The sequence below is a fragment of the Nyctereutes procyonoides genome, unplaced genomic scaffold, assembly GCF_905146905.1.
Source record: "Nyctereutes procyonoides isolate TBG_1078 unplaced genomic scaffold, NYPRO_anot_genome, whole genome shotgun sequence".
Classification (NCBI taxonomy): Eukaryota; Metazoa; Chordata; class Mammalia; order Carnivora; family Canidae; genus Nyctereutes; species Nyctereutes procyonoides.
This window is the reverse complement of record NW_026575141.1, coordinates 3602910-3747088: the sequence shown is the minus strand read 5'-3', so window position 1 is coordinate 3747088 and position 144179 is coordinate 3602910.

Here is a 144179-nt window from a genome sequence, read left to right as displayed (position 1 = left end):
ATATTCTTTTCAAGTGCACATAAAGCATTATCCAGGATAGACCATATGATAGGACAGAAAACAAGTCTCACTAAATTTAAGAAGATTGAAATAGTCATGCTGCATTTCTTTTTTTAAGATTTTATTTATTTATTTGAGAGACAGCACAAGTTGGGGGAGGGACAGAGGGACAGAGGGAGAGGGAGAAGAGAGCTCTCTGCTGAACATGAAGCTTGACTTTGTTTTTTTTTTTTTTAATATTTTATTTATTCATGAGAGACACGCACAGAGAGAGACAGAGACACAGGCAGAGGGAGAAGCAAGCTCCATGCAAAGAGCCCGACGTGGGACTCGATCGCGGGAATCTGGGATCCTTCCCTGAGCCAAAGGCAGATGCTCAACCGCTGAGCCACCCAGGGGTCCCTGAAGCTTGACTTTGGGTCAATCCCAGGACCCTGAGATCATAAACTGAGACAAAATCAGACACTTAAGCGACTGAGACACCCAGGTGCCCTGCCAAGTTTCATAATGGCATGAAATTAGAAATCACATGAGGAAAGCAGGAAAAATCTACAAATTAGGTAAAAATTAACACACACCTGAACAACCAGTGAGTCAAAGAAATAAAAAACACGATCAAAAGATATCTCAAAAACAAATGAAAATGGAAACACAACATACCAAAACCTATGAAATACTGCAAAAGCAATTTTGAGAGGGAAGTTAACAGTAATAAATGTTTATGTTAAGAAAATAGATCTCAAAGAAATTATTTTTTTAAGATTTTATTTATTTATTCATGATAGACACACACACACACAGAGGCAGAGACACAGGCACAGGGAGAAGCAGGCTCCACGCCAGGAGCCCAATGTGGGACTTGATCCCGGGACTCCAGGATCGCACCCTGGGCCAAAGGCAGGCGCCAAACCGCTGAGCCACGCAGGGATGCCCAATCTCAAAGAAATTAAACCCTAACTTTGCATCCCAAGGAACTAGAAAAGGAAGAAAAAACTAAGCCTATAGTTAGCAGAAGAAAGGAAATGATAAAGATCAGAATGGAAATAAATGAAATAGAGACCAAAAAGCAACAGAAAAAATCGACAAAACTAAGGGCTGGTTTTTTTTTTTTTAAAGATCAACAAAATTGACAAAACTTCAGCAAGACTAAGAAAAAAAAAGACTCAAATCAGAAATGGAAGAGATGCTATGACTGACACTACAGAAGTTCATAGGATCCTAGGAGACAACTATAAACAACTATATGCCAACAAACAGGGCAACTTATAAGAAATAGATGAATTCCTAGAAACATACAACTTACCAAGAATGAATCAGGAAGAAACAGAAAATCAGGCCAGCAACAAGTTAGGAGATTGAGTCAGTAATCAAAAACCTCCCAACACAGAAAAGCGCAGGACAAGATGGCTTCACTGGTGAATTCTACCAAACATTCAAGAATACTAATCCTTCTCAAACTCTTCAGAAAAATCAAAGAGGAGGGAACACTTCCAAACACTTCCAAATTTCCAACACTTCCAGCATTACCAAAGCCAGATACCAAAGCCAGATAAAAACCCTACAAGAAAAAGAGAGAGAGAGAGAGAGAGAGAAAGCCCTACAAGAAAAGAAAGCTATAGAACAATATCCCTGAGGAATGTAGACATGAAAATTCTCAAAAAAAAAAAATAGCAAAGTGAATTCAACAACCCATTACACAGATTACACATGACCAAGAGGGATTTATCCCTGGAATGCAAGGATGGTTCAAAATACACAAATGTAATACACTATTTTAATAGAATTAAAGCTAAAATTCAGGGCATCTAGGTGGCTTAGGCAGTTAAGAGTTTGCCTTTGGCTCAGATCATGATCCCAGGGTCCTGGAATCGAGCCCCACCTCAGTCTCCCCAGTGGGGAGGCTGCTTCTACCTCTACCCCTCCCCTTGCTCATGCTCTCTCTCTCAAATAAATAAAACACATTTTTTAAAAAAAAGATAAAAGTCATATAATCTCAATAGATGCAGAACAAGCATTTGACAAAATACAACATCCTTTCATGATTAAAATCCTCAACAAATTGGGGATAGAGGGAACATTACATACTAAAGGTAATATATGACAAACACATTGCTAACAGTATACTCAACATGAAAAACTGAAAGCTTTTTTTCTAAGATCGGGAGCAAGAAAGGGCACCTATTGTCACCACTCTAGAAATCCTGGCTAGAGCATTTAGGCAAGACAAAGAAATAAAAGGCACTCAAATCATAAAGAAAGAAGTAAAATTGTGGTTATTTGCAGATGATATGATCTTATATATAGAAAATCCTACTTAACAAGAACAAAATTACTGTTGGAACTAATCAATGAATTCAGTAAAGTTGTAGGATATAAAATCAATAAACAGAAGCCAGTTCTGTTTCCATACACTAACAACAAAGCATCTGAAAAAGAAGTAAAGAAAACTATCACACTCACATCAAAAAATAATAAAATACTTAGGAATAAAGTTAATCAGGGAAGCAAAATATCTGTGCAATAAAAGATACAAGACCTTGATGACAGAAATTAAAGAAGCCACAAACAAATGGAAAGATAACTAACATTTATGGATTGGAAGAATTAATATATTCAAGATGCCTATACTACCCAAAGCCATCTCTAGATTCAATACAATTCCTATCAAATTCTAATGACTTTGTTTAATTTATAGAAATAGAAAAAAAATCCAAAAATTTGTATGAAACACAAAAGACCCCGAATAGCTAAAGCAATCAGGAGAAGGAGAACAAAGCCAGAGGCATTATACTTCCTGATTTCAAACTACTATAAAGCTAGTTTGAAAATAGTTAGAGTAAATAGAACAGTATGGTATTGGCATAAAAATAGACATACAGACCAATGGAACAGAGAGCCCAGAAATAGACCTCCACACATGTGCCAAGGGAGCCAAGAACACTTAGTGGAGAAAGGATATTCTCTTCAACAAATGATGTTGGGAAAACTGGATAACCACATGCAGAAAAAAATGAAATTGGATCCAAACCTAATACCACTCACAAAAATTAACTTGAAATGGATTAAACATAAGACTTGATACCATAATATTCTTACAAGAGAACATAGGGAAGAAACTCAACATTGCACTGTGCAATGATGTTTTGGATATGACACCAAAACAATAAAAGTAAAAATCAAGAAATGGGCTACATTAAACTAAAAAGCTTCTGCACAGCAAAAGAAACCATCAACAAGGGGCATCTGGCTGTCTCCATTGGAAGAGCATGTGACTCTTGATTCTGAGATTGTGAGTTTGAACCCCATGTCAGGTATAGAGATTACTTAAGTAAATAAACTTTTAAAAAATTAAAGAAACAACAAGATGAAAAGGCAACCTACAAAATAGGATAAAATATTTGCAAACATCATATATAAGGGATTAATATCCAAAATATGTAAATAACTCATATAACTCAAAAACAACAAACAATCCTATTTTTAAAAACATGCAGAGGAACTAAATAGACATTTTCCAAAGAAGACATTCATTTTTTAAAAATTTTTTAATTTATTTATGATAGTCACAGAGAGAGAGAGAGGCAGAGACACAGGCAGAGGGAGAAGCAGGCTCCATGCACCGGGAGCCCGATGTGGGATTCGATCCCGGGTCTCCAGGATCGCGCCCTGGGCCAAAGGCAGGTGCCAAACCGCTGCACCACCCAGGGATCCCCAAAGAAGACATTCAAATAGCCAATAGGTACATGAAAACATGCTCGACATCACTAATTATCAGGGAAATGTGGATCAAACTCACAATGAAATATTAGTACACATCTGCTAGAATGGCTGCCATCCAAAAGATAAGACATAACAAATGTTGGCAAGGATGTAGAGACAAGGGAACCTTGTATACTTGTTGGTGGGAATGCAACTGGTTCAGCCACTGTGAAAAACAGTGCCAGAGGTTCCTTTAAAAATTAAATATAGGGCACCTGGGTGGCTCAGTGGTTGAATGTCTGCCTTTGGCTCAGGTCATGATCCTGGGATCGGGTCATCGGGCTCCCCACAGGGAGCCTGCTTCTCCCTCTGCCTGTGTCTCTGCCTCTCTCTCTCTGTAACTCTCATGAATAAATAAAATCTTTAATAAAATTTAAAATAGACCTACTGTATGATCCAGCAGTTCCACTAGGTGGAATTCTGAGTGTATATCCAAAAGCAATGAAAACAGAAGTTTGAAGAGACAAAAAAAAAAAGTTTAAAGAGACATATGCACTCTCATGTTCATTACAGCCATTATTTCCAAAGTCAAAACATGGCAACAAGCTAAGTGTTGATCAACAGATGAATGGATAAAAAAAAGTTGTGGTATGTATGTACGTACACATGTATACATATATATGAATATATGAATATTATTCAACCATGAGAAAGAAGAAAATCCTGCCAATATGCAACAACATGGATGGATCTTGGGGGGGGGGAAGATCTTATGGTAAGTAGAATAAGTCAGACAGAGAAAGACCAATACTGTATGACATCAATTAAATGTGGAATCTGAAAAAGCCAAACTCATGAAAAACAGAGAGTAGAATGGTGGCTACCAGAGGCTGGGGGTGGATAAATTGGGAAATATGTTGTTTAAAGGTACAAACTTGGAAGTAGTAGATAAGGAAGTCCCGGAGAGCTATACTGTATTATAGACTTTGAAGAGTTCCTAAAAGGTTAGATCTGAAATTTTCCCGCCTCTCTCTCTCTCTCTCTCTCTCTCTCTCTCTCTCTCACACACACACACACACAGATTGTGAAACATGATAAAGATGTTAACTAACTCTATGGTGCCAGCATGTAGCTATTATTTAAATGTGCTCATTTTAATGTTTAGGTACATTTGTGCTGTCCCTAGCTGTAGGATTTTATAAATTATATATATATATATATCTTTAAGATTTTATTTATTTATTCATGAGAGACACAGAGAGAGGCAGAGATCTAGGCAGAGGGAGAAGCACGCTCCCTTCAGGGAGCCCAATGTGGGACTTGATCCCAGGACCCCAGGATCATGCCCTGAGCCAGAGGCAGACCCTCAACCGCTGAGCTGCCCAGGAGTCCCTACAAATATTATTTCTATGAATATTCTAGTACATGGTTTTGGGGAGTGGAATTGCTGAATTAGACAATATGTGCATGGTTATCTTTACTGGATAATGTCAAACTCTTCTCAAAAGTGGTTGTAAATTGTACCCCCACCAGTGTGAGTCACAGCCAATTTCTATCTTGGCTTTACCAATGTTTGGTACTTTTTCCTTTTGGCCAATCTGGCAGAGATGTGATGGATTCATTTTGGTTTTGTTTTGATAACTAATTAGGTTGACCACCTTTACATGTTTATTTGTTTAGTTAGGGCAATTGGATTATACTTGTTGTCCCAGCATAGTTATTAAAAGGGACTGCTTTTATTTTCTAACATGTCAGGACAATAAATTACCCAGTACCCTATTCCTTGGGGAGTTCCTTCCCTAAAAAGGAAATTTCTTTCTTGCTCTTTAGAATTAAGGATAATACTCGTGTGCCCAAGCGGCTCTATAGGGAAGAAGAAAAAACTGAGGTAGATACAGAGGATGGAGGGAAAAATAAATGAAAAGGAAACCAAGCTTATTAACTATGATTACTCAGTCTGACTCAGGGGGACCATTTCCAAAACAATTTGAGAAGCAGCCTTCTCGGGGGCACAGGCAGATGGACTTGATCATAATCAAGCAGTCAAAGTGGAAGAATTTCCTCATTTATTTCTCAGAAATGACTCAAGCACATTGTTTCAAAGCTGGTCACAGTGCCTACTGCAACCACTCATTTCCCTCTCAATCTGTAATCTCTTAAAAACTGGCAGGTAAATCCAATCAGTACTTTTCTGACCTTGACATCATGTTAAGTCCCCCTACTCTTTTTTTCAAAGATATATTTATTTGAGAGAGAGAGAGAATGGAGGGCAGGGGCAGAGGTAGAGGGGGTCCTAAGTAGACTGCACTGAGCGCAGAACCAGACATGGGGCTCGATCCCACAACCCCAAGACCACCATCTGAGCCAAAATCAAGAGATGGACACTTAACCCACTGGACCATCCAGGTGCCGCTCTCCTATTCTTGTATAGACTCAGCTGTCCTAATGCTATTGAACCACTTCCATGTTATACTTAAATAATGCTCCATTTCCTCCCATCCCCAAAGGGGGAAACCAGTGACATATTCATTATAATTTGGGAGATACTTTGCAGTGTTAAAATGGTTTATAATGCTTCTAATGGTTCTAGTATTTCCTCAAAAAAAAAAAAAAATCCTTGGGAAAGCATTTTCCCCCTAGCTATATAGATAAAACATAGGAGGCCCATGGAGGCTAACTGAGTGGCTCCTAGTCATTAAGGAGAGGAAACAGAGTTGCCTCAGAACTGATCTATGGTTTAGTCCAGCACATTTCCCAGCAAAGCATATTTTCTTCCTAATGTGAGCTACTGGGGTTGCAGTTCACACTTGTGCTGAGGACCAAATGTTAAACTATTTTCTCACTTTATAGTTTTCCACTGTTATATCTAATAGGAGATATTTCTATCTTCCATATGTCCCAAACTATATATTGGGCGACTCATCAATTGGTGTGTTATGGAGATCACATGTCTATATTGTCCAATACACTAGCCACTAGTCACATGTAACTATTCCATTTTAGTTACATAAAATTTAAAATTCAGGAGCTCAGTGGCCACATGTGGCTAGGGGCTGCCGTATTGGATAGTGTAGATAGGACATATGTGCTTCGCTGCAGAGAGTCCTTTTTTTATTTTTTTTAAATTTATTTATGATAGTCACAGAGAGAGAGAGAGAGAGGCAGAGACACAGGCAGAGGGAGAAGCAGGCTCCATGCACCGGGGGCCTGACATGGGATTCGATCCCGGGTCTCCAGGATCACGCCCTGGGCCAAAGGCAGGCGCCAAACCGCTGCGCCACCCAGGGATCCCCACTGCAGAGAGTCCTATTGCATAGTGCTGCTTCTCAGTGTGGTGGTGAGCAAGATTCCCTAAAAAGCTCTGGTGTCCACTTTGTGGGCTGCCTCATAACTCATTTCAAAGACCAGTGCCTTGCTGGCTGTACCCCATGCATATCACTGTTCATCAGACCAGGGTGCCTGTTGGTTGTCTACACACTCTCCTACCTCCACAGGGAGCCTCCAATGTAGAAATTCACAGGTATGTTAGGGAAGAAAGCCTTTGGGACTTCTAGAGCAAGGTGACAAGAAAGCTAAGCTCATGAGTGTAATCTATATAGTTCTGCTGACTTTATTTAACTCTTGATGTCAGATCCCCCAGGTATCAGCTGGTCTCACATATAAATGTTCCTGGCTGAGCATGGGGCCATCCTTCCAGTCTCCACCCACCCAACCTCACTTCCCAACACACCTTGCCCTGCAGGTGCTCCACACTGCTTACAGTCTCCAGGCTTGCCTGACTCTCACATCTTTGTTTCTTGTCTTGGCTAAACCCACTACATCTTTAGCTGACTTCTTTCTGGATTAGCAGCTGAGTTTATGTACATACCAGAACAGAAAGAAAACCTACCATTTCTGAAGAAGTGAGGCAGTAAATGTACAAGGCAGGACAAGATTAGGCAGGATCAAAAGGCAAGAGTGGGATGCTCATAACAAAGCAGTTTTTAAATTATAACCGTAATTGTTCATTCTGTTGGAATTTACTGGCTGTCAGCACACCGTGGGTGTAAATTGTAAGGCATCTGGATGAGTGATCCCTCTTCTCATTCTTCCTGGCTGATAACAACCCTTACAAAGCTCAATGTCATCATTAAAACATAAAGAACAAACAGCACACTAATGAATTAATTTGCTTGAGTGCAAGTATTTGACCAGCTCGACTCACAAATTTGGAAATAAGGAAATATATATTTTACATAAAGCAAGTATAAGAGTATGAAATTAATTAAGTACATGGAATATCCTTTTTAGTTATTAGTTAATAGCCCACTTATTAGGGTTCTTCTGAGAATCAGAGCCAATATTATGTGTGGGGTGGGCAGAGTGGGAAGGGAGATTTATTATAATGAATTGGTTGCAAGTCCGTTATCCACAGGGTGGGCAGGCTGGGAGTTCTTGGCAAGAGTGGATGTTATAGTCCTGAGTCTGAAGGCAGTCTGGAGTCAGAATTCCTTTCTCGTCAGAGGACCTCTTTTTATTTAGGGCCTACAACTGATAGGATGAAGCCCATCTACCTGGTGGAGGATAATCTGTTTTACTTAAAGTCTACTGGTTTAAATGTTAGTCATATCTGGAAATACCTTCCCGAACACATCAAGACTGATGTTTGAACAAGCAGGCACCATAGTTTAGCCAAGTTGCCACATAAAATTAACCATCAGGGCCACCAAACATCTAATGAACATAAAGAGTGGGTATGTTTGCTAGTGCAACAAAGGACTACAGACTGGTTGGCTTAAACAACAGAAATGTATTTTCTCACAATACTGGAGGGCTAGCAGTCCAAGATCAAAGTGCTCACAGAGTTGGTTTCTTCTGAGGCCTTTCTCCTTGGCCTGTAGGTGGTGATTTTCCTCTTTGTGTCTTTTCTCTCAGCATTTCTGTGTCCTTATGTCTTCTTCTTATCAGGATATCAGTCAGGTTGGCTTAGGGCCACTCTTTACCTCATTTTAAGTTAATTGCCTCTTTAAAGACTATCTAAAATAGTCACATTCTGTAGTATAGGGATTTAGGACTTCAACTTAGGGTGTTTTGTGTGTGTGTGTGTGATGGGGAACATCATTTAGCGAATAATAGTGGGAAACTATGAAATAATTTAGGAATGGTGGTGGCTGTAAATTGTGCTGAGAAGTGCTGAGTTCATTTTAATCATTTGCAACTGATCCATTTGGGGGGGATCTGGAAGCAGGTCATTGGTCTGTTTTGATAGATGGACAACTTTCCCTGTGCTAAGCTTTACAATGGTCTTCACATTTAAAGAATGAATGTTCACAGCTAACATAGTACTCGGTGAAAAACAGAGTTTTTCCCTTAAGGTCAGGAACAAGACAAGGATGTCTACTCTCAACAATTTTTTTCAACATAGTACTAAAAGCCTAGTCCCAGCAATCAGACAAGAGACTGCAAGGCATGTTACAAAACAGTAGTAATCAAAACAGTATGATACTGGCACAAAAATAGACACATAGGTCATGGAACAGGACAGAAAGCCCAGAAACAAACCCATAATTTTACGGTCATTTAATCTTTGACAAAGCAAGAAAGAATATGCAATGGGAACAAGACAATCTCTCCAAAAAGTTTTGTTGGGAAAATTGGGCAGCTACATGTAAAAGAATGAAGTGAGATCACTTTCTTATACCATACACAAAAATAAACTCAAGATGGATTAAGGACCTAAATGTGAGATGTAAAAGCATAAAAATCCTAGAAGAGAACACAGCACAGGAAAGGAAACAACCAACAAAACTAAAAGGCAACCTAAAGAACAAGAGAAGATATTTGCAAATGATATCTCCCACAAAGGGTTAGTATACAAAATATATAAAGAACAGATACATTCAACAACTCAAAAACAAATAATTCAATTAAAAAGGGGCAGAAGACATGAACTGACATTCCTCTAAAGACATACAGATGGCCAACAGACTCATGAAAAGATGCTCGACATCACTCATCATCAGAGAAATGCAAATCAAAACCAGAATGAGAGGGCAGCCCGGGTGGCTCAGCGGTTTAGCGCAGCCTTCAGCCCAGGGCGTGATCCTCGAGACCTGGATCAAGTCCCACATCGGGCTCCCTGCAGGGAGCCTGCTTCTCCCTCTTCCTATGTCTCTGCCTCTCTCTGTATCTCTCATAAATAAATAAAATCATTAAAAAAACAAAGAAAAACAAAACAAAAAACCCAAAACCAAAACCAGAATGAGGAAAAACGAAAACAAAAAACAGAATGAGGGACATATGGGTGGCTCAGTGGTTGAGCATCTGCCTTTGGCTCAGCGCATGATCCCAGGGTCCTGGAATCGAGTCCCACATCAGTCTCCCTGCAGGGAGCCGGCTTCGCCCCCTGCCTATGCTCTGCCTCTCTCTCTGTGTCTCTTATGAATAAATAAAATCTTAACACACACACACACACAACAAGGTACCACCTTGCACTTGTCAGAATAGCTAAAATCAAAACCTCAAGAAACAGCAAGTATTGGTGAGGATGTGGAGAAAAAGGAACCGTCTTGCACTGATGGTGGGAATGCAAACTGTGGAAAACAGTATGGAGGTTCCTCAAAAAGTTAAAAATAGAACTACTGTATAATCTAGTAATTATGCTACTGAGAATTTACCCCCAAAATGCAAAAATATTAATTGAAAAGGATATATGCACCCCTATGTTTATTGCAGCATTATTTACAACAGCCAAATTATGGAAGAAGCCCAAGTGTCCATAGATTGATGAATGGATAATGTATATATACAAATACACACACACACACACACACACAATGGAATATTATTCAGCCAGAGGAAGAATGAAGTCTTGCTACTTGCAACAACATGGATGGAGCTAGAGTACAATGCTAAGCAAAATAAGTCAGAGAGAGACAAATACCATATAATTTCAATCATATGTGGAATTTAAGAAACAACTGATCAAGGGTGGGGGGAAGAGACAAACCAAGAAACATACTTTTTAAAAAAAAGATTTTATTTGAGAGAGATGGAGAGTTGGGGGAGAGGCAGAGGGACAGGGAGAGAGAGAATCTCAAGCAGACTCCACAGAGTGTGGAGCCTGATGTGGGGCTTGATCTCATGGTCCTGAGATCATGAACTGAGCCAAAACCAAGAACCCAGCACTTAACCAACTGAGCCAGCCAGGCAGCCCCAGACTCTTACTATAGAGAACAGATGATAGTTAGAGGGGAGGTGTGTGTGTGTGGGGGGGGGCATGGATGAAACAGGTGAAAGGCATGAAGAGCATGCTTATCTTGATGAGCACTGAGTAATGTATGGAACAATTGAATCACTATATTGTACACCTGAAAGTAATAAAACTTTGTTAACTAAGAAAAAATTAAGAGTGTTTGTATGCCCTATTATTGGGTTAAAGAAACTGAGATATAGGATAGGGAATTAATTTGTTACTCCAAAATATAAGAGTGGAATTTCTGGGTCATACGGTCATTCTGTGTTTAGTTTTTTGAGGAACTGCCAAGCCATTTTCCAACATGGCTACACCAGTTTACATTCCTAAGAGCAATGTACCAGAGTTCCAATTTCTCCACATCCCCAGCAATACTTTTTAAAGATTTTATTTATTTGAAAGAGAGGGTGAGACAGAGAGATAGAAAGAGATATGGGGGGAGCAGGGAGGGGAAGAGAGACAGAGGGGGAGAGGGAAGGAGGGAGAGAGAGAGGGAAGGAGGGGGAGGGAGAGAGGGAGAGAGCGCTATTACGAGCAGGGGAAGAGTAGAGGGAGAAGCAGACAGCTGAGCAGAGAATCTGATGGGGGACTTGATCCCAGGGCCCTGGGATCATGACCTGAGCCAAAGGCAGACACTTAACCGACTCAACCACCCAGGCGCCCCTCACCAACACTTATCTATCTTTTCATTCTGAAAAGATAGATCCATCCTAGTGGATATGAACCACATTTTATTTATCCATTCCCCAGTTGCTGGGTGTTTAGGTTGCTTCCATCTTTTTACTATTGTAGTAATGCTACTACAAAACATTTGTGTACAAGTTTTTGAATGTATGTTCTCAATTCCCTTGGGTATAAACCTAGGTGTGAAATTGCCAGGTTATATGTAATTCTATGTGTACATATTTGAAGAACTGTCGAGTTTTTTGTTTTGTTTTGTTTTGTTTACAGTGGCCACACCATCTTATGTTCAGTCAGCAATGGATAATTCTGCGTGCTCTCATCAATACTTTTTTTTTCCGTCAACATAATTTAAATGACAATTTAAAAATTCTTGGTAGTATATAAAATAGTGCACATCAGTGATGTCTCAGCCAATGAAATACTATATGCAAATTTTCTTTTTTTTTGCCTTTTTCATTTTGAAATTTTCAAATAGAGATATGCACAGAGAATAAACATTTTTATACTTAACACCTATTATTGGGATCCCTGGGTGGCACAGCGGTTTGGCGCCTGCCTTTGGCCCAGGGCACGATCCTGGAGACCCGGGATTGAATCCCATGTCGGGCTCCAGGTACATGGAGCCTGCTTCTCCCTCTGCCTGGAGACCCGGGATTGAATCCCATGTCGGGCTCCAGGTACATGGAGCCTGCTTCTCCCTCTGCCTGTGTCTCTGCCTCTCTCTCTCTCTCTCTCTCTCTCTCTCTCTCTGCGTGACTATCATAAATAAATAAAAATTAAAAAAAACACCTATTATTGAGAAAGTAGCATTTTTTTCACTTCAGGTATTTTAAAATAAAATATAACAGACAAAAATTCAAGCCTCCTCTTCCCCTTCACCATAACTGTTATATGTCCCCTTCTCCAGAGATGATTGTTATCAGAAATTTGGCATTTACTCTTCTAGACTATAGTTTATTACTATTAATAAATATTATAAATGTAGTTAAAAAATAAATGTAGTTGTCCTTCATCCTGAAGTCCAGTCATTTTTAAATGAAATTTTTTATATATATCTATTGATTTTTTTTCATTTAACTCTGGTATTTATTTATCTACCTGGAGCTGATTGTAGTGAATACAGCAGGTTATTCTAGAACTTCAAAGTCCAGACCCAAAATTAGATAACATGGCTGCTCCTCTCTGAATCTGAGAGAAATGTATAACTTTGAAATTTAAAAACCAAAGCTGTGTGCAGTGTTGTACTGGTTACTATTGCATTTGGCTTCCAGCAACAAAGAACCACATTAACCATGGCTTAGGTACTTATTTCAAGTGATAGGAAGTCCAGGGCTGGTAAAGGAGGCAATGGTGCCATCCTGGACCTAAGTTCCTACCATATTTCTCTGGCATCCTTTGCTTGTAGGACAATTTTCACATGCTTATTACCTCATGGTTACAAGATGACTGCTGCAGTGCCAGCATCAAGGCAGGAAATAGAAACAGTACTTGGATCAGGTGCTTGTCACAAAAGCTGGGCAAGTATTTTTAGTGGAAATATTTTCTCTTATCCTCTAAACAGAATTGGAATAGGAGAAGAAGGGAGACACCTACCACAAGGGTTATTTGAAATGTAGATTTTATGTACATTGATTCATAGCAGCATCAGAGTGAATGAATGCCGGGAACTTATTCAGAATTTTTTTAAATATTTATTTCTGAGTGACAGCACATGCAAGTGGGAGAGGGGGAGGAAGAGAGAGAGAATCAAGTAAGCTTCAGGCCCAGTGTGGAGCCTGATGAAGGGCTCAACCTCACAACCTTGAGATCATGACCTGAGCCAGAACCAAGAATCAGACGCATAACCAACTGAGCCACCTAGGCACCCCAAACTTATTCAGAAACTTTAACTACCTAAAACAGCACAGAGCACACTTTGCCTCGTTGGTCACTATTTTGTTCATTCCACACTACCCATGAAGTATCTAGGTCTCACTTCTCATTCCCCTTTTTACTAATTCGAGAAGAATGTAAAATGTGAGAACTGACAGATATTTAATGAGGCACATGCTATCTTATGAGGAATTTCTCAGGCATGTCTCATGCCAGAAAGTGCAGAAAACTTTAGAAGTATAGGCTGTGCGAGGCAAGCACATGGATTTAAAATCTAACTGGTTATTTATTGTTTTGTGTTTGTAAGACAAGTGTCTCATATCATTAACATAACTCATAAGTGGTTCTTTCCAAAGGTGAAAACACTCAGCACAAAAAAAAAAAAAAAACCCAACCCCCAAACACTCAGCAATATGTGCAGGCGGGACCAGAGAGGGTGTGGTGCCTTTATAGACCATAACTGAGAGGTGAGTCACAGGGATGCTGTAAATTCAACAGGAAGGAGGATATCTGGACACGAAACTAGAGCATACGTTAGATTCCACAGTGATTAGACTTTTCCATAAAAGTAGCATCTGGTTTTGGAACTTGCAAGAAGAATAAAAAAGATTTAAAGGAGCTCTGAAGGAAAGCACTAGGACTAATTAAGTCAGTAATTAACGAGTGAGTGCTGAGGCGAAAGGCTGGGCTGCCAAGTGTCGGTCACCGACCTGCCCCCCAGGAACGCCCTGCAACTGGGCCTGCACCTGCACTGAATCACCGTTAGCAGCAAAGAGCGTAGCTGTGCATGTGTGCCTTTGCGTCACTCTTAATCTTCACTTATTGCAGTTACACTTTTATCCATTCCCCATTCTTCAATTTTCTCTCTTCTGGTAGAGATCACAGAAACAGTTCTCCATCTACAAGTGTTTCTTTTAATATTTCGTATTCCCAGTGGAAGGATTTCATTCGAGTTTGCTGGATTCTAGACTTTCTGATAGAAGAAAAAAAAACCACTTGGGTGATGTGCTCTCTGGTCTCAGACAACACAACGTGAAGCTTAGTGCCCTGTACCTCTGTAGGAGTGCATGTGTTGTGTAACGTGAGGCACACAGATTACTACCAAGGATGGTTTCCTTCACCACGGCTGTGCGTTAGATCCCTGTTCACGCAGCCGTTCTTGTGAAAGGGAGCCACAGAGCGACAGCGTCAAGCTGCTGTGAGGACGGGACACAGCAATTTCTATTGCATACCAGTCGCACAGGGGATGCTTAGTAGATGCCAGTTCCTTGCCCTCTGTCTTTCAAGGGCCATCTGCATGCTAAGTTTGACTGTATTACATAGGTTTAGCCCTTGCTTTGGCAGGGCCCTTAGAAGGAACAAAGAGAGGATTCTGGGAGCAGGAGCTCTTCCTCCAGAGCCCGAGAGGTCAGCCTCCTTCCTGGTCTTGGAGCAGCTCTCAGACATGTAGGCTAACGAAGCTGAGAGACACAGGACTCATTTCACAGATTAGCAGATATCAAAAACCCACATGGGGAAAGGCCTTACCTCCAAATAAAGAGACCCTTAATGGGAGATGTTCAGAGTGAGACCTGTGGCTGTGGATCTGGGTCTAGTCCAGGGCTCCCCTGGAGATAGAGTGGTGCCTATTGCGGCATGGAGCTGGGGATCCTAGAGTCTTTTCTGTGGCTTACCTGAACATTGGCCTGAAGCTTATTTGAGTGGGAGAAGGGGGGAATTTCTTTTTCCTAAAGATTCTTTTTTTAGAGAAGTTTTAGGTTTACAGCAAAATTGAGAGGAAGGTTCAGAGATCTCCCATGACTCCCTGCTCTCACTCACACATAGTCTCTATTATCAGCATCTCTCACCAGAATGGTGTATTTATTACAACTGATGAACCACATTGACACATCATTATCACACATAGTTTATGTTGGGGTTAACTCTTATTGTACATTCTATAATGACATGTGCCCACCATTATGGTATCACTACCCTAAAAATTTTCTGTGCTCTGCTTATTCATCCTTCTCTCCCCCCTAATTCTGGCAACTACTGATCTTTTTACTATCATCCTAGTTTTGCCTTTTCCAGAATGTCTTATAGTTGGGATCATACAGAATATAGCCTTCTCAGATTGGCTTCTTTCACTTATTAATCTGCATTCAAATTTCCTCCATGTATTTCCATGGTTCCATCAGCTCATTTTTTCAGTGCTTATTCAGACATTCCATTGTCTGGATGGATTCACCTGCTGAAGGGCATCTTGGTTGCCTCCAAATTTTGGCGATTGTGAATAAAGCTGCTATAAACAGCTATATGCAGTTTTTTGTGCAGACATAAGTTTTCAACTCCTTTGCTAGAACTGCTAGATGTATGGTAATAGGTTTGATTTTGCAAGAAACCACCAAACTGTCTTCCAAAGTGGCTGTATATTGCATTGCATTCCCACCTGCAATGAAAGAAAATTCCTATTGCTCCATATCCTTGCCAGCATTTGGTGTTGTCAGTGATCTGGATTTAGGCCATTGTAAAAGGTGTGTAGTGGTGTCTCACTACTGTTTTAAAGGAGAAGTCTTCAGGTGAAGATTCCCTTTATTTTCCTCCTGCGTAGAGGATTTGCTTGAGGTCCAAACTTACCATTTCTTGGGCTCTGACCATGGTGCTGAATCCTCTGTCTCAACAATGTTAACGCCCACCCTGGCAACTGATTCAAAGTCTCACAGTTGTGGGATATAGGGTGAGGGTATTCACCTCTTCTTTCTCCTCTAATTCCACTAACCACATATTAGTTCTACTCTCTTTGACCTTTTTTGAGGAATAGGACTGGGGGAGAATTTTTGCCTAGAATTTACAGATTCTGATGCTCCTTGTTCCTGAACTACATCTGAATAGGAGTAGAAGATTTTTTGAATAGTCAGTAAACTGAATTCACAAGAATATTCCCCCCTCCATCTCTAGGGAATAGCAGCAGCTATGCTATAGTTCCTAAAACCATGACTGCAAAGAGGCTTCTGCTTCTCAGTGTGGAGGCCCCTGACTTCAGTGTAGTCGATTTCACTACTGAAATCCAGTAAGTATGTGTTTACATAAGGCTTTATTACAGGTTAATCTTCTTTTTTTTTTTTCAGGTTAATCTTCTGAAGGTTTTTGGGAACAGAATAGCACTTTTCATGCCAATTCATCACAGAAGGCCTACACTGTGCTAGGCACATGGACCCTGACATCAAGAAGCTCACAGCTTATTAGGTAAGAAAAACATGAATAAGAGGGACTCTAATGGAAGGCAGAATGTCCTATGGGCTTTAGCAGAGATACCACGTATTAGAAAAATTGTGACAGTACAGTGATACATTCTGATCTGGAATCTAACCAGAGAGTTCTCCACAGTCCAGAACTCTGGTCTTAACGTCCACTCATGTTCCATTTCAGGAGACGGGCAAACATATCTGAGTTGATGAAGTCTGGTCAGCCATAAAACTCTCTTTAGAGATAAATTCCACTTTGCTAGGAGATCCTGCTTGTGACTTTCAGGACTCTTGCTTGCTGGGAGCTGGGGTGGACTGCATTTGTTCCTCTGAGTACTGTCAACCAGCGAGGGGACAGTCACAGATGGGTTGGGCTACTCTGTCCCATGGACATAAATGCAGCTCCATCTCCACCAGCTCTCTGCCAACAAGCAAGGCAGAGCGATTAGTGTTGTGTGTAAACAAAAGGACACACAGGTCTTTGTATAGGAAGGACAAACCATATGATCAGCCTTTCCTCAGCTGACTTGGGAAGATATTGGTCAGCAACAGGATCAGAGTGTCTTTCATCTAATTAAACATCAGGTTTTCCTCCTTCTATTCATAGGATTGTCTCCTCAGAATTTTTTTAAGATTTTATTTATTTATTCAGGAGAGAGAGAGAGAGAGAGAGAGAGAGAGAGAGAGAGACAGGCAGAGACACAGGCAGAGACAGAAGCAGGCTCCATGCAGGGAGCCTGATGTGGGACTCGATCCCGGGACTCCAGGATCACACCCTGAGCCGAAGGCAGGCGCTAAACTGCTGAGCCACCCAGTATCCCAACAGCATGGATTTTTAAGTAATTGCATGAAAAGATAGCACTTGTGATCAGTTTACCAATATCTTGATGTGGAAAGGACCTGAGCAGCACAGTTCCGGTTATGTTACAGGGAGACCTCTATAGGCAGTGCCTTGAACATTGTAGATGTTCAACAAATCTTTATTCAACCAAATTATTGGTGAGCTACTAAAGGGATGGGGGATGGCTGCTTCCCAGGGCCCATGTTGCACTCTCCAGAAGGCAAAGAACTGTTCACATGTTCCAGTCCTTGGAAACACTTGCACACTCAGCACATGGTAATTCTCGCATTCTGTAGCATGGAGGAACTCCTGCTGCTGAGATGAGAGGTGTGGGCTCCGGAGGAGCTCACCCAGGGGCCCAGAATCTTAGCCATCTCTGCCAGCCACATCACCCTCAGTTGAAAAAGGTTAGTATACATGTCTACTACCCATCTGTTTCTCTTTAGGGACGTTGCTACTTTGACCTTTAAGATATGTCAATGAGGTATTGCTATAGGCCTTATCTTTTAGTAGGAAAATGGGGCTACTGGTTTCTTTCATGCATATCAGTGTGGAAACATGACCTTTTCAAGGACATTTCAAAGTCATTCACAGGTAGGACATTCTTAGGGAGATCCTATCTGTTCGCTGTTTTGTCAGAGCTCTGTTCCCTTACATGTGTCCCAGGCTTTCCCCCAACCCAACTGTTGTTTTGTTTTGTTTTTTTGTTTGTTCTCCATATGCAGGAAGTCAGTGAGCTAGGATTAGAACACATGGCCCCATGTACAATCCACACCTCCTTCCTTTGTCCTTGTTCTACCGCCTGCCCTTGACCTTTCCTCTGGCCTGTTCAGTCACAGGAAGGAAGCCCAAAGGGAGAGGCAGCTGTTTTCAGAGACTAAAAATGCCTCCCACAAAAGTATACCCAAAGGCTGTGCTTTTTTCCAAGACCAGTTCTGACAGCTAAGGCGGCTGGCACCCAACTGGCACCGTCCAATACCTTTGTCCTGTCACCTCCTGCCACATCAAGCCTTTGGCACAGTATTGGCTACTTAGCATCTGCCAGGCTGCACCAACTCTGCCCAACCCAGAGCGGGTGGTGTCCAATGTTTGAGGTTGATGCATATTGGTATGGGGCCTTTATTTTCCTGACTCCGCCCCCCCCCCCATGGAGGCAGGATTTGTAGAAGCACCACCATCCTTCCTCCTGCCTCCTCTGACTTTCTCCTCCGACTTTTGATGAACAAGCTCTTTGTCCACTTAGAGACCCCACTTACATCCCAGGAGGAAGAATTATGTGCTCACTGCCCCTCATCTCCTCTCTGCTTTTAGAAAGTGCTAATCTTGAAACAGCAAGTCTGTACAGTTTGGCCTGAAGCTTCCCGGCCGCACCCACATACCAGGGCAGCGCCAGCTCAGGCACTTATCTGTGGTTTCCACACAGTGGGCAGGGCTGGCCATCGGGCACTAAAGGCCACCTGGGTGGAATGAGCCTTTTCAAGGCAGGGTAGCTCCAAAGCAGTTGGCTAGAGTTTCTTCCTTGGCCCTCAGGAGAGAAAGAACATAAACGAGGGGTGTGGGGCCCAGAACATTCTCTAGAAGCAAATCATGGGAATTAAAAAAAAAATTAAGACACTAGAGCCTCTTCCCACCCCTCATCGATCCACTATGTGGGTGTTAAGACAACAGTTCTCCCTTCTGATACCCCTCTTTAACCAGCTGTAGGGGGCTGCCCGGGTGGCTCAGCAGTTCAGTGCCACCTTCAGCCCAGGGCCTGATCCTGGAGACCTGGGATCAAGTCCCACGTCAGGCTCCCTGCCTGGAGCCTGCTTCTCCCTCTGCCCCTCTGCCTCTCTCTCTCTCTCTCTCTCTCTCTCTCTCTCTGTCTCTCATGAATAAATAAAATCTTTTAAAAAAACAATTTAACGAGCTGTAGAATGGGGTAAATACTGTTAAAAAAAAGGTTTGGAAATAGGATTTAGGGATTGTTTCACTGGTAGAGCTGCTGCTTTCATTACATGCTGTAGGAAATAAGCAACATAACTTCTACTCAGCCGACTTGACTCCCTAAGGAAAATTACAGCATGCAAAAAAAAAAAATTACTAAGGCACAGGCAGGTGGCACAAAGGTCCAGGTGTGTAGCATCTATCCAGTCAGTAATAATCCCACTGGGGCCATACACCTGGGGTTCCAAGTTGCCTCCACCAAATGATGACAATTAGTGTCATAGGGCTGACCTCAGCTCAATTCAGGTCCAGAGAGAAGGAACTGTAACTGCAACGTTGCTCCAATTTCTGGGTAGTCTGTTAGTAGGGACCCTTGACAATTCCCCGTGACCTCCACTAAAATGTGCATTGTCCTGCTCCTCCTCCTGCCCCTCATCTTTCTCGGCAATAGAGAAAACAGCCGCTTAGCCCTCAGCCTGAAACAAGCCCATCTCCTCCTTCTCCTGACAGGGCAAGGCACACACAGAATCCTGGGAGGGGGCTGCCCCTCAGGTCCCAGGGAGCTAGAAATAAAGACCCAAAATAATGTAGTGTCGTTGGGTACATGATGATGTTATTAGCTAGTCTGTAGTTCAGTTTAGGCTGCTTTCCTGACGTTGTGATTCAAGATTGTGTGTCATGAGAGACTAATGGTCAGGGAGGCCACTGCTAATGTGGCCAGTACCGTATCAGATGCCTGCCGGCCACGCCACCGTTGAGCTTTCTCGCCATGAATCCATGCCACTTGTCATGGTGAGCAGATGACAGAGGCTTTTTTCCATCTCTGGTCAGTCCTTCCACTGGTGTGCCAGTTAGCCATCATCCACAGCCACTTAAATCTCAAAGCCCCTTTATACTCTCTGAACTGAATTCAAGACCAGCTCTTGGACGCCAGCTTTTTTGGTTTCCTGACGGTACACTGAAATTACCTCATCAACTTTAAAAAAAAGGCCAGCTTCAAATGTCATCTTTGAAATCTATTGTATTATATTTAAGCCAACAGCTTTGGGAATCAATGTTAGGTCTTAAAGTGACCTCAGAGATGATCTCAGCCAGGGGTTCTGAACGTGGGGATGAATGCCCATGGAGGGTTTTTGGAAGGCCTTTGAGGGCCTTCTAGAACACACTCAATTTTGTATGCACGTGCATTATTTTTCTTAAATGGAGAGGGACCACAGCTTTCATTAGCATCTTTAAAAAGAATCCCGATGGCACCAACTCACTTCAGAGGGGAGAAAACTGGTCTGACAAGTAAAGTGGCAAGGCGGCCGGGACCTGGACGTGGGTCGCCTGACTTTGAGCTCTTCACACTATACAATATTCATCTTAAAAAATCGCACAGACGTTCACTTAAACCCGGTCACACGTGGGCTTGTCGATGCCCTTCTGAAATCCCACTAATCAGGCGATGAAGAAGCAACTTAAGCACGAGCCAGCAGGACAGAGACCAAGAGTCACAGCAGCAGGTGCGAGCGGCCGGCTGGTAAACGACGAGCAGAAGGGGAAGCCCAAGGGCGAGGGGACAGGACCCCGGGCGGCCCAGGGACACCTGCTCTGCTCCCCGGCCTCGGCGCCGCCCCCTCTGGAGAGCCTGAATTGGAGAAACTGGGCTTAGGGGTACCAGGCACCCCCAGAGACGGGCCCCGGGCCGCTCCTCCCTCGGCTCAGCTTCCGGGGCCCAGCAGCCAGGCCGCGGTGCTGGGCGGCCCGGTCGGTCGCCGCGCCCCCATCAGCCCCCTTGCCCTGCCCGGTTCCCAAGTTTGCCAGGGAGAGGAAGGTGCCTGAGGTCCGGGAGGCAGACGGGACAGGAACCGTCGCCCCGGTGTTGGATGAGGCAGGCGCTGGCTGCGGGGCCCCTGGATTCCTCCCCGAGACCGCCAGCCTTTGTCGCCCTGGAGCTCATGCCCCCGGTGACAGTTTCACTAGTTGCCTGGCGGCAGCTTCCAACACACTCCCTCCCCCGCGGCCCCTGTGCCCTGGAAGCCATCACACCTCATGAAACCCTTTATCCTTGGAAACTTCGGAGAGATTCTGTTCGAGCCTGATACAACCCCTGGCAAGAGACAAAAGGATTCGGCTCTGCGGAAACTAGGCCAGACCCAGGGAGGCAAGGCCCCCAAACCTCTAGTGACAGTGGGGCTCCCCGACATCTCCGCCCGCCACTGTATCCACTGTATCTGCTTTCCACTGCTGCTGCGACGAATCACTCACAAGCCGAGCGGCTCAACCAAGTCTTCCTGTCTTACCACTCGGAAGGCCAGAGGTCGGACACACGGCTCACGGGGGTAAAATCCCTTTCAGGGGGTCCCTGGGTGGCGCAGCGGTTTGGCGCCTGCCTTTGGCCCAGGGCACGATCCTGGAGACCCTGGATCGAGTCCCACATCAGCTCCCGGCATGGAGCCTGCTTCTCCCTCTGCCTGTGTCTCTGCCTCTCTCTCTCTCTCTCTCTCTGTGTGTGTGTGTGTGTGACTATCATAAATAAATTTTTAAAAAAATTAAAAAATAAAATCCCTTTCAGCAGGGCTGTGTTCCCTTCTGGAATCTCTCAGGACGATGGTCTCTGCTTTTTCCAGCTTCTAGAGGCCAACCGTATTCCTTGGCCAGCACACTGCATTTCCCTAACCCCCGCTGGGGAAGGTCCTCTGCCTTTACGGACTCACGTGATTGGGTTGATCCCACCTGGGTAAGGCACGCGGCTCTCCCCGTTCTCAGGGGCCCTAACCCGAATCACCTGTGCAGAACCCCTTTTGCTATCTAAAGCACGTTTTCACACATTCTGGGGATTGAGATGTGGGCATCTCTGGGAGGTGCTCATTCTGCCTACCACAGATCCTAAAACGAGGCCCAGGAGTTGATAAGTACAAAGTAGAGAGTGCTTTCAACAGTTTTAAGGCCCCATGCTTAAGTGTGAATGGATAGCCAAGAATCTACAGCCATTTGAGCAAACTTCTAATATGAAAGATGAAACTGAAACCAGGACACAAAGAACCTAGAAGAAACAAAGACACTGTCATGACCAGAAATCTTCAAAAAGGAAAAAATAAACCCCAAAACGAATTAACATCCTTAGGAATGTTTGTGAATCTTCCAAACAAAATTCTAAGACAAACCTGTCAGATATTAAAAATACATTAGCAGAAATCAGAATTCAGTGTTAAGTTCTGGAAATAGTGAGGTGAATTTTCCCAGAAAGTAGGACAAGATCAAAACAATGAAAAACTTAGAAAGGAAACAAATGGGAAAAATCACAGCGTTACTCCAGGAGGGCCAATGTATGAAACCGGAGTTCTAGAACGAGAATAGTATGGGGAAAGGGAATTATCTAAGAAATAATAGAGGGGAGAGATATTTTCTAGAGTTACGAGATGTAAGCCTCCAGAAGGAAAGGGACATTTAACTCTTGGCCAAATCAATGAAGCCACCCTCTATCCTGCCACATAATTGTGAAATTTAAACAATTCAGGGGATAAACAAATTCTCCTAAAACTTCTGGAGAAAAAGGGTCAGCAATCAGCATTGTCTCAGATTGTTCAACAGCTCCAGGAGCCAGATGGACATTATGGTTCTATAGAAAGGACCTCGCAATGAGTAAGCACGTGGACAATTAACAATATTTTAAAAAAGTAAATTAATTTCAGAACTTAGTTTTTTAAGATTTTACTTATTTATTCATGAGACACACAGAGAGAGGCAGACACAGGCAGAGGGAGAAGCAGGCCCCCTGCAGGGAGCCCGATGCAGGACTCGATCCCAGGACCATGCCCTGAGCAGATGCTCGAGCAGATGCTCAACCACTGAGCCACCCAGATGTCCCCAACTTAAACAGTTTTAAGAGGAAATCTCAAAATGCATAGTCATGGGGTCAATGGTATTGACAGAACGATTAACTCTCACTCAATTAGTATTCTTGATTTAACCCCAAAGCATGCAGTAACTACGTTGTGAAGGTGGAGAGAATAGTATACATAGGAGTGGTGGTGGTAGGAACGAAATCTTCGTTTCCATGGTAGAAACATAAAGTCAAAACCAAGAAACAGCAATATGAGCATTTTATATGGAGAGAAAGAAAAGAAACCGATAAATGGGCTGAGAGTGGCTGCTTTGAGGGAGGGTTGAGGACAGCCCTTCATTATTGTAGGAATCGGAGCCGCTGACCTGTTGGGACTATGGACACATATGACATTGACAAAAATAAAAACATGAATGTAAAGAACCACCCAAATGCCCATCCAACAGATGGGTGGATAAACAAATTGTGGTCCACCCACACAATGGGACAGAATTCAGCCATAAAAGGGAATGAAGTGCAGACACATGCTGCAACACAGATGAACCTTGACAAGTCACGCCAAGTGAGACGCCAGTCCCCAAAGGCCACGTATTGTGATTCCATTTATATGAAAGTCTAGAATAGGCAAATCCACAGAAAGCAGATTAGTGGCTGCCAAGAATGAAGAGGACGGGGGGAATGAGGGGTGTTTACTTAATAGCTATGGGGCTTCTTCTGGGTGTGATGGAAATGTTCTGGAATTAGTTGTGATGGCGGCACAATGTCATGAATGTACTAAAAGCCACTGAACTATTCACTTTAGAGTGGTTAAAATGGCAAATTTCATGTTATGTGAATCCTACCTCAATAATAAAAAAAAATAGAAGGAACACAATATAATGGATTCTATCTAGTATACAAATTCTATTTTATTTTTGCCTAAATGAGAATTGTTTACAAAGTCTCTACAACATATTTATACATTCTTTGGTTTTAGTAAACATGGACAATGCATTAAATTGAAGCTTTGATGATTTATGGTTTCCATAGTATCTGCGGGTCATTCATCGTTTTGAATAAGCCAAGATTATATTTCAGGCACAATAGGTAGAAATGAATTATGTACTAACTTCAAATGTGGTATTAGAAATATATATGCGGGGCAGCCCTGGTGGCTCAGCAGTTTAGTGCCTGCCTTCGGCCTGGGGTGTGATCCTGGAGTCCTGGGATCAAGTCCCACATCGGGCTCCCGGCATGGAGCCTGCTTCTCCCTCTGCCTGTGTCTCTCCTCTCTCTCTCTGTGTCTCTCATAAATAAAAATAAAATCTTAAAAAAAAGAGAAATATATATGCGTGCAGTTCTTCAGTAAACCCAATAGCTTGCTTTTTTGTAATCTGACACTTTTGTTTCAAAGTTGAGAAGTGCAGAAAAAAAAATGAATTCAGAGTTCTGGGAAGTAGTAGGTTATAAATGAGGTTACACTGTGTTTTGCTCCGTTTTTCCCAATTATATTTTATTTCTCTCTCCTTTGGCACCCCCTCCCTCTGTAAACTTTTCTATTCTGTTTTTCTCAGTAGTCAGTTATTGAAAGTCAAGGAGTCCTGGCGATGAAGAAGAGCTGGACAGTGAAACCAAGAAGCAAACCTCGGCCACTAAGAGTTGGGGCCTCTCGTGTGTATAATTTCCAGAGTTTAGGGATCCCTGGGTGGCGCAGCGGTTTAGTGCCTGCCTTTGGCCCAGGGCGCGATCCTGGAGACCCAGGATCGAATACCACGTCGGGCTCCCGGTGCATGGAGCCTGCTTCTCCCTCTGCCTGTGTCTCTGCCTCTCTCTCTCTCTCACTGTGTGCCTATCATAAATAAATAAAAAAAAAATTAAAAAAAAAGCCGGCATTAAAAAAAAATTTCCAGAGTTCAAATCTGTTTCTGTTATTTTTTTAATGACTTATTTGGGTTCTTTGGTAGGTCACCAAGATTTTTAAAGTCCTGTTTTGCTTAATGGCTTTTTAGGATCTACACAAAGCTTACCTAAAGTCACCTGATTTTCTCATTATTCACCTTGTTAAAAAAAATTCAACCAGGAGAGTGTGTGTGGAATTAGGATGTCCTCTCTTTCAAGCAACATCGCTCAATCTTTCCCAAAAGCTTTACTTTCATATGGATTGTTCTTTAAGGATCACCTGGAAATGCTGCAAAATAATGCAGCTCAATATTTAAGCAATTAGGGAATAGGAATTTTTTTAAAATTTTTATTTATTTATGATAGTCACAGAGAGAGAGAGAGAGAGAGAGAGAGAGAGAGAGAGAGAGAGAGAGAGGCAGAGACACAGGCAGAGGGAGAAGCAGGCTCCATGCACTGGGAGCCCGATGTGGGATTCGATCCCGGGTCTCCAGGATTGCGCCCTGGGCCAAAGGCAGGTGCCAAACTGCTGTGCCACCCAGGGATCCCGGGAATAAGAATTTTTATTACCCTTTTACAGATTTACAAAATGTTTACACCGATTAAGCATTTGTAAATTCATTGTAAAGTTCTGGTAATACAAATTGATACTAAAGGAAAACCCAAGAAGACTAAGTGACTTGGCTAGGATCACACTGCATCGGAATCAAGAAAAAAGGAAATCAGGTCACTTAGATAAATGGTTTCCATTTAAATACTTATAAGAGGGATCCCTGGGTGGCGCAGCGGTTTGGCTCCTGCCTTTGGCCCAGGGCACGATCCTGGAGACCTGGGATTGAATCCCACGTCGGGATCCCGGTGCATGGAGCCTGCTTCTCCCTCTGCCTGTGTCTCTGCCTCTCTCTCTCTCTGTGTGACTATCATAAAAAAAAAAAAAATTAAATACTTATAAGAAAACTAAGACTCCACATATTATATAAATAAAAATTAATTTGTACCAACATGATAATGCAAAGTAACTATTGGCAAATCTGATAATCTTTGATACTCCTATTAAATGAAAATCAAAGTTTTAGTTTGTTAAGGAAAAACACTACTTTTTATAAGGTAGACTTGACATTTAGAATTTCTGACTTGTTGGGGCCTTAATCATTTTTTATTTATAGCCATTCCCACCTACCCCTCAGTAATTTCACATAATAGACATTTGAAAATAGATTTTATTTATTTTATTTAGAGACTGTGGATGTGTGAGCAGGGGGAGGGGCAGAGGGAGGAGGGAGAGAATCTCAAGCAGAATCTCCACTGAGCACGGAGCCCAACATGGTGCTCAGACAACCCTGAGACCATGACCTGAGCCGAAACCAAGAATCAAAGCCTTAACCTACTGTGCCACCCACGTGCTCCTACACATTTTTCATTAATGGTTATTTTTCTTAATAATTATAAGCAAGACTCCTAATTAAAGACCTTTCTAATATTCCTTTATTATCTGTGAGTAGTCTCCCAGATTTTAGCAAGCATGTGCATTTCTTCTCTCTTGACACACGTACACACACACACACAAGCACAGTTATGAGGCATGATTATCTCCTAGGCCATTAAAATACAATAGCAATCCTAGCACAGAAAAAGGACATCAGTGGAAAAACTAGTGAGATGTGAATAAAGTCTGAATATTAGTCACCAGTAAAGTGCTAATGTGGGTGTAGTATTGACAAATGTACTATGGTTATAGGAAATACTAATAACAGGAAACCTGATGAGCGGCAGAAAAACTACTCTATTATCTCTTCAACTTTTCTGTAAACCTACTGATTCTTCAACAAAATGTTTATTGGAAGACAAACTAGGTACCATAAGCAGGTATCTGAGTCTAGATATGAGTACTACAAGCTGCAATAGTCCTCTTTTGCTGCATAACAAATAGCCCCCAAAATGCAGTGACCTAAAATAATAAACACTTGTTATGCAACAATTTCTGTGGATTCTGTAGTTCAAGGTGTCTCTGGGCTGCAGTAAGGTATTGGCTGGAGCTGTAGTCATCTCCACGCTTGTTGAGAGGATTCGTTTCCAAGCTCATGTGGCTCTAGGCAGGTTATCATGAGCTGTTGCCTGAAGAAATTGGTTTCTTTCTACCTGGGCCTTTCCGCTGAGCAGTTCCTGACAAGGCAGGTCACTTTCCTTAGAGAAAGAGTGCGTGAGCAAACATGAAAGCATGATCATGGTTACAAAGGATCAGCCCCTTTGTAACCTAATCTTGGAAGTGACACCTCACCTTAGCCATATTCTATCTAAGAGAAGCAAGTCACTTGGTCCAGCCCACACTCCAGGGGAAGGGACTGCACAGGGTGTGAACCCCAGCAGGTGGGGATCAACGGGGACCATCTCAGAGGCTGCCTACCCAGATGAGTGTGCCCACAATTACTACCATCAACCACTTTGAAAAGAATAGTACTAATTATAAGCATAGGCAAAGGAGTCAGAGAGATCTGGGTTTCTTTGTATACCTGCCTGAAAACTTGACAGTTACATGATCGGGGACAAATTTACTTTGTTCTTTGTTTGTTCATCTGCAAAATGGGAATGATGAGAATTATAGTAATTACTTCCCAGAACTATTTTGAAAGTTAGAGTAAATTAGGTAATTCACATTAAATGCTCAGCAAATGACCAGCACAAAATAAGAGCTCAGTGTTGGCTGCTATCATCATCATAATTGTTTACTGTCCAATTTGGAATGCAAATCTAATGTCGACAAGCTGTGAAAGCCCAGGCAAGTTACTTTCTGTGCTTCTACTTCCTTGTCTATGACTTGGGGGAAATACTACCCACTTGGCAGGGCTGTTGAGCACAATAGGCAGTGATCGTGCAGTTGGCACACAGTGGCGGTAAATTATTATATTTAATGGGCACAGCCTGCTCAGCAAACAATCTCTCCCTGTTAGAGTTAGGACATATCTGTTTTTGTGTCTTTGCTGTTCTCTAAAACAGGACAACAATCCTTCTAATAATTATTCTCCCCAAGGCTAACTCATTAAACACATCAATTCTTAGTACTTATGTGCGCTGAAGAAAAAAATGTGTATAATCCATCATGAAATATACATCAAAATTATATTTAAAGGTTTTAGAAAAGGATACGCACCCTTTGAAGCAGATTTACTGTCTTTTATTTAATTTAGGTCATTCCCATGAATCTGGAAAATGAAAATGGGAGAGAAACCCTGAACTGGCTGAAAAGCAGAAGCACAGCCCAGAAGGATCCTGCACACATATATGAATATGAATTGAATGTACATAGTGTGTACATTCCTACCACTCCTCTCAAATCCAACGATCTTACAAGCCAGCAGAGAAGACTGGTAACTACGTAAGTCATCACAGGACAACATGGAGGGTGACGTGAGGTTCTGAGGGAGGACAGGGAGAAAAGCCACTGCCAGTGCTCTAAGCCTCAAAGTTGAAGGCAAAGCGAAGGCTGCACTGACATGCATGCACACACATGAGCCAGGGTTTTTAAAGAATTAGCTAGAGCTCTCAGGCTGAGGATGATGGAGCGGGGAGGGCTGGGCAGAGGCCCAGGCTCGGAAACGTGAAAGTATCTGGAGCAAGGGGCTGAGTGAGCTCAGGAAACAGGCTGGGAGAGCAGGAGTGAAAATCATGAAGGATGGGAGAAAGGATGAGATCCCATGTGCATTCAGAAAGAGAAATGGTGGCAACACAAAGGGTGACGTTGAAGGTGGGAGGTGGGGCAAGAAAGCTACCTAGGAGGCTCAAGGCTGGATTTTAAAGAGTTGAGGGAGGGGCATCTAAGTGGCTCAATGGTGGAGCATCTGCCTTTGGCTTGTGATACCAGGGTCCTGGGATCCAGTCCCCTGCATCGGGCTCCCTGTAGGGAGCCTGCTTCTCCCTGTGCTTGTGTCTGCTTCTGTCTCTCATGAATAAATAAGTAAAAAATCTAAAAACACCCCACAACAACAATAAAGAGTTGAGGGAGAAAAGCCACAGGACTTGGTGGGGTGAATGTATTGGGGTGGTGTGGGTAAGGGCGAGAACCACCCTGCAAGTCTAAGGTGTCCAGCCTTAGAGCAGGGGGAGCTAAGTTTGGGGTGTGGCTTTGGTTTATCGAATTGAGGCAGGTTTAGAATAGCAGGTGGATCTAGATGCCACTGAAAACATGGAAATGAAGAGTTCTGAAAAAGGATCTGTAGCTAGAGCTCTAGTTCAGGGGGCAATCCATACATGCTGGGGGTCCAGAACCAGGGGAGGGAGAGAGATTAGTCAGGGAAAACAGAGCAGGTAGGAAAGCAACAGAGAGGGTCCTGGGGAAACAGTAATGACAGGACAGCAAAAGAAGTGACATGACCTCACTTGATGTGGGCGTAGACAAGGTTTTGGCTGCAAATTCCAAGTGTTTTCCCAGACAAATAAGAAGGAGGTTGAAAGGAGGATGTGGGTGTGGGAGGGGCAGGGCAGGTAGAGAGGCACGAGCTCCGTTAAGCAGGGTGGAGGTCACTTGTCAGGCCATGTATCCTTTCCAGGAAAGAGAGAGACTGGAAGTACAAGGCCCGGAATTCCATCAGGTGCCCTCGCCCCCTCGACCTTTGGCTAGATCAGTACCTGTGGGCAGCAGCAGCACTGATGATCCCGGGAGCTCATTCTTAAGCCTTTTCTCCCCACCTTGCTTGGTTCTAGAAAACCAGTGCTGTTTTTAACCTCACCACTTCCCTTTCCATAGTAAGAAGGTGTAATTTAGGATAATAGTTCAAATATAACCTCTGGCTTTCTTTACCTTGTTTACTAACTGAACAGAACCGTATTAACTTAGTTCTGTCTTAGACACAGAAACTTGGTTATCCACACCATCTTTCTTCATGCACCTTGTTAGACTGAACTTCTAGCCAGCCTGAGGCTGGGTACTGCCTTTTAGGAAAGTGACCTGGTCAACCATGGAATGAGCCCCATCACCAGGCAGGAGGTCACAGATGAGGTCATGCATGCACATGTCTGTGAACAGAATTTGCTCCCTCGATGCTCCTTTCAAATGACCTCCAGTAGTCTGATTTTATCCTTTTTTTTCCCTACATATCTAGCATCGAAACAAAAATCCTCAGAAATTCTGTGGAAAATTCCTAAACTAGAACTCTTGGCAATATGCTAACAGCTAACCGTGTACCAGTGTTATAACACACACAATACAGCGCAATGAAATTCAACTTAAATATTGAAAAGAACTACTTCGGTATTTCTGCTCTGTGACTTCTGTTTTCTCAGTTCTTCTCCGTGGCCCCAAAGGTCACCAATATATTTTCTCTCCTTTCATCAGCTGCAGGGTGCTCTTCCCCAATCATTATAACCGATTTCAGATGGTGCTAGAAAATTATATTGACTCTGAACACCAAAAGAAATCAGTCATCCTCTAAGGGGTCACAGGAGGATGTGAGAGGTGGGAGGGACCAAGGAGCAATAAATCCGCCATGTATGTGGCCCTTTAACCCTCACACGATGGAGTCTGTCCTATCGAAGAGTTCTTGCACAGAACGAGTACAGTTTTAATAAGAAGACATCCACAGAATTAGCTTGTTAAACATGACACAACTGGTGGCAGGGTAAAAGGAACGCATCAGCTACGTCATGCAGATGCTCACAGCCATATGGTCTTTGCTTTGAAATACTTCGGGGTCGTCCCATTCATTCCTTTTGTCACTGGTAGTGTAGCTGGCCTCCCCCAAGAACACTGATTTCAAATGGTGCTAGACAATCACTATTTAAATCTAAACCACCATATGAAACCAGCTTCCTGAAGAAGCTTTATGATCTATTTTTTTCTTCAGAATGCTCTTACCATAGGCTCAATACAACCTAGAAAGGAAAAAGTTGAAACCTGGCTGCGGCTATTTGACTCTGTGGTCTGAACAGAGCTTTCATGAATCATGTATGCATGTACCATTATCACCAAATCTGTGGCTGGAAGGGGTGAGGGGAACACACCTGTGCTCTTTATTCTTGATCTGCCCAAAGGTTTAGTTTTGTCATTCAGAGACAACAGCACAAGTCAACAACCATTTTACTCTCTATGGGAAGTCAGGGAGAGAGTCTTTACTTGGGTAAAACAGCAGAACTCTTCCTGGAGTCAAAGTACCCAGGTGCCGGACATCAAGGACCACAAACACTTTACGTAAAGAGTACAAAATAAGCAGGTGCTCTGGTAGAAGCTGAAAGAAAACACTTTTTCCTAAACCTTACTTTCTCTTCGAGATAATTTCTTTTCCTTCAAGGGATTACTATGATTTTAGGGTCCAAGGAAGACAGCAGAACAGCTCAGAGGCAAAGTCATAGGCTGACACTAATGAGATTCTAATGGTTCTTTTTCCAGGATGAATTCCTTCAATTACGTCAATGACTGAAAGATTTTTGTTAGCTTTGGGCAGTCCCGGTGGCGTAGTGGTTTAGCGCCGCGCCGCCTTCAGCCCAGGGTGTGATCCTGGAGACCTGGGATTGAGTCCCACATCAGGCTCCCTGCATGGAGCCTGCTTCTCCTCTGTGTTTCTGCCTCTCTGTGTCTCTCATGAATAAATAAATAAACATCTTTAAAAAAAAAAAAGATTTTTGTTAGCTTTACTTAAGGTTCTCCTCCCCTACAACTCAAGAGTCAGGCTTTGACCTCTCAGTTTTCCTTGGCAGGTTATTTTTTGCTCGTTTTCTCCTTCCCATTATGGTTCCTGATATCATTTTATTAGGAAGACTGATGTCATCCCCTTCATGTTCTTTCTAGGAATCTGAGAAAATACTCACGCATCCAGGCCACAGGCCATTAACATGACAGGCATTCATTTTTAAAAAACTGTTATGAAAAATTCAGACATATGTTAAATTAGAATGACGATAAAATGACTTCCTGGGGTGCCTGGGTAGTTTAGCAGTTAGGCAGCTGCCTCAGGTTCAGGTCATGATCTCAGGGTCCTGGGATCAAGCCCTGTGTTGGGCTCCCTGTTCAGCAGGGAGTCTGCTTTTCCCTCCCCCTCTGCCCTTCCTGCTCATGTGTTCTCTCACTCTCAAGTGAATGAATAAAGTTTTTTTTTAATAAACTTTTTAAAAACAAAAGACTTCCTAAATTCATACCACCAAAATTCAACCATTGTTCATTTTTGCTTTAGCTATGCTGTATATAAGGAACATGCATATTTCTGTGGATTGTTTGAAAGTAAGTTGACAACCATTCTGACACTCTGCTCCTAACTTGTTGAGCAGGTCTTAAAACATGAGGTCATTCTTCTACATAATTATAATACCTTCATCCTACCTAAGAAAATGAGCAATTCTTAGTATCCTCTAATACTGAGGCCATATTCCAACTTTTCCCCATCAGCCCAGATTGCATCAGGGTTCACTCACTCAGACTCTTTTTAACACAAAAATGCTCCTCACCTTTTCTCAGTTTTATTATAACAGCATCGCCTTGAGAAGATGGGTTCTAATCCTGGTGGCACCATTCACTGGGTCTGTCTGTCCTCTTGGCTTAAATAAATTCACTGATCTTCAGCTTCTCCTTTTGATTGTCCTTATACGTCATCCTCATTTATCATCTGTGATGAGTATGGGAAGAATATCTAATTATGATATGCCTGTGGCTGGTGATTTCAAGTGGGTTCAGCAGGTGCCAAGTCAGGAGCGGTGGGGTGGTGGTGGGGGATTTGGCTTAGGTCTGATGAATGTTCTTATGCTTTAGAGGAGTGCCTCCTCTCTTCCTAAGGAGATCCTAACACAAACTCCTCCTTCTTCCGGGAAAGGCATCTACTGAACATGTTTCCTGCTCCCGAGCTGGTTTTCTCATCTTCTGTAAGTAAGGGAATGAAGCCCATGGGCTTATAAGAATATATAGTCATCACTGCAGCAAAGATGCAATAAAAGCTCCCGGACTGTGGATGAAAGCATATGCTCTGTGAAGCGACAGGCAGTTAGTTACCAGTTTCAACCAATAGTCAATTCAAGCATTTACACCCAAAAGTAGAGACAGAAGAATCCCCATAACTCTTCAATAACTGTTCCATGAATTTTGTGACTACTTTAGGGATCCACTGCATCTATGTATGCTACTATAATTCATAATACCAGTATGGAAGCACACAGGGGAAGCCAGATGATTCTCATCAGTTAAAAAAATCCAAAATCTGAACAGAAAGGTCTGCTTATTCTTTCTTTTTACAAATGACGAATTGCAGCTTTTGCTTCCTACCGGTTAGAAGTGTTTTTCAAATGACTGATGCTTCAGTTATGGGGAGAAAATCTTCTTAAAAAATTAATTTCTTCCTCTTACTTATGTTTGGTCACATCATACATATCTCCTACCTCAAATGGACATCAGACCCATATATACACATACATGCATGTGCACACACACGTGCTACATACACGACCATCGGTTTGGCTCCCTTAGCAGAAACAGATAGATATGGTAGGTTTTCTAAATTATACCTTAAGCCTGCTTTTCAAAAAACTTAGCAGAAGAGCAAAGGTGGATATGCTCTTTTGCATCCACCTGTCTCTTCCTGTGAGCCCAGTCTGACAAGGTATTTCCAGCAGGAAGAACTTCTTAAGTACAGCAATTTAGCATACTTCTCTGCAGTTTTTAAGCCTTGGGGAGAAACTGAGGTACCGGGCCTCCGTTTTCACATCATCTTCTTTTTTACAGTATTTTTAATTTATTCATTTGTGAGAGAGAGAACATGAGTAGGGGGAAGGGTCAGAGGCAGAGGGAGGAGCAGACTTCCCCACTGAGCAGGGAACCCCCATGCAGGGCTCGATCCCAGGACCCTGAGAGTATGACCTGAGCTAAAGGCAAATGCTTAACCTACTGAGCCACCCACGTGCTCCTTCATACATCATCTTCTAAAGCACGACGCCAATTTCTTGAAAACAAGTCGACGTGAGGAGACTGGAGACCGAAGTAACACGGGGAAAAGTTGCACTGTTTGCTAGTAGGGACATAAAAAAAGAGTAAGTTGATGAATCAATAGGGCTTCATTCATTCCCTTTCCAGGACTTGCACATAGAAACAGAATGACGGCGACTGACTCCTTAACTTAGGTGAAGAAGTATCTGCTTACTTGGTTGAATCTTTCAGTGACATTCAACGACAAGGAAAGCCAGTACTCAGGGAACACGGGCAGGCTTCCATTTCTCCGTGTCCTCCAATCTCCAACAATCAATCTGATTGTTCTGTATTTTTAGGCCAGGATATGGGGAGGGCCGAATTTCTGAAACTCAGGGTGTTTCTATTTTAACCATCAACAATTTTAAAGTACTGCACCGTTTGAAAGGAGTGTTATTTATTTGACCAATTCTTTCTCAGGCATAGAACACACACCTAAAATTGTTCAACTCTCTGACTCCATTATTAACATAATCACCTTTCAGGAACAAAAATCCTTCCTTGGCATCTCTTGGCCCACAGGCCATAAGAATGGGTTTCCATTTCAAAATCCAGTCTGTACCAGCATCTTCATGCTGTTTTTGAGCAAGCTGTCCCTCTGTATTTTTTTCTTCCAAATCTGATAGGAAAGCTGGAGCCTGAAATGTGAATCAATAACCCATACCAGGAACTCCTGTGTGGCAAAAGCGGAACAGTGCAAGTACATCATTGTTTTCACTGAACTGAAATGCCAGTCCGTTCTTGCATGAACAAGCTGGATTAAGGTAACTGCCCTAGGGGCTTGAGGATTTCACAAGAAGACTGCATCTGCCTAGGACACTTCTTTAAGAACGCAGCTTCAAAATGCGGCAGACACTAGGACACAACTGTCCTAACTTGAGTACTTAGGCCACACTAAAGATGCGTGCTCGATCATTCAGTTCTAGGTCATTCTCCTGTTGACTTACATGCCTTTAAAGAATGCTTCCTTGCAAGAAGCAGACGAACCAGCGGCACAGGATCTGGGGCTGTGGTTCTGAGTTAAAGTTTTGCCTGTGCTGTTTACTAATGACGGGATCTCGGGCAATCATTTAATTTTTCCTAGTTTCAGTATCCTGAGCCAGAGAATGGAGCTACACATTCATATACTGGAGTGGTTGTCTGGGTCACATGGAATTCAGGATATGGAAAGAGTCGGTCTATTATTTTTAAAGCACTACAGACACATTTGTCATTTTATTAGATGGCTCAGGACTGTGAAGTGCCTTTTTCAGGGTAAAGGCTGAAATAAACTCAAAAGTAGTTGGGAAGGCAGGGCACCTGGTTGGTTCCATGGCTGAGGGTCTGCCTTCGACTCAGGACGTGATCCCAGGGTTCTGGGATTGAGTCCTATATTGGGCTCCCCAAAGGGAGCCTGCATCTCCCTCTGCCTGTGTCTCTGCCTCTCTCTGTGGGTCTCTTATGAATGAATAAATAAAATCTTTAAAAAAAAAAAGTAGATGGAAGGGCATTTTGAAAAATAATGATAACTCTCATTTATAGAATGCTTCCTCTGTGCCAGCACCATGCTACACGCTTTCTGTGCATCTTCTCAACATTCACTACCAGAGAACAAGGCTGGTGGTATCTCCATTTTCCATGTGAAGGAACAGAGACTTGCCCTGTAGAGAAGGGACATGACTTGCCCTTCGTCACAAAGCTTATGAATGGCAAATCCAAACCCCGATGTGTCTGATTCCAAGCCACCATTCTTTCCTGCTCAGTGCTTTGTGATGCTGTACACGAAGCTAATCTTCAGTGGCCACCTGGACCTCTGAGCATACACTGGCTCCAAGTTTCAGGGTTTTATCAATGAGCCCAAGAGTAAATCAGTAAAATCAGCTTTGGTTCTGATTAGCAGAAGCGGCACCAAATAACCCACCAAGAGGAAGGAGAAGACTTAGGAACAAGTAGGATTTGGCTAGCACTGAAGGAGCAGGGGCTGGACTCTCAGCCGCAATTCTGATTTGCAGTGTGACCTAGAGCGAGTCACATTCTCGGAAGCTTTGTCTTTTCATTTATCTTAAGGAGGCTCAAGTCAAAAGATGATGGTAGGCTAGCCCACCAGATCATGCATGCAATTGTGACAGAGCTAAAATACCGTCTCCAAAATACAGCCCAGCCATTTCTCCTTCTGTGTTTCCCATTTCTGCAGGGGCAGTGGGGCCAGAGGGGCCCTGCAGGCTTCTGGATCCAGGGTGTCAAGCTCTGCAACCAGCTCCCTGCACCGCCGTGAGTGAGTTACTTTGACCCTGGGCCTCAGTCTCCTCACCTGTCAAACGAGGGTTAACAGCAGTACCTGCTGCATAAGGTTGTGACAATTAAGATACATAAGGAAAAGCAATTTGACTTAGAAAGAGCTCAAGATAAACACTCAGTAAATGATGGCTATGATGCTAGAAATAAGAAATCACTCTTCCTTCAGCACATTATAAGCAGAGATGTGTCTAAGAGATCTGTCACAGTTTGAAAAATGCCAGGCTCACAGATTCTGCTTGCATACATTTTGCTGTACATGGATGCATTCCAGAGTAGCTAGCTATAGAGGTGTTTGGAGAATACTCACATCTGAAAAGATGCCCTGGGATGCCCAGATGGCATCTCCAACTGAATTAAGTGAAATGGGTATCTTTAATATTTTCTAACTTCTTCTCCTCTTCCCATTCTAAGACCCAAATATGAGATCCATACCCTTGCTTTTAAGCAACAGTTCATATTATAGGCTTTTTTCAATAATAAATTGGGGGCTGAGTGTTTAAGGGGAAAGGTATAGAGATCAAACACTGATGATCATTCACAACAATTTTACTGTGGAATCACCAGCAACAAAATAAAACAAGACTCCCATAAGGTTGATTTACCAACACAAGCCTCTACTTACACAGGGATGTAAACGCAATCTGTTGACAGATATTTTCCAGGCACAGAAATCCTCAGAGGCATTCATTCCCAAGAACGGCACCTGGAATTTAAATGAGAGTGTGAACCCTCAGGAAATATCCCAGAGCAACAGATGAAGTAAAAGTCAGCTCCACCAACGTCCTAAAGAGATGAATTTTAAAAAAGAGAAATCAACACCATCTTCTCTTTCCTGCTTAAGACCCAGAGTTTGGGGAAATACCTGCACTATGAGGGACCTCATGCTGGTGCTCTCTGTCCGGGGCTGGCCACCACCACGGAAATCATCTGCTGACATGAACGGTGCATTTCGCAGATTGTCAGCAAGATGTTTTACGAAATGATATATGGTATAAACCTAGAATTCCAATCACAGAAGAAGGCATAAAAGCAGCCTTCCCCAAAGATGCGAGGAGATTCTATTTTAAAAGTTTGACTTTGCAACCTCATGCTGCAGCAGCAGGGACTCCAGAAGGCCAACAGAGGGCAGCACGAGCCCGGAGGTACCACCTCACCCGCCTGGGAATGGGGCGGGCTGGTGGAGGGCAATTGAGAACTGAAACCGCAAAACTTTCCCCCCTCCGTGGTCAAACTCTAATGCTGGAATGCACCTTTCACCACATCACAGGAGAGGAAGCCCATCAGAGGTCTCCTGTGTCTGAAAGCCAATCACTCAAGGGCACTTTAGTCTTTGACATGTGCCCTGCCACAGCAAAGGGGTCGGGGGAGTGCCCGGGGAACAGCTCCATAGAGGGTTCCTCCCGAGGGGCTCCCATCCCCCAGCTCACACTGCAGACGGCGGGCGCCCGGGCCCCAGTGACTCAGCGGTGTGATGGAGGCAAGTCTGTCCTGTCAAGTTACCACTGATCGCCAATTCTCAGTTAATGATTACAGCTCCACAGATGAACTTAAACACAGCTGAGGCCACAGCGCTGGCCCTGTGCTTATCGGTGCCCGTGCCGGTGGCCGGGTGGTACTGTCTAGGTCCAGGCATCAAAGCCGGCTGGGGAAGGAAACTGGACTGCTTTCTAAGCCCCCCCACCGACTGCCCATGTGCTTCAAGATGCTATCACAACAGGGACCATTATGCTGGGAACGTTCTCTGAGAGCTGGGACTGAAATTTGAGACGATCTTGACAAGAGAAATGTTCGAGAGAAGCCACAGTTGTATTCAATAGGGTCTCACAGCAGAAAAACCAGTCTAAGACATTCAATCTGAGAAGTACAAATGAGAAGTACAAATGAGAAGACCTGCCAGGTTAAACACAAAATTCAAACCAATGTGGACTGTTAGATTACACACGATTCTGAAATATTTAAATACTGTTGTAGAATAATAGCATGTTTCCACTCTTGTCTGATCACAAAAATGGGGGCACGACCCAAAGTCAGAAGGAGCTCTTTCCCCTTTCAACAGTAACTAAGATATGAATCAGACTGTGAGGAATGCCAGGCTGATTGTTTTCTGGAGCTTTTCAGTATTTGGAAAAGCCTCTGGAATAGTTCGTTCAAGCTGCTGAGAAGTCCCGCTTTAATTAACTTTGTCCTATGAATGCTCATGAGAAAGCCTGATTCTGACTGAGCATGCTTTTCCCGTCCTTGCCATGGTTCCTCTGTGAACACTGCACCTGCAGCCTCCTCAGGTTTATGAGTCTGTGCATTATTTACAGACTGGAAGACCAGAACACAAAAAGGTCTGGTTAAGAATACTGTATGAGTTAATGGTAAGGCTTCTCCAGCTCTGAGGATAGGAGTTTGACAAATCCATGTTCAGCTTCCCACTAGCACCCCTGCCTCCCCTTAGGAGCACTGAATCTGTGCTTTCCACAGTGGCTCATGGGTGGTTTTTTTTTTCTTAAAGATTTTTATTTATTTGAGAGAAGGAGAGAGAGGGAGAGGGGGGAGAGAGAGAGAGCACGCAGAGCACACATAAGCAGGGGGGAGGGGCAGAGGAAGAGGGAGAAGCAGACTCCCCGCTGAGCAGAGAGCCTGATGCAGGCTTAATCTCAGGACCCTGGGATCATGACCTGAGCCAAAAACCTGCGCTTAGCCAACTAAGCCATATAGGAGCCTTTGGTGGTTCTAATCTAAGTGCAAGGCTAAGGCCTGTACCAAACCTCTCCCCACAGGGGAGTGCGACAGCCAACGAGTGTGCTTCACCACTGGGATTTCAGCAGCTTTCTGGAAAGGGAGTCAAGGGTCAACCTGCCTTCTCAACAGGACAGCCTTGATCACAGAGGACTCCCATAGGGGTCATCCCCCTGGACATTTTAGGTCTTAGAAGCAGACCTCTATCAATCCCTGCCTAGAATCAAAACTACTAATAAATATCATTTCCCTACCTTTGCCTTTCCTCACTAGTCCCTGCTTGTCTGAGTTAATGAGCTTACACGTTGCCTTTTTAATGTCAAGTGCAATGAAGTGACTGCACATTTAAACTGGAAACAGAAGTGAGCAGTGTAAGGTCGGGGACTAGAAAGACCTGAATTCAAATTTTGCCTCAGTCAACCTGTTACACAGTTTGAGCAAGCAATTTATCCCTTTCTGAGCTTCATTATTTGTGAAAATATAACTTAAATAAAACACAAGGTATGTAGATCTTCAATACATGTGAACCCCGCTCCCACCCCCAAGCCCCACATTCTCCTATCCCCATAGCACATCTAACACTTTGGATCAAACTTCCAAAGGTGGAAGGACTAACCCTAACATTGGACATTAGTACATAGAGGCTGTGGGGCTAGGGGCTTCTCTCAGGAGAAAGGACAGCATGTAAGCCAAGGATGTCACAACAGGGATTCAGGAGTCTGGGAAAAGACATACAACCTGAAACTGGGATGAGGATCCTGCAACCTGTCCATCTGCCTATTCCTGCATCACTGACACATGGAGTTGATGATGGAGGAGCTGTATGAGGTTCAGAGGGTATGTGTGCAAACAAGGCAGATGAGTCTGGTGTAAGTAAACCTATCAACAGATGATGACAGCTCCGTATGGGAGTGGGATGTCACGCTGGGACAGTTACGTCCTTCACAGAAGGCCCAGCCACAGGAATGCTGTGGAGCCCCAAATCCCTGCTGAACATTACTGATACAGACAGATCCATTAAAATCAATTAATTGGCATTCACTGATGACCCCCAAGAGCCCAAGCGCTGAGCTAGACACCGCTAGGAAAATACGTAGTTAGATGATGTGACTACACTTGTCCGTGACCTTTAACTGTGGAAGGAAGTCTAAGCCTAGGGACAAACGCAGTCTGAAGTATGTCATATCGACAGAGATGACAAGGGTCATTTAGTCACAGGAGTGACTGGTCCAGGAGCCTCAGCGGAGCTCTGCAGGGTGGCCTGAGCAGGTGAACAATAGGGAGGCTTTCAGGGAGGGGACAGTACATCGTGCTAAACACAGCACGGAGGTGATGATCAGTGAGGATGGGGAAGCCACTGCCATTTGGCAGGGGGACTTTGGGGAGTGAGACTACAAGGGGCTTGAGAGAATGCTGGCCTGCAGAAGGACAGAGAGATGGTGCACTCACAGATAGAGCCTCCCACCCACCCTGGCCCTGGCCTCTTGGCACTCACACGGGGTGAGAGTTTTGGGATCAGGGATGGAACAAGATGAGAAAAAACATGAAATGTATGACGAGCAGGAGGAACGGATGTCTGTTAAGACCAAGCATGTGGGGAGCACGACACCGGAGACGTAAAGGGAGGACTGGGCACTAATCCTCGGGTAGCTGGCAGGTTGGCAGGGGTGTAGACAAGTAAACAGGTGGTATCAAGACAACGGAATAGGTACCAGGAGAGAGAAACTCCAGGAGAGAGGAACTGTGGGCCCTGGGGGCCTCCCATTCTCCATCTCCACAGAGGAACGGGCAAGAAGTGATGGGGTGGTCATTGCCTGTGGGTTTCCTTGAGAGGCTGGGGACCTCCTTCCAGGATGCCTTAGCAAAAGGGGTATCCAAGCACCCATTTGTCTGGAATGCAGTTTCACCTGGGGACAGAACAGACTGAATGCCCTGTAAAATGCCCTTCAGGAGGACAGGAGTCCCGGTCCCTCACTCCAAGCCTCTAGAAGGCCAGAGGAAGATAACTGTGTCCTGAGATGCTGAACCACACACATGCTGAGGTGAAGTACTGGCGTGACTTTCACATGCACAGCTGAGATAGTTCCAGACGTCCATCAGGACCAGCGGCCACCAGGGCTGATGTTCACCATGACCAGCGCCCACCAGGACTAGTGCCCACCAGGGCTGATGTTCACCAGGACATCACCAGACTGGCGGAGAACACCAGCAGGGAGGAGGGGCTCTAACACACTGTCCCCAGTCCCCACCGCCTTACCTCATGGAAGAAGGCTCTGAATACAGCACCACCGCAAGTTAAGAACCAGCAAGGGTGGGTAAAGGGCATGCTAAGCCAAAGCGAACATCAAAGTCTTAAGAACACAACACAAGTTGCTTTCTTGGTAAAGAAAAGCATTTTTCCCATTTTTACCCATTTTTCCCATTTACCCATTTTTCCAGCTTCCTGGGTAATTCTCTGTTAGGAAAATTTTACCCACAGCTTAAATTTCAAACACTTGCTACATGATAATTTTTTAAAGTACACATACGTATAACAAGAAAAAAAATCCAAGGTAGATTTAAGTTAAAGCACTACCCGCATGCCTCTCCGCGTCACTCAGGCAGGTGCCAAGGTGTGCTAATGTCCTCACGTGTGACACAGTCCCCAGGGAAGGCCACATGGACACAGGGCATCCAGTACAGCCAAACACTTCTCCTGCCTAGCTCCGTACGAAATGAACTGTCTACCTTAACAACGAAGACAGTACAGTGATGAGAGGACAAAGTATGGTTATTTATCTGCTAGAAGCTAAACACGAGATGATTTTTCTTCCACGTTGTCTTCAAGGGCCAGGAGGACAGAAGGAGTGGCCCCTGCTGTTACTAGGACTTCCTTCTATGCAAAGATCTTGTTGAGAGATGCTTCCCCTATGACATCTTTTAGTTTACACTTTTAGGGCAAATTGCGTTGTGTAATCATCATGCCACTAATGTAACGAAGCAATATGTGACAGCTGCTTGACACCCTCCTGAAAGGTACGTTTCAGGATCTGCTCCCCAGAGGGCTCGTGGCCAGGAATCTGGTGCAGGTCCCTGCTCTCTGACTGGCTTTTCCTCCTTAAGATAAATTACCTCATCTCTTGGTTCAGGCTGTTGCCCTTCTACAAATAAAGGCAACATCCTCTTCCTAGGCACCTAGGTGGGCTCGGGTGACCGGCCTGCCTGCCCTACGCTTTTCTGGCTCCCATGGTGACGGCAGGTGGCACGGGGTCCATAGTACTGGTCCTGTGTCGGGAGGCCCCGGCAGGGTCACCGGCTCACACCCTGGCTTCTGCGGAAACGAATCTTCCCTGTGGGCTTCTGGACATCCTCCAGTCCTCCTCCAGGCAGGAGGAGGCTGTGCCAGCTGCTCTTCCAAAGCCTTCCTCCTCCAGTCTGTCCTGTGTCTCTGCCCCGTTCTTCCCCCACTGCACCCCCTTCACTCTATTACCAAGAGGCACTTTCAAGCTCCTAGAGCATCCTCTAAGTGTTACATTTACTTAGTGCCCAAAAGAGTACAACATGTTCTTAGAACATTGCTCAATTCTTTCTCCTGTGGGAAGGATTCAAAGTTTGTTTTATTAAGATCTAGTGTGGCATAAGTTAATTCTCATCCAAAAAAAAAAAAAAAAAGAGAGAGAGAGACGTGTATCAGGTCTCCTACTTTGGCAAGGAGATAGAAATGTTATTCTTATTTCTGCCCAGGAGCTAATAAATTCACAACACTGACAAAGGAGATTTTGAAAAAGCTGCTAATGACAAATAAATGACTGATTTGTTTCCTTTTTTAAAAAATGAAGTTCTCTGTTCTGACCTAAGTAGTTTTCTAAACATTCCTCAAAGGGCAAGTGGCCTCTCCTGGCTGGTAGGCCCTAGGCATGCGGGAGCCTCCTCCCAAGGCTTGGACGAGGGCTGGCGGGGCCAGAGGAAGGAGGCCGGACATGGACTGGCCTTTCCTTCGTCTCTGTGGCCTCCAGCAGACCAAAGTCCCTGCATCGGTTCTTCTCTCTGAAACAGAAAAGCTGTATTTGATCATTTGCCCTTTGCTCTAAAATAAGAGGATTCTAAAATACGACATTAAGTGTAAGGCTGGTTTCTGCTCTGGATCTCACCTAAAGGAGTTTCAGTCATTAGCTCGTGTATGTGGAGAGAGAGAAACATTCTGAATCATTCAAAGCCATTAAGAATGTTGGCTGGGACTTCTAAAGGGCAGGATAAACAAATCCGTGCCCAGGCGGGAACTCACTTACTGGATGTCTCTGCCCTTTTAACTCGTCATCGCCCAAGTGCTGCCCGTTACCTTCTAATGGCTTTGATGCTTCCTGCTATCACACTAGTCCTACTGACACAACCTTCTGAAAGGCTGGGCATATGTATCTCGGTACCGAATGCTCATTTACTTCTCTGCATGTTCACCTGATTGGCTTTTTGCAACCTTTATCCAAAAGCAGGGGAGTCCTCCCACCCCGTGTGGGTCAGAGAATAAAAACTTCTCTCCTTAAAAAAATCCTCTTTCCCCAAACTGCACTCCAAACCCAGTGAGACTAGACTAATTCTCTTGACTGAAATGGATTCTAGTACAACCAATGGACCTCTAACCTCCAAATGTTTTTGGGTTCAGCCTTTATCGATCTGAAATCACAAAGGTTGTAGGGATCAGCATAGAGTTCTGGTTTCTAGTAGAACCCACATCAATTCTTCTGCCCTACAAGAAAACTAGGGAAGCTTTTACTATTTATTCCATATATTTCCATGGCTATTTTTTTTATACATTCAGGATTCATGGGAAGTAATAAGAATAAAGGAGGAAACCGTGAGCTCTATCTGTATGGGCCCGGAGGTCACCGGGCATGTGCATACCACCCAGAAACTCAGGACAATCTGCTCAGGAAAAAACTAGGTTAGGTTTTTGTCATTAGAGACACTTAGCTACAGAGAAATTAACCAGGCACATGAGGAGTAAAGTAAAAAAAAAAAAAAAAAAAATCCCATACCCCAAAAGTGATCAATATGATGCCACTTTCTGTAAGCTTGAAAGCTCACAGTGGTGACAAGCAGTTAAGCACGTATATTTGCAATCAGGCAACTAATTGTCACCAGACTTTTTTAATGGCCCTTATAGGAACTGAGTAAGCGGGTAGTATTTCCTAAGAATCATTGCTCAGTTGTGAAAATGTAGAGAGCTTTTTACTTTTGTTTTTTGGAAAATCCTGATTAACTGAAATGATGACTAGGTAGGCAGACCTGTACTTCTTTTGCCACTCGATAAGCGCTTATTCTGCTGGCAAGGAGAGATATTAGAGTTAACTTGTTTTTTTTTTTTTTTTTGACTGAGGTCGTCTCTATTCATTGGTGTAGTAAACAAGCCGGACCTTTTCTTTTTTTTTTTAAATAAATAAAACCTCCTTTCAAGAACAACAGTACGTTTTTATCTCCCTGGGAATGAAATAAATTTAGAAAACAACATCCATCAGAATATCTATGAATAATAAAAATGTAAAAAAACAAACCCTACATCTCATTTGATCATTTCCTAGAATACTGACAGCTTACATACCTCTCCATTTTAGTTTTTAAGCTCTCTTAATTCATAAGCTCAAGCAGAAGATACACTAGATGCATCAAGGAGCCCATTTTTCTTTTGCTCTCGCTGCCTGAGAGCCCTTCCAGAGCCGGGCAAGGTGGAGTGTTGCCGGTTTGCCCAAGCTGGCCTCCATAGGGCACCGTTCCCAGGGTGGTGACTCAGCTCTGGAGGCCACCTGCTGCGTGGGTGCCATCTTCCGGGTCATTACCAGTCACGAGGGTAGAGGAGCAGGGTAGAGCTGAATGGACCCAAAGGATCAACAGCTCAGAGCCAGGTCAAGGGCAGCACCAGAAGGAGAACCTTTTTACGAAAGATCTGCCCCCCTCACAGTTGAGCATTAAATAAATAGTAAAGGGCTTCATGCCTGGATCCTAACTTCTCGGTCTCCACATGGCCTTCAACGCCATGATATAAAGTGAAGGCAGGGCCATGGAGCAGTTCCCACTTTCAACACCATTTTAAGTTACCATGGATTTCAAATGCAATAAATGGCTCCCATTGCCTGCAAGATATCCGAGTGCTGTGAGGCCTTTCTACCACCTTCAGCACTCTCTCTACTTCCTTGGGGTAAACCCTCTGCTGCAACCAAAATAAGCTGCCTCCACTCCCCTGCTTTGTGGGCCTCCCTTACTATGGTGTTATTTTGAGAAAATAGATGAATTGTTAGCAGTCACAGACACTGAAGCACTCCACCTGGGATTCCTTTTTACTCTTTGCCCATTTTTGTATTCGGTTCAGTATTTCCCACTTGCCCTAAGGAGCCTTCCTGGAGGGCACCCTCCTCTGCACTCAACATTCTTGCCTTAAAGTCAGCTGACATTTACTGAGTCTTGTAACATGTTAAGCTACTCCATATCAAACATTTAAGGGACACATACGCCATGTCAGAAGCTGTGTCAGTGCTTGCAGCACCAAGGAAAAAGACACAGTGCTTGTGGCAGGAGGAGCCTTCCATCCCTCAGAGGATGAGAGAAATGGGCAAGTGCCCTTGGGCACATGTGGGGAGCCATGGGAGACAAGGGAGCAAGGAGGCTCGGGAGGTCTGCCTGCTGTGCCTGAGGATGCTCTACTGAAGAACTCTAGGTTGACTCTTAAAGGAGGGGTAGAGTTTTTTGTTTTTGTTTTTAAAGTTTTTTTATGTATTCATTTGAGAAACAGCACAAGCAGCAGTAGAAGCAGAGGGAGAAGCAAGCTCCCCGCTGAGCAGGGAGCCTGATGGGGGGCTCCATCGCAGGACCCAGGGATCATGACCTGAGCCGCAGGCAGATGCTGAACCATCTGACCCACTTAGGTGCCCCAGGAAGGGTAGAGTTTTAAAGGAAGAAGGGGTCCGACAAGGAAGGGAGATGAGGAGGAAAGAACCACACATGGTGCCTTTTCCTCAGCATCACTGCAGCATGGGGTTCAAAGTTGGGGGGCCCATGAGCCTGGGGGGGGGTGGACCATGGCTCTCCCACGCAAGAACTCCGCACGGCTGAGTGGCTAGACGAGTGAAGTGTGACAGCTGAGTTACCTCCGAGAGAGAGAGAGGCAGACAGCAGCACTGCTTGGAACTGGGGATTTTACAGCAAAGAGGCACCTTCACATTCACTACCTTGTTTCATCACCACCACATTCTTGCGCCACTCATTTGGCAATTAATCACACAGCACCCTGTGACATGTTCATTTCTGCTATCTTGTTCCTTAACGTCTCCTGCCTCTTTTTTGTCTTCTCTTTTCTCCTGGACTATCAGGTTTTCACAGGCACACAACCATATCTTCTTTTTTGATGGTTCAAAAAAGAACCATCAAAGTGACTAGCACAGCACAGCTGCTTAGACCCACAGACCTGCAATTACATATGTCTTAACTGAAATTTTAGGATGTGCTTTTGCCATATTGCCTGTCATATAAGTCATCAAATCTATCAGCAAATAATTCTTGAGTCCTAGAATTCAGATGGTCCTTAGAGCACATGTAAGAAGCGGCGTGAAATATAGGTGAGGTGGGGTCATGCCAGGAGGTCCTGGACTGCCATGCTGAGGAATCTGGAACTCTCGTATAGAAGAGTTTTGAGTAGGGAAATGATGGGATTGAAGCATACTCAGAAGAGATTACTCTGGAAGGAGGATGGGCTAATGGAGACAGAGAACAGTACAAGCAGAGGTTATTATGAGGTTTTGCTTACTGAGGTGAGAGTTTCTCAACCATCTGCTCAGATACCAGGGCCTTTGCTCTGGGAACCCTTGGGCTTAACTTCATTGTTCCCGAGCTCCATCACACCTAAGGGGAACACTTGAGGATTTGGGGTCTTCGCCTGCTTTTCTTCCCCTTCCCTCTATTTCTAACAGCCAGGGAGTAACAGTTCTATGCCAAATACCGTGGTACGGAGATGAAAGTCCAGTATCTACTATGGGGCAGAGGGTTTCCCAAAGGAGGTGAAAGAGTAGATGGATCTTCAGAATGAGCAGGTGTTAACAGTTAAACAAAAGAGGAAGAGAGAAGAGCACATGCAAAGATGCAGCCCCGGGGCAAAGGAACTGGGCTCGAGGATCTTCTGGGAGATGTGCTGGAAACCTAGAAAGGGAGGAACCATTAAAAGGCTTTAAATAAGAGAAGGACCATCAGATTTCCATTACAGCAATATCATCGGTCTGGAGCCTGAAGGTAGTGACCCCACTGGAGTCAAAGACAGGACAACATATAGATATGACAGAAGCAGAATGGTTAAGCCCTAGAGATGAAACACAGGTAGGGAAAAGGTGACTGAGAAGTCTTTGCGAAGGACGCAATTGATGCATTTCACACGGGGGTCCGGCAACAGGTAACACATGCACTGCCTGGTGCTGGCCACAAGGTGGCAGCCACACACAGCCATTCACCCCCCCAACCTCCCCAACCTCCCCACCCCGTGGGTTTGCCAAAAACACCGGGAACAGACAGAAGTGGCTGGCCCTTTTTTAAGGCTTTCTGGAGTAACAATTTCAAGTAATAAAGAATATTTATCATTACTGTGAAGTAAATTTAAGACATCAGCTATTGAGGGTGGTTTCTCTTTGCCCCCATGAGACCTGACAAAATATCAGGTTTGTGGCTTGCAGACAATCAGCACTTTACTGCCCTCATCTTGTCTTTCTATCCCCAGACTGCTCACCTGGTTAGCACTCCCTCAGATTTATAATGCTGCTTTGCGAGTCCCCACGCCTCCAGCAGGGCAGCAGAAGGACCTTCTCTTGCCTGGGCAGCAGCCTTTAAAGACATCATTCTTAGAGGTGCCTGGGTGGCTCAGATGGTTGAAGCATCTGCTTTTGGCTCAGGTCATGATCCTTATATCCTGGGATGGGGCCCCTTGCTGGGTACCCGGCTCAGAGGGGAGTCGCTTCTCCCTCTCCCTCTGCTCACACTCTTTCTCTCTCTGTACCTGTTTCAAATGAATAAACAAAATCTTTTTTAAAAAGTGTCCTTTTTAGTGGAAGATTTATATGGAGCCACCCAAACTGAAAAGAGAACAGGGCTCTCTGCCACGCAGGGCAGAACCACTAAGTACATTCTGGAAGGGAGCCACAAGACAAACTTTGTAAGCTTGCCCCCTAGACACACTTTCCTCCTTCTGAAAACCTTTCATGGCAGAAGCCATGATGTATCAACTGATTTGGGGGGAGCAGTATGAAAACCTCTTCTTGCCTCTCAGTGGGCTATTGTAAGGATGACCAGCTGAGTCCTCAGAGAAGTGTGCTGAGCATCTAAACAGTGTAGGATGAGAAGTTTCAATGAAAGGGTTTTCATCCAGGAGAACCAGCCAGTGAAGAGCTTGGCCACCATGACTAAGTCCGACAAAACCCGAGACGGCAGGAAAACTGGCGAATGCTGCCTGGGGACCTCAGCAAGCGTGGAGGGCCAATGTCTCCATGTCAGCACCGCCGCCTACCTGAGGCCCCTGGTCCCCACCGCGTGGAGATTACCTGAGGGCAGTGTCAGGGCATGTGTTCCATGTGGGGCCGAGGGCAGCCACTCGTTCTGCTGTCTCAGCATCAGGCGGACGGAGGCAGGGCGCATGACGAGGCGCCAGCCTGAGTGAGCACTGCTCCACAGCCAAAGGGCACTGGGGGCCGCCTGCCCCTTCAGCTTCCCTGGTCCTTCCTTCGCTCTGACTGGCTCTCCTGTGAACGCGTCGGCCTCTTAGTACCTGCCGCTCAGGAGCAGAACAGCCCGAAGCACCGGGAGACAGAGCCGTAGATTCTGTAACCTGGAGCACGGTGTCACTCTGCAGTGCCTTCCGGGCATTTCACTTACTACCCGTTCGAATCCTCGCAGTGGCCCTGTGAGATGGGTACTATGACCATTCTCAATTCGTGGGTGAGGAAACCGAGGCACGGAGACATTCAGTAACTGCAGGCGCCCAGAGGCACGCAGCTAGTAAGTGGCAGAGCCGGGATTCAGACCCAGCAGCCTGCCGCCTCACCTTGTCAGTGGGCAGAGTGAGGCCAGGTAACCTGCACAACCACAAGGGGCACTGGGGTGGGATGGATGTGAGGTGTGGGAGGACGAGGCCACACTCTGGCCTCCTAGTCCCAACCCCAGTGCTTCCTTCACGTGCTGTTTCTTCTATGCTCGATAGCCAGGACAGACCTCAATCCAAACACGCGCCAGCCAAGTAGAAGCTCCCTAAGAGAAGCCTTCCCTTGTACGGAAATCGACTCACACTTAAGGCCCTGTGGTCTTCAAAGGGATTCTGGAGAGGGTCCCTCCACCCCAGACAGGATTCCTTCCATCAACTCCCCTTAAGCTGTACAATTTATAACTTCACTGAGGTTTTTTTTTTTTTTAAAGACTATTTATTTATTCATGAGAGACACACAGAGAGGTAGAGACACAGGCAGAGGAAGAAGCAGGCTCCATGTCGGAAGCCCGATGTAGGACTCGATCCTGGGACTCCAGGATCACGCCCTGGGGCAAAGGCAGGCACCAAACCGCTGAGCCACCCAGGCACCCCTCACTGAGGTTTTTAGTTGACTTAACATTGCCAGTGGTTTAAATCAGCACACCATAAGCGAGAAGAACCTAATCGCAGAGGGCACGCTGTTCTCAACACCAGAACTGTAACACCTGCTTGAATCGCCTCACAGGAAAAGAGCAACAGAGCAAACCGGGTCCTCAGGCGCCAACTTCCAGGGAAAACTCCTCTTCTGAGGCAAGGGGGTGGTCTCCAGGTCACAGCAGGACACGGGATCCCCCCTGGAGGCCATCTGCAGTAACAGCACACATTCGGGCTGCATGGAGGGACCCTAAAAACCAAGCCCATAGTGTGGGTGTCAAAGCTACTCCTTTGTCAAGTCAGCAACCCACCAGCCCTCATGAATATTCTGAAGTAGAATATGGAAGCGAAATGCGTTATATTCTAAATTAGAGCAGATGCACTTACTGCTGAACACCCTGCTGGAATTACTTGGGGGCTGGGGCCTGGGGTGGGGAACAACGGGAACCAGTGTTTCCAAGCAGCCCTGATGCACTAAAAATATCTCTTACTTCTCCTTTCATCTGTCTGGTCACTGTCCCAGACGCAAGCTCAGCATTGCCTGGTCCACAGAACCTGCTAAACCGCCGTCTACCTCCACTTCTGGACACAGAGTGAATATTCTCAGATGTAAGCACGAGGTTATAGACTATGACATAGCAATGTCCTACTCAAAAAACAGCTGTTGGAAAGAACTGCTTCAGATTGGCATCTCCAGAACACTTGGAAAATAGAGTCCTTTTTTTTTTCCTTAAAAAAAAAGGATTGATTACTTTTACTCTGGACTGGTGAGAACTCACTCCAGAGATCCAACTAAATTGCTGGCACCGAAGTTCCTAACGATACTCAAGCAAATTAAACCTTATAAAGGAAAACTTGTGCGTAATATGCCTGTGGACAAGGTGCTCTGACCTCCTCCTGCAGCTTCAAAGATATCCTGCTCTATTGCATAACCCATAGCCTTGAAAAAAAAAATCAGCTTTTCCTGCCAGCAGCTTCGCTGCATCCACCTGTCCCTACAGGTAGTAAAAGATTAGAAAGATCAGAACCACAGTGTTTACACAACACGTTCCAGCACTCTCTTCCTTCTAGCCCCCACCCTAAAAAGTTCAAAGTTCATTTCTCTAAACCAGGGGCAGAGGTGGTTCACAGAGCACACGGGGCCAGAGGGAAGGAGCCTTGCTTGCTTGTCCTGCCCCCCCCCCCCCGCCCATGTCACAGGTGGGCATCACAGGCAAACGGAGGCCCTGGGGGGAGGCAGCTTTGCAGCAGGAGACGGGTGAGGGGCTCATGAGAGGCAGGCAGGGCCTGAGGCCACCCGGATGCTCCCTTGGGATCCCCAAACTTGCAGAAATTTAAAATTAGAAAGAGGGCCCCGTGACCGTCCCAGAGGAAGCAGGTTCATTGAATGCAGGGGACGACCTTCCCCAGAATTGTGGGGGGCCAGCTCTGCAGGTTTCACTTTCAGAAGAGCCAACATTGTGTTCTTTACTCCTACTGCCCTGCCGTGCTCACCATCCCAGGTCTTTAACCCACAAGACCTGCATGTGGGAGCCACGGCAGAGCTCACCCCATCCATTTAAAGTCATTGTATGGTCCCATGGGCCTATTTTTCATGCTTTTTAGCACCTGAAATGACTCCTGGTTTCAGGTTCACTAAAATCTGCTTTCACTATTACGTTTTTGTTTATTCTCCTTGACAAGTGACATTAACAGGAAGAGGAGAGCAGCAAGCAGTCTCTTGGGGGTGAGGGCTTTCCCTTTTTTTTGGTGGGGGGCGCTTTCCTAAGAGCCTGAGGGATGCCCTGGGCTGGGGACACTCACAGGGTTATGAAGACCCCAGGAGACTTCTGAGATGGACGCCTTCCAAGAGCAGCAGCCGAACAAACCCAAGGCCTCCGAGGGGCCATACCTGCTGGCCTTGCCCACCCTCATCCTGGGCCACACCTGTCTTCATCCTCAAAGGCCAAACATGTCCCCACTCCAGAGCCTCTTACACATGCTGTCCTCCACGCTTGGAACCTTCACCCCCAACTCCTCCACCCAGTCCTTTCTCAACCTTTGGCTCCCACTCACCTTAGAAACTACCTCCTCAGAGAACTGCTCAAAACGAAGTCCCCTTTCATCTCGGAGCACCTTTTCCCTCCCAGCATGTAGCCTGAGTTTGTTTGTTTGTTTGTTTGTTTATTTATTTATTTATTTGCGGGACTTGATCCTGGGACTCCAGGATCGCGCCCTGGGCCAAAGGCAGACGCTAAACCGCTGAGCCACCCAGGGATCCCCGCCTGAGTTTTGTTTTAAAGATTTTATTTATTTATTCATGAGACACACACACACACACACAGAGGCAGAGACACAGGCAGAGGGAGAAGCAGGCTCTATGCAGGGAGCACACCGCAGGACTCAATCCCGGGTCTCCAGGATCACACCCTGGGCTGAAGGCGGTGCTAAACTGCTGAGCCACCCAGGCTGCCCGTGTTTTTTTTTTTTTGTTTTGTTTTCTTTTTTTTTTTAACTGGACTACTCTTCTGGGCACTTCCTAAGCTTCCATGATGACAGAGATCACGCTTGTTTTTTTAATCACTACCACCACCACCACCATCATCATATGGGTGCCAATCGGTGACTGGCACACTGTAGATGCTCACGAAAGCTTTGATAAGTGAATGAACAATGACACCAGCCTCTTCTGACCTCCCTGAGCTGCTCTGATCTCTGAATGACCTATAGGAGGTGCCTCTAACCACATCTCCATCTGTCTCTGACCTTCCTCTCTCCCTCACCCAATAAAACCATAATGAATGCTAGTATATCTGACTGTAAATAACCAGGTCTAAAAGGAGAAGTTCACAACTGACACTCCCAAACAATTGCTGAAAGGATTTATGAACTTGGCCTAATGTTCAACTGTGGTGGAAAAATTAACTTCTCTATGAAATTAAAAATTCCTCCCTGGGGGCACCTGGGTGGCTCAGTGGTTGAGCATCTGCCTTCAGCCCAGGGTGTGATCCCGGAGTCCCAGGATCGAGTCCCACATTGGACTCCCTACATGGAGCCTGCTTCTCCCTCTGCCTGTGTCTCTGCCTCTCTCTGTCTCATATGAACAAATAAATAAAATCTTTAAAAAATAGAAAATTCCTCCCTTGGTAACAGGACCGGGAATACCTAGAACAGAGCAGGGTTGAAGACGAAATCCTGAATTTTATAGCTTAGGAAATGCTGCCCACAATCTCTCTCTCCCCCCTCCTCTGAGCACACACTATTGCTGGGGCTCCCTGCCTGTGGTGATGACACAGGCCCTGCATCCCAGGTAAGTCATTCACATCTAGCTGTGTGTGTCCACAGAGGCTGCCAGCTTCCCTGCTTCCACTCTGCTCCCCCGCAGGCCTGTGGAAAGCACCCCAGTCGATTATTAGGATCTGTTCAATGATACCGCCCCTCCAGCCAGCAACATCTTCCTTGCCAATCCCACCAGCCCCCCACTCACATCCTCTGGGGCTCACTTTCTCGCTTCCCCGGGAAACACACACATCTCACCCTTATTTCTCACTCCCCAACACACCACAAGCTTACATATTCAACACGTTCGCTTGCTCGCTCAGGGACTTCACCTGAACTCCCCCAGCTCTCTCCACTTTTCCACAAAGCTCCAACCCCAAGGGGAAGAAGGGCTGCAACCAGCCTGGTCTGAATACAAACACAAGATTCACTGTCAGCACCTTGACACTTGGAAAGAATCCATCACATGTCAGTGTGAGGCTCTCATTGGGAAGGTAGAAGGATGTCACGGGGTGGAAGGAGAGAAGTGAAAGTCTGTTGATTCTCCCTCTGGATCTTGCTGGTTAGGACAAGAAAGACACTGTTTTTGTTAAAGACTCTAACACCTGTGTTACTGGCTGGCCTCGAGATATTCACACGGTACATTAGAGTGTAAGATCTGGGGTCAGAAGACCAAGGCTGAAATCCGGTAGTCCTCACCCTTCTCCATGGTTTCACTTTCCCGCTACCCATGGTCTCAGCGACCCGTGGTCACCCACAGTCTGGAAGCTGATGATCTTCCTTCTGACTTATCATCACAAGGTCAATGACAGCCGAAGGCTATGTCACCAGCGCCTATGTCATTCACCCCACAGCATCTCACCACAAATCCATTTTATCATCTCACATCATTGCAAGAAGGGTGAGTGCAGTAAAGATATTTTTTAAAGATCTTATTTATTGGGGGGGGGGAGAGCAAGAGGAGCCGAGGGAGAGGCAGACTCCCCACCGAGCAGGGAGCCTGACAAGGAGGGGCTGGATCCCAGGACCCAGAGATCATGATCTGAGATGCTTAACTGACTGAGCTACCCAGGGGCCCACAATAAGGTATTTTGAGATAAAAACAGCATTTAACTAACTTTTATTATAGTATATTATTATAATTTTTCTAACTTATTGTTAGTTACTATTGTTAATCTCTTACTGAGTCTAATTTATAAAGTTTATCATAGCTTTGTATGTACAGGAAAAAAACACAGTAGTTAGGGGTTTGGTACTATCCACGGTTTTAGGCATCCTCTTGGGGTCCTAGAACACATTCCCCCAGCAGGTAAGTGGGGATTACTATACTAACCATGTACAGGCACGGGGGCAAGCAGATGTTTCCAGGTTAGTACAATAGGGAATCAAGAAACTGACTTCCGAGAGTTGCTGTTAGGATTCATTAACGTCATGTATATGAAAGTACCTTATAATCTGCAAAGATGAGATCCTGCATGAATTATTTTCCATTGTCATCAAGTATGTCGTTCCTACCTCTCTCTCATTCCAACACTTGTTCAATGTCTGCCACTGTCAGGCACTGTCTTGTGTGTCAGGGTGTTTATCCAAAAGTAAATAGTACTAATCCTGGCTCTCACAGTGTCAGTATAAACCAGGGAAGACAGACAAGAGACAGAAGTTGGAGCCTAGTATGATACATGCACAAAGAGTAAGCACAGCATGCTGGGGAAGCATGCAGGTGCTGAGCAGTCAGGGGAGGCTACCTGGAGGACGTGGAGGACCTGGAGGAGGATTCACCTGAAAGAAAGAGTAGTGATTGGCTAAGAACAGAGCGAAAGAAAGCTTCTATGTAAAGAGCAAGCATGACCAGCTTCATTTGGCTGGTCTAGAGACCACAGAATAGGGGTAAAGTTGGGGGGAATACCAAGAGATGAGAGCAGAGCACACAGGGCCTCCGTGCCTCACTGTGGAAAAGCAGCTTTTCCTGATGAGGCACTGTGCAGCCAACTTAGCAATAATATCATGGGACAACAGATTTTGGGGTCCTGACAGCAGGCCTGAGTTTACTGGAAGGTACAACATTAACAAGCTCCTATTCATTTCCAAAAATACAACAAAGGGGCTTCCATCAAGGGCCATGCCAAGTTGGTTTTTTCAAAAGATGGGATAGCTGCTTTGTTAGTTACCTTTTTTGGACCTACTCTCTCATCACCCCCAGCACATTTGCTGGAGTCATGGGGGTGGGCTGTGCTAATATGCACCATTAAAAACAAGCTGTAACCAGGTGATTTAGAATAAGGTATGGCACTGGAAAGCCCACTGTGGGGGATGCACCACAACAGACAATTGACTACATGAAGCTGATTGGCCCCAAAAGATAGAAATGGCTCTAAAATAGGAATCATTTATGGAAACTGAAAATGACACAAACTAAGTGCTTGGGGCTTAGGAGCCAGGCTGCTGTGATCTGCATCTTGGGTCCCCCACTTACCAGCTACATGATCTTGGGAGAAATGACATAACTTCTCCAAGCCTTAGTTTTCCATCAGAAAAGTGGGTATGATGATAGCACCTGCCTCATAGGAATGTTTACTAAAGCAGATGACCAAGTGGAGGACTTGGCACAGCCTGAGCACAGATGATGCTCAGCCAACAGTGCTAGCTACTGCTGTTACTACTGGCATCGTGGTCTCCTGAATCTGTGCTGGAGCAGATGTACACTCGCCTCCAGTTGACATGAGTGAAAGAGTGGAGACCTGAATACAGAAATGAATGATCCCTGACCCCAGAACATGGATGCCACAGGAAATGCAACTACAGTGACCTGGCGTTCTAGGTTGGTCACGGCCCGTACATATTACATCACAGGTCACTGACACTTTCTCAACGATAGTAGGGATACCTCAGTTTCATAGGAGAGGGCTCACAGTTAAATCAGCCCATTAAAGAATGCTATGCTGGAAAATATTCCTCCTCTATTGAAAACACTATTTCTGGGCCCCATGTCGACTTTTTAAAAAAATTCTTCAGAGTAAGGAATATTTCATGAGCGCCTTCTCTTCATGGTAGCTATGTTAAAAGTTAAAGGAACTACCACAAATATCTCATATCTTCCTTCCTAACCTGTTCAACAATCCCATTGCCTGTGAATATGTCTAAACTTTATGTTTTAATTTAAACTCATCTTAAAGCTATTTATATCTTTGGCATGTTAACACCTTTGCAGACACTAGGGTCCAACACAGGTGTGACTCACTTGTAAAGTGGCCTCCTCGGGACTCCCAAGGCTAACATTCTGGGATCTGGTAAATGAACTTCATACTCACTCGGTAGCATTTATGATCTCACACAGTCTTACTTCCTGCAGATCTAGCCTGGAAGCGAAACTTTAAAACAAGCTGTGGACCAAGGAGATGATTCAGAAACTTGATGCCCAGCACGGTAGTGACTGGTGGGAAGTCAGTCTTCCTCACACTTTTCACTGTAAGGAAAATAGCAGGTTACAGTAGCGCTTTCTAACTGCCCTCCATTGCTCCTGGCAAATTCATGAACAGCAAGTAACCTCAAGCTGCTAGTATTGGCCTATCTGCAGCATGAAAGGCAGCCCTGGGCTGGGAGTGGGTAGCATGGTAGGGCTCCTCTGGGCGAGAGAGATGAGCGCACGGGTAAGGACACAGAGCTGCTTCTCAAAGACAGGGTAACAGGAAACAGCTTGGCAGGTTTGGGAAACAGCAAGCTCTTAAACGCAGCTTATTTCACTGTTTTTCTGAAAATCATTCACTCAAACAGGATGCCTCTTTTGAATGCGGATGTTACGAGAATACCAATTTAGGTTATGTTAAATTTTTTCAGTAAAGCTGGTCCTTCAATGCTAAGCATTCAAGTTGGCCAGAATTCTAAAATACTACAGCACTGCTCACCGAGAACATGGAATTTAGAACAAGGGTGACACTGGACCACCACAGAGTGAGTCTCCTGGAGGTCAAGGGGGAATGTGCTCAATAAGCAGCCAGTCAGCTAATCGGCTTCCTGTGAGTAAGGCTTCTTCTGAATGATCTCAGGAAGGCCCCCTCATCACTTGCACAGGAGCTAACGGCTTTAACATTCTAGCCCTAGATCTCAGAGTCTGGTGAACTTCATCAGTGGTCATACCTTGGAAAGCATTATTCAGAGAAACTGAAAACAAAACAAAACAAAACAAACAAAAAATGACCTTTCCAGATTTTTGAGAAAGGGTGGAAACTGACCTATATTCACTGTTGTAGATTAAAATTTATCACAGATTTTAAAAGAAAAAATTTTTTCCACATAAATAAAATCAACTCATTTTACGAACAGTAAATTGAAGCTCAGATGGGGGTAAAAACAGTACAAAAATTAAAACACCATTAATGTCTGGTGATGACCAACCATAAGGTGAGTCTAATTTTAATCAGGCTGTGCATCTTCCATTCAATCAGTTGTTATGCCGTGCTAAGAGGCAGATGTGGTAAGTCAGTTTACTGTAAGACACAGCTGCAAGCCCATCTCTAAGCCAGGGTGCTATCAGGCCTCAAATACTCATGGGAATTTAGGGAGCTCATCTGGAGGCTGATAGGAGGTGACCCTGAGCTAAGGTTTGACCTGATCACTCACTATGAACCAGGGACACACAATGCCAAACAAACATTCGTAGGCAAGGTTTGGGGTGATAAACTGCCCTGAGCAAAGCAGCCTTTATGCTAAGGGCTCCCACAGCAGAGCCTGATGATGGCACTTGGAAAGTGACCTGACTCTGGCAAAAGTTTTCTTATAAAGGGGATCCCTGGGTGGCTCAGCGGTTTAGCGCCTGCCTTTGGCCCGGGGCGTGGTCCTGGAGTCCCGGGATTGAGTCCCACATCAGGCTCCCGGCGTGGAGCCTGCTTCTTCTCCCTCCTCCTGTGTCTCTGCCTCTCTCTCTCTCTGTGTCTATCATAAATAAATAAATAAATCTTAAAAAAAAAAAAGAGTTTTCTTATAAAGCCTGCTGTGCCCAGGCAGCCCCTTCGCTAGCTTGGACATGGCCCACTCACCAGACTTCTACAAGCAACCCAGTGCCTACCGTGTGCCCTTCTCGTCCTCTCTTACGTATACTCTTCAGCTCCAACCAAAAGAACAAAAAGCAAGTGTATTGCATATGGGAGGATGGAGCCCATAAGAGGGAGTTGTATTTGAAAAATAAATTAAAAAAAAAATTCATCGTGGGGATCCCTGGGTGGCGCAGCGGTTTGGCGCCTGCCTTTGGCCCAGGGCGCGATCCTGGAGACCCGGGATCGAGTCCCACATCGGGCTCCCGGTGCATGGAGCCTGCTTCTCCCTCTGCATGTGTCTCTGCCTCTCTCTCTCTCTCTCTCTCTCTCTCTCTCTCTGTGACTATCATAAATTAAAAAAAAAATTAAAAAAAAAAAATTCATCGTATGTGAATAATAGTCTTAAGCCTTACAAATCAAGACATATTCATAAAATTAGATTACCAAAACATATCTTGGAAAGCAACTTCTCTTCGTATTTGTTATATTAGTACAGTAAAATAGTGACCATCATAAGTAGCTGAAAGATTCTTGGCAATCAAACCTACCAATTAGAGAAAAAAACAGAATGGAAGAAAATGTCTGATACTCCACTTGAATTCAAATCATGATTCAGGAGTTTTAAAAATTGTCACACGAACAGACCAATGATAAAGGGAAAAAATGGTAAAATATTAATTGTAGAGTCCAGTTGGTGTATGGGGGGGTCACTGTAAAATTATTTTAACCTCACTGTAGACTTGAGACTTTTAGTAATAAAATGTTGGAAAAAAGTATTATCACACCCTCCACTCAGGTACCAATATCCCTCAAAATTCGTGGACTCTTACAGCTAAATATAACAGTAAAAGGTCTTGAAGTATAAAATAAAGGAAGCATAAAAAATTAACTAGAGAAAGACAAGTGACTCCATATAGGATGCTGGGGGATGGACTACATGAAAAAAAATCCTTTACACTTTACTTCTAACTTGGTGAGTTTAATATAAAAAAGGGATTTTTTTTTTTTTTTTAAATCAGAAGAGTATCTTTTAATTTCTGGGTGGGAATTCCTAAACCCATGTTAACAGGAGAGAGTCACACAGAAAAAAAAACTGATAAAAATCACTTATTTAGATTTAGGGGCAGCCCGGGTGGCTCAGCGGTTTAGCGTCGCCTTCAGCCCAGGGCCTGATCCTGCAGACCCAGGATCGAGTCCCAGTCGGGCTCCCTGCATGGAGCCTGCTTCTCCCTCTACCTGTGTCTCTGCCTCTCTCTCTCTCTCATAAATAAATAAATAAACAAATAAATAAACAAACATGTTATAAAAAATCACTTATTTAACTAAATAGAATGTAAACGTTCTCTGTCTTGAAAGAATCATAAGCAAAATTGAAAATCAAAGAAATTAAGAAAAATATTTGCCCTAATATCACTAACACACACACACACACAAACATATACACACCCCTCAAACTGTAAGAAAATTGTAAGAACAGTCACACTTTGATAGAAGAGATGATAAAGGACATGAACAGAAATTTACAAGAAGACACAATGGATTAATAAACACAGGAAAAAGTTAACTATTCCTGGAAGCCAACTACAGAATGCCATGTACCTAGCACAGAGTGGGCAGCCAACAAACAGCTGCCTAGGGGCCCCAGGGTGACTCAGGCCTCTTGACCTCGGCTCAGAGCTCACATCTCCGGGTTGTGAGTTCGAGCCCCACATTGAGCTCCATGCTGGATGTAGCACTACTTTAAAAAGAAATAATAAAAAAAATAAGCTGTCAAATAAATGAGCCAAAAATAGTGTAACATTTTTCTCTCAAAGATAATACTCAGGATGGATGAAGGGTATTTCATTCATTGCTAGAATGTGGGTAACTCACTACAAAGCCTTCTAGGAAACAATTTGGCAAGGTTTCTCAAGAACCTTTAAAAAGTTTAATTCTGGGGTGGTTGCCTGGCTCATTCAGTAGCGCATGTGACTCTTAGTCTCAGGATTGTGAGTTCAAGTCCCATGTTGGACATGAAAGCCTACTTAAAATGAGATAAATAAATAAGTTTTAATTCCCTCAACTTAATAAACTCACTGCAAGAAATCTCTAAGGAAATACTTTAATATATTATTTAATATTAATACATTCTTATTTTGTAGTAATATATTATCAATGTTTTAATATTAATATCATTAATTATTTAAATATATTTTAATGAAAAATGGCCAAGATTCATGTATTTAAAAAGATAATCATTATAACGTAAAATTGGCTTTTATAAAAAATGGAAGCCCAAGGCCCCTGAGTGGCTTAGTTGGTTAGGCATCTGACTCGATTTCAGCTCAAGTCATGATCTCAGGGTCTTGAGATGGAGCCCCACATCCGGCTCCCTGCTCAGCAGGGAATTGGCTTGTCTCTTTCCTTCTGCTCCTCCCCCTGCTTGCTCACTCTCTAAAGGAAAAAAAAAAAGGAAGCTAACTAAACACTCTCAAATTTTGCACTGTTAAAAATGTTCTTAAAGCATTTTTAAACACTTGGAGAAAATTTATGAAATGGGATATAAAAGTTCCTATACAGAACGATGCCAATTCTGTAAGCTGTGTGTGTGCAGGAAAGTCTTGAAGGGAAATACACACATGTTAACAGAGCTTTGGGTGAGGAAACCAGAGATAATTTATATTTCTTCTTTATTCTATTTTGTATTTTAAAGAAGTTTTACTACACGAGTTAGAAAAAAAAAAAACCCAAATACCATATAAACTTTGGATGAGTGATCCGCTGCTTTCAAAACTGGTCTCATCCAAATCAAGACCACCAGTAAGAGAATGGCTTTAGGCTGGACGTCTGGGTCCAAATCCATACAAGCCAGCTTGCCACTTTCCCAGGGTCCTACACACCCGCGTGTCTGAGGGCACTCTGCCGCGTGCGAACACTGCCTTCTTTTCCCTCAGACCTGCGGCTCCTCTCGTATCTCACCTTATGGTGAATGATGCCACTTCCTCACCTCACCTCATCACCTCTCTCCCCTTTCCCACCTCACTAACCCCCACCCCGAATCTGCTGTCCTGGGCATCCTCATGGTCTCCCTGCTGAGGGCTCCGGCCGGAGCAGCTCTCTTGCAGTCAGGCCTCCCTGCCTTGCCCGCCGGGCCCTGCCTCCCTCCCCTCCACTCATTCTCTTCCAGGCAGCCTGGGCCACCTTTCCACTTTTCCCCCTTCACCCTCCGGGACAGAGACCTTCAGGCAGATGTGGTGTGGCTCCAGCTTCACCTCCTCTCACTGCTCCTCTCCCACACCCTCCACCGGACCTCACAGCCTCTGGCCCAGTGCCTCGCCACTATGCTTGCCTCCCTTCTCTGGCTAACTCTCGGCTAACTCCTTGAAGGTTTATCCTGCAAGAGTCCAATCAGACATCACCTTCGTCACGAAGTGTCACCAGGTCCCATAACGTGCTGATTTTATGCAACCACAGCACTAACTGTATACGGTGATCCCCAGTTTTGTACCTTTGCCTCCTCTCCCAGAAGGTGAGCACCCAGCAAAGGAGGCCCTCAGCGTTTGTGGAATGAGTGAAGAAATGCTTTCCCCCCATCTCAGACATAGTTACCTATTCTCATCTTGGGAAAGATCCCAAGATTTCACCACTTCCCTCGGCTTGCCTCTCCTCTACTTGATCATCCTGGCAATTGAGGCAGTCTCTCTTATCTATTCATCAGCCAACATGTTTATTTATTATAGGCCTTATGTTCTGACGATATCGCTTTGGTTTTATTGGAGTCCATTTGCTCCTGCCCCAGCCTATCAAAGAAGTGTCACCAACGTCCCCACACGGGACAGTCATTTAAGGAACTGCAATTTTGTGAAAGCAAGGCAGTGTGTGAGTTACCAGGGATAGAAAGATAAATCAGACTCTTATTACTCACACAGACCATTAGCAAGGAACCCCTTAGCTTTTTTCGGACTGAAACTCCCAGTCACTTCATCCTTTGCTAGAAGGATGTGTAACTTCTGTTGCTTGTGTGTCTGCTCTTCAGTTACCCAAAATCTCTTTTCAAACGTGACTGAAATTGGACACAATAACGAGTATGACTAATGCAAGTCTTGTTTTCTTACCCTTTTATGTCATACTTCTGTTAATACACCCAAGATTCATGTCTATTTTTTCCCACAACAGCCTTACAGTACGAGCTTGAATTTACTTGATGGGCAGTAAGGATACAGTTCTTCTAAATGGTTTTTTTCTGAACTCAACTAAACCACCTTCCATCTATCCCCACCAGATTTCTTGTGCTCAAGGAGAATAATTTTCCAGTTTGTTACAATTGTTTTTAATTATATTTCTGGAGTTCAGATGATTTGTAGTCTCGTCTAATTTGGTAACATACACAATGTAAAAGGCAAAAGAAAGAAAAGAGATTTCATTTTGTATGAGAAAAACTCACCCTGACTGTTAACTGTGAGTCTTAAAGTCTATACCAGAATTCACAACACACACTACAAATTTCATGGATAAATGTTTTAGGGAACCTAAAACATTTGGAAGTATCCATTTGGAAGTTCTGAGAATATTATACATTCTTTTTATTTAACATTAGTTACATATTTTCTTCACCTTTCCTTTTTTTCAATCTTTGCCCCCTCCTACTCCCGACCTAGCAAACAGAGAATAACTTCTTTCTGACTTGGATGGCTCCTCTTTTAAGTCAGAGTGTCTACTGGGAAGCTCAAGAAATCACGGCAGAAACATAAGGTCTGACTCTGGGCTGGTGTCCTTAACCTGGGGGCCACAGATGAGCCTCACTGAGCTCAAATACCTTGAAAACACAGGCAAATGTTTGTGTATGAATGTAGCAAACGATTCGTGGCTTCCATCGTAATTTCAAAGGGGTCCAACACCTCCAAAAGGCTAAGAACCCCAGCTCTAAGTCACTCAGACATAATAAAGCAGTAAACTGAATAAGCAGCACCAGAATGATTCAACTTTCTACTCTGCCATTTCCAAAGAGAAAGAGAAATTCTACAGTAATTATACATTAAGCATCTTTTGCATCAACGAAGAACAGGACTTAAGGTTGTGATTTAGGAAATCCAGCATATACAAAATAATACAAAAGCAATAATTGAACACTTCAAGTATCAGTCACTCCAAATATCTGAGTTTCCACTTTTCACAAAGTTTGATATACTTTCTTTGTCCTCTTTTGATACCTCTAACTTATTTGGTAACATTGGTTTTAAAACCAAATCACCAGGAATCAGAAGTTTCTCTGCACACATGTTACTAACCAAAAACATGTATTTTTTCACCAGCTCTTAGTAACTGTATTATTTTTGCTAGAAGATCCTGTTCTCTTCCATACTTCATCACCAAAAAAACCACTTAACACAAATATCTCAAAATCAAAACCACCTTCATGACAACATGCTGCAAAAATCAATTTATCTTAAATCACAACTTCTACTGTCATCTACAGATTATGCTATCTTTTATAATCCCGAGCATTTCCTACAGGTAAATGCGAAACGTAGCATAAATGGGTCAGGAAAAGATGCTGCCGAAAGCTTTATCCTTTGACGAAATGCCACTCAGAAATTTAGAAGCAAGAACCCGTGAAAACCAGAAACTGCTGTCATCCATACTCACCACTGAGCAGGACACAAAGGACCCCGAAGCGCAGGTTGGACTTGTCATGGGATTGAATTCCATTAGGAGAACAGGCAAGCAGAGACAGCAAGTGGCAACACTACCTTGCTCCAGCTCATCTTATTTGCAGACACACAGATTTTGGAATCTTCCAGGACTAACAATGAAAACCACACTAGGGTTGTTTTCCCAATTCCTATGAAATGAGTCAGTAGGTCAAACAACTTATCCACTTGGGAGAGAGAACAATTTCCTTCAACGGCACTCACTGTTTCCAGTGACTGGTAATTCCCTCCCTATGCCCCCTGGATAAGCTACTGGCGAGCCAGCCGCGGGAGACATATATCACAGGTACCGCCAAGAAGGGTGGCCTTCTTCGTGGGATACTTTCTCCTTGTGAATATTTATAAGGAAAAAAAAAATCCAGTTAGGAGGAAGATGTGGAGGAAGTCTCTTCATTTTAAAAAAGTTGGCAGAACTTTTCTCTGCTGAGACCATGTAGTCAGTCACTTCTATCTCCTAAGACGGCAGAGTGATAACTTTAAATATAGAAAAGCAGTAACTGTACCTTGAAAAGCCCCCCACAAACTGCTTCCTTCTGTAAAACTTCCTTTCCTCCTCAAAAGGACTGGTATACTAAAAAAAAAAAAAAAAAAAAAAAAATCCCAATGATTATTCAATCAATCCACATTCTGAAAAACCCTTCACAGGCTTCTGTGAGTCCTGCAATTCTGTCCATTAAACCATATAAAGCAGAAGTATTTACGATCTTGCCAACAGTCTTTTGAATCCACAATCCAAGACCTTGAACCCTGGCTTAGCAATAATCATTGGAATCCATCACCTACTCACCGAATAGAACATTTCTTGTAGTTAGTGACCTTCTGCACTGGAAATCACCAGCTACCAGCAATGAAGCCATGGTTCTGAGAACTCACACATTCAGCCAGATACGTGGACGTGTATCTGTAAATACAGGTACAGAGATCTGTGACAGTTCTTCATTTAGGAGACTGGAAGTACTTTTGCTTTCTGTATCGAGAGTACTTTCTTTCTTTTTAAGGAGGAGGTTTCGTTTTGATCTTGAGAAATTCTGATAAAACCACCAACTGAACCTGCCATTAGAAGCGAGGGATTTCACAACGTTCATTCCAAAAAAACTGTGGCTATTCATTTCTGGAAGTGATTCACTGCGAAAGAATCATTGTTGGCGGTGGAGGAAGCGTTCATTTTTAGAAGGCAGCCTGCCCTCCAAGCAGCCAGCAGAGCCCTCAGACACAGCAGCCACGTGCCTTGCTGACCCCATCCCCGCTCCCTGAATCACACTGTCCCTCAAGATGACGCGCAATGACCAATTTCCTCTAACTCCCTCACCATACAAAACCCCCTTTGGTCTAAGTGCCCTGGATTAATCCTCTGCTCTGGTGGAAATGTGCAAATAAATCTGGGAGGGCTGCAGCCGTATTCTCCACCTGTCAACGTTCGGTCGCTGGCGAGTAACCAGCATATGGATACTCACTTCCTGTGAGTCTTTCTTAAAAGAGCTTATGATATTTCCTTTGGAAGGAAAAAAAAAGTGGGGAGGCAAGCAACACAGGGATGAGAAGTAACTCCAACAAGCAAAACTAAAAGCATACAACGTGATCACTGTTTACCAGCCACGCCTAATTTTAATTTGGTTTCTCAACCCCTGTGTAATTAAGACAGCCAAGAGAACAGCATCGGGAGAAAGACGAGGGGAAAAAAAAGACATTTCACAAATGCTTAGACCTTCAGTGCGCGTGACCAGAAAAGTAATTTTAAGATTCAAGTGAACCAATCCGAAGCGGGTTAGAGTGTTAACCCTTTAAGGAAAGAGTTCTTTTCACTTGTCCCCAAATTTCAAATATGGAAATCATCTCTCCACTGGGGTGCTGAGACACTACACAGTCTCTGAGTGTCATCCCCAGGGTTTGTGAGAAGAAAGGTTTTTTCAGATTTGTTTGGGATGAGGCAGAAAAATAGTTATTTATAGGACTCTCCGTCACATTAACAGGTTGGTCCTGTGGCTTTCACACCAGAGCACCCTTTGAAAACTGGCCACAAAGGGCTAAAATATATGACTTCTTCTATTTCTCTTGGTGCTCGCCAAACCTGATCATTTATGCCAGAGTGGAGTAGAATTTCTTAACAACTAGGCAAATTTAGAAAGATTGCTTTTATCCCACCTTTGGGAGTATCAGTGGTGACAGAGCTCATTTTCTGAGGAGACTAGTAGACATTTTTTTTTTTTTTTTTTTATGATAGTCACACAGAGAGAGAGAGAGAGAGAGAGGCAGAGACAGGCAGAGGGAGAAGCAGGCTCCATGCACCGGGAGCCGGACGTGGGACTCGATCCTGGGTCTCCAGGATCGCGCCCTGGGCCAAAGGCAGGCGCTAAACCGCTGCGCCACCCAGGGATCCCGACTAGTAGACATTTTGAAAGAGGAGCTTTAAAAAATCCTGTCCTTTATTTTTAGGCTGTTCATGTGCTCCTGTCTTGGGTGTAAATGGCAGGAGGGACAGCTCCTCAAGGTAGGAGGAGAAAAATATAAGCTTCCACTCAGTGTGAACGGGACTAAAGACCAATGAATCAAATGCAGGCACTCCCCTGTGACACAGCGCTTTGGCCCTTAATTTCTAACACTGTAGCACTGTGCCATTTTTACCGCGACTCCTTTATTTCTCTTCAAATACTCAAAATAAGCGTAAGGAATATATGTGAAAATTTTTAATAAAGCCATCTGTATTTTATACTATGGAAGGAAGATTTCACCAAGGTGATAGGTTTTTATAATCTTTGCCAAATGGGTATTTTGAAAACAACAGTATGGGAACCACTTGCATGATATGAAAACAGCACTGATAATTGGTGCTAAGAATTTTAATTCACACCAGAGGCGCCTGGATGGCTCAGCTGGCTGTCTGCCTTTGACTCAGGTCATGATCCCTGGGTCCTGGGATCGAGTCTCACATCGGGCTCCCTGCTCAGTGGGGAGTCTGCTTCTCCCTCTGCCCCTCCCTGCTGCTCCCCGTTTGTGCACGCACTCTGTCAAATAACTAACTAAATAAATAAATAAATAAATTAGATAAAAAAGAATTTAATTCACATCAGCAACACTACCCAACAGTCACCCTTTTGTCCTCACTCTCAAGACCCTATGAACTTCCTCCTCCGTGGCAAGAAGAACATTCTGTAAAATGTCAAAAGAACAGGAAACTATTACAGGTAAGAGCAATTTGAAATACCTACAATTTCAAAAAAATCCTATTGCTACTGAGCTTGGTGAAAGGAAAAGCAATGACAACTCCTCAAATATCAGGATAGACTATCCAATTTCCTCACTTACTAAAAAGTCAGCCTCCCCCTCCTACTGGGTCATGTTCACACACATGTCCGTGGGTCTCAAAGCTTCTCTGCACTATGTTCCCATTTCAGACCTTGCTTTATAAGAAAGTTCCTCTTAAGGCCTGGGTGGCCAATGCAGCACTTTTAAGAAGAGAAAGGAAAAGTAGAGCAATACAGAATAAAGATCATGCTTGGGGTGGGGTGGGCAGAGGACAACACATAGAACAGGAACCCAACAGATGCAGCCACTGCCAAGAAGCTGCTGCCCATTAGGACTCCTTTGCCCTGTGGGGGCTGATGAGGGTTACTTCTCGGGTTTTCCATTTGAGCGTGACTGAACTACAGAGACTGTCCAGGTCTTGTTGCACTCAGCTATGCTGTGGACATCATTCAGGGGTAAGTTCACCGATTCTATGTTCGCTCTCTACACCTCTGGGCCTGCTGTCCCCCAACCTTGTCCCGTTCTCAGCAAAGTAAAATCCTGCAACAAATGTTCTTTACATCCAACCTGACTCAAAGTTTTCTTTTAAGGTATGAAAAGGAGTGCCCTCTTTAGAGGCACTTTTCTAGAAAGGGGGGGGGGCATGTGGCCTCACAAGAGGAAGGGCACCAGACTGTGGGAAGTCGGAGGGGCCTGCAGAGTTTTGGCTGTTCCTTTGGCTACGCTTTGCTCTGGTTCAGAGGCCCCAACCCCTTTAAGCCAGTTTAATCATCAGTGGTAAGAGCAAAATGACACACAGGGCTGGCTCAGACACCTCCAGGAGCTGTGCACATACCGACTCACTGAATTCTTACCTCGCTCCCAAATTCCATTATTATCCCCAGCCTAGGGACAAGGAAACTGAATCCCAGGGAGTTGAAGGACTTGACCAGGGTCACACAATCAGTAGATGGTGAGGCAAAGATTCAAAACCAGGGAGCCTGGGCTTGGCCACTCTGCTCTGGAGCCTTCCATCGGCATGTCTGGCCAGTCACACCAGGCTGGGGCGCATGTGACATAAAACAGGAAACTACCTTTAAACTATACTTCAAGGCCGATTTTTTACTCATGCCACATGCAAATATTTTCTCTGCAGAATTTAAAGAAAACTAATGACAACTAAGTGCTGGTAACCCTAACACCTTCTTTTGTTCTTTGAGAATAGCTTCATTTAATTTGCAAACTACTCTTCTTTGCAAAATCTGTGACACTGAGTTTGAGAGGTAGAAAGTGTTTAGAAACTATGTTTTCAATCAGTGTGGTTAAGGGAGGCTCATGACAGTTTCAATCTCCATCCAGTAACTCCTGGAGTGGTTGCTGTGTCACAGTCCAGGGGGATTGGGGGTGCACGTGGAATTCTGAGACACTTCTCTGGTATTTTTATCTGACTGACTGGAATCCATTCATTCATGTGACACATGTGTGTGTAATACTGGTTCTTAGAACAAGCATCAGTTACAAACTTTCTTCAGAAAAAAGATAAGATGAGAAAAAAAAATCTTTTCTTTCCATTATTATTATTTAAAGATTTTATTAATTTATTTGAGAGAGAGAAAGCACATAAGCAGGGGAGAGAGTAGTTTCCTTGTTGAGCAGAAAGCCCGACGTGGGGCTCAAATCCCAGAATCCTCAGATCATGACCTGAGCCAAAGGTAGACACTTAACCGACTGAGCCACCCAGGTGACCCTATTATTTAAGTCAGAGAAAAACAAAGCCTCTATTAAAGGTCTGCCTATGAGGAACACAACTGAAGTTCTACCTAATTATTTTTTTTCCCTTTAAACTTGCTCATATGCAGACTCTTTGATGTCAAAGAAATTGTATTTCCCACAATGTCATTAAATGTGGCCACAAGAGTAAGAAAATTTGGGGGACCCCTCTGCTTAATGGTGAATGATGACTTAAGTCATTTACTCTTCAAGGAAACAGAAATTTCTTACTCAGGGTCTTCAAAGCTTTTCATGCTCTGTATTCTATAGTCTGGCCCTATTATATTCACTTATAACCTTCTGAATGGTTCCATATTATGTTGGGTCACACCAAAGATATATGAAAACGCCCAGTCCTAAAACAAAGACATTGGATGACAAGAAAAGTTAAGAAGAGAAAGAAGTAAGACCACATTCTTGTATTACTTCCACTTAAGAGAGCAAAGATTCTGGGAAACCTATGTACGTTAAATTTATAAGCCGGCACTTTTTTCCCCCCAAAGATTTACTTGGCATAAAAAGTTACTTCCTGTACTATAACCATAAAGTCAAATGTTATTTGCTCCTATCATAACCATTCACATACTTCCTGTCATAAAAACTTGAACTTTGCTGGAATATTAAGTAAAACATGCCCCAAAACTACAGCTAGGAAGTGACCACATGGATACATATTGTAAATTCATATTCCAATCTAAGCAAGAGACGAGTCATCCTTTCTTGGAAAACCAATATTTTATCGTTTTGGGTGACTAATTCATCATTTACGGCCCACAGAATCTTTAAGTGTAAAAAGGGCTTTCCTTATTTACTGAATTTAATTAATAGTTTTGTGGCAGCTTTAAGATGTCTTTTGGAAGTACTGTGTGTGTACTGGGCCTCAAGGAACTTGCAGAGTTCATGGCCTGGAGCTAAAATCATGAAGATTCAAAACCTTATAGAGGGTTAGATGTACACATTTTAAAAGCATGTGCCCATTTTTCTTTGATGCCTTCATACTTCTAAAAGAAAACAAGCTTTTAAATTCCTAGGCTTCTGTGTGTCTGGAGGGAAAAGTGGAGCTAGTTGTACACACACAAAAAAAGTGTGTGGAAAGTATGCACGAACAGATTTGTTTACAAAACAGGGCCCAGCAAAGTCTGTCTCTCAGGGCCACAGCAGGATCCATCCAACGAAACAAACACATAAATGCAGAAGAATCTATGCAGGCAGCTCTTGTTTCTGAGGAAGGTACAAGGGTTAGTGATTTACGATGTAACAACGTGGTCCAGTCTTGAACTGGGAATACAAAGTCACAAAGTCCAGGTGCATATACTTACATGTAGTACATTGTTTCAGTGCTCCTTCTTTGGGGTTTCAGTCTCACATTTGTTTTTTTCAGCCTTGTCATGTTCTCTTACTTTGAATCCCTACATATATCCATCTGGAGAGGGTGGTCCCTCCTTTAGACACAGTCAGGAAACAACAAAACAAACTCTTATTTTAATTCATTGTATAGCCATCCAGGGAGGTTTGCAAGTTCAGTCAGTCTTTGACTCCCTTCTAGGTGAAGCCAAGTATGAGCAGCATTCATTTTCAGCGACCACTGGCTTTGTCTTCCCATCCCTTTTCCACTGCCAATAAACATGGTAGACCTCTGTCACTTTGTTCCTGGACAAGCATGATGGCCTTTTAATTGGTTCCCTTGCCAATGAGCAACTACCTATGTGATGGGAAAACACAGTAAAGGGTGAGAAGGTGGGGTTCTAGGTTCAAGTCTGCCAGATACAAACCAGGTGATCTCGAGAAAACTGCAATTTTAGGACACCTGGGGGGCTCAGTGGTTGAATGTCTACCTTTGGCTCCGGACATGATCCAGGGGTCTGGGATATGGGATTGAGTTCCACATCGGGCTCCTTGCAGGTAGCCTGCTTCTCCCTCAGCCTATGTCTCTGCCTCTTTCTGTATCTCTCATGAACAAATAAAATCTTAAAAAAACAAAAAAAAACTGTGATTTCTTTAGACCTTACTCAGTGTACCCAACTACAGCATGAAGAAAATGACCATCAAATCATAGGGTTTAATCCATCAGGCACACAGTTACCAAATATAATCTGAAATTTAGTTTCACTGCATACCTTAAGAATCTTTAGTGACTGCTAAAATTTAAGTTCTTCAGCCTTAATTATATGTGCAAGTCTTCTGTAAACTGGAAGGCACTACACAAATGCAACAGGAACTCTAACAGGGATCATTTCTTGAGTTAGCATGCACTAAGTATTATCCAGGACTTTTATATACTTTTATACACTTGGGCTCTAAGTCCCGTGGTCATTCTGAAAGGTTAGTTTTATTACTCTACATTATGTATCAAGAACTTGAGGTTGTATGAATAACTTACCCAAGGTTGCATAACCTCGTTACGTGCCAGGAAAGTGCACACAAACCTCCATGTGGTTGATTATCAAGCCTACTAAGCCATACTGACTGCTTTATTACTATTATTATTATTATTTAAAACTTATTTGAGAGAGAGAGCATGCACACACAAGGGGGTAGGGAGAAAGAGGCTCTCAAGCAGACTCCCCAATAGCTGAGCAAGAAGGCTGACTTGGGTCTGCATCCCATGACGCTGAGATCATGACCTGAGCCCAAACCAAGAGTCAGATGCTTAAGCAACTGCGCCACCCAGGCGCCCCCTGGGTGCTTTAACTGTAACATAATATGGGGGGGGTTCCCTAATTACTTGAGTCATCATTCTCTGAGCCCTGTAGTGACCAGCCTGCATAAGGAAGCACAGGTCATCATAATATAAAAACACTGACAAAGTGATCACTTAATGCTCTGTCCTCAACACCAACATCTATCTATTCCTGCTCACTTTTTAGGTTGCTAAGTATCAAAGAATACAAAGACAAATGCCATGTAGTTCACCTGTGACAGTTAACTTGAACAGTTAATATCGGAGGAAGTCAAAGGCAATGGAGATGATTTCATGGGAGGCAGACTCCTCAAGAGAATGGTTTGTATATCCAAAGATTACAAAACGCCCTTGGGAAAACGTGAATGCTCACACCAAAATCGTTCTCTTCATGATTCTCCCACCGAACTTACCATTCAATCTCTGTTCTAAGAAATAACATACTGTTGCATCATATCTCAAATTTCTGTTCTATATTGTAAACCAAACTTAGATTTGACTTTTTAAACTTTTCAAGACTTAGTCCTAATAAAGTCTCTTAAAAATGTTTTACTGTTTGTCTTAAATGTTTGATTCAATTTCAAGTGGATTCTCTTAGTTTTCTGGTGCCAGTTATTCTCAGATAATAAGGACATTCTGAAATGGTAGTAATAGAAAAAGAAAGGATGAAAGGATTATTGATAGGTAAATGGTGGTCAACAAAAAAGGGGAATAGTTCTCTGGTCCATAAATGAAAAGTAATGTCTTAGTTATCCTCCCACTTGGAGATTCTCAGGCTCACCTAGTCCAAAGTACCCATGATGAAGCCAAGCTCATCAGTACCACCACTGTATCTACTGGGGCACAAATATGGCATCATATGACACCCTATGGAGAAAGTCTGACCATCTAGCAAAACCAGAGTGCAGTCCAGTAAATAGTGTAATAAAGCCCATCTTTACAAGATTCACTCCATCCACTCCAACTTTATCCAGTTTCATGATGATCTTTACTTTTTTTTCCCCAGAAGACAAGAGTTTATAATCTGGAAGAATTTGGTCTTATAAAAATTTATTTTTAAAAGGCCTCACAGGGATCCCTGGGTGGCGCAGCAGTTTGGCGCCTGCCTTTGGCCCAGGGCGCGATCCTGGAGACCCGGGATCAAATCCCACATCGGGCTCCTGGTGCATGGAGCCTGCTTCTCCCTCTGCCTGTGTCTCTGCCTCTCTCTCTCTCTGTGACTATCATAAATAAATAAAAATTTAAAAAAATTAAAAAAAAATAAAAGGCCTCACAAAAAATAAAATAAATAAAATAAAATAAAATACCTCACATATCAAGATCCTTCCCAACATAAACTATGTTTATATCCTCGTATATAAAACTTAATGGTCTTGCACAATAAACAAGTGTTGCTGAGGGTGTACAGAAAAAGTAACCCACGTGCACTGTTGGTTTCCATGGTGCAGCCACCATGGAAAATATGGAGGTTCTTCAAAAAATTAAAAATAGAACCATCCTACAACCCAGTAATTGCACTACTGGGTATTTAGCCAAAAAATACAGAAACACTAATTCAAAGGGATACATGCACCCTGTGTTTATTGCAGTATTATTTACAAGAGCCAAATTATGGAAGCAAAGTGTCCATCCATAGATGAATGGATAAAGAAGATGTAGCATATATACACACACACACATACACACAATGGAATATTATTCAGTCATAAGAATGAAATCTTGTCATTTGCAACAACATGGATGGAGCTCGAGAGTACTATGCTAAGTGAAATAAGTCAGCCAGAGAAACAAAGGAGGAGAAAAAATACAACTAAATGGTTTTGGCTCCTGCAAATAACCTTCAATCAAAAGTTCAGGAAAGGGCTATTTTGAGAATGATTTAATGGAATTTATATTATAAAACCTCAAATGCATATTGACTTAACCAAGAGGACTCTGGAAACAAAGTGTGATTATTGTGCTTTTTCTAGTGACTATAATGTCCACTTCCAAGAATCTAATAAAATAATGTCTCTCATGCCAAAAAGAAACCCAAGAAGGCATGCCCTCAGAAGACTGAGTCTTAAGTTGGTAAAGTCTGACTGTAAGGAATCAGAACAGTGTTAGTGAGATTTTCACCTTGCAAAGTTGTTGTCTACTGTAGGGATCTCAGCTTGCTCATAAAGAAACAGCAGTTTTCTTTATAGCTCCTTCTGAAGGAGCTCCTTCCATCTGAAAAACAAAGGGTATTACTCTTCATTAAGAAAAATGAGTCTGTGATCTACACATCATAGTAGAGATTCTCTTTCCTATTTGCAAAGGATATAGAAGCTCAATAATACACAGTGCAAAATCAGCATGTAAGCATACAGAAGAGCCTTTTTAGATTTCAGCAATCTGAAACTGGGGAAGGGGGTGAGCAGAAGTGGGATGGGAAGGAAGAGGTGGCAATTCAATAGTCCTGAACTTCTGACTATGATTCCAAAAGAAGCTTAACATAGGACTGGTTTCCCAAAAAGGGTTTTCTAGCACTGACCCCAAAGGCAGTTGACGTTGTTGTAGTGTATATTAACGAACGCCACTGATAATGATATTCTTTCTCTTAAGACAAACCAGAAGCTGACGATGCAAGCAGACAATGTAGAGCAATGTTGTGGTTCCATTTACAGTCCTCAGAAGCAGTGAAGCCTGTGCTTCAGCAGCTCAGGGTGGAATGCTTGTTTTGGAGAGCATCCAGCAGAGAGCATTTGGTTTCCTCCATTTAACCAGGTCACCCAGGCATGGAATGCACAGCTCTGCCAGACAGAGAGCATTTTGGATGCCTGAGAAACAACAGCTTGTCCAGGCTACTGATGCGAAGAGAGGCCACGGTTTCCTTTTTCTCTGCTTTGAATGGCGGCCTTGACGTCACAACAAACTAGGAACCACTGGAGAGGCAGATAACACCGCACAAGCCAAGAGCGCCCTGCTCTGTTGCTGGGCTGCTCTAATCTCAATTCTGGTATCTTCTCTGGCCACAGAGAGCCAGCCTGAGCAGAAGTGAAGGATGGAACTTAAAAATAAGGGCGGTCTCTGGGCTGATGAAACAGATCTTGGCTACGCTAATCACCACCTTCAAGAGAATTCAACGTGTTTTCAACAGGGTAGACTTCCTGGCGAATGTCTGCAGTGATTCTGCTGATGGTTTAGACATCTGCGCTTTTCCCTGAAGAGCTAAACTTCCTGGGTATCAAAACAGAGCTCTTCTAAGAGGCGCGTGAAGTCCTGGGAAATGCAAGAAGCTTATGAGAGCAGGCCAACAGTCTTTGGACGAGACTTGTCTTGTTTTCCCGGATAAAAGCACCCTTTTTAAGGGATTTTATAATTTACGTTCGAGCAATTAAACATGCACAGAAGTACCCAACTGCAGGTGTCTGGACAAATGGTGAACACTGTTCAGATGCTGGCAGGTTCAACTCACTGTTATTTAAAATGAGTTGTCTGTGTTAGTCTTCAGAGCAGTCTGAAAAGCATGATCTTTCATGTTTCAACCTTACCTCAAAATTATAAATTATATTTAGCTATGTGAGTGTCAGATCATTATTTCCATTATAAAAGCAATGCTAACTACAGCCATACGAGGCAATGTGCAGACAGGATCTGAAAGCATCACCCCACCACTTTCATGAACAGAGAACAGTTCTCTGCTGCTGCAGGTATGCCCTAGGTTTGGTCCTCCCCCTTGGGAGCCAAACCTAAGCCCTAGCCCAAATCCACAGTGCTCAGGGTCCTTCGGGACAGGTGAAGCTGGAAGTCCAAGGGCTAGAGTTTGGTTCTGAGGGTCTGTGTGTGTGTGCGATGTTCTCATAACTTCTATGCTTTGTGGAAAAGAAGTTCAGTGGGAGGAACAACATGTCTGTTTCTTTTCTTAATTAAATGAGCACTCCTAGTGTGGTCACTGGGTCTATCTTGTTTCAAGAGAATCATCTGCTGTGAACACTGACTGACTACCTTTGAAGACAAAAAAAGGTAAAATTCTGATCTAAAGCTCTCATTTGAGACCCCTGCAACAATACCGCCCTTCTGCCTCCGGCTGTCCCAAACAACCCTCACCCTCTACAGGTGTCTCAGGCCTGTTCCGGAAGCTGGTCTTTAGACTCAAGTGATCTTACCTGGGTAGATAACAAACTCTGTGTCTCTTTCCCACTGTAAAAAAAAAAAAAACCTCCCAGTACGTTCAGTGATTAGATAATGGAGAAGATGCAGCAAATACTACTTTTCACCTACATTTTTTTTTTCAAATGCTGGTTATACTCAAGAGGTGAAAACTTATTCTAGGCCTACCTGTGTTTTTACGTTACAAGAGCTCTTAATGGTTTAGGAACTATGATTAAATCTCCTCTGAACTGATTTATTAAATTTAAGTTTTCAAGAAGACAATGAAGGGATTTCTCAAACTTAAGGAAGACAATTTGTTTTTGTCTAACATAAACGACGAGAAAACGAGAGGGGAAAAATAATTTTTTTGCCATCCGTATCTTGATTAGAATTTTCTGATGTTCAAATTCCTGGTTATAAACCACAGTAAACAATCAGTCATTCATTAAGGAGCAACTATTGAAAAGGCGATATTTAAAAGAGGAAAAAATAAAACATGATGTGATTAAAACCCTACGCACGTCTTCACTTCAAGGCAAACGCTGTGCCCATCTGGGTATGCAGGGGGTGCCAAATATCATTGGGATCTAGATTTAATTCATGTCATAAAGAAAGCACCGTATTTAATTTGCTCATAAAAAACCTAGAACCTCATGGAAATGACGACGGTGATAGGGACAGTGAAGTGAACTTATTACTAAAATGAGGTATTCATTTTTAAATTATTTAAATGCAGTATCAGTCACAAACGTGAATAAACTTTCAACAATCTAGTGTTCCACTCCTAATGAGAAAGAGTAATTTTGAAGATAATTTTCAGCTTAAATAAGTTTCTGCTCTAATTTGCTCCTCTGTTAGGAAATCTTTAAAAATTAGTGGGTTTAAAAACCCTGGCTGTGTTTAGTCGGGAGGCCAAAGAACAAGAGACAACATTTGTTCCCAGGGAACTCAAAGACAGATCCTGAGAATTTATAGACACCAGACACATTACCAGAGCTGAAGGCACTGATTTTGCTTGCGTTAGCGGATGCTGAGGTCTGAGGATAACCTGGGTCCACAGCCATCTTTTCGAGTGACAGGAAGCTAGACACGCGTTGGGCCAAGCAGCCCCCACCATAGGTGCAGAGGTACCCAGCATTTAGAAGTGAAGCCTGCATCTGCCTATCTGCCTCCCAGGATGGCCACCCTCACGGCTGGCGGCTTCCTTAGGTCCCCCCTCTCTTGCTCACTGAGTCTCACATGAATTGCTGACCTGATCCCTACTTTCAGTCCAAGGGTACTGATGGGATTTTTCTACGAATTTTCCTTAGGGACAACAGCGAGAAATGACCTCTTCCTTTTCCAACTCCCTTTTTAAAATGGTAGAGAGTATGTCTATCTTAGCTCTAACTATATTTGTAAAAAATAAAATTTAAAAAGATTTTTCTCCTCCAGTCTATCACAACTCAACCAACGGTCACGGTCATCATCCGATCCCGTAATGCACATGAGAAATTAGTTTTCACAGACTGTCACTTGTGCTAGTTAGAAAAAAACTTTGTAGGGTACGTATCTATGTACCTACGTCCTACGTATCAATGTATCTACCTAGCTGTCTGTGCTTTACCTATAGGAAAACAAATTCATGATACTAATCTCCAAAAGTGATTCTGTACTAGATACTTTATAAAACCAAGATCTTCATGCTTATAGATCTACCCTCTAAAAGGCAACAACAGAACAGCTCTTGTCATTATCCTTAGTTTCTGAACATGTACATGGAGTTACATGCCCTGGTGTTAACCCAGCTTCTTCCCTATACGTGTTCTTTTCCTTCACATCACGTCATAACCTACAGTTGCCTTTGTGTGCTTGCATGCTACCTGTTTCTTCCACTAGCCTGTATATTCCATGAAGACAGGATTAATGTCTGTGTTATCCTTGTGTCAACACTGTGGATGAATGGAGGGACGGAAGGGAAGAGAGAGTGGGGAGGGAAGAAAAGAGAAGTGGCAGATAAAGCAAGGGAGGGGAAGACACGTTGCATCAGCAGCTATGCTGGTTGCAGTAAACAGAAGGACTTCCACAGTTTCATTAGATTTTCACTCAGAGAATTTTAAATTCTCTGTAACTAAAACTTCATCATGTCTCATAACTTCAAGTCATCCTTTAAACATTAAATTCAAATTATTACTTAGGACACAGAGGCACGGGAAGGGAGTAATCCGCTCCTAGGTCTTTTATGTTGTGTCTATACAACAGCCATTGAAGCAAGTAGTTCTGCTTCCTGGCCTCTTAAGTTACCTGTTTATAAATACAAAGCTGTTTAAGTGGGTAGTTTAAGAATTGGGATAAAGTTCCAGTATTTCTTTCCTTTTGATTCATTCAACATATCCTGGAAACACAAAGCCTCACTTTTAACTTTGGTTCTATTTATGTACAGGAAGAACTCATTCTTAAGAAGTCCTTCTCATTTTTACTGCTCACGTGTAACAATGGAGTTTCTGAAGGAGGACACCAGTCATTGAAGAAACCCTTTGCCAATAATAAGCAGGGTCACTGGGCTCAGGGCAACCTCAGGGTCGACGGCTACGAAGGCAGATGTGTCACTAACAAGAATTCTCGGGAGCCCTGATTGCCTGGCTGGAGGTTGGAGCCCCCGACATGTTTTTCCTCATACAACATATCCCACGACGAGCCCAGTTGTCAACACACAGGACAGATAAGGACCTGCCCGAGCTCACAGAGCCCCATGCCTCCCCATGGGCCTCACTGCTCAGTCTCTGCAGGTGACGCAGGCTGCAGGAAGTGGCAACAAAATCACGTGTGCTGCAGACAAGGCGTGAACGCTGACTTTTTCTACGGGAAAGAAAAGAAATAGACCACTATGGGTTGGAAGCATCTTGTCCAGGAACCATTACTGGCGGGAAATTCAACCTGCGGGGCTGAGAGCAGTACCCAACTCTGTTTTGCCACAACTGCCTAAGGCTCTCCTACTGAGGCAGAGACCAATGTGTAAACTTCCATCCTTGGTGGCTGCCCTGGGGATTGTGAGAATTAACAGAAATAATGTGTGTCTTTTGCACCTCAATACTGTGGGGCTCCTGTGAGAATCTTCCCCTATGAAAAATACATCCAAACTCAGCTCTGACCCAAATGCAGTCAGACCAACCTTGGAAATTCAGCTTTTATCTTGCTGAAAACTTTCCTTCAGTGGCTTCTCAGAGTGATTAGTTGCAGAGGGTCCACAGTACATGTAAGCATTCTTCTGGTGACAAAAGTACTAACTTGCTCCCTGCACTTTCTCACTCAAGTAGTTCATAATTCAGATGCTCTTCCCTCTCTGCTCCTGGATGCCTTCACCTTTTCCTTGACTGATGTGGCTTTGGAAAATAAAGTGCATTCACAAACCCAGGAAGCTACCCTGTATGGCACCCTGTCACAGCAAGAAAGGCATAGAGGTCTCCCTCTTGACGGGTGGGCTAATTCACTTGGGTCCTGACCTGTATCAGCAGTGTCCTAGGAATGTAGCCTTCACCATCACACCCTCCTGATGGCGACCAGCTGTGGCTTGCTGACTCTGTGGGTAGACCATCGAGCATTCCAGCTTCATGTGCGAGAGTATTTCCTGGTCCAGCTGCAGCCTGTGGCAACAGCAGAGGTCTGAACTCCTTCAGCAAGCCTTAGTGGGAGATGGACTCGAAGCCAACAATCCAGAATCCATCCTGGTGCCAGCGTGGCTTTGTCAACAGCCCTCAAGAGCAAATCGTGTTTTCCCTGGCTAGGGCTTGGCTTCCTTGCTTTAAAAAGGATTCTTAGTATTTATTGCAGTAAAATTGAGCACTTTCAAATTTCTGCCAGATTCCCCTGGAGAAATTTGGTTTATTAATACCAAACAAATGTGATGCCTGAAAGGCAAGGGACGCAGATTCTAGTCCCTGGCCCACTACTGACTCGCTGGGTGGCTTCAGGCAAATCACTTAAATCAAGGAAGCATCCTATTCAGCAGGCAGAGAATGGGTCCCTGGTAGGTGGGCAGTGCTCTGTGAGGTCTGGGGCCAGGTTCAATGGTGAAACTAAGTCAGTACAGACAAAACCCTTTTGCTAGGAGCTACTGCCTGGAACACCATCTTGTAGCTGGGATCAAAGTGGCCACCCTGAAAGATTTTTTTAAGTCTTGAAGCTGAAGAAACTGGGTCAAACTTTGAGGGGCAGTCTCACATAGTAGCCAAGAGCATGACTCGTAGGAGCCGACTCTGTGGATTTGAATCCTAGGTCTACTGTTTATGAACTTTAGTTTTCTCATCTGTAAAAGTGGTATCTACCGGTCACAGGTGTTTGTGAAGATTATTAGAGTTAATACTTGTACTGCGGAGGTGAGCATAACCTCTTGGCACCAAGTTAACAAGGGAGTAAAATCAAGTATCACTAAGCATGTATTCTTCTGGATTACAAAGCAGATCCATACATGTGGTTTCATTTGCGACTCACTTGCACTTACAAATAATCTTTATATGGCCCTTCAAGGTATGCAAAGACACTTTCCCCCCTATTTTCTTTGAAGCTTATATTCTCATTTGTTCTTTTACAAATCACACTTCAGCAAAGCTACCAGGCAGGTTGGAAAAACAAAAACAAAAACAAAAAGAAGCTTTAAGGAAAAAAAATTCTGAAGTAAAAATCTCAATGAATAGATTAAGTAGCATTCTAGAATAGCCAGAGAAATAATGATTTAGATGCCATCCACATGCTATCTCTACCTCAGACCTCTCTCCTGAATTACAGACTTTAAAATCCACCCGTCTACCCAACAACTCTATGAGAATTCTAATGGCCATCTCAAAATCAACATGTCTAAAACAGAACTCCTTGTTTTGCTCCATCCCCCCCCAAACTAGGTAAGAGGTAGAATAGGATAAACTCACACACACTGAAATACTGTAGCAGCATATAAGAAGAATAGCTATATCCCAACAAGATGAATGAATTTTATAAACATAATATGGAAAGAAAACAGAAGCTGCAAAAAACTACACACATATTTACATATCTCAAAATACCTTTAGCAATGCATATTTATGTGCTAAGATATATAATATATATATATATATACTTCTTTAAAGAATGGTAGAAATGAAGTACAGAAAGATCCAAAAGTATCTAAGATGTTTTAATTCTTAAATACATGGCGGTTCACCAGAGCGCATTTTTTTTTATTTTGCTTCAGTATTTTACACATAATGTTTCGTTTATATAAAATAATCAAATTAAAAAGAAATACAACTCATAAAAATGAATTGTGTTGAAAGTTACACTTCAAAACAATAAACGAAGAAGCACTGCAGGAAAGTAAATCTTACTAAAAACAGGACTAAATTCATGTATATTAATAACATTAGTTATGAAATATAATTACTTTATCAAGGATGACTAAAACACACAAGTGGTAGATGGATCCAATGCCAAGGGGAAAAAAATATCCCGATCAGGTTTACAGGTCAGAACAAATTTATTTATCAGAAATATCTTTCCTATTTTGCTAGGTTCTCTTTGTTAAAAACAGAATGGATTCGCGTTCCTTGCTTAGCGTTTTTCTGTTTTGTGAGAGGACAATCTACGGCCACTAAGGATGAGGATGTCTCCCTGGCCTGCCCCCCTTGAGGCTGAGGTTTGTGTAGGAGAAGCGCAGAGCCACACCTGCATGGTTTTACATTTATTTTTCTTTCCTGCATCAGCACTGACAGCAATTTGTTGTAGCTAGACTTAAAATACGCTTTCTTCTGTCTAAAACATCTAAGTTGTAAGTCCTTTTTTTTTTTTTAAGATTTTATTTATTTAATCATGACAGACACAGAAGAGAGAAGCAGAGACACAGGCAGAGGGAGAAGCAGGCTCCATGTGGGGAGCCCGATGTGGGACTCAATCCCAACACCCCAGGATCACTACCTGAGACAAAGGCAGCTCAACCACTGAGCCACCCAGGTATCCCTAAGTTGCAAGTCTTAAATGAGCCACAGTATAAATGAAGGAAGTGGCCAAACTCAAAGCAACACTAGGCATGATATGCCTTGTTTATCTATCTGTTTGAACAGGCAGGTATAAAACAAAAAGAGGCCTGTGGATTTCTTGTCCTTTTCAAATAAGAACTGGATCTATTTGAATGGCCAGGGAGGAGAATATAGTTTGATTTAGATTTGGCATGGATTTAGGGGAAGAAATGTCTTTGTAGCTGGTCCTAAATATTATGGTAACTTGGACTGAGTTAGTCTCCAAGGGAGAAGTCGCCACATGTTATAACAGAAGCCACTGGGCTTGGCAAGGAAGGGAATGAAAGAATGGCAATTAAAGCAATATCATTTCACCATCATGGTGAAGACACGCCGGCCAGGACGATTCCCTGTCCTCTTTTTCCAAGGCTGATCCAATTAAACCATTTGCCCTTTCAAGTCAGCCTTCACCATATTCTAAAGGGTACTGAGGGCTGAGATGAATCTTAATCTCTAATGAATTCTTGAGAACTTTTTCTTCCTTCCTACTAAGAAAAGAATAAACAAATAAACAGATTCAAAAAGAGGAGTGCCAGAAAAAAAATCTGAGTTTGAGAACGTTGCGAAGGTACATTTTTCAAACTTATTTATTACTTTTGTGGCTCTAATGAAACTGTGTTCTGTTTTGATGCATGCTCTAGAACCCCAAATTTAAATTTCAAAAAATTACATTCTTGCTTATATCTGCCTTATTTTGACTGGTCATTCCCAAACATAAACTGATCTATTCTGAGGCTTTCCAAAGCTGTAAGGCAGTGCATTCTGGTACAAAGCAGGCTGTTAATGAATTTTTACTGAGTGAATCTGCATTCTTTCCTGACCTTGATTTGGATATAAATTATAAGACTTTTTATACCAACAACAATGGAGTTTCTAGCCAGCCAGTTTTTTTTTTTTAAGGTGAAGAAAAATTCTAAAAGGCATAAATCTTGGCTCATAGATTAAGGATGTACACCGACCCATGTATTTTATGAAACATACAAGCCCAGAGGTGACTCTTCTAGACCATATCATTTGTTTTACAAAGAGGAAAAAAGAAAATTCACACTATTTACTACAGGTCTGCAGAAATCATCACCTACTTGCATGATTAAAGGCAAGAATATAAGGCTAAGTATTGAATGCTGCTTATTCTTATTTTTTTTTTTGTCAAACTCATCATAATTTACTATTTCCAGGAGGAAAGATAAGCTTATATAATGGTGCTAATTACAATATCTAGTTTCCAGCTAGGAGAAGCAAAGGAAATGAAATCGGAGAGAAAAAATGGGACAAAATATAAATGTAAATAACACAGTTTTGGTTTAACAAAGTGGTTTTCCATGTACTTCATTTGAAAAGAAAGGAGATATGTTAATTAGATAGATGAGAAACTAAGGTGTGTGACTACGTGAGTGTGAGTGTAAATGTGAGTGTGAATGCAAGTGCATCTGTGAGTACAAGTGTGTAAGTGCTCATGTGAGTGTGAATATGGGTACGTGTGTGAGTGTGCACGTGTGTGTGAATGAGTGCACATGTTAGTGTGAGAATACATGTCAAAGAGAGAAACAGCAGAGAATGAGAGGGAGATCTGGAGTAATGGAAGAAACAGAGACCTTTAGGGAGGTCTTAAAAACATATAATTCGACATCTCCTTAAAAAGCATCAATATTATTTAGATATTGTCCTATAACAGTATACAGCACAAACTATAAATTATCAGTCCTGAGTGCTAATGACAGAGATATATATAACATCATTTAGAGGTCTTTGGAAAGGACATTTACTGATAGAGCCATGCAGTACCTAGCTGATGGCCAAGCTGATATGCTTATTCTGAAACCCAGAGAAAATATCCTCCAACAGGTGCCTGAGAGCTAACTCCGCAAGAGTCCAGAGTACCCCCAACAGATTGCTCTCTCTCTGGCCCACAGCTGGTTGGTGGTGATCATAGAGAACAGTGAGTTCATCACTCAACATCCATGCATTAAATACCTACTATGTGTCAGGCAGTTCCCTTGGTAGATGCTGAACTATGGTAGTGAACCCAATGAAGAAAAGTTCCTGCCCTCATGGAGCTTACAGTCTAACAGGGAAGGGTGGAGAGTCCCAGGAAGGTACAGCAGAGAGACTGAGAGCACTGGCTGGTGTCATTAAGATAAAGTTTAAATCCTGCTCTGCTACTCACCTTGGAAACACTCTTGAACTTCCTAATCACTGCTTTCTTTAAATGTGAAAGGCGATGCTAATGTTGAGAAGACTCCATGAGATAAGTTTGTAAAGCACCTGTTAAGAGTTCTGGCACACAGAAGGCCCAGCAAATGGCAGTTACGATGGTTATTCCTGTAGAGAACCAAGGGACATACACAAAGAAGCTTGCTATCCCCTTCCTCAAAACACATCCCAAATTGCTGGACAAGGAACCAAAACCACATCACTACTTTATCACTTTTCTATATGATTTTAGCAAATCAGATGGCCATCAGTGTTTCGAAGCTAGACAGGAAAATATACCCCAGTAAGAGGCCCAAATTGCTGCTGTAATGGGTATGTCTTCTGTTCTCAAGGAATTAGCAAGCAGTTATCATCAAACGGCCTCTTAGAACTTACATAACTTATATGCATTTTCTCTTTTGAAATAAACCATATTAGGGATGTCTGATGGCTGGGTCCTGAGATTGAGCCCCCATCAGGCTCCCTGTTCTGCCACTCCCCCTACTTGTGTGTGTGCACTCTCTCTCTCTCTCTCCCTCTCTCAAATAAACAAACAAATACATAAATAAATCACTACAATTTTTAAAAAGATAATAAAACCCTATAAAAAGTACCACTACCACAATCAATGTTCTGGATAATGACTCCACAAGGAGAGATGAAGAGCTAAGCTCAGGGCATCTATGCTGAGAAGTAGTAGAGTGGAATGGTTAGGAGCACAACGTCTGGAGCCAGGCTGCTTGGGCCCTGAGCACCCTCTATCTCACCACTATACACCAATGTCCATGCTGTTCACTGGGACTCGTGTTTAAAATCTGTAATATGGGGATAATATCAGATCCTATATTACTGAGTAGTCATATGGATTAAAATCATGAACATCTATAAAGCAATTAGATTAATACCCAATATACAGAAAACATTCTGTAAACGTTAGCAACCATGTTATGTTAGCATAACCTTTAGCAACATAAAGTTACTGCCAAACCCAGTAACTTTATTATCTTGCTACTAAAAACATGAGAGCCAAGTACTTAGACAAGAATTGGACCACACCAGAGGAAACTGAGTTTTTTTGGCTCTCCCATCAATTTTATGCATCACGGTGAGTACATTACATCCCTTCCACTGTTCACTTTCCTCATCTATACAAGCTATATACAAATAGAAGTATAAATATATATGTGTGTGTGAATGTATGTATATACACATGCACATACATATACACTAAGAATGCCTAGAGAGATCTGGTACAGTTTTTCGTTAATATCAACAGCAGACGAGCAATTTAAATGTCTGTATTTTCCTATCTATGATAGTTATGATTCTCAACAACTAAGATGTACGCGTGCTTGCGTGCATGTGTGTGTGTATGAGTCTGTCACCGTATGCAAGTATGGCAGAGAGAAAGATGGAGAATGATGGAGATTTATTTTAAGGTACTGGCTCGGGTGATTATGGGGGTTGGCAAATCTGAAATCTGCAATCAGGCTGGTGATCCAGGGAAGAGCTGTGTGGCAGTCGAGCTGGAAGGCCATCAGGGGACAGAATTCCTTCTTTCTTGGTGGGAGGGGGAAAGGAGGAAGGGCAGTCTTTCTCTTTTAAGGCCATCAACCGGATGAGGGTAATTATGGAAGATAATTAGCTTTACTAAGAGTCTACTGACTTAAATGTTTAACCTCATCTAGAAATACCTTCACTGTGACATCTACATTGGTGTTTCACCAAATACTGGGTACCCTGACCTAGGCTAAGTTGACACATAAAATTAACCATCACACACACTATCCTTTGCAAGAGAGATGATGTTCAGGTGGTACTTTGATGTAGGAAAAGCCCCTAGAATGCACAGCAATTTCACTCTCTGAGATCAGATTAAAGGCAAGATATTCAGATGAGGCTCCTATTTTTCTAGAGGTGAATTCTAAGCAAAACATATCAAATAGGGGATCCCTGGGTGGCTCAGTGGTTTAGCGCCTGCCTTTGGCCCGGGGCACGATCCTGGAGTCCTGGGATTGAGTCCCGCATGGGGCTCCCAGCATGGAGCCTCCTTCTCCCTCTGCCTGTGTCTCTGCCTCTCTCGCTCTCTCTATCATAAATAAATAAATACATCTTAAAAAAACATATCAAATAGATGTAGAAGATGATGAGTGAGGAGAATGAATGCACTCAAGGCCACAGAAGGGACAAGCCTTTAGAACAAGGGTTGCAAACTCAGCACCGTGAGAGCCAGGCACATAACACAGATGAGTGACTCAAACAGGGTGCGGGGTGCGTGGAATGCACAGTGCACACCGCATCCTGAAGAGCTGCCCTACTCTGCTGCTTGCTGCCAAAGCCTCCATTCTTTCAAATCCAGCATTCTTTCTGCAACGGCCCAAGGATGCAGCCTGGCTGGGTGGGAGGGCTGTCAACTTCCAGTGAGGCGAGGGGGCCCGGTCTCCTAGCTTGACCACTTGTCAGCACGATCTGCAGTAAGTTACCTACAATGCCCTGGGCCTCTGTTTCACTTACTTTACAGAATTATTATTATCAACACTCAGGGAATGGTGCCTAAATTGTGATGGCATGTGTGCATATACGTTAACGTACAATATATATTATTAGTTATTATAACATGTGTGTTTCCTTCTTTGCTTTATTAACCATCATTTGTTATCATTTACTGTGCCCAAGGTGCTGCTTTATGACTTGTGTGGTCCTAACAACAACCCAATGAGGTGGGTACTCATTTTACAAAGGAAGCACAGAAAGGGTAAATAGTTTGAAAAGCAATAGGACACATTCTAGCAAATTCTAGGAGACTGTCAAACAAATACAAAATAGCACAATTCATCATTAGATGCCATAACAGACTCACTTCTCAAGCTACCATAGCCTCTCCTTCTTTTCTTTCAACCAAAATGTGTTGCAAGTGGGGGTTATACTTGCTGCAGTACTTGGGGATTCCCATATACTCCCTAATTTCTGGCCTGGCCATCACCTCCGACACTCCAAGGAGCTGCTCTCTTTCCCAGCACGGTCGACTTTGGGCTCATCCAGGGAAGGTCCTTCACCAGTCCGTTCCTCCTGAGCCTTGCAGTAGCGGGGCGCTGCTCAACACCTCCTTCTTTGGCATAGACCTTCTTTGGTCTTCCAAGACTCTGAACTTCCATGTTTTTCCTTTTTGAAAATGTCTCCTCGATCTCCTGCCACCTCTAAACTCCTCTCAGAGGTCTGACCCCGGGTCCTACTCATTTTGTTCTCATGCCTTTGCTTTTCTTTGCTCGCTAACGCTGTCATGCAGTCCATGGAAATCACATTTCCAGCGCGCATCTCATTGCCCAGCTGCTTGCCTCCACAACAGGTGGTGACTGACCTATGCACTGACCCTCTCTGCTCCAAGTCCAGCCAACAACCTTTGTGACCCCCTCACCTCCAGGTGAAAACCCCCTCATCTCCCACAGCCTGCCTCCGCCCTCCACTTCACCCACCTGCTCTTGTGACCTTGTTCTCTTACCATCCCTCGAACTGCTTCATTTGCAAAATAAAAAATCTGGACATCCATCCCGTTCTCTGGCCGCAACCTCCTACCCTTCATCTCTCATTTCCTGTATTCTCCAATTGCCAGTTACTCAGAATAACCAAACCCAAGCAATTCTCAACTCCAAATCTGACCCTTCCACTATGTCCTCTTAGCTAAATATCAGCAACTACTCAGCTGTCCATCAGAAACTTGCATGTTGGGAGCCTGGGTAGCTCAGTGGATTATGCACCCAACTCTTGATTTCGGCTCAGGTCATGATCTCATTGGTATAGGAGATCGAGGACCACGTTGGGCTCCTCAGGGAGAGTCTGCTTGAGATTCTCCTCCTCTACCCCTCCCCCTACTTGAATGCATGCGTGCTCTCTCTAGTAAGTAAATAAACTTTAGAAAAAAGAAACCTATATGTTGACTTTTATTCCTCTCTCTCATCTTCCATATCCAGCACATCCCCAAATTCCATCACATCTACCACTCTTAAATATCACCCAACCTCTTTCTCTATGCAGGTCACCATCATCTCTCACCCATATTCCTGTCTCCAACAGTCCTTTATGTGTTTTCCTGCTTCCACACTTGCTTCCCTACAATCTGTTCTCCAGCAGACAAAATGGACATTTATTCATTTATTTACAATTTATTTTTAAGTAATCTCTGCCTTCAATGCAGGGCTTGAACTCACTACATAGAAATCAAGAGTCTCAGGCTCTTCTGATGGAGCCAGCCAGGCACCTCAAAATGGGCTTTCTAAATATGAATCTAAACATGTCACCTCAGTGCTTAAAATTAACGAACACTTCCCTGCATTCTTAAGATAGTTATAATGGGGGGGGGGGGTTGGCAGCACCCAGGTGGCTCAATCAGTTGAGTGTCTTGATTTCTGCTCAGGTCATGATCTCAGGGTCATGGGATCAAGCCCCATGTCAGGTTTGGTGCTCAGCACAGAGTCTGCTTGAGATTCTTTCCCTCTTCCTCTGCACCCCCCCCCAACTCTAAAATAAATAAAATCTTAAAAAAAAGAAAGTAATTGGATTATTTTGCACAGTTTCTGAGGCATTTCCTGTAGCTGCTGCCCATCTCTCTAGCCTTACCTGATACACTCTTACCTCATTCCAGTCATATTATGTCCAGTTCTTCAGATATACTATATTTCTCTCTTGCCTCTGGGTCTAGTACAATCTATTTCCCTTGCTTAAAATATGCCTTTTTTCACTTTATCATGGCACTCTTTGGGTGCCTAACTTTGGGTGTCCTATCAAGTACTACAACCTCTTCAGAGACCTTCTGCGTCCCCAGATTTGGTTATGTCCCCTGGGTGGCTTTTCTTATTGCAAACCTGCACTTCCCCCTGCATTATACTCAACCCGTAGGGTGGTGTCTCCCTCCCTAGCCTGCAGTTCTGTGAATCAAGACTGTGGCTCGCTCACCTCCCACTGTATTCCTCTGCCATGTAGGACTGGTCCAAAGGACACCCAACAAGTATTTACTGAATAAACAAACATGCAGTTGATTCTTAAATTCCGATCCTCCTGACTTTGTCCTGGAGATCAGTTTCACATCTCTGGTCACCTGATGGACATCTTACCAGCACCTAAACTGTGTGTGTACAAAGTAACAGAGATCACCTTCTCTCACATCTGCTCCCTCCCAAACCTAGCAGAATAGAGAGAATACAGGCGTGGAAATCAGGGACCTCTGTAGTTCCCTGTTCTATATCCTATTAGATGTACAACTTTAGACAAATCTTCTTCCACGCCTTAGATTTCTCATTTCTGAAATAAAGACAAAAATACCAACTTTATACAACTAGGATACAATCAAATGAGATGACGTATGTGAAATACCTGACAGATGCAGAGAAGTAATAAATAGCACTTGGGTTCATAAAATTTAAAATTAGTTCTGCTTCCATCCTTCCTCCCCATCGGCCAACCTCTGTTACCCCAGCAGTTCTTAAACCTAGTTTTCTCTATTCTAATTGCCTCTCATCTGAGCCCTCTTCCCCTCCTCCCTGGATGGTTTCCCCAGCTTGCATGGCTTCCCGCTCTGATTCTCTCACTGGCCCAATGCCCCAACACTGACACTAGATGAAGCTTCTTCCAGGACAGCTTCTACTGTCACTCTCATGACCAGAACTCTTCCACTGCTCCTCAATGGCTTCAGATTAAGTTTAAATCATTTCATCATCTGACATTCATGGCCTTCCCGGATCTGGCCTCAACAGACCTTGGCTGCTTATCTCCTCATTAGTCACTTTTACACACATGGTTGCCCAGCAACAACAAATCAGCTGCTGCCCACTCCATCCACTGGAATTTCCCATCCCTCTCTATGCCATTGCTCAGCTCTCCTTGGACTTGGATGCTCTCCCTCCAAGGCTTCAAGTCCAACACTACCCTTCTGTCAATGCCCAGCTCAAATGTTCCTTAATCCATAAAGCATTTCTTGATCACCTTGGCCACAGCAGAGCTTTCTTTTCTACAAATGTGTGGTGTATTTAGCTACCTATATGAACACATCTCTCTCTCCCTCTCTCTCTACATTCATTCTGTCATCTGTCCACAGAATTGTATTGCAAGCTCTGAGGGCAGCATCCAGGTCAAGCCCACATGGCCAGGATCAGAAAAGCACCTAGGAAATGGTGGCTGAATGTACAGCCCCACAGAGTCCTACTAAGTAGCACCAGCATCTGGCGTCTATAACCAATCAACTCACCTTCTGAGCAGCTCCTTGAACTGTGCCTGCCACAGAGTGACACTCCACAGATTAACTGTTAAATGAACTTACCCACAGAGAGATCAACTATTGGCTAGAAGACAGAAATTTTGTCCCCATGCATAAAATCTGAAAGAGGATGTGAAGAAGCTTTTTCTCTTCCATAATACTTAGAAATGACAAGTTTCAGGTCTCCCACAAGCTATTCATCTATTCTCAGCAATAACTATGGCATATCATGCTTTGGTATATTGAGTATTTCAGAAGTACCTAATTTTAATATGTAACTAAGAATCATTCTTCAAAAAGGTCTCCTTTGGAGAGTAATACAGTTATCCTAAAAATGTCAAAAATTTTTTTTAATTTATTCATAACTTTTTTTTTATTTTGGGGGGGAGGAGCAGAGATAAAGAATCTTCGGCAGGCTCCATGCCCAGCTAGGAGCCCCACAAAGGGCTCAATTTCACAACCCTGAGGCCACGATCTGAGCTGAAATCAAGAGTTGGATGCCTAACAGACTGAGCCACTCAGGAGTCCCAGATATCTTCTTTTTCTTTTAATCCAAAGAAGTTGTGATTATAAGGGCACCTGGGTGGCTTAGTCAAAGTTTTAGAGTACTTGTCAGGATGTAGTGTTAGCTCTGTATACGTCCTTTATCCCACTCAACTGTGTCTTCCAGGTCCATGGTGTGTTCACTTTGGAATCTGTAGTCCTTACTATTGGAACACAGTAGGTGCCTCAGTAAATGTTTACATGAATCAATGACTCAGATCAGTTATTTGATCCTAAGAAGTCTGTTCATCAGACCTAATTACTGGATCCTTGCTAGCCTCAAAGGACACAGAATTTCACCACAGGGGGTGATAAAAAAAAGGATGGAAGGCTCTTAAAGCAGTAACAAACAAAAACTTCTAAGTGTGTCTTTGGCAAAGGTGGCATTGCTTATAGTAGCAGCAATTCTTCCCAGGTGACAGGGTACTTTAAGGAGGCAAAATTCATTGGTATGTCTGTATGTCCTTTGCTATGTGTGTTAAAATATTCATCACATTACTTCAAAGTCACACTTTATAGACGTGTTTCATTCAATTCATTTATTTGGTTCCCCTGAAATGAATATAAGACAGATAACCAAATTAGTGTTAAATCACACCTTGGAAACTATAGTTAGCGAAGCACCTTGTCGAATCTCTAAAATTATTACATAAAAACGACGAAGAGACTTCCCCAGCACTGTGTACCCTTCAGTGATTGGGAAATGATCTACTTTTCATTATCACTCAATCATGCAGACTAACGTCAGTCTCCAGAACCTACACACTGCTCTTCCCAAATTCAACAGCATAAGCACATCTACAAAGAAAGCTCATTATAAGTTGATGACAAATTGGAAAAAAAAAAACCAAAACTTTAAATAAAATTACACACGACTCACAGTTGGGCTTTCCAAACACTGATGGCTTAAGGGACACCAGATTTCCTTGTCACAGGAGGTACTAAAGGCCAGCATACTCTGGAAAGTCCAAATCTACTGCCTGGGCAAGCTAAACAGTGTGTCAGGACTGATTCTTTTTAAATGACTGTTCACACTTTGCTTAGGTACATAAAGACTGAAAACAGAAACAACCAAAGACATTGGAATTTCTCAGTTGTAATGAAGTTTTTATCAAAGACAAAATATTACTTCATATTCTCTTAAATATTTCTGAAAACAGCACATATTCCTTCCCTTTCAAGAGGTGGAAACTGAGGCAAGAAAGCTTGATCATTTGGTTAGGGCACTCTACATTTCAAAATAATTAAAAGCCAGGACCCCAAATTAAATTCTCCGATAACCTATTCCTATTAAAAAGGGGCTAAAAGGCTTATTGCCCAAGTAAAGGATAATGTGAACTATTTCAATGACTGGTCCAGTAAACCTTAGTAGACAACTGAGTAATATGGGCGTCGGTTAACACCCTTGTTCATGGTTTCCCTTGTGATGACATGTGTAGATATCATAGTTAACAGGTTGCCTTGAGTTTAGTAAGAATAGTATTTCTGGGGAGTTTCAGGATTGAGCCCCGCATTAGCTCCCTGCTAATCCCTGCCTCTCTCTCTGCCTCTGTCCCTCACCCCCTCATGCTCTTTCTTGCTCTCTCTCTCATAAAAAAAAAAAAAAAAGTATTTCTACACATCCCCAGTGGATAGTTACATGCTGCCATCTTCTGATTGTGCCCAGTGGAGTGTAAAAATTTTTTCATGAAAAAGCAAAATTGGTAAAACTAAAATCCCCACCTCACTTCATCTGCCAGCAGTGCCCTCAGAAACAAGAGGAGCAAAAACACCAACACAGAGATTACAGCACTCTCAGACATAATTCAAGCAAAATTCTAAATGGATAAGCACATGTTATAAACTTTTTTTTTTTTTTTTTTTTTTTGCAAGTGCCTTGCATGCTTATGTTACTATTCATTCTGAGATAGATCATCAATGACCTTCTGGGTCACTGACTAGGGAGAAAGCGGACTATAAAAAAGAGTGGGAGAAAAAATAAAGGAGGGGGTGCTTCCTTCCACCCCAGGCCCCCTACTGCCTTGAATGAAAGAAGACAGATGGTAGCCACCTTCCCCTTTAATTAGGAGGGGCAGCTCAGAAGGGGACAGCCCTGTTCACTTGGCACCATCTTTTAACAAACTGTTTCGATGGTAATGCTCTGCTCATTCCCACCCTTGTTTCAAACTGTTCTCAATCTTTAATTTACAAACCAAATCTCAGTAAATTTAAAATCTTAGCTCTGAGTACATAAAGAAGGTATTTAAAGAAGTTTGCTGATCAGTAATTCACAGACATTCACCTAAAGAGCCCAAGTCCTACCACCACCACCTTGAGATAAAATGTGAATTCCCATGACACAGAAGCCCTAACTTAAATTCACAGTATTCCATGCTAGATTTAGAAATAAGGTCTTTGATTTCTGCTTCCAGTGGCGGACCACAGTTACACCGCCGCTTCCTTGCTTCCTTCTACCTTCTAAGTGTTACTGTTTCAAGTTGAGAAAAGTCCACTTTATGAGGAAGGATAATCTAGTTGCAAATCACAAACTACACTGCATTTCCATTTGCATTGCATTTTCAAAGCCACAGAACTTTATATTAAAAATATACTGAACCATGCAAGTGCTCTGGAGCTAGGATCTGAATAAAACACAAACAAACAAATGGAAGACAGGGGTCAAGTGTCAGAATTAGGCTGGTGTCCTAAAGTCACCTACACAGGTGATGATGCCTCTTAATTATTTTCTGAAAGCCAGACATTTTCTATAAATCTATAAGACATGAACCTTTTTAACGTGAAGGTAATAAACTTCAGTTTCTACTGCCAAGTTTACATCGTTATACGTTTTAGCCCATTCTTATATGAAGTCTTTTTTTTTCCCCACCAACATTAAATAATTTGTATTCCTCAGCTCTTTCCATTTCCTGATAGGCTTTTAAATTACAGCCTCTTGTCCAGGCACCATTCCTGCCCAGTGTCTGCAGTTTCCACAGGAGGACTCCCCGCTTTCCCATGTGTCTCATACACACACCCCTTTTGCTTCCTGAAGTGAACTGGGGCTGTTTTCCTAGATGTGCTCCTGGCCACACCACATAAGAAGCTTTGCCCGTGTCATTGTCATTTAATTAATGGCAAAGTTCTTGGACCGTTTAAAAAAAAAAAAGAACTTTTTGTTTTCTAATTGATAATAAATTCCAATCTCCTGCTATCTCCAACAAGCCAGCAGCCTAGCGCTAGATAGACGAAGAGAGACAGAGAAGATAAAAGAAACAATTAGCTTTTTAACAAACTTCATATCCTACTTTCTCAGTGAAGGGGAAAAAAACTTGGCATTTGCCAGATATTGAGCATCTAATATAATGTTAGCAAGAGAAAACATGTAGGAGCGATTGGCTAACAAAGAAACAGACAAAACTTACTTTGTTTTCCAGCAGAGTGAGCAGGTCAGGAATGAGATGAGGGTAATTCCTTCCTCGAGGCCCCTGCTTTCACTTTGAGCGCCGTGTTTACACTTACATCCAGATTTGCTGGGGCACTCCAAAATGCCTGCGCTGCTCAGGACGCCCCTTTACAGTTCATCTCAGAAGCCCCATGGACCAGGCGGCGACCTCTGGGCACCACGTGGCGTCACTGCTGTTGCCAGCACACACACATCGGGGACACCCACTTGTTACCTCAGGAACCAGGCCACCAGCAGATAACTGCTCAGATAAGTGTCCAGAGTCTCCAGCCTCTAGCATTCTCAGGTTCGAGGTTGGAAGATGCATTGAGATGAGCACCACGCAGTCAGCAGTATGGTGCGCCATTAACTTTCTGCTACTTCAATGCCTGCCTAAAGAAGAGCAAAAGGTACACAGTGACAAGGAATATTTTACTAGTGATTGTGATTGACAGTTACTGTGTACGAGGTTCTATCTTGCTTTCTAAAACTGCATCTAAGAACCCCTAGGTCAGGGGCACCTGGGTGGCTCAGTGGTTGAGCATTTGCCTTTGGCAAATCAGGTCGTGATCCCGGGGTCCTGGGATCGAGTCCCACATCGGGGTCCCTAAAGGAAGCCTGCTTCTCCCTCTGCCGTGTCTCTGGCTCTCTCTGTCCCTCTAACGAATAAATAAATAAAAGCATAAAGAAAAAAAAGATTCCCTAGATCAGAATTATTTTCATTTCCTATGAAAACTAAAAACAAAGAAAAATTATAATTCTGCTTAAAAATGTTAACCTTACTAAATCTCATCTGCTTAATTTCTTAAAACCCAAAAATGTAAAACAAACAGAAAGCATATAAATTCAGTTTGTTCTGAAAAATTACTTCATCCACATACTGTCCAACTCATAAAAACAAACCTTCCAGCAAAACGGGGCACTTTGACCTTGTTTACTGCAGGGTTTTGAAACCGCCAATTCGTAACTCCTGACGTCACTGGACACGCATTAGCACCTTTACTGCTGTTGGCTGCACGTGGAGCTACCTGGATGGTCTTCAATCGTCCCCAGTTGAACAAATCCTCTCCCAGAACAGTAAGGGTACTGGCCTTAGCATTAAAGCCCCGAAACTCAGATGATATCTTTTCTATGTATCACCTCTCTGATCACTTTTATAAGAAAGCAAAAGCCTTGAACATCTGATACTTTTTAAAGTCCCAGAATCCAGACCTAGTACGGATCATTCTTTCTTCTGACCCCTTTGCCTGCCCAAGAGAGGAGCTTCCTCTGTCACCAATCACCGTATTGGCAAGAATTTCTGCCACAGAGCTTTATGAACAGAAGATCCCGACCTACTTTCTCCCAAAGAAGATTCTCACAAACTTTCCTAGAGGATAGTTTATTTTACTAAATTTTAAGAGTTTCAAAGACTACTGCATTTGAAGTTTTGACAAAGTCCTATTATTCCATTTTTTAAAATTTGTGGAATATGCTTTTGGGATTGTATTTGAATGTTGTATTTTTAAATAAATCATTTCCTCCTGTGAGTCTGACACATTCCCCTTCAAGTTCCTCAACTCTTATTCTGGATATATCCAAATCAAATCAAAGAATAGTGGTAATCCCTGGAGCAATTAAATTTTGAGGAACCATTAAATTTTGAGGAACATCTCCCATAATCCACCTCTTTAAATAAAACTCAATTCTGGTGCTATAACGGCAGTGCAATTTTACAGACTAACTAAAAACCCAAGTTTAACCTATCTGAAACCAATTGATAATATTCTTCTTTTCCTGAAACAACTTAACAAAACACCAAGTCCTCAAACTGTAGTCACCAAGAAATAAGGAACGTGAAAAATAGATATTTGAGTAATTATGGCCCTTGTTTGTCAGACAGACACAGGAGAGAAAAACATCCAGAGTTAATAAAATTAATTAACTCTTGCTAAAGAACTACTTAAAAGCCCCTCCAAATGTCATGCTGTTACTATGACAACTTCAAAACTGCTTTGAGAAAATGTGAAGGATTTTAAGATCCAAGATAAAACAAGTGTCATCCAGCCTGCGAGAAATTACTTTCACTTATAGCAGGCAGCAGAAAGGCTAAATGGCCATTTACAATTCTGAAATATCAGATCATCTGTTACCTTTTGAGAGATGCTGCACTCTTCATTCAGATCATGAAAACAGTAATAAGTAAACCAACAGCTCTCTCAGTAATCGGAACCATTTTGAATTCAGTCCTGGAACTCTACCACTCCCACAGTCTATCTAGTTGTTACATTATTTTTTATAATGAAAGCAAAGTCTGATTCAATCTGAAAGGGAGGGGACAAAAAAAAAAATCCCTAACCATCTCGTTTCCAAGTACAAATGGGCAGGCACACACTCACTCCGATTTTTTAGGTATCAATAACGAAACAGAAAAAGAAAACAGTATTCCCACCCCCCTTAAAATTCCTGCTTTTAGGTATTTTGGACCGATTTATATTTTACGTAATCTTGATGGCTCAATCAGGAAGTGAAAATTTTAAGTGCGTGTGTTACAGAGGGGAAGGATCATGTGACCCACAGCAAAGAAAATTATGCAGTAGACTAGCACACTAAGAAAAATAAGCTTAACAGAGTTTTTAAAAATACTGTCTTTAGGATTCACTGAGTCATGAATATAGTATGGCTTTGGAGAAATAATAATTTGTTTGGAAGCCTTGGAAATAAGCCCTCAGGACATTTTAAAAAATATTATGAGATCAAAGCAATTCACAGTAAGAAGTGAAGGTTTAATTAATAAGGCGACAGTTTCTGTGAAGATTATATTCTAAAACTCAAGGTTTATTTGAAAGGATATTTTCCGAAGTTATTTGAAGATCAGGCAATAATAATTGTAATCAAACAAAACATCAGTTGCAGCTACGTATAAATACTTATGCTTTATTTAATATATAGAGCTGTGCGTTCCTGAAGCACAAACGAGGAAACTGTTCAGATTTATCCAGCCTCCACCCAAGTTCTACAGATTTCAAGTGGCCACTATATTTTATCATAGCAAATACATTCTCAAGAGGCAAACGTCAATGCATTGAAATGTTCATCTGTGGATACAAACTAGTAAAAGATAATCATGAAAATAGTATCTGAATTATTCTTTTGTGTTAAATACATCATGCCACAGACATCAGACCATGTTCATTTGCTCTGGAAATCAAAAAGTGGAAGACGAATGTTAAAAAACATTCATGACAGTAATCAACTGAGAGATGACTTGTTACAAAAACTACTTAAGACATTTTCTCTGTGCTACTTCTCTAAAACGGAGTATGTTAATGTAAAGATACTTGAAATTGGAAAGGTTTGGCCTGTGGTTGTTTCTCAATGTATTTTGTTACTGATGTTAATAATTTATTAATACCGATAATAAACAATGAACATGGTTGAGAGTAGGTATTTGTATCTCATCGACGTTACTTTTACCACTTTAATGTTTTGCCATTTACAAAATGCTTTTTCACATTTTTATTTCAGTTTTTTAGAAAAATTTATACCACAGCTCTGGGCAAGTGGCAGGATAAGGTCTGGGTACTGCTTGATTACTCGCTCATCTTTCTTTAATTCTTAAACATAAAAGACCGCTGGGCAAAAGAAATTATTAGGAACAACAGAAGTCTTTCTGAAGGGAAGCTTGAGGCAGATTAAAAGGTAAGAAGCATCAATTCTCCAAGGTACAGTATTAAATGACATTGTGATCGCCTTACTGAACTTGCTATCATCCTGAATTAAGGAAAGTTGATATAGTTACCAAGAAATATCCCCCAAAAGATTTACAGCACAAACTAGCCCTGCCACTTGCCTAGACCATAATTTATTGAGACTAAACCTCAGAGAATATACAACTCAAATCTGTAAGTCTATAAGTCAAGAAATTAGAGAAGTTAAGAGACTTAATGTTGCACACAGATGATTGACTGGCAGCTGAAACTGGACCCAAGATTTCTGACTTTCTCAGGCCAGGGCTCTTTTATTTCACTACATGCTGCCTCCCATCTGTAACCTAAAGGTTCAAGTAATCTCCAAAGATCAGAGCCCTGGTGGCTTATCTTCACTGTGAATAACTGAAGTAGGGTCAAGACTTAGAGGGGCTCACTCTGGACCACTTAGTCCCTAACGCACAGGCCTCCTAACCCTTGTTACTGCTGCTGTTTGGGTCCTCCATTGGTCTGTGCTGAGCATCATACTTCCTGAGCTGGAAAGAGACAGGGCAGGTTCTGGGATGAGGGGTAAAGCTCTGAGAGATGGTGCTAGTCCCTCTTCCTGGCTCTGCACTTCCACCTGTCTATCAGAGCCTCCTCATTTTTCTCCAGTGGGAAAATCAAGACACTAAAATAAGAAAAAACGTTTGTTTTGGTTCATATCTCAGCTTCCCTGGGATTTTGGACAAATGTGAATAAAAGAATATTCTAGAAAAACTAAAATTAGTTCCTGCTTTATAACCTTCACCAAAATTAATTCTGTGAAGATTAAAGAGTTAAATGTAAATGGAGGGAAAAAAAGAATACAATTAGAAGGAAATATTTCTGAATCAGAGATAGGAAAGGAAGTAATGAAAAAGGTAACAAAAGGTTACATAATGGGAATCAATCTGACTCCGTTAAAATGTTTACACTTATGTAAACAGGTATGTTTTGTATATCCAAAAGCAGCTGAAGTGAAAGGTAAAGAAAAAAATAAAATACTTGCAACACGGTAATAAACTTTTTATTATTTATAAAGGTAAAAGGTAAAAGCCATTAACAGACCATTATGCACTCCAAAATACAAAAGGCCAATTAATGTGAAAAAGTGTTGAATTTCACTAGCAAACACCAAGACTTTTTTTCAGGCATCAAATTCACAAAGATGGAGAACAAAGTGAGTAAGCTAGTGGAGTGAGGTGAGGCCATCAGTTCAGGAAACCAGCAATATCTTTTTATAAGCCTTAAGACTGTTCTGACTCATAGCAGGTCTATAAATATCACCTCAAGAAACAATCACAGATACACAGAAAGATAACTGTACAAGGACACACTTACAATAACCTAAAATTGCTATTAAATATCCAGAAATGGAAGGGAGCATAAGACTAAGTAAATAAGACTAAATTCATGTGTTTAATGGAGAATACTTAACAACAAGATATGATGCTGGGTGAAAATGCTGGATATAAAGATGTGTATGAATATGGTATCAATGTTGGTATGTAAGAAAGGAAGGGGAGAAGGAGGGAGGCAGAGACAAATGAGGAGTACAAAAGCTGATCTCCAAAAGATACTGGAAAAAATTTAAAAAGCTTAAGAAGGGGCAGATAATTTAGATTTTTCATAACTTCTTCATAATATTGAGATATTGAGATATCACATTTTCTAAAGGAAACCTTGTTTTTAAAACTGGGAAAATGTTTCTTAAACTAATGAACGTCCTTGTAAGTATTTTTCAGTCATATAGAATAATTAAAATATTTGCAAAGATCTTTTTAACAAGAGAATGCTTATACTTTATCTTTTAAGATTTTATTTATTTGAGAGAGAGCGCCAGCGTGTGTATGCATGAGCAGGGTGGGGGGTGGGGGGTAGGGGGAAGAGAGAGAGACAGAGAGAGACAGAGAGAGAGAATTCTCAAGCCGACTCCACGCTGAGCACAGAGCCTGACACAGAGCTCAATCTCACGATCCCAAGATCATGACCTGAGCCGAATCCAAGAGTTGGACACTTCACCAACTGTGCCACCCAGGTGCCCTGAGAATGTTTATACTTTATTAGGTGCAAAAAAGAAATACAAAATAATATGATCTTAAATATGCAAAAACTCACATTAAAAAGATATGCACAATATGCAACAAGATTGTTAAAAATGATTACCTTTCAGTAGTGGTACTGTGTGTGATATTTTTCCATACCTTGCATGTTTTCTACCATTGTCCTTATCATTTTTATGACAATAAATAAACATCAATATCATAACTATAGGACTGATAGATCAAGGAGACACTACTATTAAACAGTTAAATTTCAAAATACAGAAGATCTATAGTCCCCCAAATCTGTCCTATGACTAAGGGAATTTTATCTTTTTCAATTCAAGAACCCAGTGGCCCATCCTTCAGAAAACAGGAACAAATCCTACTTCTTAGTTGTCAAACTGTTTTCTCCATTTAATAGGTCTGTGAGGGTCATACGATCTCAACAGCAAGACATTATTTGGAAAATAGTGAAGAAGGTCAATGGAAGAGAGGTAATTAGTGGCAGGAAGTCCATGAAGGCAGGAGTCCAAGGAAACGACAGAAACGTCAAGACAGAAGGTTCAAGAAATCATTAGGTCCAAAATAATTCAAAGGGTCTCGAAGAGATACATGTATATCTACGTTCATACACCATCATTCATAATAGACAAAAAGTGGATGCAACCAAGTGCCTACCCACAAATGAATGGATAAACAACACGTGGTATATAAATATAATAAAATATTATTCAGCTCTAAAAAGTAAGGAAATTCTGACACATGCTGCAATAAGCTTGAACCATGAGGATATTATGCGAAGAGAAATAAACCAGTCACAAAAGGACAAATATTGTCTGAATCCGCTTATAGGAGGTACATAGAGTAGAGAATCCATAGAGACAGGAGCTGGGGGAAGGGAAGCAAACAGCTGGTGTTTAATATGTGTGGCATTTCAGTCTTGCAAGATCAAAGGACCCCAGGTATGGACAGTGGTGACCACCATTCAATAATGTGAATGTACTCAATGCCACTGACTGGTACACTTCTAAATGGTGAAGACTGGTAAATCTTACACTGCATTTTACAATTAATAATTATACATGCATATATATTTATACCTGAGAGAAAAAAATCATTAGAATTTTAATTCCTGAAGAAGGCTTTTTATTTGGCATGAAAGAAAGGTTAAAGGATTCTGATTTGACATGTCAAGGGTGCAGGTATCAAAATAAAAGAGATCTTATTTCTGATATTAGATTCTTGAAGTGTAATTACAGAAGTCAGCTCAGCAACACAGAAAATCAAAACTGAGAATAAGAAGGGACATCATGTGTAACTTGAAGAGAACATACCAGACCTCTCTGCGGTTTTTTGAGACCCTCTCATTATAGCCAGTTTGAAAAATTCCCCACAACAAGGAAAGAACCTGCAAGCCCAAGCAACACGGTGACGTCTCTCATCATTTAACAGGAAAGAACACAGCTATGAGGGAAACTCTGAGTAGCCTAGAAACATACTCTATTCTTTATTGCAAGATCTGGGTGGCTCAGTGGTTGACCATTTGCCTTTGGCTCAGGCCATGATCCTGGGGTCCCAGGATCGAGTCCCACATCAGGCTCCCCGGAGCCTACTTCTCTCTCTGCATATGTGTCTGCCTCTGTGTGTCTCTCAAAAAAAATAATAAATTAAATATTGAAAAAAAAAAATGAACCAAACTGAAGAATTCTGGAGTTGAACAAAGGCCTTTAGGTAAAGCTATTTCAGAGACACAGACATCCAGAGAGCTTGCCCGGGCTCACTCAGTAATGCTGGATTTAAAGACACAAACTCCTAGAGCATGGGTATGGTTTGTTTTTGTGTTATTATTTTTTTAAAGATTTATTTATTTGAGAGAGAGAGAGAGCATGAATGGGAAAGGCAGAAGGAGAGGGAGAGAATCACAAACAGACTCCATGCTGAGCGTGGAGCCCAACAGAGGGCTTGATCTCACAAGCCTGTGATCATGACCTGAGCTGGAACCAAGTGTTGGAGGCTTAACCAACTGTACCACCCAGGCACCCCTGTTATGTCTTATTTTTTAATGAATGCCTTATTAATGATAAGAATATTGGAATGCTCTTTCTATAAATCATTTTTTAAGTCTGTTAAAAAAATTGAGTACACAGTACATATTGCATACTATATATGAGGCTAGGTACGGTATACTGGGCTAATCTGCTGGACGGTGAGCAGGAGGTCACCACCATTCCTTCATCGGATTAGCAATTATGATTTAAAGGAGGCACAGGATGCCACTGGTACACACAGAGGGGGCTCCAATCTGGTCTACAGGAATGGAAATCTGTAAGAAGTGACACTTTTGATAACAGACACTATGGTATCATTGTGGCAAGCTTGATTGATAACCAATCAAACAAGGGGTCAAACAGTTTTAGGCACTTTCTATGAACTAATTAACTTTCACTACAATCTTACAGAGTAGGATCTTAAAGATGAAAAAACGGAGGCACAGAGCAGTCGCACAGCTCTCACACAGTTGGGTCGAACCCACCTGTGCCCTTAATCAGAATCTGCTTAAAAAAAAAAAAAAGAATCTGCTTTGAGGAGAACCCAATCTGAGACAAGATGGGGATGCAACGTTGACCAGAACATTCAGCAAAGCGAGAGGCTGCTCTGAGTAAGATAAGTAGGACAAACAGAGCAAGAGATCTACAGGTGGAAGTGGCAGGGGCTGGGAAGCAAGGACAGATGAGTGGGGGAAGACTGGAGGACAGGGAGCCCTCAGGAATCTCAGGGCAGGGTGTGGCAGGACTGAGTCCAGCGCAGGTCTTCATTAAGTTCTGCCATGTGGAGTAGGAAGCACTCTCTTCTCCATCTCTGCATCAGTCACAGAGATTTGATCACTTCTTTATGCATGGGGTGAAAACACAAACCCCACAGAGGCACCAATCAATTTGGGGACTAGAGATTACAGAAATGGGCAAGAGTTCAGGTAGAAAAGTGACAGGACGTGGATGCTTTTTAGGAGCATCACTCTGGATGCTGTCAGGGAGGTGCGTGCATGTAGAACAGACCCGGGGAGACTGGCCATTGTAGGGAGAGGGCGCTAAGGCAGCAGCTGTGGTTGAAGGTGATGAAAACTAGAAGGGACACACTGGAGACAGAGCAGATGGATTTGAGATCTTGACCAGATTTGGTTTTTTTGTGGATTTTGAAGGGGAGGAAGAGAGAAGGATTTGTCAGGAGGTCACAGGTTCAAGCCTGAGTAACTCACATTGGTTTGGATATGAGGTACCAGCAAGATATCAAAGTGGAAGTATCCAGTGGCATTCAAATACAAAGCATGGAACTTGGAGATAGAAAAAAAGAACCTGCAAAGGGCAACAAGCAGGATAAGCCAAAGGGGCAGCAAAGGTCCTGGAGGCCAGAGTGGGGGACACTGCTGTGAGGTCATAGAAGCTAAGAATCCAGACACAGCTGATCCACGTGGCAACAGCAGGATAGGAAGGGGACCACTGGCTTTGGCCAGAGCAGTACCAGTTTAGTCGTGGGTACAAAAGCTAGCCTGGAGTACCCAAGGAGGGGGCAGGAATGAGGGAGGAGAGGCAACAAATATGGCAATTTTTCCACAAAGTCTGGCCCTGGCAGGAGAAGTGAATGGAGAGGGGAATCAAGTGTGTGCGCACACGTGTGTGTGTTTTATCAGTAAGGCATACGTGTGTGTGTTTAATCAGTAAGACATGTAGAGGGTTAAACGCACACAGGGAGAAGTGAATGGCAGGTATCGAGAAAGACTGGCTCTGAGAAGGTGAGGGGGGCCCGGGGGCTGGTATCCAGAGCCGTGGGCATGAGGACTGACCCCTCTCCCATTGTAAGAGGAAGCAAGCAGAACACGGCTGGCATAGACGAAGTGTGTGGACAGGGCAGGAACCCAAGTGAGCTCACCTCTGGCTTCTTTATGCTTTGTGACGCAGGAGGGGTTGCAGCTACAGAGAAAAGGAAGTGGGGTGGGGGAGTAAACAAGCAGTGTGTGCAGGAGCTGCTGGGGGACGAGACAGGGCTAGGATGGCAGGAGGACAAGTTACTTTCTGGAATGTGTTTCTCCCATATGTCAACTCAGGAGGGCCTCAGGCCAGAACTCTGCACCTGTGGCATTTACCCAACAATACGGAGAACATAAAAACTCAGTTACTTTGAGCAGACCTCGTGAGAAGTCTTGTCTTCAATACTGTAAGATCAGGTAAGTCAGCTTGTAATAATGTCAATGCTTTTCAGGCCTTAACCACATATGTACAACAAAGACAAACACTTCACACAGCCTATGATGGCCATCCTGTGACGATGTGTAGGAAGTTCCTATTTCTTTCTATGGGCGAACTTGGTTTGTATGTGTAACCAAAACATCGTTATTTCACCTGGAATTACATCATCAACAGTGCATTAGCAACCTTCAAGTTTGGCCTGAGCTGGGTTTTGCTTTTGGGTATCATCAACCCTTCTACATGTGCACACAGGGTTACAGTGACGGTCAGACACGTCCCTCTTTCCAAAGTCCTTCGGGGAAGACTAGTGGGCAGAAAGGCCTGTCGTGGCCACTTTTCCCATACTCGGCTCTAGTTCTTGCTCTGGCCAGGAAATCACTAGAGAAAGCAAAAACAGGGGCCAGGAGCTGAGCACAACCGTACAAGTCCAAACATAGGCTAGGGAAGGTGGTATGTTGAGTGAGTGGATGTGTTTTACTTGAGTTACCTGAGCAAAGCAAGGGGGGAAGACACAAACTTAAAAGAATATCTTTCCTTATAAAATCTTTTTACAGAGACAAAAGTAATTCTAGGAATTAGCATAAAGTGCCTCTTGTATTTTGGGGCATATATCTCCCAAGGAGCTCAAAAGAAAATCCTTTAGTTCTACACCCTTTTGGGGGAGAAAGGGAATTAACAGTAAAATCTAACCAAGCCAACCAACTAGGAAGTCTCTTATGAATAGGGAGGTACCTGAATCATCACAGGATAATGGAATCTAACTTTTGCTTTCTGGCTTTTCTTTCTTAAAAAAAAAAAATCCTATTCGTGCATATTTTCATCATGAAAGTAATATAATGTTACTGCTGGCCAAAAGTTCCTTAGTGCTCACTATGACCTGGCACTGCTCTAAACCTATACTTCCTTCAGATACTCTTATTCTCTGGGTTTCAGGGCAAACCACAGAGGCGTCAAGTCCTTTGCCTGAAAGGACTAGGAGAGCTGGTATCCCAACCCAGACAGGCCAGCATCAAGGTCCTGAACTCAGCTACTGCAAAACTGTTTTTTTTTTTTTTTGGGGGGGGGGTGGAATCCCTGGGTAGCTCGGCGGTTTGGCACCTGCCTTTGGCCCAGGACATGATCCTGGAGACCTGGGATTGAGTCCCACATCAGGCTCCCTGCATGGAGCCTGCTTCTCCCTCTGCTTGTGTCTCTGCCTCTCTCTCTCTCTCTTTCTCTCTCTCTCTGTCCCTCATGAATAAATAAATAAAATCTTTAAAAAAAAAACACTTTTTTTAGCTTTAAAATTAATTTATTTGAGAGCAAGAGTACACAAGCAGGGGAAGAGGCAGAAGGAGAGGGAGAAGCAGGCACTCTGCTGATGAGCAGGGAGCCCGACGTGGGGCTCAATTCAGGAACCCTGAGATCATGGCCTGAGCCGAAGGCAGATGCTCAACTGACTGGGGCACCCCGGTGCCCTTACTATGTAAAAATTGTTTACCAAAATCTTGCCAAGTAGAGATTCTACTCATAGGCAAGATTTGTTTCAAGTCAGCAAACCTATTTTTGCGTACAGTGTGCACAAGTTATTAAAACAAACTTTTCTCCACAAGCTTCTCTACATTATGAAATAGTTCCCTCTTACGAATAGTACTTTTTAGAGGTGCCTGCGTGGCTCAGTTGGTTAAGCATATGCCTTCGGCTCAGGTCAGGATTCCAAGGTCCTGGGATGGAGTTCCATATTGGGTTCTCTGCTCAGTAGGGGGAGTCTGCTTCTCCCTCACCTTCCACCCCTCCTGCTGCTACTGCATACTCTCTCTCAAATAAAATAAAATCTTAAAAAAGAGTAATATTTTTTTTAGTCTGACCCACACTTAATTTATGAGTTCCAAATCAGTCATGTTGAATCCATGTATATCGTTTTCAAACCAGAAAAAATCAGTTTAGTTCTCTGGGAAGTTACCTGCAGGCTGAGGCTGGATCTCACAGATTTGATAGAATTATTTCTTTGTAGATAAGAGCATTATATTTAATGGGAATGCCGGGACTTCTGTAAGCCTCAGCTGGGTTAGCACGCAAAAAATGGCCCTCATACAGTGTCTGTCAGTGACTTTTGATGCAAATGTTCCATGATATAGAAGTCCAAGACTGCCAGCCGCTTGAGGTTTATTAAAGCTAACCAATATGAATTCATTTCCTAGACTTAAGTGCATGCCACATGTGGTCTACACAAACATTCTTCAGTTTCCTCTGAACTAGACCAACACATATATGGACGACTGATTTCAACAAAGGTGCTAAAACAATTCAACGAGGAAAGTCTTTTCAACAAATCATACCGGAACAACTGGGGAAACACGCAAGAAAATTACCCTTCACCTCTATTTTACCTGATACACAAAAAATTGATCTATGATGGTTCGTAGACCAAAGCACAAAAGTTTAAAACGTAAGATCTCTAAAAGAAAACACAGAAGGATATATTTACAATCTTGGGAAGGCAGAGTACTTAGAAGACAGTAAGTACAGATAATATAGGAGGAAATTTTCATTAATTAAGTGACTTCAGAATTAAAATCATCTGCTCAACAGGGGCATCTGGGTGGCTCAGTTGGTTAAGCATCCAACTCTGATTTCAGCTCAGGTCAGGATCTCAGGATCCTCAGATCCAGTCCTGCGTTGGGCTCCCAGCTCACCAGGGAGTCTGCTTCTCTCCCTCTGCCCCTTGTCTCTTTTAAATAAATAGATTAAGTCTTTTTAAAAAATCTTCTGCTCATCAAGACATTTTTAAGAATATAAAAGGTAAGCTACAGACTGGAGAATATAATTGCATCACAATTTTCTGAGATAAGGGGGATACAGATACAAATATCTCCAGGTTTTTTATATATATAAAATCTACAAATGAATAACAGTAAGAAAAACAATGCAAAATAAAAATGACTCCCACAAAAATTTAAAAATGGGCACAATATGAAATAGATACTTCAAAAAGGAGGATCTACAAATGCCCAGTAAGAACATATTAGTCATCAAGGAAATACAAATTAAAAATCACAATGAGAAACCACTTCATATCCAGAATAAAGGCCAAAACCAGAAAAACCAGTAACATACAACTGCTGAGAAGGAATTAGAGAACCTAGAACTCTCATCCACTGCTGGCTGGAGTGTTAAACGGCAATTACTTTGGAAAACTGCTTGGAAGTTTCTCATAAAGATAAGGATGCACATCTGGGATGGCCCAGCCAATCAAGCCTAAATCTAAAGCAGGATGTGAGTGAGGGAGAACATGCTCCCAGCACCTTAATATTCACAACAGCCAAAAAGATGAAGGCAACCCAAATGTCTGTCAATGGGAAAATGGAGTGACAAATTGGGTCTATTCATATAACAGAATGCCACCCAGCAGTATAGAAAGAATGAACACCCAATACACAACACAGAACTGGGGTGAAAGACCAAACTGAGAGAGTACGTGCTCTATGATCCCATCTATATGAAGGTCAAGAACAGGAAAAAAAAATTCTATAGTGACAGAAATCAGAAAGCATTTGCCCTGGATGGGGGGCATGAGAGAACCCGGATGGCAGACATGTTTTATATGTTAACTGCAGTTTGGTTATGTGAGTATACCTGACATTGGTGTGTTCCACCACATGTAAATTTTACATCTATTAAAAAGGAGGTTTGGCGGTGCCTCCCTGATGCAGCTGGTTAAGCATCTAACTGTTGATGTCAGCTCGGGTCGTGATCTCGGGGTTCTGAAATTGAGCCCGTATCAGGCTCCACATGGAACCTAAGATTCTCTCTTCCTCTCCCTCTGCCCCTACCACCCAACCCTCTCTCAGAATAAAAGTGGTAGAGAGGGTTGGTAGGGCTCCCTAAATGTCTTCTTATTCTCAAGTCCTCCTGAAGAATGTGATTTGATTTGCACCCCCTGGCCCCACCAAAAGGAGACTGTACCTGAACTACTATCAATAATAAACAACCAGTTTGACAGCTATCATGGTTGTCTCATTTCTTTTTTTTTTTATTTTATTTATTTATTCACGAGAAGTATAGAGAGAGGAAAGAGAGAGAGAGAGAGAGAGAGAGAGAGAGAGAGAGAGAGACAGGCTGATGGAGAAGCAGGCATGATGTGGGACTCGATCCCGGGACTCCAGGATCAAGCCCTGGGCCAAAGGCAGGCACTAAACTGAGCCACCCAGGGATCTCTGGCTCTCATTTCTTTGGGACACCTATATAAGGTATTATCTCCAAGGGAAAAGAAGGAACTCGCCAGGTTTCCTCTCATCCAATGATAATAGCCAATTAACATTCCAGGTTCCAAAACCAGTGTAAGAGTGTTCTAAAAGCTCACAGAATGTCCTTTTTAGGTTCATCATTTTTCACTATACTACTGATAACCTGTATTCAACACATTCCTCACCTCCCGAAGGTTACGGAGGATAGATGGAAGAAAGTAAATACGGGAAGAAAAGTACCTAGAACAGGCTGATGATAATTGTTCTAGCCAATAGCAGAAATAAAATTAGAAGCATGTCCTGCTTGCCTGGGAGCTCAGGACAGTTCAGTATTTTCTGTATCTGCTTCTGGGGGGCATGGCCTCAGAGGGCTTGCTCTTGTATCCAGAAGTGTCCAAAAGGCTCTCAGCTGGTAAACAACTTACAGGAAACAGAAGTCAGACACCAAAGGACCTTTAGGATCTTCAGGTACCTCTATGCCATTGCACAAAGAATAATTAATATCCAACTGTACTACTTTGCAAATTCTAGAGATAGATTCGGGGCTCCTGGCACTATACCAGAGATCAGATAGGTCTGAGAAGATTCTGTTTCCAGTTCAATCATGTCGAGACACCTGTCCCTAACTATGGAGGACCTCTGGGGAAGATCTCCAGGGATTTTTCACAAGAAAATGGCTATTTTTTTCCAAATAAAATGAGGGAATGATAAAGTGAGAAACATCAATTCAGAGTTTCTTCTAAGTCACAAACGGATATCACTTGCAACAGGGAAGTTAAAGGACTCATTAGTTAACATCTAATATTTCCCCTCTTCATCGTATGTACTATGCATTTTCAGGAACTACACAACAAATACCCGAAAGGAATGATCAGTAAGATTTTGGAATTTTTTTCACAAAGAAAATGGTAGGGAAGAATAGGAGATGCTTCTTACAAGAAAAGGGAGAAGTGTAGAGGTCTATCCCCTAAGGAATATAAATTATAGAGATGAAGGAATAGGAGATTATCTCAGGAACTCCTATGCCAAAGGGCAGAGAAGAAATTTAAAAGTAAGCATATTCAGATTTACATTTGTATTAAAATCAGGAACAACTATCACTACTCATATAGATTTTTTTTAATACCCAAGTTGAATGTTTTACAAGATGCATCTTTTCTTCAAGCAACAAAGCTAGAAAAGCCTGAGAGGGCTTTGTGATTAATGGTTTGCCTCCACGGCGGGAAAGCATTATCTATGTAATAACATCAGCTCATTGTTCCTAGCCAGCCAAGTTATTTGAAGGATTAGCCTCCCCAAACCCTAATACCCATTGTAGTTCTTGTGCAACCCCATCATATCTTTTCCCGAGCTAATTTAATTCTCTAGACATACTTCTGACAAATCAACAAATGCAAGAACTTCCTATTCATTAGGAACTGAATGTTCATAGGCCCCAAATATGTACTCCAATGGTATCAGGAGGTGGGGCCTCTGGGAGGTGTTTAGGTCATGAGAGTGGAGCCCTGAGGAATGAGGTTAGTGTGCTTATGAAAAAGACCCCAGAGCTCCCTCACCCCTTCCACCATGAGAGGACACAGCAAGAAAACAGCTCTCTATGAATCAGCCTCCAGAACTGTGAGGAATAAACTTCTTTTGTGTAAGCCATGCAGTCTATGGTACTTTATTACAGTAACCTACACTGACTAAGCATTTCAAAATGGTGGTGAGGGCACATGAAAGACCCCACTATATACAGACCCCACCTATATATAGATATAAAAAAGGATATACACCCACAACAATAAAAACACTATCAGGAGCCTGAGAGATTTCAACAAATATTTGAAAGTCAGAACTACTGACTTGTAAAAGATGAGCACAGGCAGACAGATCCAAAAGTTCTCTGACAGGACTGCCACTGAGGAGGAGGAAAATTGACTTCCCGAGGGAAACCCCAAAGAAGCTTTAGACTCAGAAAAGGCAGGTATAGTGTGGGACAGAAATGGCCAGGACAGCAGAAAGAAGAAGATTAACTGGAAAGTCCAGTATCAACAATCATGCGTTCCATATCTAACTCCTATCTTTATCAGAAACAAAACTGAGAGGCCCCCCCCAGGCAAAAACTAAAAATTAAAAATTCATTCTCTAAAGAAACTAAACAAAATGTCTGGTGAGGACTGATCAGTTAGTATGGTTCTGAGAACACCAAAGTCAAGCCCTCTGCACCCGGACACTCGGTGGCTCCCCAACACGAGGGCAGGATGCGCCACATGCATAGAGCCCCTTGAGCCTTCATGGCACCTTGTCTTTACACGAATGAAGAGTCAAGGATGGAAATACAACTCAAGAAAGCCTACAGCGTCAAAGTGGAAAACTAAGATAAACAACAAAAAGACCCTGGGAAAAACAGAAAATTCAAGGGAGAAAAGATATTTTAGAAAGAATTCAAAAAACAGCTCTAATTAGTGTCCCCAGAAATATTTAAGAAGCAATAATTACATCCGTACAAGAAAAACAACACAACGAAATACCACAAGAAATAACAATCCAAGAAAAAGATCTACCAAATTAAAACTTTGGCCCTCCAAAGTCTGAGTGAACACCACATGCATGTGCCTGGGTACCATAACCTCACAGCTGTGATTCCAGTGATGTAATTCTACCACACTGACGATATCTAATCTAAGATGCGCTATATTTACAACAGTCTGAAGTTAAAATTGCAGATGTAGAACATGTTCACAGTAAGAAGACAGGGATACCAAGACCTGCTGTTCAAGAAAACCTGAGCCTGTTTTTAACTCCTCCGCTAGCCTGCAAGATGACCTGTAAGCTTCTCTCAATACCTGTCTGTCCTTTCCTGCAGAATGAGAGAAATCAAAGGTCGTGTTTTTACAGTGACATAATGAAGACTCCTGGAAAGCATTACTAAGGAAGAACTAGCTTAATGTGAACACTTCAAGGTACTAAAACATATTAATGAGGTACATGTGCAATCTTCTCTGTGAACTTCACAGAGAACATAAACATCCCTCCCATCTGGGTGACTTGGATACTGTCCTTCCTGAAAGTAGAGAGGGAATGGAGTATTGGTTCAAAACTGTACTAGTCCCAAAACTCTGTTTTTAGAACCAAAAATTCTGTAATGCCCTATTTTTTACTACTCCAAAATAAAATAAATAGTAACTAGTATACATTTAATTTTTAAAAATAAATATAGTATTCTAAATGTAAGATAAAGGATAAAGTAAAATAAAACCAATTTATAACAAAATACTGCATATTCAATACACAAATAATTTTTAGGTCTAATTAACTATGTAATGAAATAGATGCTTGTAACTTACTTATAAGGAGTAAGCTTAGATTGCGAGAAGCCAAATAAGAAGCCTTCAATCTTGAAAGTGCTGGAAAACAAAATAGGGGCAATATGGGTGGACAACAGGAGGAGAATGAGTATATTTCGTGTATGAAAGAAGTATGTTAAAGTTAACTTGTGTTCTCACATAAAATGGAGTTGGGCTCTACAATCAGGTAATTATAAACTGATTTTTATATCCAAAATGGCAGTTGAAAATCATGTGGGATACAGGACAATTCTAAAATCTCTGACTCTCAACCACTAAAAACAAAAACAAAAACAAAACAAAAAAAACCCACCACCCTTCACCATAGAACCAAACACTACCTCATTTCTATTATGTCCCCTAGGGGGCGGTACTGTTCCTGCGAGGACCCCTGGGGCTAGATGAGCATGGGGAGTCAGGCGTCTGGCTTCTAGCTCTCCTGTTTTACCACAGAGGATCAACTCCTGAGGGACAAATCAGCAACATACTTAAGAAATATATTCATTTGATGTGGAAAATGACTATGAAGAAATTAATTTAGGCTAGGCATATGCCATTAACTAGAGCCACAGTCGACATTATTTCCTCTTCTTGAATTCAAGATAATTGGTTACTCCATATAGAATATGGAGTGAAAAACTCTATCTTTATTTACGCAGCACAAAGTGATTTGGATTTCAGAATCTTTAACATTCAAATCTGGTCATTAATAATAAAAAGGGGGTTTTTCATAGAACTCTACAATTCTCATTTCCTCAAAACAAGAATTAATGCATTCTTTCACATGTGGTCATTACAGGAAAGGGGGGGAGCCATTTACTGTAAATGCTTTTCTGATGCAATTCCACCACCTCTTTCAAAGAGAGAATTCATCCAAGAAGCCTTAGTCACTTTTTCAAGAAAAATGCCACGGCACTGAATGTACACAGACTAAACCACACGCCTGAGCAAAGAAGCTGAGCAGATCCCACCACCAGAAAACATGGAGAGAGGAGAGGCAGGGCAGCAGGAAGGGAGCAGGGACCTCCTGTCAGAACACATTAAGCAGTAGATCTCAGAAACCAGCCTTTAATAAAAGGGAAAAATCTGACACACATTTAACATCATGGTTTCATAAATCAGATGCAAACATCGATTTCTCCCTGCCCAACTTTTAAAGCATACTTCCTAAAAATATAAGACTTCAGCTCTAAACCAGGAAGCTTTGTGTAATTAGTATCTTAGCAACTAGTTATTTCGTTCAAAGAAATTTCATCCGCAGAAAGAAAAACGGAATTCTCACTTTAATATATGAAAATGAAACTATGTTTTGAAGCGGGTGGATTTTCACATTAAAAGGATATACACCGACGAACACTATAAAGCAATTCAGAGGGAAAAACTTAAGACACGTAGTTCTGAGCTCTTCTCAAAGAGAGGACTAATTCTTCTAAAACCTCAAATCCACCCAAAGGAAAAAAAGGAATGAGTTCTCCAATTTATTCTTACCTGAATCACCATTAATTCTTCTAAAAGCCAGATGCACCTACTTGTTTCTTTGCAGAGTCAACGCAAAGCCCAAAGCCAAGCAATCACCCAAAACTTAAAGCAGTGTGCTGCTGGAGCCGAAAATCCCCTTGATGAATGAAACTGCACATCGTAATATCCACGTTCTGAGCCAGCTATTGGTTACCAGAAGGCAGAGCGTGTGGAAGTCTGATTTGCCCCCTCCAGGGCATGCCTCTTTTATATCCCATCTCAGAAAACACTACAGACATACAGCTCCAGAATCAGTCAAAACTAGAAAGGGTTCGTTTTTTGGTAACATTTTCTTTTAACACTACGGAAACCACAGGGAGACCAAACCACAGTGAGATTCTTCTACTAGGCAATGCCAACGAAAGAAAGAATTATTATGTCAACATTGGTGATTTACAAATTAATCTCAAACCACTGCCGAAGTTTCTCGTGTTCTGTGACTGCTTATGAGTTATATGTAGGTATAGGCATGGTATGCATTATTCTTAAGTCAAGAATTCTGAGCCATGGTTTGGAGGCTCAAAATTACCAAGAAGTAGTGGAAATTCTCACAAATTTAATCTTTGTGCTACACATTATAATAAGGATCAACCAAGAAATTAACACCAAGAATAATGAAGCAATGGTGTAAACCAATCTTTCTAGAATTAGGGTGGGTTTTCAGCATGTAGTCCTTGAGCCATGTGCATTAGAATGACCGGAGATTGGACTTCGAACTCTCTGGGGTAAGGGTGCTTGGATGTCTCAGTTGGTTGAGTATCTGACTCTTGATTTCAGCTCAGGTCATGATCTCAAGGTCCTGAGACTGAGCCCTGAGCTAGGCTTTTGCTTAGGATTCTCTCTCTCCCTCTCCCTCTGCCCCTGACCCTCCCCTAACCCTTTCTAAAAAATAAAGAAATCCTTAAAAAAAAAAAAAAAAAAAAAAAAAAAGGCCTTTCTGGGGGTATAGCCCAGGAATCTGTATGTTAACTAGATTCCAGGTTAGTCTTACATACTTTTAAAGTTTGAGAACTACTCTTCCTGTCAATAGAACTGAATAGCTGATTATAGTGGTGGCCACTTTCTTTTCTTATTCAGTTATTTTGTCCCTCAGATTACCGTTGAAATCAGAAGCAATGAGAACACAAAAGCCTCCTTAGAATAATTAGTGGCTTTAATTCCGGGGGAAGGAGAGCCAGTCTGGGTTTAGCTGACCACGCCCCGCCCCACCACCCCCACCACCTATCACCTCATTAAAAGAGAAAAGCTCAAGCTGCATAACCTGAAAAATGCAGTACTCAAGGCTGAAATGAACATTAACGTAAAAAGATGCTGCTACTGGAAAACAACAAAAAATACACTGCTAATAACAAGAGAAGAAAATGAAGGAGAGAGGACACACATATGTTTATTGACTGCTTACCACGTCCCAGGCACCAGATCAAGAACTTTCCATCAGTTTGTTTGCCTCAGAAGTCTCACCAAAAAACGACTTCTTCAGAAGGGTACAAACAAAAACAAAAAATAAAAATTAAAAATAAAATAAAAATTAAAAATAATTTTTAAAAAAGGGTACAAACACACAAATTCGAGAGTCTACATGTAATAGCAAGGACATGCCAGCAATGCATTCTCTAAGCTGGACTTCGTATTGGTCTCCAGTGCCCACCTCCACCCCCATTATCTTCTCCACATAACAGATTTTTTAAAAGATTTATTTATTTATTTATTTATTTATTTATTTATTTATTTATTTGCACATGAGTGGGAATGGCAGAGGGAGAGAAACTCAGGTGGACTCCCTGCTGAGCACTGGGAAGCCCTGATGCTGGGGCTCAATGCCACAACCCTGAGATCAGGACCTGAGCCGAAATCAAGAGTCAACTGACCAAGCCCCGTCACCAGGCACCCCTGCATAATAGATTTTTTTAAAAAGGAAACTGAGAAATGTATTTGAAATGATGCCATTTTTCCATAGTTCTTGCTTTTGGTACCTTCTTTGTCCAACCTAACATTGTGGGAGCTTCCAGAATATTTACAATAGTTTTCAACCACCTGTATCTCTACTCTGGTCAGCTTACTTCAGTCCAAAGTGCTGGGGGCGGGGGGGGGGGGTCCAATCATTATAACATGAACAGTAAAATAAATGTTTTTTGAACAACGCCAGCAAGTGTGAAAATTGTTTTACTTTAATAAAAAGGATTTTACCTTTTCCTCCAATACACATGAAGTTTCTAAGGAAATTTCCTGGATAGGGGGACCCCTGTCAGAAAACAGCACACTTAGAAATAAGCTCTCCAGTGTGACCCTCTGTGTTTCAGGTTGACCAGGCACTCTGACTTCTGACAGTAAGAAAGCTGACCTTATGCCTTCAACTTTTTACTCTAAGCTGATCTAGCTATTTGACATTCCAGGTATTTTGTCTAACAGGAAAATTGGGATCTGTCAGGATGGCAGTTCTCAAACTGTACATTAAGCACTGGAACCACTTTTATTTCCCCAAATGAAATCTTAGGATAAAGTCCAGCATGTACCTGAGATTAAAGTGCAGCATCCTTAGTTGATGTGGTGGACTAAAGGGTAGAAAGTCCTTCCTTGGGGGCTTATTTGGGCCCACTTTTTCATCATCCCCCAAGGTGGCTAATAAGACAACACTGCCAAGCCACAGGAGCTCTATTTTTAAAAAAAGATTATATATGTATTTATGTATTTATTTATGAGAGACAGAGAAAGTGGAGGGAGAAGCAGATGGAGAGAGACAAGCAGACTCTGTGCTAAGTGCAGAGCTTGATGCAGAGCCGATCCTAAGACCCTAGGATCATGACCTGAGCTGAAACCAAGAGTCAGATGCTCACCCAACTGAGCCACCCAGGTATCCCCCAAGGCTCTATTTTATCCCTTCTCATACCTTGGTGACTTTTTAAAACTCATACGTTATTTAATTCTATGTATGCCTTTGTGTCTTAGAGTTGGGCACACATAAAAATCTTTTTTTAAGTGTCAAGTCATATTTCAAACTCTCCTTAAACTACATTCAACTTGGGAATTCTATTTCATATTTGGCTTATGTGGACCCTAACACAAAAATCATGGTCTCTATTTGTATCTCTTTGGCAACAATATCCTTAGCATGTTTGCAAGTTCAAGGTCATTCTTTTTAAAGAGAAGGAGAAAGAATTTCAAGCAGGCTACATGCTCAGTACAATGCCTGATGCAGGGCTTGATCCCCACAACCCTAAAATCACAACCTAAGGCAAAATTGCCTAACAGAGTGAGCCACCCAGGCACGCCCAAGGTCATTTTATAAACACAAAATTTTGTCAAGAGAATGTATTTTATTTTATTTTATTTTAAAGAGAATGCATTTTAAATGAATAAGAACATCATCAGGACATATAAGATCCCTTGCTGTGATTCCACCTTCATCAGTGGGTATCAGCTTGCTACAGATGGTACAAGTTTCAGACTATACACTAAAATGCAAGCCCCCCCCCAAAAAAAATATGTTACCTTGAGATTTAACATGAGCAAAGAATTTAAAGTGTTGCTAGGTAATCAATATTTTAAAAAGCATAATACCAGATCAACACACAGAACAAAGACCGAAATGCCTTCATGAAAACCCAAAGCCTCATATATTCTGGTAACAGTCTTATTTAAAAAGGTTAATGAACCTCCTCAGGCAAAGACATCACCATTTCCAGTGTTTATGCAAGACAATGGCCAGAGTGAAGGAGCTGTCCTGAGTTACCTAGGACCACCAACTTGAATCAGGGAAAGGCCCCAATGTTTTGTCCCTCAGAACACACAGTGTTTAAAAGCAGCAAACTCTATGTCCAAGACAGTCTCATAAACATTCACATAGGAATAAAAGTGACTTGTTATTTCAAAATTCATGATTAAATTAACCATGTTTCTCATTTCAAAATACTGTGGATTTTCATTTTAATTTACTATTAAAAACACGGAAGTATTCTAGTAGTACATAAGATGATTTTAAAATAGTCAACTTCTTTTCAGGGACAAAAAGCATGGTTAAGAGAAATAAGGACTGTAAATAATCCTCAAACACCTGGTTAACTTTCCCCAAATATAACTATGTTGGTGCTTTAGAACTGGGGTATTTTTCTCTAAGGAATGATGCTGCTAGTGATAGTATCCAGGTCACACCACAGAAACTTACTTTACTTATGATGTGTTTGTTATACTATATACCTGAAATGAAATATATGTTGTAACTGTTTCACAATACTAGTAATTACAGGGGCACCGGGCTGGCTCAGTGGATGAGCGTCTGCCTTCCACTCAGGCTGTGATCCTGGGATCCTGCGATCAAGTCCCGCATCGGGCTCCCCACAGGGAGCCTGCTTCTCCCTCTGCATGTCTCTGCCTCTCTCTCTGGATCTCTCATGAATAAATAAATAAAATCTTTTTTAAAAAATACCAATAATTATATAAGGAATAAACTAATAGAACTAAGAATGATTTTTATTTTTCTGTATGCAAATGTATAAGAAAATTTAATCAAAAGAGGATCATCCACACTAAGACACTTAAGATTATCCGAAAGTTGATGACGCTGGTTATTATGCCTTATTTTATTCTTTCAAACATACTACATTCTTTTCCCTTGATAATAACTCTACCCTTGAGCTTATAGCTATGACTAGCATCACTGGGGTCTCTCCAAATGTGAACACAGGGAAGAGAAAAAAAAACTTAGAAAAAGATTTACTTGAAATATATAAAAGTGTGGGAATATGTATGGGTGGAATTTATGAACACTAAAACCTATAAAACAGGGCAGGAAGAGAAGAGAATTTAAAAGAGTTCCATCAAGTAAGACGGGAAAGTGTTGGATTAGATTTCTTAGCTGAGTGAGGACAGCCTGGTTGTTGTATGGAGCGAGGGGTATGGGAGGCTGACCATAGGCAACGTGCAAGTGGTCACGGGGGTGACTAGAATGTGTGCGAAGGAAGTGTTTATAATATGGGAGGGCTTTGTGTGGTAAACCTGGTAAGAATTTGGTTGTCAATCTTTGAAAAGAAGGAATTTATTTGGCCTGGCTGGTGACTCAGTCAATAAGAACAGAGTCAAGGCTCAGCATGGGGTAGTGAGTGGTCTGTGCTTAGCTTCAGGGTCACAGGGCATGAACAGCTGTAGGCTCCCAAACACACAGTGCTGGCCAAGAGGAATAAACCAAGCCTACAGACAGCACAATATAACAACTCTCTAGTTCTAACAAGAACTCTCTAACAGTCAAGTCATTTTTCTGTATGACCCTATTAATTCATTATTTAATTGGAAAGGGGTGGGATGGAATAGAAGTTAGGCATCACAATCTGAAAAATTAGTTACAATTATCATACCTAACCTTCAACTATGTCCTGAAAATGACCATTGGGCCCTGTCCTGTAGTGGTATGACCTCCATTCAATTTTTCTTAAGTAAGCTCTACACCCAATGTGGGGCTCAAACGCACGACCCTGAAATCAAGGGTTGCACACTCCATGCACTGAACCAGCCAAGTGCCCTGAGCTATGTTCATTTTTAATGTCACAAATGTGCTAAAAGTAAACCTGAAATGCAGTAATATTTAAAGGCCTTTTAGATGACAACACAAACTTCGGTCTTACTAAATATAGATGGACTGCATTTTTGAATGTGAGTATGAGCATGAGTGTGACTGTGTGTGTCTAAAGCTGGTGAATTCCTGTTCTGTTACCGTCTATGCCACAAACAGTTAGCCTCTTTTACACTCTGATACCCTGATGCATTCTGAACATGCTTCTCAGCAAATTAGTTCAAACTCCATCTCTTCTTTCCCTCTCTAGAAAATATGTAAAAATGCAACTATGTCCTTAATTCATTACCAAAAATTGTTTATTTTAAAGTTAAAAAAAAGAATTCATTCTCGGTGCTTAAACTTTCCTAGACTGACAGGAAAATAAGTAAAAATCAACACTATTTTTTATAGCACGGTTACCTTTCCTTACCTTAGCTACCAGGTCCACAGGTAAGAAATCAAAACAGCGCAGTTTAAGTACTGAGCAAACACAATGTGCTTCTCCACAGTGAAAGAAGAAGGAAGTACTATTTCTCTTCTTACAGCATCTGAGTTATTAAGAAGGCCAGTTCAGAGGCGTCTGGGTGGCTCAGTCAGTTAAGTGTCTGCTTTGGGCTCAGGTCATGACCCCAGGGTCCTGGGATCCAGCCCTGCGTCGGGTTCTCTGCTCAGCTAAGAGTCTTCTACTCCCTCTCCTCCACCTCCTCCCCGGACTTGTGCTCTCTCTCTCTAATAAACAAATTAAAAACTTTTAAGAAATAAAGTGGTCAGTTTTAATGAATCCTGAAATGAAAGGGAAACCATGTTTAGATCTTGGCCTGACCTCTCCACCTTGGACACATAATTTGAAACTTTCCTCATGAAAGTACCTTGTGGCCAAACATAATTATCTTTCAAACCTAAATTATAAAAAATTAATGCATAACGATACACTGTATGTGGAGAGTTAAGTTATCAGAATAGCTCAGGATTCTTTCAAAATGCAATGTAATACTCCTAGAACTAAGTCAAAATCTGAAGCTTAGGTATATTGTGACAATGCTTTCCCACACTCTGCTTATATGTACATTCTCCAAGAAGCCCTATTAAAAGTAAGGCAATGGTAGGGGTGCTGGGCTGGCTCAGTCAGAAGAGCATGCAACTCCTGATGTCAGGATAAGTTTGAGCTCCACATTGGGTGTAGAGTTTACTTAAAAGTAAATAAGTAAACATTTTTTTTAAAAAATAAGTAAACATTAAAAAAAAAAGAAATATGGCAATGGCTTAATACTTTTTAAAAATACATATTATATAGAGTTCAGACAAAATAAAATTTCCGAGTAGTAACTGTTTAACTGCCAGGGTCAATGTCATAACTAAAGTCAGAAATATGATTTTACTATTTGTCATGGCAATAATTTTTAGGTTATTTTTAGGTATATTTAAAGTTACTTCTTTTCTAGGTCAGATTATACTGTTTATTTCTAACACACATCCATTGTGTCTAAAATCAATACTTTTCACAGGGGCTAGCTAGGGTACATTTTCTATAGTTTAAAAAAAAGGATGATTCAAGTGTATACCAATTTAGTTGATCAGTTTCTAAGAAAGATAAAGACTATGGATAAAACATGACACTTTTTACTAGTGATATTACATATTGGGACTTTTTTTGGTGATGATGCTCATTTTGCTGTCCATTTACTGGTTTCACGACTTGGGACTGAGAGCCTTCATTTTCAAGACTGCCATCTAGATGAGGGTAGTACTTGGCTGTGGGAATTAGATTTTTTTATACTGGGGAGCTGAATGATTTCTGGGGCGAGGAGAGGGGAGTCAAATGTAAAACTGTAACTTTGGCAAGCTCAGTACCCTAATAAGTTTATGGCCAACACTAAAACTGTTTCTATACCAGTAGAAAATAATACAGATAATAACCTTCTGAAAAGGAGCATTTTGTTTATTGAGGGGAACTGCCAGATGCCTCCGTAGAACATACGATTTAGGGGTGCTATTCTTTAGGGGTGCACACAGCTGGAAACACATGGAACTTCCCAGGGAGCAACTACTGTTAGAAAAGAAAGTAGGTCCAGGTTTAAACATTATCCCACACAAACTTCATGTTCATGGAGGCAAGATCTGGGCTTCTCTCTTCCTTTCCTATCTGTGCACAGGTCAGGCTGTCCCCAGTCTAGCAGAGTGGGAGAAAACAGAGCTCTGGGTATAAGAGTAGGCTCTCTGCTTTCCAGGACACTCGGCTAAGACATGTGCTTTTCCAAGTAGTGTGTTAAACAAAAGACGAAGAAGACTGAGGTTTAATATCCATTTTTGAAAATTATTCAAGTGAAAGAAACCCTTTGACCAGGTATACATATGTCAAAGGATGCTTTATTTCACCATATTATTTGTTAATTATACCTCAATAAAGGCGAAAAAATTCCATTCAAACTTTTTTTAAATTTTTATTTATTTATGATAGTCACACACAGAGAGAGAGAGAGAGAGGCAGAGACACAGGCAGAGGGAGAAGCAGGCTCCATGCACCGGGAGCCCGATATGGGATTCGATCCCGGGTCTCCAGGATCGTGCCCTGGGCCAAAGGCAGGCGCCAAACCGCTGCGCCACCCAGGGATCCCTCCATTCAAACTTCTTGATGAGTGTAACTATCTACGTGCTAGGATCAGTTTTGCCTCTTACTAGCTCTGCGGTCTTGAGCAAGCCCCAGGAGCTCTGAGAAACTCACTTTCCTTATTGGAAATAAATTGGAAGGGTTAAGGTAAATGCCCTCGAACCTTTCTTTCAAATCCAAATTCACAAGCTTAAATTTATAACATTTTCTAACTTATTTTCAAGTATCTTTGATCTTAATGCTACACTAATTTTGCCTTAAAAGAAAAAAGGGGGGGGGGGTAGTGGGGAAGGGCAGCCAAGAAAGCTTGTCAAGACAGAGTCTCTCTGACTCCTAACTCTGGGAAACGAACTAGGGGTGGGGGAAAGGGGAGGGGGGCGGGGGTGACTGGGTGACGGGCACTGAGGGGGGCACTTGATGGGATGAGCACTGGGTGTTATTCTATATGTTGGCAAATTGAACACCAATAAAAAAATAAATAAATAAAAGACAGATTCTCTCTTTAACTTCTTGCTTTGCCCTGGACATTCATAGTTTTAAGAACACGCAAGTGAATATGAAATGTAATAAATTCCCTCTGTGTTAATTCTAAACACTTGGCAATATTTACAATGTATTTTTTTTTAAAATTCATTTATGACAGACACAGAGAGAGAGAGAGGCAGAGACACAGGCAGAGGAAGAAGTGGGCTCCTTACAGGAAGCCCAATGTGGGACTCGATCCTGAGACTCCAGGATCATGCCCTGAGCTAAAGGCAGACGCTCAACCACTGAGCCATCCAGGCGTCCCCAACGTATTTTAAATTATAGAGGTATTCCTGTCTTTCACAATCACATATTGAGCTACTTCTAAATTCACTGCCAGGCCCTCTGCGCTCCAAAACAAAACAAAACAAAACAAAACAAAACACAAAAACAAAAACCCAAAGCAAAAGCTTGACAAGAAAATAAGTAACCGCAAAAAGAAAACTTCTGATTAACCATGTTATTGTTTCTACCCATTAAGGTGGTCAGCTGAAAACTGGTTATAGATATATATTTGTTCCAATTATTGGTATAGATATACCCAAAATACTGAAATCCTTCAGAATCTGCCTACCTTAAAGAACCATTTCCTATCAAAATAGCAAGATACACTATATACTTCTGAAAATACCAGGATATTCAGGAAATAAATTCAGATATTCATACTGATTACACAATTTTAAAAGAGAATGCTACCACTAATATTTTTAGAAATATTATACTATTCTATCTCTGAGGACTAAAGAGTAGACTATAAACTGCAAATATTTACTTAAACATCTAACATAAAGATTATTTTTTTAAGGATTCATTTATTCTTGAGAGACAGAGAGAGAGAGAGAGAGAGAGAGAGAGAGAGAGAGAGAGAGAGGCTGAGACACAGGCAGAGGGAGAAGCAGGCTCCATGCAGGGAGTCCGACACGGGACTTGATCCTGGGACTCCAGGATCACGCACTGGGCCGAAGGCAGGCGCTAAACCGCTGAGCCACCCAGGAGTCCCTAACATCAAGATTATTAAAGCGATGCTCCAGATTTAGAGAAATATAAGTTACTTTCTTTTAAGATTTATTTATTTATTGGGGGGGGGGGTCTGCCCAGGAAGGGCAGAGGGAGAGAGAATCTCAAGCAGACTCCCAGCTGAGTGTGGAGCCTGACTCAGGCTTGATCTCATGATCCTGAGACATGACGCAAGGTGAAACCAAGAGTCAGATGTTCAACTGACTAGCTACCCTGGTGCCTGAGTCACTTTTTAAGTCCATTAAAACCCCTTTTCTTTAAGTGAGTGGTATCTTCCTTTCTGGCTATCACAGCTAATTCAACAATATAAAACAAAAAGCTTTTTTCTAAAGCTTTAAATGACCAACATTATTCAGAGCCAACTAGCATTCAGAGACTGGCTATGGCTCATTCCCAACAGGGGTCAGGTCAGAGTTCTTTCACACACTAGCCTAACTGAGCTTTCTTGTAACATGCAATACTGGAATACATGTCATTCAATACTGCAATGACAGCAGTACCTATACACCCTCATGTTCTTCACCCAATGTTTAGCACGTATGAAATACTCACTAAATGCTAGTCACATCGTTTTCTTTGCCATACAAATTGTCACAGAAAATATAGAATAGATCAAAACAAATCTATCCCTAACTATAAGAAGAACAACTATAATAATTTACTGAGAGTGCCAGTGAGAAGATTTGTACATGGCAGTTACAGAGACTGCTACGTATCGAGCGCTGACAATGGACCAAGCAGTTTACTTACCTTATTTCAGGACAACAACCATATAACCAGACTAAAGTACTGAAGTCAAAACTCACATGCCATACCACACTTTTTTCATATCTTATTTTTTGCGGTCTTCTGTTTCTTTTACTCATGATTTTAGAAGAAATGCTTGGCTACCTGATTCTCCCACTTTTCATGATCATTCTAGGTGCCTTGATAAAAGGCCTAACAGTTTGTATTTTCATTTCAGGTTCCCCTCTTAGCACGGGAATAAAGAAGATGGCTGGGATCCCTGGATGGTTCAGCAGTTTGGTGCCTGCCTTCGGCTCAGGGTATGATCCTGGAGTCCTGGGATTGAGTCCCATGTCAGGCTCCCGGCATGGAGCCTGCTTCTCCCTCTGCCTGTGTCTCTGCCTCTCTCTCTCTCTCTCTCTCTGTGTGTGTCTTTCATGAATAAATAAATAAAATCTTAAAAAAAAGAAAGTCGGACATTTAAAAAAAAAAAAAAAGAAGATGGCCAGAAAAACAGCGCAACTATGAAATACTTTTAAAAATACATGCTATTCTTCTGGTTTGGGTTTAAACCCAAACATAGCATTTCATGTTCTCAAATACTGTTTATATTTCTGCCATAATTTGTTCCTTCGAAGCATTAATAACATCTTTTTCTGCCATTCCCTGAAGTCAGTACAATCTTGTTCAAGGATGCTTAGTTTTATCTTTCAAAATGGAGGGGAGAAGAGACAAGTGCTATGAGGGGAGCCATGGCAGGGGCAAGGATTTAGCTCCCTCTCCTGCACTCTCTCAAAGCTCTTGATTAAAGGGACTGACAAACACATTTTGGTGTTTTTTTACTGGCTTCGAGGCATGAACTGTGTACCAGGAGTAGACAAGGAGAGAAAACTGAAGTATGCTGCCTCATTTATTTATAGGCAATTTATTTTATTGCCTACAAAACCTTAGGAATGGTTCTCAAAGACAGGTGGGTATTAGTTTTGTGTAAAAGAACCACTTTGTGGGGCACCTGGGTGGCTCAGTCAGTTAAGTGTTCATCTCTCAATTTTGGCTCTGGTCACAATCTCAATCAAGGTCATGATCTCAGTGTCGTGAGGTCGAGCCCCACGTTGGGCGTGGTGCCTGCTTAAGATTCTCTTTTTCTCTCCTCCCCTTCCCCAGCTCATGTGCAAGCTTTCTCTAAGAAAAATAAGAATTCAAGAAATAAAAGAACCACTTTGCACATTATAATTTTCAAATCTGTTGTATGCCCTGAATAATCTCAGGTGTATATAATTATAATTTCCTTATAAGTTAACTTGCCTCTGAAATCAACAAAAATTTTGCCAAAATAAGCATTGCACAGAAGTCACTAAGATATTCTAATTAGGACTTCAAAATAAAGAAGCAATAAATTTTTAGATTCCTGTTTTCCAGCACTAGACTTATAACTAGAACCAAATGTACCACCGTTAGAACAAACCAAGCTGCAAACCTAAACCATTTAAAACTTAACTTCATAACTATCTTGGAAGACTGAATTATCATTTCCAAAACATTTAAATGGATCTCTGCTTACTGGGTGCTTTACTAAACTATCAATTTGTGGTCCCATTAAGAACACTGGAAGGGAAGAAATCTAGTTTTACCATGAAATCCTTTTCCCCATTAGGTATCAGGTTCTTGACTGGGTGACTGGATATGAATACTTTTCAGTTCATTAGATGTGGAGCTGGAAATCCCAAAAATGCTTGAGGGGATTAGCAACTGACTTCAGTGCATTCCATATACAAGCTTACCTGTGCATTATGAAAGTTTAAGATCCTAAAAAAGAAAAAGAAAAAAAATCCTAAAAAAAAAGACAATCTGATACACTTTAGGATAGAAAAACAATGCAACTCTACATCTGAGCCAGCAGGTGTCTCTCTGCAGCTCACAACACCAACCAAATAACAGAATACAGAAGACCTCAGTGTTGCTATAATTCCCTGGGCCATGTAGGGGCATGAATTGTGAGGTCAGACCACCAAAAATCTTATGTTTCTGAGAAATTGAATATGGGGGCCTAAGCATATATAGGAACTAATTAAAAATAAGTGTAACTTTTTGAAAATTTTATTTAACATGCAATATCTAATAGTGCAGAAGAATCTGTTTCACTCAAAATGGTAAAATGATTCTGGACGATTGGTGAGGAGAGAAAAGTCAAAGTTCAAGCAAAGAAAGCCAAGAAGTGAATGGTATGTGATAAACAGAAACACAAGCTTAGTTACAAAAAGGAGAAGGGTGCTTGGGTGGCTCAGTTGGTTAAGCATCCGACTTTAGATTTTGACAGGTCATGATCTCAGGGTCCTCGGATAGGAGTGTCTGTGTTGGGCTTAGCACAGAGTCTGAGTTTCTCTTCCTCCTCCTCCGCCTCCCGCACCCCCAGCAATCCAGCCCATGTGCACTCTCTCTCTAAAAGTAAATAAATGAATCTTTAAAACCGCAAAAAACAAAAGGAAAGAGGGTTTTGCACATAAAGATTTAAAATAAGGCAAGTCTGAGGAACTTTAGGGGTAAAAGACACTCATGCATATTACTACAGAATACGGAAAGAAAGAAAGCATGTGCCCCTACCACTACGAGCTTGTCAAAGTACAATTGAAATACTACGAGCTTGTCAAAGTACAACTGACTGGCAGAATATGAAACCTATTTTGTAGGTTATGAGGCGCATTAGAGATAAAAGCAGCAAGAAAAAAGAATAAAAGGAAATTATATCACAACTCACAAACAGTAAAGGTATTATTTTGGGAAACCACACTTCCAACATGTGCAAATGTGTATACCAGGTCCTCATGTAACACTCACTTCTTCCTGTGGGTTTCCAATACAAAGGTCTGAAAGTCAGTACATGTGGAGTGCAACACCAGCATCCACCTCTCTTAAGGTAACAATGTCCTCTGTAACACCTCCAAATTGAAAAGTAACTTCCAGGGGCACCTGGGTGGCTGTCAGTTAAGCATCCAACTCTTGATTTCCACCTAGGTCATCATCTCAGGGTCTCATGTGAGATTGAGCCCTGCTTGTTGGTCTCGGAGCTCAGCTTGGAGTCTACTTAAGGTTTTCTCTCTCCCTCTGCCCTTCCCCTTCCTCTTAAACGAATAAATCTTTTTTTTTTCTAAAGATTTTATTTATTTATTCATTAGAGACACAGAGAGAGGCAGAAACACAGGCAGAGGGAGAAGCAGGCTCCATGCAGGGAGCCTGACGTGGGACTTGATTCCAGGACTCCAGGATCACACCCTGAGCCAAAGGCAGATGCTCAACTGCTGAGCCACCAAGGCATCCCAAATCTTATTTTTTTTTTTTAACAAAGGAGAGCTTTTATTTATTTATTTATTTATTTATTTATTTATTTATTTATTTATTTATGATAGTCACAGAGAGAGAGAGAGGCAGAGACACAGGCAGAGGGAGAAGCAGGCTCCATGCACCGGGAGCCCGATATGGGATTCGATCCCGGGTCTCCAGGATCACGCCCTGGGCCAAAGGCACGCGCCAAACCGCTGCGCCACCCAGGGATCCCTTTTTTTTTTTTTTTTTTAATGGAACTTTCAAAGGCAATATCCCAAAATCCTCCAAGGGAAATGTGACAAAACATAGAATGACAGAGTATTGAAAGTAAACAGTGTAAACTGCGTAACAGAAGTTGGGGGGGAAGGAGGTGCAACGTGAACGCCACCTAGAGAAATGTCTAACTTTACCTAATCAGACTGTGGGCTCCCCTCCCAGCGTCTCCTCTGAGTGCCAAACTGAGCTGATGTGTTGAAGGAGAGGAGCCTGGGGAGATAGAAGAGCTGAAATGAGAGGGAAGGTGAGATCTAGAGCATTGTCCTCCTCCCTTGGAGACCCAAGCCTCCCATAGCAAGGCAAAAAGGCAGGAATTGTGCAGATTCCAGAGGTGGACACGGTGAGGAGAAAGGGGACAGTTCTTCAACTTTGTAATCTCACTTCCCATATGATAAAAAACTGTCTCTTCATGAATTTTTTTATTTAAAAGCTTGCTTTCAAAACTGAAACGGATCTAATACTTCAAAGGTCATCATGAACGAATGCTCAAAATAAAAAGCGAACGGTTGTTCAAACACTTTGGGTGCGGTGCACAAAGATTAAGACAGTAAGTTTCTCAGGCCAGCATAATACGACCCACAGAGACCATGTCAGAATTTACCACTGATGTTCCCAATTGCTTTAGGAGCAAAGGGTTTGTTTTTGTTGGGTATTTCTTGGTTGTATGACTCGTCTGTTTTGGGCTTAGGCACATTTAAAAGAACTTCATAAGAGCAAACACTTACATATAGTATTTACTATGTGCCAGATATTCTTGTAAGGACCTCAATACAATCAAATATGAATTGATTGTATTACTGTAATATACAACCCCTGCTGATTTCACTTACCTACCTGTTCCATAGCTCACTCTGTGTCATCTCAAAGTACCTTGGTTTTTTCCATTTTTCTCCTAAAAAAGATGAAGAAAATACAGTGAGTAGTCATATACACACACATGTTGTATATTATTGTTTGACATCTTTTGAACTCAGGAGCACTAAAAGGGCTTCATAAAATCTTAGTCAATTATTTCAGCTGCTTGACTTTGCTGAGTTCCTAGGCAGAACCCATTCAGACAGTATCCTCGTATATCTAGATAACAGATCTGAAAACAAATACTTTATGGTATCAGAGGAAATCAACATGCCATTTAAAAAAGTTAGAAGCATAGGGAAACAATTTAGAACAAGGTTCTCCTTGACTCTAAGTCTTTCTACATTTATTATGCATTTTCAAACTACATTCCCTCTCAAATTCTTTTTTTTTTTAGGTGGGCAGTACCTTTTTGCAACTGTAAAGCAGAAACAACAAAAATCTAAAGCTATCATATGTTTACTTAAAATTTTTAAAAACTAACAATGGAAAAGCAATCATCAAAAAAGATGATTCCTCTGGGAATTAAGGAATGACATTTACCTCTGGGAATTTATGACTGCCTTTCAAATCTCTTGTGTCCAAAAGTCGACCTCACTACGGTTCCAGAAATGATTATGTTTATCAGCACTGATTGCTAACAAAGCTCGTAAGAGACTGATACATAAAGCTGTAATACCTTTATACTCATTTACAATGAAAAGTATAATTGCCAGGCAGTTTGCATACTTACTCCAACCAGCTTGACCAATATATTCACATTTCTTTGGTCAACAGGTATTTCCTGAAATCTCAGGTATAGGCAGCACCTTATAGGCAGGTTAAAGGTCAAGCCAAATTAATTGAAGATGTTCAGCAAACATATGGGAGCAATCACAATCTGGATGCCAAAGGTCTCCAACATTCTCCCTCCAGACAAGTGTCTACCTATCTCCTGTACCACCACCATCCTAATCCAGGCTCTATCATCCTCCTCCTGGACAAACTTAAGACACTCCCATGTATTCCCAGCTTCCACTCTCTCCCATTCAGTCCATTACCCACAGTGTGTCCAGAGTATACATCCAAAGAAAGAAAATAGGTCATGGCTCAGCCTTACTTAAATTCCTTTAGTGCTGTACACTGGGCTCATGATAAAGACCTAAAAAGTTGACTCAATGGTCTCACTCTGGCCCTGCTCGCCTGCCTGGCTTCCTCCAGCACCATCCACACTGTCATCTTCACCCACTTCAGCCACACTGGTCAACTTTCACTCTCTTGAATGTGCAAGATCCCTTATCACTTCAGGGATTTTGCACACCCCATTTCCTCTGCCTGGAAATCAATGCATAACATTATGTCCCTTCCCCCCACCCAAAATACACACATGCCTAGTAACCCTCAGATCTTACCTCGAATGTGACCTGCCCCCTAGACTGAGACAAGTTCCCCTATTTGAAGCTCCCATAGCACCTTGATCATCTTTGTAGCACTTAACGCAGCTTATAATTAACACACGTATGTGATTATTTATTTCTCCCATTAGAGTATAAAAAGCTCCATGCCCATGGATACTGGGCTCACTTTTATCAGCACATTCCACAAAAGTGGACATTCAAGAGATACTTTATGAAATAAGGATGGCTTGGGGCTGTAAGAACCTGTTGCATCCACGACCAAAACAGGAATAAATCTGCCAGATAAACCATATGGTTTCCCTGACTGGGCTCCATCCTCCCCAGTGCATCCTCCTGCCCCAGCAACAGCAATGATTACATGAGCACTGTCTACATTCACGTCTGAAACATTACTGTCACCTAAACTCCCATGGCCACAATAAATCTTAAGATACGAAAAGACAAATAGCACAAGGTTCAAGATACATTTGGGTAGCAACTCTGCACAGAGGACTTGTGGCAATGGGTTACTAAGAAACACTATAAACAAAAGGGAAAACATCAACTGTGGCCAAAGGAAAGCCTTGATGAGACAACACTGACAAAGAAACATACATGCACACATGCGTGCACAGAAACATCCACAGCACCGTCCTTGGAGGAAGGGGCATGCAAGACTCTGAGTGTCCTGTGGGGTACTGCCACAAGTAAAGGGTGGACAGCAAGAAGGTGTGAGGTCTCCTGCAGGAGGCTCCTGATACTGCTCCTCCGCTTCCTCCCCGGGCCCTGGCACACGGGGGACCTGGTGTGTACTGTGTTAGTCTCCCATTTGCCTTACAAATCAACAATTAGTTGGCATTTCCTAACTCACTGCGTAGAATGCTTTCAATGGCTCACAGCTGTGGCTAATATTTTAAAGATGTTCTCCTAATGTTTCAGTCCTCTTATGTGACATGAATGAGAACAGTGCTGGTAGAAAGAAGTCCCACAATGCCCTTGGATCCAAATTCATGTCTAGTCATGGAGCTGGAAAGAGCTGACTCCACTCATTCATTCCACAAACAGAATGCACCTTGAATAAGCCAGGCACTGTTCCAGGTGCTATGAATATAAGATGAACAAGACCAAATCCCTTCTTCTCAAGGAAGTAATATTTTAGGAGGAGCCAAACAATGAACACATTAAGTAAAACATAAAACATGTCCACTGTCTGGGGGAGTACAGGGAGGAGAGATTAAATTTTAAATAAGGTAGTCAAGGAAAGCCTGAATTGAGAAACTGATATATGAACAAAGATACAAAGAAAGTTTGGGAAGAAGTTATGTAGAGAGATTGAAAAAGATAGTGCCAGACAGAAGAATCCACAAGTGCAAAGGCCCCGAGGTAGAAGTGCGCTGTGTCTGAATTAGGATATGCAATGGAGACGGTGATAGGATATGGGGTCAGAGAGTAATGGGCTTCTTAGGGCCCTATAAGGCCTCTGGCTTTAATTCTGAGAGCCCTGGAATGCAATGAGGTGTTTGGGGCAGAGGTGAAGATGATTTGGTTGCTATACTGACAGACTGAAGAGAGAGCAAGAGGGAAGACCAGTTAGTGGGCTACTAAGATAATCCACGCCAGAGAGTGCAGCCAGACCGCTAAACTAGAATACTGCAGTGACAGGGTTTCTGAAAAGCTGATGGATTCTTCCTGGCACTTGAAGGAAATGCCCTGGGATTTAGAAGTCTAACTCCCTTAAGGACTGATTCCAGTGGCCTTAATCCTTTTATCACTAAGAGGGCTGGGGGGGGGGGGTGTTAATTCTTACTTACATAAAAGAAAACTTAGTGGATTTTTTCTATATAGAAGTAACATACGATCATCACAGACAGTGGAAAAAATCAAATGCGAAAAAATCTTTCCATCACTTTATGAAAGAACACCCAACAGACATACTTTTAAAACCAAGTTTGGATCAATATGATCTAGCCCTGACATTCGTCAGCTGTACAGGTTTGAGTTCAAACCAGAAAAAAATGCTTGGCACAACACCAAGGAAGCCACACTTCTTGCAGATTTTCTCCCGAGAAACTCATGATGACAACATGATGTAAAGCAAAAAATGGACGTTATGAATTCTCTAAAAAAAATTTTTTTTTTAATTTTAAGTACTCTTTTTATATTCTCTGCTCTTTGGTTAATATGGGGGAGGAGGGAAGAGAGGGAGCAAGGCCCAGCTGTCGTCATGGAAACCATTCTGCCCTAGGGCAGAGAAGCAGCTCTACACTTGCTGTCATCAAGCCAGAGGGCAGTCATCTGTGCAGTAAACAAACCCCTGCTCTTCCCTAGACAGAGTGCTGTGGTTTAGTCAGACATGATCAGTAGGCCTGGTCTCTAGCTGCAAACAAAATTAAACTCTGCCAGCATTAAGTACCTATAGCTGATATAGCTCATCTGTTCAGCTTTTCTCAAAGTGTGCTAAGACGGGTAAATGGCTCACAGTCAATCAACCACTGTCATCGCCACCCTCTCCCTCCCCCCTAGCAGGGTTTTCTTAAACTACACAGTATCCAGGAATTGCATAAGGATCTGTTCAAATGCAGAATCTGACCTGGTACCTCTGAGGTACCAGACTCTTTGGTAATGCTCACACCGTTGGTCTGTGGACCACAATTTGAGTACGCAGTGGTACAATATTTATTTTCTTGTCTTCCTCTCCCCTCATTTCCTTTTTTAAAAAATATTTTTTAGATTTATTTTTTCATGAGAGACACACAGAGAGGCAGAGAAACAGGCAGAGGGATAAGCAGGCTTCCTGTGAGGAGCCGGACACGGGACTCGATGCCAGGACTCCAGGATTACACCCTGAGCCAAAGGCAGACACTCAACCACCAAACCACCCTCCCCTCTCCCTTCCATTCCCTTTAGAAGTACCAGTGTTAGGAGACTGAGACATGGACAGTTAAGACTGTTTTACTTTTGTACTGAAAGTAAGAGTCTGCCCTCCATGATGCAGGATAATTAAATCCCAGCAAGAAGCAGTCTTTTCTGAGGCAGCTTTAGCTAACTGATCTGAAACTCCCATTTGACCAAGCACACAAGGTTCTCTTTCTCTCCCCCTCTCTCTCACTCACCCCTTCCCCTGTGGAATAAGGGTCCCCACAAAGAACCCTGCTATATAGGTAAGCTCCTAGCTGCAGCAGGAGGGAGGGTGTGGGAGAACCAAAATCACTCAGCATTTTCCATCTCATCCTTTTTTAGTAAAGAGGCTAATCCATAGACAATTTGGTGACAGGATTTTCATCACAGGGGAAAGCTGATGTCCAGTGACTGCGGCAGGCACCGGCATTACTGGCTTCTCTTAACAACTAGCCTTACAGAGCCCTCCCGTACGACCCAATCCGTCCACTTTCAGGCTGAGGAGTCTCGTGATACACACCTGGCCAAGTCTCTCCTTCAGAAGATAACGGGTGTTTTCTAATCACAGATAATTTGTGTGAAAACGTAACCTGAGCTATAGCACACTTCCCTCAGCCCTGAGCTAATATTTTAGCGCATCTCCAACAATCTTTATTACCGTTTCACAGGTATGCATTTGTTAGTTTGCTTTTAAATTATAGTAAGTAGTGAGACTGTTAAAAAAAAAGAAAGAGAAAGAAAGAAAGAAAGAAAGAAAGAAAGAAAGAAAGAAAGAAAGAAAGAAAGAAAGAAAAGAAAGACGACTTTTTTCTAGGACAAGGATCCCCAGCACATGTGTGAGAAAAGTCTACTTGTTTCTGTGAAGCTCTAAGATGACCAAAAAGAGATGAGGTGGTGGGAAAGAGGAGACCGCAGGGCCAGATTCACAGCCCGACTGCTCCCCCGCTCAGGGGGAGGAACCTGGCAGAAAGGAGCCAAGCACCGACAGGAGGGCACAGCGGCATAACGGAGCTCTCTATCCAGATCAATCCAGGAGATTGCAATCACTGTTGACAGACTCTGGAAGAACTAGCTGGAATTATCGTTGCTTATATTAAGGCAACAAACTATTAACCAAAATCTATTAGAAAGGATAAACAAAGGTATACACGGCTTGGGGCAAGATTTAAAGAAACAAAACAAAACATCACATCTACATACAAAAGCACGTGGCAAAGAGCAGACAGACTCATTCTGTGCTGCTCTGGTGGCTTGAACCCAAGGGAAGATAGAAAAGGGGGATGGACTTGGTACAATGTAAGGTAAAACTTCCTAACACGGTATACCTCCCAGCCACAGAACATTCATTCATTCATTCATTTAGGCCAAGTAGTGAGCTCCCATCATCACAGAGATGGCTTCCACCTGCGCCCTGCTGCTCCCCAGCATCACACCACAACTGCACCAGGTTGCACGCCCGTCCCCAAAAGCGGTTTCACGATTCTGTGCATCACAAGTGCTGTGCAGAGAATGGATCTCCATTTTGAAGCCACCTCCCAACTGGAAATCTCAGCTTGCATATAACCTCTGTGAATCCTGTGCCGTCTCTTCTAAGAGCTGGTCGAGAGCCTGCCCCTTGTCTGAAGAACTGCATGCCACTCTTCCCCGCGCAAGCTCTCAGGCTGCGAGGCCTCGGAGGGTAGCATCCCAGGTACTCACCTGTGTACCTGCAGTGCCGACCCTGGTGCCCTGGACCCAGTGTGAAGATAAGAAGTGGAGGAAGGGACAGGACAGGAGGGAAGTGAAGAGAAGCTGCTGCCTAAATTATCTGTTATGTTTATCATAGAAAGACTTCTGATACTGAGAGGAGAGGTAAGTCTGAATGAAGCTCTTCTACATAGAAAGCCATGAATTACTGTGACGTTCATAAGGTATATGTATGTTTTAATCTAATTGTTTTATGTATGTTTTAATCTAGTTATTATTTAATTTAATAACTGTCTAGAAACAGACCCCCAGTTTTGCTTTTGCTTAGGTATATAAATGCGCTTATATACTTGTTATTCAATAATACAAGTAATTTCCTTACAAGTTTGTATGTAAAAAAACCATCTTTCATAGTTACTGGGAAACCTGCAGAAAATGGTCCATGGTATTTCCCTAAAGTCTGGAATAAATGTTATCATTAAAGCAGGTATAGATACCACTACAGGCAAAATACCTCAGCAATACTTTGCATTTATAGGTCTTTATGTTAAAACTCTGCATACATACCAGAAAGCAAACTGGTGTCTTTAAACCTTTCCTAATTCGTGCAAGCCTTTACCCTAATTACAAATACAAATAAAGGACTTTTTTTTTTAGATTTATTTTTTTTTTTTGAGAGCGCGTGAGAGGGAGACAGAGCATATGCACACATTGGGAAGGGAGAGAATCCCAAGCAGGCTCCACACCCAGCATGCAGCCCGACACGGGGCTCAATCCCATGACCCCGAGATCATGACCTGAGCTGAAACCAAGAGTCAGACACCCAATCACCTGAGTCACCCAGGTGCCCCACAAATAAAGGAAATTTTATTTCACCTCTTGTTCTCGTTTCCTTAAAAATCTTCACCCAAGTTCATCTGCTTCTTACCCTACCACTGGCAAGTCTGTGCTCTGTGGTCACTTCTATGAAGGGTCGTTCTGTCTGGGACTTCTCAGGGGAGTGACAGACCAGTGAATAACTCTGTCAACTATGGAACCGCTGCTAATAACAATAATTACCATTTGGAAGGATTTCCATAAACCGCACCATACCTTTCTCAAAGAACATGATGATGGGCAAAACCACACCGGACACCAGAATACTCTCCCACAGAGTCTGGGTCCGCATCAGCATTGGCACCCCAGATGCAGCATCCTCTCTCTCTTCCTCCTTGGCCCCCACATACAACTAGCAACACATCCCACCCTTACCTCCCCAGCACAGGATGCTTCCAGTCACTTTGTGTTTCCTGTGGTGCTGCCCAGGGTGGCGAAGGGATTGTTCTGGGCTCCACAGGTGACACCTCGGTCAACCCATGTGGCTCTGGGAAGGCCCATGTGGCTCTGGGAAGGCCAATGCGGCTCTGGGACTGCCCGAGGACCACAGAGGAGGCTGCAGCCTCCTCCCCAGGTGGAGGGGCCATTTGCATATGAAGGGCCACCCCGCTTCCTTCTTACAGAGGGAAGCACAGTGGACCTTCTTCAGAAAGCGACTATTAGCAGTCAGGAAGGTCTTTAGTCCACCTCATGGGGCTTAAAAAATTGCTTTAAAATAGAGATTTCAGAGGCACTGGCAGAAGTTTTCTGGCCTAACATCAAGTCAATCAGATAAACTTCTTTCAGTGTTTCTTTTTACAAAATAGCCTAGATCAGTAAAACTGGAAGAGGGCAGGATGGCATAGCAAACAGGCCAGATGCTGATGTTATCATATGGGCTTCTGTGTGTCCTCCAGGTTTTACGATGGCGCTAAGAGGTGGCCTGTGCTTCGTGAGGCAGAACGTGGATCTGCTTCAAGGCCTAAGCACCAGGGCAGAGCCCTGAGCACAGCAGCAGAGACCAGCAAGCATGCTGAGCAACAGGATGTCTGGTGGTTACTCTTGATCTGGGGCTGTTTGCAGATAGGGTGTAAATCTCGTAACAAATTTTTTTTACTTTTAATTTTGCCAGTTCTTCCTTGGACCTGAGCAAACCAGAAGGCAAATCAAGTGGCAAAACTGAAAATGGCTGTCTGCCACTCCTGCCATTCCTCTGCCAGCCGTGGGGGAGGAGGAGGCTGCCCCTCCGGTGGGCTCACTTGGGGTCCAACTCCAGGGCAGAGGCCCCCGAACACTCCCTGTGGAAGTCCTCCCTGTGGAAGCCCGGTTAGGTCCTCAGAAAGCATTTACCCGGTACCTACCTGTCCCTACAACAGGCCTGCGTTCCATAACCTCAGGAGGAAACAGAAATGGAAGTCCTCGTTTCTGAGAGCTCTCCACATCCCTCATGGTTTCACCGGTGCTGCCAGGCAAGGTGTGATCACACAGGCTTAAGGGCAAGTAACTGTCTGAGCTTAGCTGTGCCCAGGAGGTTTCCCCAGGCCTGAGATGCCCTCCTTCCACCTCATCCCAGCCCCTCCCACAGGAGAGGGCCCAATACCTGCCTGTTCTCACGCCCAGAAATGAAGAGCATACCCACTCTAAGGAGAGCACCTCACTAGGACGATGGGATTGTGTTAGGTAGACTGAGAAGAAAAAACAAGCCAGGAACCAATAACTGAAGGTCCCATAGACCACATGTCCTGAGGTAGCACATGTCACTGGAAGCAGCCTCACCCATCTCCCCAGGACGCACAGACAGCAGGTGCCCCACAGTCCTGGCAAAAAGGACCTGTGACACGTCCCAGTGCAAACACGGGGTGGGGGGGGAGTCCAAATCTCTGGACCTGCGTGGACTCCTTCACCACTGGGCGCCTTGAACTCTCTAGGATCTGCGCAGAGAGGTGCTCAATACACCAGCGTGGTTGAAGAGATGGATGAACAAAGGGCTATCAATCTCTCAGAGGCCAGATTTAGGGCAAGCTGGGGGAGTCTCTAACCCCGGCTACAAGAACCAACAGAAAATTTCAACAGAAAATTTCAGGGCTTTTCCAGGAGAACCCTGCCGCAGACCCTGAAACCAGGGCACCGTGTGAGGACGCTACAGTTCACCAGTGTACATCATGTGCTTCTCTTTCTGGGCTTGGGAGCAATTTGCACAAGTGCAAATACAAAGCCAAACTTTAGCAAACAAGCAAACAAGGATGCGGGAGTGTTCCCCCTGGAGTTGGAAGAGAGAAACTGAAAAATGAAAAAATGTGTTTCTCTATTTCTCCCATTGAGAATGAGAAGTGCCCAGGAAGTGCTGGTGAAGCACAGGGAGAAGGATGACCCCAGTCTCAAGCAGGAACAGAGAGTTCACATAAGCCTGGGTGTGTGCTTGCTTCCATTCCTGCCCACCCACGGTTCCTGGAGCAAACAAATTCTTGGCTGAGCAGGTATGTGTGGGAGGCTTGATTTATTTTCCAACCCTTAGAGCTTTGCCCAGAATTACTTAATCAGAAAATTTCAAGGTCATATATTCAAATATGACGTTGGAGCCTTACAAAAGCAGTTATTTCTGGGGTCTGTGGGGCAGGAGGGTGGGGAGTATGAACAAGGGAAAGTAAGGAATTATCCATCTCATTTGATCTAGCTTTTTATCTGCTCTTCCTGTATTCTCAGAAAAAAATCGAGAAATTGGAAAAATGCATTGCTAAAAGAAATAAGAGCTAATCTTAACCTAATACTGACTTCTGTGGCAGGCACAGTTCTAAATGTTCTGTATACATTAACTTACTGACCCTCGGCAATCCTTTGAGGTGAGTACTATTATCACTGTAATCTGTATTTACAGATGCATAGAGAGGTTAAATGACTTGCCCAACCACCAAGAGCCAGGCTGGGCACCTGAGTGCTCTGTGCACCTGGCACTGTGCTACACTTCCCCTCTCCTGTTCTTCTGCTCTCCTGTCCTTCAAAAAAGACAAAATTGTAACAGTCCTCTTCTCTATTATGGTATAACTCATTGATGCTCCCCTGCTGTACAGTTCTCTTCAGGCTTCCTTCCCTAGAGAAGTATTATTAGAACCAGTCCCCACCTTCTAGTACAGATAGGACAGTATCAACCCTGCTTACTTCAAAAGCCATATAAAGCTGGAAAGGTCCCAAGACTCCAACCACAATTCCCCTCACACGCTCTCCTGATTAGAAGTTGTTCCAGGTGAAGCTTTGATCCTGGTTAAAATGTAAAAATTCTGGGATGTGCACCCTTGTATGCTGTTACCAGTTTGTGGGAAAAAGCTGCACTGTTATCTTTTTAAATGTAGTTCAATGATAAGAACTGAAGGTGGTACCCAGGCGTCCAAGTCTCTGGACCTGCGCTGACTCCTTCACCAGTGGGCGCCTAGAACTCTCTAGGATCTGTGCAGAGAGGTGCTCAATACACCAGCGTGGGTGAATAGACGGATGAACAAAGGGCTATCAATCTCTCAGAGGCCAGGTTTAGGGCAAATGTATGGTGCGTGTAGGTATTCCAGGGGCAGTCAAGCTGAGCCAAGTATCACTGGGAAGGTCTAAATGTCAATGAGTGAGTCACTGTCTGACAGTAATAACTTTGAAGGAAACCTCAGGCATGTTTAAATACATGAAAATGATCCTTTTTTGAGCTTGTTATGAACAGATTATATTTTTAAATGAGAGTTAATTTATGAGGAAAGAAGATGAAAATAGTGATATCAATACTATTTTTGCCTGAAATTATACTCTTCAAAAATTGAGTGCCCTGGGGATCCCTGGGTGGCGCAGCGGTTTAGCGCCTGCCTTTGGCCCAGGGCGCGATCCTGGAGACCCAGGATCGAATCCCACGTCGGGCTCCCGGTGCATGGAGCCTGCTTCTCCCTCTGCCTATGTTTCTGCCTCTCTCTCTCTCTCTCTCTGTGACTATCATAAATAAATAAAAATTAAAAAAAATATATAAAAAAAAAAAAGTTTAAAAAAAAAAAATTGAGTGCCCTAGAATATCTTTCTTTTCCGTAATAGTCTCATATCCAAAACCCAAATATCGGGGACCCAGGTGGCTCAGTGGTTTAGTGCTGCCTTCGGCCCAGGGCGTGATCCTGGAGACCTGGGATGGAGTCCCACATCGGGCTTCCAGCATGGAGCCTGCTTCTCCCTCTGCCTGTGTCTCTGCCTCTAGAATAAATAAATAAAATCTTTAAAATAAAATTCTCAACCTTTAAAAAAAAAAACAAACAAACAAATATCCTCAAACGCCTCCTCAAATGTCTTCTCTTCCAGGAAGCCTTCCCTAACTTCCTGGATGGAAGAGGTCACTTCTGCATCTGTACTCATCGGTACTGTGTGCTTTGTGGACACAAACTCACTTTCTCAAGGGTAGTATCTTTCTTGTCTGCAACATGATCAAGTTGTCCCCAACCTTCTCTGTATTTCACAGGAAACCAAACATTTTTCTGAACATAAATCAGTTTTTAAAAAGAGCACTTCGATGGACATGCTCCAAGGATACCACCATCTGTCTCTAATGTTTCAATGTATTTCAGATATTCTAAAAGCTGTGGCTGCTCTACATGACACCAATATGGTTCACATGCAAACTTTTCATCCACCGCAGCTACACAGGTCACGCCTGACAGCCCTGTCTGGGGGACCTACGCAGTATCCCCAGCAGGCTCCTGGGCCATCTCTCTGTGCACACATGGACTTTTTGGAAACGTGACACTGGTTAGGGATGGTGTAGCCCCACTTTAGTCTTATGAAAAATAATGGTGTGCACAGTCCGCTCTCATGCAGTTGTCCAAGTAAAGCACACAAATACAAAACCACACCCAGTGCGGGCTTCCATTAAATGCCAGGCAAAGCTCAGGGGCATCTATAATGGCCTTGCTTTCATCGCAGTTAAAAAGTCCTTTGTGATAATATCCTATTTGAGAGAGGGTAAATATTTATTCTCAGAATTAGAGGTTTCCTGTATGACTTTAGATTTATGATAAGGAATGTGCGCAATTGTTTCCATAAGTTTCGTTACAGGGTTACGGGCTCCGAAACAAATATTCCCTACCTCAGGTTGGTGGAATTGAAAGGCATCTTGGGATTCTAAGGCAAGCTATTTAAGCACAAAACAAACACACACACCCAAAAAACCTGTTATAATTTGTGAGTAGTTATCTATAAGAGATTTTTTAAATATTATGCATTTAAAGCAAAATATACAGTTTTATTAAACACAGAAGCTGATGTGAATATAGCTATTACACAGTTATCAACATTGGATTTAAATCTTTTTTTCATTAACAGCCTCACTGTTCTGCCTCTTCAGTCAACATTACAAATGCAGACTTCAAAAAATTTATACTAGGCATATGTCATCTCATCTGTTTTATATGGTAGAGTTTCATATAAAATTTTATTTGAGCAGGAGGTTTCTTGCCACCACCAAAATCTGAAAACTTGTGTCAGTGCTTCTCAAACACCAGTCTGTGGACGGGCTGAAGTGGACCTGGATTAAGTTTTTTTTTTTTTTTTTTAAGGTTTTATTTATTTTTTCATGAGAGACACAGAGAGAGAGACAAGAGAGACATAGGCAGAGGGAGAACCAGGCTCCATGGATGGAGCCCAATATGAGACTGGACCCCAGGATCACGCCCTGAGCCAAAGACAGATGCTCAACCACTGAGCCACCCAGGTGTCCCTAAACTTTTTTAACATATGGATTCCTGGGCCCTTTTCTCAATAATTCTCTTTCAATAGGTATGGAGTAGAGATGAGAAACTGCTCTTAGCGGGAAGAAAAAAAAAAGGGAGAGGAAACTACTGATCTAATCAACATATCACCATCTTCATAGAATTCTCAAATGCTTTAGTAAATTCAAGACAAAATATGTGAACAACATACCTTTCATATGTAGACTCTTTCAAAACAGGAAATAAAGTCAGCTTAATATTTGTCCTGTAGGGTCAGGTGCTGGACCTACTAATACTACATACTTTTCAAAAGGTTGATAAGCCATCGCTTTGATTCTGTGTTTCACTGGGGACCGAAAGTCAAAGCATTTCCAATTCGTTTCCGGATTATTTCACTTTATTTAAAATTTGGACAAAGGTGGTTTTCCTTCTATATTTGACCCCTTTCAAATTCGCTATGATTTTTCAAAGGTAGTCAACACTGGGGCTTTTTTTTTTTTAAGATTTTATTTATTTATTTATGAGAGAGACAGAGAGAGGCAGAGACACAGGCAGAGGAAGAACAGGCTCCCTGCAGAGAGCCGGATGCGCAACTCGATCCCAGGACCCCAGGATCATGACCTGAGCAGAAGGCAGACACTCAACCACTGAGCCACCAGGTGCCCCTTTGGGGCCTTTTGACATTCTCTGCACTGTCTTTCAGCAAACTAGAGGCTGAGGGGCACTAATTATAACAGGAGTCAGCGGGTATCTCCCCCACTGAGTTACACTTTCCAGGGAACTGCTGCGGCTCTGTCCTCTTTACAGTGTAAGTCAGTTCTCTTGCTGAAAAAGATGGAAAGTAAGACAGAAATGATGCAGAGTCACAGATCGTTCAGGTGGAAGGACCCTCTGACATACACTAATGTTTTCAGATAAGGGAAATACATTTAACAAACACACACAAACTGGAAGAGTCACTGGCAATGGGAGAACCCAGCATGCACGTTTCCAGGGTTTAGTAACCAAACATCTCTGTTCACCTTCAGATTCTCCCACTCACCAGCTGCAAGTGCTTGGTCAAACTCTGTAAGCCACAATTTCCTTACTTGTAAATATTGGGAAGGATACCACCCATAGAGTTGTTATGTAAACTAAAGTTAGTAATAAATTAATAATAAAGATACCTAATGGTCTTCTAGAATAGCATCTGACTCAAAGTAAATGCACAATGTCAGCAGTAATTGTAAACAGGTTTTTGTTTTTCTGAGGAGGGGCTGATGTTTTAGAACAAAAAGAGAATTCTCTAGGTGGGTGGACTAACCTGGGGGCCTCTGAGTTTTAAAGGTGGAGACCAAAGAATTCAAGTCTAGGATTCCCTATGGGTATGAAGGTTGTGGGCTTGTGGGATTGAAAAAGGGAGTTGCTCAAACCATAGGACTGATTTTCTCCAAACTGGGAGGGGATAGGGCTAGGATCCCATGAAGAGCAAAGCCCTACGCCATTTATACACCTGCTAGGGACAGTTTTCAGACAAAGATGTTGAAACAGTTCTTCTGGAGACTACAGTAAACATATGGTTCGGGGTGTTCTGCAAAGACCCCCCTTTCGTGAGCTGGCCATAGGAGAAGCAGAGTGACTAATGAGCCTCCTTTCTGAGTGGTGAGTGGTGTTAGGGGTCCAGGCCAGGTGTACGAACAGTGGCAACCAGAAAGGATGAGGACTAGAAGTCCCTGCTCTCCTTCTGGGAAGTGAGGGGTCCCAACAACAACTGAGATTGTATTTCCCACACAAGTAAGAACCCTCACCAGATTCAATTCGATTTAGAAAAATGACTTAGATCAGGCCTATAACAGCTGAGCTAGGATGCAAATCCAAGTTTGATTCTAAAGCCCTCACTCCTGTTACCTACACTCTTTGTTCAAAGCATGAGTTCCACTGGTAGTGTCTTCCAAGGTGAAAATGAGTGTATAGTTTTCCAATTAAAAATATTTTTTAACTGGAAAACAACTTCTTTGGTAGGACTATTTGGATGGACTAGATCTATGAGGTTTGCATTGCTTCCCTCTGTAAAGAGGAAGGTTGGAAGAAAGAACACAGTATGCATAGAAAAATGTAGGCTTGGATTTTGGTACCTCCAAAGAAATGTCTAATAAACAGAGGTCTGGAAGGGAGAAGAAATGGGTAGGAAATATCAGAAAGGGAGACAGAACATGAAGACTCCTAACTCTGGGAAACGAACTAGGGGTGGTGGAAGGGGAGGAAGGTGGGGGGTGGGGGTGAATGGGTGACGGGCACTGAGGAGGGCACTTGACGGGATGGGCACTGGGTGTTATTCTGTATGTTGGCAAATTGAACACCAATAAGAAATAAATTTATTATAAAGAAGAAAGAAAGAAAGAAAGAAAGAAAGAAAGAAGAAGAAAGAAAGAAAGAAAGAAAGAAGAAAGAAAGAAGAAAGAAAGAAAGAAAGAAAGAAAGAGGTCTGGAGAAATGAAGGCACCGGAGTCAGGAATGATAGCCACATCTCTAGGTTCATTCACATGAAGTCTTGTGAGTGTTTGTGAATACATTTTGATCTCATTTTTATCAGCTGGCACTGGACAAAAGTTGGCAGACCAGAGTGCTTGGCCCTCTACATACCATGGCTTTAAAGAAGAATCTGATACAAGCGAGAAGTCTTGTTGATAGCCAGCCAGATACTACAGTTTTGAGAAGAAATCTCTGAGGGACTAATCAAGTTCAGTTAAATAATTCTCTGTTTTTAAGTTATAGCCATTAACAAAGGCCAGATTTATACAAATGACTTAATGCCATAGACCAAAGGAAATAAAACTGACCCTTGAACAATGTGGGGGTTAAGCATCCCCCATCTCGAACAGTCAAAAATCGAAAATCCGTATATAACTTCTGACTCTCCCAAAACTTAACTACTAATAGCCTACTACTGACTGGAAGCCTTACCGATAACATAAACATGGATCAATTAACACATATTTTGTAGGTTATATGTATTACATACTATATTCTTACCATAGAGCTAGCTACAGAAAAGAAAATGTTATTAAGAATGTCATAAGGAAGATTGGGCACCTAGCTGGCTCAGTTGGAAGAGTACACAACTCTTGGGGCCATGAGTTCAAGTCCCATGTTGGATGTAGAGATTACTTAAAAATAAAATTGTTGGGATCCCTGGGTGGCGCAGCGGTTTAGCGCCTGTCTTTGGCCCAGGGCGCGATCCTGGAGACCCAGGATCGAATCCCACGTCGGGCTCCCGGTGCATGGAGCCTGCTTCTCCCTCTGCCTGTGTCTCTGCCTCTCTCTCTCTCTCATTCTGTGTGACTATCATAAATTAAAAAAAAAAAATAAAATTGTTTTTTAAAAAAGAAAAAATTTTAAGAGCAAGGAAATACTTTACAGGACTGTACTGTATTTATTTTTTTAAAAAAATCCACGTATAAGTGGGTCTACAAAGTTCAAACCTGTGTTGTTCCAGAGTCAACTGTAATTTTAAATTAATACCTATTTCCTAGTTGTGAAATACATGGCTTGTGTATGTGTGAAAAGATGCTAGAAGGACTTCTATTTGTCCTGCTGGAGGTCAATAACAGAAGTAAAAAGTCATATAGTATCCTATGTAGGAATTAAGTGGGTATACATTTCAGAGGGTTGGCCAGGATAGAACCTCAGAAGGTCAGGTCTACTAAAGCCTTATTGGCAGACCAGCACTATTGAATCACCTGGAAGCTCATGAGAAATAAACACCCCAGAGCAACC